This window comes from Amblyomma maculatum, chromosome 6 (assembly GCF_055883805.1).
Source record: "Amblyomma maculatum isolate TAMU_Amacu chromosome 6, ASM5588380v1, whole genome shotgun sequence".
Classification (NCBI taxonomy): Eukaryota; Metazoa; Arthropoda; class Arachnida; order Ixodida; family Ixodidae; genus Amblyomma; species Amblyomma maculatum.
Genome location: NC_139349.1, coordinates 46,687,029 through 46,808,924, shown reverse-complemented (window position 1 = coordinate 46,808,924; position 121,896 = coordinate 46,687,029). Strand labels below are relative to the sequence as shown.

The window sequence follows — 121,896 nt, the reverse complement described above, 5'->3', positions numbered from 1 at the left end:
CAAAGCCTTCAAGAATGCTGTACCAGCAGCCACAACCACTTAGGCACGATTTCGCTTATAACGCCGTCAACCTTTGTGCGGCTGTTGATGGTAACGCTAGCAATTGTGTGCGCCTGTTGGTTTTGCAAAAATTATTTTGCGTGCACAGAGCCAATTTTTCGGGTTTTACAGGGCAGTGCTCATACAATCTGAAAATTCAGTTAAAATTTGGAAGTCGCCAAAGTGAATCGCACAAAATATGTTGCTGCTGCTTAGTTTATTTGCACACTAAAACTAACGAATGCATGCAGTTAAGTGGAATGGACAAAAAAGAAAAAACCTGCAAAGCAGTCACAGGACTTCTTCCTTTCATTTGCTTCATTTTTTACTTGTCAAATGAACAGCACACAAGAGTTGTTCAACTACAACCATAATCAGCATTGTTCACAAAATCTGTGAGGCATGATTCCACATTAATGAAAAGAAGTCAGCAGTCCTAATTGAAGAACATGCTGAAGTTGTGCCAGCGTTCTTGGAAAAAAAAATATGACCAGGGGGAAAAAAAGAGGAAACTCAACTATCTATGACACCAAAAAAAAGTGGCGCATCCTCTTTATTTTTTTTTCTTGACCAATCTAGAAAAACTATGGTCACATTTTTTTCTTCCTTTCCTATAGATCCAATGCTGAATATCAGCCAAAAACAATACGCTCCCCACATTGGAAAAGCACCAAAAAATATTTACGAGGTGAAAGAAAGGTCAGGCATAATGAGGAAGAGTCTGTACCTGATGCTTTAAAACAGTAATGTACACATTCCTAACACTTAGCCCTCCATCTTTCGGATGCCTATCTTGCTATATACAAATGCCTGTAGTTTCATACTGCCTCTCAACATTTTTGTCCCTCTTTTAACACAAGGCGCATTCACCTAACATGAACCAAAATTTCTTCATTATAAAAAAAAAAATTGAGCTCAAATATTTTCCAGCAATTATATTTTGTCCCACTTAGTCCCACTTAGAGCATTATAATTTATTTTCATTCATAAACTAGTTACTACGAGAATAAAACACGAGGAGGTGTGTCCTCTAGATGCAGACTTACTTTTTTTGTATTTTCAAAACGAAAAATCTCTTGATTAAATAAGTTAAGGAAGAAGAATAGAAAAATATTAAGTGCAGTAGGCAACTACCAAGAATAAAAATTTAAGTTAGGCTTGAAAAATGCACCGCTCCTCTGAAAAACTTTGGTTCAGGTTATGTGAAGCGTACTGTATACTTAAGTGATAGTATGCAAATTGTATGTAACAGACACCATTTGCTTACTTAAATTTTGCATTCATAATTAGAGCTGTATATTCTTTTTCCCTCCACAAGAACCGAACCTCATGAGAAGCCCAACATCTGATGGCTTCAGAAAATTATGCCCTTTAGACTGTTCGATCCACCAGTGGTTTTTGAAAGTCGCCAATTTTTACACGTGCTTTGGCAAAATTGAAAGAGGAATTAGGCCTCCATTTCAGCGGTAGCCAATATTAAATGCGAACTTTAGAGTGCGCGAGCTACACATACAAAGCCTTAAACACAACAAATCATTATGATAGGGTGTGAAGAACAGATTTACAGCTAGCATAGTTTGCCAGACATGACTAGCATAGCAGTGAACGCTTTATGCCAAGGTGGCTTCCCCTAGAGCATAGAACACCAAATGAATGTTTCAAATATTATACAAAATTTTGGCCGCACCCATGTATAATAAAGGAAAGAATAACGGAATCACAACGGCACAACAAACAATTTCAATTTCCCTGCCAGTCTCCTTGCATAACTCACATAGAATATTGCAGAACAGTGTTTGATATGGAAAAAAAGAATTAATAAACTTCATAACATGAATCGCTAAGTGCCATTTCCCTTGGACCTCTGAAAATTACACAGCCTTCAAGCGTATATGTACAAATGTCCGAGAAACATCCGAAATGGTAGTAACTCAGGTGCTGGTCTTCAATGCTGTGAGAATTCTTTTTACAAGCTACTCATAGAGGACAGAGAAGTAAAAGAAATCAATGCTGTGGTCTGTGAGATGTTACTCGCAAACCTAGCTCAAACCCAACCCAACTTCCCTCCAGCCATCAATTTTTGGGGGGGACATTAGAAAAAGGCTACAATATCCTAGTCAACACTTGTGCATACTCCTGGCTTTGTACAGCTTGTCATGTTCTGCCGAGCACAGCTTGTAATGTCTACACACTTTCCTCAATGGCGTATCCCCTCTATTTTTTTCTAACTTAGGCCGGAAGGTGGTCAAGAGGCAAGCGAAAGGAAGGAAAGCGCGTGCCTAATCTGTCACAGGCAAACATGTCTATAGTACAGCATCATGATTGTGTGTGTGTGTGTGTGTGTGTGTGTGTGTGTGTGTGTGTGTGTGTGTGTGTGTGTGTGTGTGTGTGTGTGTGTGTATATATATATATATATATTATATATGTACAGACCATATACAAGCATGCACCCACTCACACTACAGAAAAAAAAAAGGAAAGGTACGATACAACAAAACAAACCAGGAAATGTTTCTGCACCGGCTCCTAAAGTCGGCTTCATCTTGCAGCCACACATGTGGACTGCACGTCTTCTATCCTCTGCACACAACTCTGAACTCACTCTCTCCCATGCGCGCTAACACACACACACACGAGCAACGGCAATTGTTTGCACTCCAACCAAAGCATGAAGTCCCATCACACGGCAGGTAGAGAAGGGAGGGGCGAGGCTTACGAGTTGCCACACAAGTCTCCATGCCCGTCTGGGAAACAAACAAAAAGAGTAACCGCTTTGGTCTATCGCTTGGTCAGCTTGAGAACCAAGTTCTCTTTTCGCTCAGATGTCACCACTGTCCACTCGGGATCATCGGGCACGATGGGTGCAATGCACGGAGGCTCAGACAACGGCGAGCCAGGAGCCCCAAGGTCCACCATCCTGAGCCCTCCATCCCCTACTTCTTCCCTATAAGGTTCAGATACTGGATCCAACTCTGTCATTGACTCTGGCTTTGGCTCCTCTACTGGTTCCTCTGCTGGCTCCTCCACTGGTTCCTCTGCTGGCTCCTCCGCTGGTTCATCCGCTGGTTCCTCCGCTGGTTCCTCCGCTGGTTCCTCCGCTGGTTCCTCTGGCAGCTCTTCCGGCATTGCAGCATCAGCCGGAGAGCAGTCGTGGTGAGGTGGAGGTGAAACGGGCGGTGACGAAGGCAGGAGGTGTGGAGAATCTGCCAACATGGCCTCATACTCTTCGGTGGAGAGGGGGAACTGGCGCCGCTCATAAGGGTCCACCTCGCAGGGGGCCCAGCACGAGGCCATCATCCCCGCGGGTGGTGGAGACATGGACGAATCGTATGCCACTGAGTCGTATGGCTGCCGGTGGTGGTGTGCCTGGGCTCCCTTTCCGCTGCTGATTGATGGCTGTGCTTTGCCTTGGCCACTGGCATTCTGGACAGCCTTCGATAGGAGACCGGCAAAACGCCGCTTCTCCTCCTCTTCACACACCCGGTGACGAGCCTCAAAGGCTTCATCACTCATGTCCTCCACCTGCATAGAGTGGTGGGTACGAAATGCACAATCCCCAAAACGTGCAAGAGAATACTGACAAAATGTGCACAAGGTAAATTAGCAGCATCCACACAGCATGCCATTTTTTTTTTATTTTTTTTTACAGCAATGAGAATGCGTGCCTAGCCATGCTATGATGGGAAAAAAATTAGACAAGTGGGAGCACAGATGTAGCAAGGCATCAATGTGGGCACTAGCAGAAAGTTGAAATAGAGGAAATAAACAAATTACAAGGGCTCCATAAAATTCAGCTCGGCGACAAACTTTCTGCACAAAAAAAATCTACACTAACTCCAGCAAGGGCTTGCCACACACAACTCCATGGTTTCAGAAATATGAAATATATATATATATATATATATATATATATACCAGGTGTCCTAGCTAATATGGATTAAAAAAAAAAAAAAAAAAAAAGTCCTCGCAAACTGAAGTAGAGTACATACTTTTTGAAGTTATATAAAGTATTGTTCTCCCTACTGCAATAATCAGACAACAAAACCAAACGCTCTGCGACTACGGCACTTTCATCTGAGGTTTTGCAATGCACTTCCGAGGTTCCTGCCTTTTGCACTACTGACGACAGAGCATCGTGCTGCTGAAGGCACATCACAGACCTATCGAACACTACTTTTGCTCAAGGGTGTACACAAAGCAAGTAAGCACCGTAAATCAAGAAAGCACCAGCATCTTACCTCATCCTTCGTGTCACTAGCGTCTTGAGAAACTCCACTGAGCTCTTCTTCGGATAGCGCACGCCACCTAAAACAAAACAGTGCCATTAGTTTTAGAACGCCTGTGGCCTGTAAGAGATGGGATAGTGCTCGAAACATATAGCAGCTGATTGAAATACGCACTACGATCACATAATGCATCTATTCTGCAGTTCAGTAGAGCAGAGACAATGATACATTTATTCCAGGTTGCAAAGTTGGCGCCCAAGTCTGCCGAGACTGGTGTCCCATCATCCACGAGTCTAAGCGGTGGCCCTACACACACACACACACACACACACACACACACACACACACACACACACACACACACACACACACACACACACACACACACACACACACACACACACACACACACACCCAAAACAAAAACAGGCCCACAACTATGGCTGTGTAAAGTACAATACTGACACTTCTTAATTAATGACACATATCTCGAATTTCGTTACTGAACTGAAACTAGTCACCCCATTAGTGCATTCTTGCAGGTGTTATCTGCTAGGCTTGCCAAAGTGGGTGTGGACGCGTCCCTGGCGCCATTTTGTTGAAATAGCGAGAGACCGACACACAGCGATGGCCCTGCGTAAATTTCATCCACACTACAAGTTTGGTCAAAAGAAAATAAATAAGCGAGTGATTAACTTTCTTACACGTCCTGCTTCATTTGAACCCTCCGATAATGTGCAAGAGTCAGCAGCCAATAATGAAGTGCTAGTGGAGGGCGACGAAGGCCTAACGAGATCGGCGACAGCTACGTGCAGCGACCGCATATGCTGCGATACCGCAACGCTCCAGCATTTACGCCTGTATTCACAAACGTGCCTCGACTCGACGCTCCATCTCCACTCCGTGTAGAGAAAACAGCCGCTCATCCACTCCAGGCCCGATTCAGATTCATGAACGTCCCTTGGAATACCTCCTCCACTTGAAGCAGCGTAAGTGGCTTATGGGGACGAGATTAAGGTGAACTTTTGGTCCGAAAACTGTATGCTGAAGTGTGTAACATGCTCAGTTTTTCATGTCAAGCCTTCTAAACAACTTTCGCAAGCAACCTCAAAGTTAACAGCGTAGTGGAACTTGTTTTGTGGGCTGGATGAAAAAGGCGGTTTTGAAAACTGGCCGAAAATGATTTTGCATCTCGCAACAGTCGCTGCTGGTGACGAAGAGTTTACGTGGAACATGACGTAGGCTTCGAGAAATGGTGTGACTTTGGTTTATTTTTTGGTGTGAGATCTATGCTCGGCCTTTGCCGCTTTGCCTTTGGTTATTGCCAGCCTTTGACAGACATTTTTTATATTGCCAGGCTATGACAGACTTTTTTTTTTTATTGCTGAGCTTTGATAGACATCAAAATATATTGCAGGAAAAAAAAAGTATAAGCCGCCAACTCCTTCGATGGTTGGTTTGTGGGGTTTAACGTCCCAAAGCGACTCAGGCTGTGAGAGACGGCGTAGTGGAGGACTCCGGAAATTTCGACCACCTGGGGTTCTTTAACGTGCACTGATATCGCACAGCACACGGGCTTTTGCCTTGCTTTTCGCCTCCCTCGAAGAGCGGCCGCAGAGGCCGGGATTCGATCCCGCGTCCTTGGGAACAGTAGCCCTGCGCCACCCCGGCGAGTCTATTTCCTTTGAGCATGACTCTGGCCTTCATAGAGCTCGGGGGCAAGCGATGAAAGCATGTGTGCTGCTTTGCATTATGTTGCATGCTGAATTCGACTCTCCAGAAGCAAATGTCGTGTGCAGTTTCCAAACAAGTGGGGAGCCCTAAATGAAAACGTGCTTGAAAAGCCATGCCCTTCGTCAGCCGCGAATATCCGTCCGCTCCGTAGGACGAGAACACCAACGCGCTCCCTCAACAGCGCCACGCGTCCGAAGACGTACTAGTACCCTCGGGTGACGGACAAGCCATTGATGCGCGGGGTGCACCACAGATGTCCACACAGTCCCACCGCTTCTTCGGTGCCCACCCAGCTTACTGCATGCAACACGCTGTTCCCTCACAAGTTTGGCACTGTCTGCGGAAGCGTGCAGGGCAAGCCACGGAAGGAATGCACCGCCACCACTCGACTCTTGAGACCGGCCGCGGGTGAGCTCACCCTTGATGGTCAAATTGCGCCTCAATGGTAGGCAACGAAAATTGTTTACTTATCCGGCGACTTGAAATGTGCCCGCGCCACACAAGTGCAATGCGATGATGCGATGATGCGACGATCAACACAGCACAGACGTCGGTGGCTGATCATGGTTATCCATGTTCGGTGTGAGTGGCAGGGACGGCCGGAGGCTAGCCATGGCCACATTCATAAAACGATAGCGTGCCAGAAGTCCCGGGTCACTGTCACTCTTAGCCGATGCATTAGAAAAAGGTTCGGTGCATCCTTGTCGTATCCGCTTTTCTGAAAAGTTTGGTAAACCAGTAGAATGAAGTCCATACACCGAGCGAGCGATGCGATGTCTGCCATGTTTACAAGTAGAATGGCGATCGAGGAGCGGCCAAGATAGCGTTGCCGCCGGCTCGAGATTCTCGAGAATACTCATTTTCTCCGCTGGTGAGGAGCAATTCAAGTAGAGGTTGCTTTCTGGAACGAAAAACAGGCCTCGAAGGCCACTTGGAGTAGAAATTCGAGTGAAGGCGTGTTTGTGAATACGGCGGTTAGGATTGCTGCAACTGCAGCAACGAAGCGGAAATCGGATTTCGCCAGCAACTGCGACAACTACCCACTTCAAAGCAACGGCGGTATGGATGATGTTGCATTCACTGTCGTGAATTTGGAATATTTCGAGCAGTTGAGTGCCGTCAAATGAAAGGTGTGTGGTAGGAATGTTAGAACTTCTAAAGGAGATAGTGAATATGGGCTAGCCGTAAAGGTGACATTTCATCTGCATGGAGTTCGCCGTGAGCTCAAGGCAGCCAAAAGATAAGTCCATTCACTATCAATATTCTTGCTGCATGGGCAATGCAAAGCATGGGAAACTGACAAACTGCACTAAACGATGTGTTTGCATAATGAATATTCCACATAGGGGACTTCATAATGAAACCTGGCAAGATTTATTATGTGAAGAACAAGTCGACACTATGACAACACGCGCAGCCGAAAATGTGTTCACAGACAGCGCCCGTTTTGTTTGAGAGTTCTACCAAGAGTCGTATTTGGATAACCTTGGAAACATTGCTTTCTCCTCGGCATATTGGTGCGGGCGCAGTGATTGAACTGTACACTGGGCTCGCACTGACTATGCTGTGTTCAGCAACTTCTGTGTCAGGTGCGAGCGTGGCCCTGCAGAAGGCGACCCATCTATCAAGTGTGAAGAGCAGCAGCCACAGGTGTCATAAAAACACGGGGAAAAAAAAAAGAAAAGAAAGAAACTGGCGAGATGGAAGCGCAGGCTTCACTTGTCTTGTTTCAAAGGTCCTTTGCAGAAGCATATGGCCTTCGGTACACGACTGTGTTGTGTGATGGAGATAGCCACTTGTTTCTGGCATGCATATAGCTTCATAAAGCTACACAAAGAAGGCTGCGCTAGCCACGTGCAAAAAAGCGCATGGACACGGCCCTCCGCAATTATTATTGCAAAACAAAGGTGAGGAAAGAGAGAGGATCAGTGGCAAAAAGAAAGCTTGCGGCCAACCTGGTGATTAAATTGACTGTATACTACAGCTGGGCTCTGAAGTCGCATGCCAGAGATGTCCAAGCAATGCAGCAGGCAGTGATGGCCACATTCCATCCCATCACATCAAATGATGATGTGTCGAAACACAGCCTGTGCTCGACAGGCCAAAACTCATGGTGATGACAAAATGCTGCCGCAGCGACGGGGAGCCCACTTCCCAAGCATAGATATCGCTTGCCATTGCATGTATGCAAGGCGCTACTGCCCATTTACCAGCACTTTGCAGACCAAAAGCCGCAAAACCCAAAATAGCAATGAGTGTTGTATTACTTAATATGGTCAACGGCACTAAAGGAGTGCCATGAATCATTACTTTCTGTTGAAGCTGCGGTTGTAGAGGCAGTTGTATGATTCAATGCAAGCAATCTTCAACAATCCTAACGAATACTTGGGAAGGTACAGTATAAAACCGGAATATAGGTGGAGATTTTTTTCTAACAAAAAAGCAAGCTAAAGTCATTCCTTGTCTCATATAGCGGTCTTTAGCAAAATTTCAGGCACAGTCTGGTGACGGCATTCCTGCTCATGAACGAACAGCCAAAACTGTATCGACATCCTGCAGTTGCTGGCATTTCTTCCCCTCTTCCAAGTGGATTTATCTTCGCACGCGCTCTTTCGTTCAACCTATGAGAGTGTAAAATGAATCTTTAGCAATTAACAGCATGTGGAAGCAGTTTATAGTGGCTTTCCAGAAAAAGTGATGTCCACCGAAGTGAATGGCAGCATGGCGGCTCTCTCAGCGACAGTTCGGTGTTTCAGGAAAGACTGTGTGGTGCCATGGACAAGATCAGCTGTTCGCATGCAACTTTTCAAGAAATGCTGCGTAAGAAACGAGCTTGATGGAACTAGATGACACACACTGGCAGGTGGCAAGCAGCAAAGAGTTGTTTTCCAACGACGCTGCTGAAAGGGAGTGAGATTGTAGCTCATGATGCAGGGACACAGCTGATGTAGTAAATATATGCGCTTCTCCACTATTCTGTCTTGTTTTATTTATTTATTTATTTATTTATTTTTCACTTCATGGTAAGGGGGTCGACCTATATTCCCATACGGTAGACATTAACCCTGGCCTCAATAACGGGGAAGAGGATGGCTGAGGATAAGTGACGAACTGCCGAGTTAAGCGTGCCTCTTCTGCAAGTGTGCACCATGCACTGATATAGCGGCATTCCACACACGAGCAGTAGTCGTATTCCATCTCTCTCAAATTGAAAACTTTGAACACCCGGCTGGTTTCAGATGTTGATATCTCTGCAACTAGAGCAGATAAAGCTATATTTTTGTTCGTAAAAGGTAGCTGAAGATGCAGGGGCTGCAATGCTCAAGGTAGAATTCTTCTAATGGGCTTCAATAATTAATTATTACGCAAACTTTTGAATGATTGAAAAAGCACATCCTGAATGCTGGTGTTCGAAGTTGCATTAAATTACAGACATAGATAAAATAGAAAGACTGCTTTGAACATTGCATTCCCTATGCATTAGACTATGCAGAAAATGTTTAGTTTAGTGGGGTTTAATGGCACATAGGCTATTAAGGACATCATGCGCCAAGCGCGAGGTTTAGTTTGTTATGCATGTGATGGGTCTGAAAAGTTGGTTAAATATTATTTCCTCATCACTTAGTGGCAATATTTAATTTACAAAAAAAAAAAAAAAAAAAGAGAAAGGCATATTTGAAATCAGCGTAGAAAACTTAGCAACATGGTGTGCTTGCATTATAACTGGGTTAGAAATAAGGAAAATACCTTTCAGACCAGTGTACCCCTCTTAACCCAATCATACCTACTTCTCTAAAGGCTTGGGAATAGTCCCAAAATTGAGGCCAAAGTACAATGCTCAAAGGAGGTATAGACATGTCCTGTGGTTGCCGAATCTGCATCGTCAGTGTTGAGGATTCTGCAACATCTAAAAGCAACGCCAGCATCAAAGATAATGCAGACTTTTAGCTCCACGTTTCAGGTAAGCAGAAAGGGCTTACAATCTTCACAGGCTCAGTTCTACAGACTCTTGTGCACAAATGTCATTTAAAGGCAAGGCAGTGAAACTGACTTGGGCGTGAGGATCTCCTTGTAGGGCAGCCTTTCTACTCTTGTCGCCGAGGCAATGCTGTAGGGGATCACAATGTTGTTGATATCGAATGCATTCTCGCCCCGGCGCCTCCGCAAAACCTCTTGCAGGATGGACCGGTTTTGTGCAGCACCTGAAGGAGCACGAGAGAGAACAATCACGAGGTTGCACTGGGCAGTGTGAAAGGTGGAGCGGGCAAAGGCCACCGCACTCGTTAGACACGGATGTTCATCCCGCAAGAGCGCTAACTGCCGCCACTTTGCACTACCCTGCCGCTCACAGCATCCCTGTCACGAGAAATAAGGTGCAGAAATAAGGTAATTCGGTGCAGTGCTCACCGTGCCTAGCTGGCCGAAGGCTATTTAGAAAACAAATGTACCTTAACCCTTTGAAATGCTACGTACGCAAATGTGTGAAAAAACCGAACTCAGCTTCCTCTGTGTGTATACGTGCTGTGCCTAGCAGCAAGTTGTTTGCTTGAGAGTTATTTGGCCAATATTTTGCAAAATAATGGGCAAGGCGGCATGTCATCCACCATTTCTGGGCAGACGTATTTTTGCGCTGGCAAGGGTTAGCCGGCCATCGTCGGCGGTGAAGTAGGAAGTGCTATTACCAGGAAGTGGCTGGGAACTGGATGAGTCGCCCAGCGACGGTGCAGGGGAGGGCACAGGAGAGGCTGCCTTGGAACTGCCGCTTGAAGCAGTCGAGAAGGTGCGCTGCCGTTCCCGCTGTTTCATGGACACTGGAAGGCAGATGAGGGTGTGCCCTTTTAGGAAACAGATAGGGCCAGAGCAGTTACCTGGTCGCCTTCCATGTCATTGCATCTTTTTGGAAGGTGACAGCATTTCTCACAACGCAACAACTAAGTATCTTTTACTTGTATTCACTAATTAAACTGCTCTTGCTAATGAACAACCAAAGATCTGCAATTAACCCTACGCTATGCCAGCTGCGACCACCATATCCTGGCAAAAGTCATTAATCTCACCCGCCCATCTAACTTTCCACTACCCCATGCTACACACTTGCCTTCTCTAGGAATCCATTCCACTACTTTACATGCCCACTATATGACTTACCCTTGACCACCACTTCTTCAGATTTCGATAAAATTGCCATTAACTCGCATTTGTTGTGGGACACACACTGCTTGCTTCTTTGAACTACTCCAAACGCTTCCCTTTCCTTCCATAGCTTAAAGCAATGACCCCAAGTTAAGGTGAACCCTTTTCATTAGTCTCATATTTCTGCCCCAAGGGCAAGTACTTGGAAGGGTAGTACATATCATTTCTGCAAATCAGTGGGTGAAGTGTACTTAGAACAACTCTATATATATAAGTAATGACTGGGTGCCTTCTAATTGTTTTCAATAGTCTATTTCTTTTGCCCAGCGATGACTGCAATGTTGCGCTTTTTTTCTTTCTGCTAAATAGAGAATGTAGCCTTTTTCCTTGGCAGTCAGTGCACTGTATAAGGAACTCTAGTACACTTTCACAGTGGCTACCACAGACTGTCGAATGAGCGCAGGAACTCGCTTTCAAGTATGCCATACAATGCAATAACCGCTACCTTGATCAGAATCAGTAATTAATAAGGAAGGAACAGTAATCTGACCTCGCAGAAGTATGTAAAATCATTGGAATGCAGTGGATTTATTTCCTGCTATGAAATTATGAAACACCATAAAATGACAAAAAGAATTCCACAAATTACCTGGTGTATAATATCTGATATAACTACACTTATTACAATTTACTCTGAAGGATTATTGTACAGATGATGCTGTAACCAGACAAAATAAATCTCAATGATGTCCTAATAATTTTCACTGCTTCCAGTCAGAATGAAGAAAATGTGTCCTCTACCTATCGAATTTCTGCAAGAAGTAAGAAGTGCTACCCCTTACATATTTGTAATTAAAATCACTAAATTCATTCCGAACGCAGAGTTATTGCACACATGAATCCCAGACAGTACACACTGTGGAACTAAATAAGCAAAACTTCTTTATTTGCGATTCAGAAAAATTTAGCAAAAAGGAAATTTACTGCATCATATATCATACACTATGTGGTAAGGGGTTAAAACCCTTGCGCAACAGCCACTAGGCAAAAGCGAAGTCAAATGATGATACTCACTTAAACTGTACGAACCATCCGCTCGCCTGAAAGAGCCATCGTAGCAGGTCTCATTTGTAGTCACCTCTCCATCCAGGTGTCGACGATAAGGCCGCTTCTTATCACTATGATGTCTCCTCATTTCTGCAAACAGGCGAGTCAAGTGTACTCAGAACAACTCTAGGTAATGACTGGGTGCCTTCTAATTTAAGAACGCATGATACAGTACGTCAGATTTAGCATCTTGAAGTGGCTCAGGTTATGAGATGCCGCAAAAAAGGGGCTCCGGATTATAAGAACTGCAAATTTTTAACGGTCACTGAAACTGCAGAGCACACAGAGGTCCTTCGTGTTGTTCTGCCTTCTTCAAAGCATGGCCATCGAAGCCAGCTTCAAACCCAGATGCCCAGTAGCCAAGCATCTAACCACTGAGCCACTGCGGCGGATAAACCACAGCGTAAAGGCAAACCTCCTTCCACTCAACGTCACAAGAAAAGCAAATTTGTCTTGAAGAATGAGTACAGCCTTTTTTTTTTTACCAGCCCCTCTAGCTCTTCTGCAAATCCGTATTTCAGATAAAGAGAAAACTAACAAATGCTTATGGTGTGCCCTCTCTCCTATACTTCATCACTTTTCAGCCTCCCTTGATGGCCTCAGCCAAAACTGCAGATCTAGGGAGTTTCCTTTGTGCAAACTGTGATAGGACTAAAAATTTGAAGGGGGCAACTAAGAAATGAGACAAGCTTCAGTGTCAACTATATGTGTGTACGAAAAAGCAAATAAATGGGGCTGTGTGATCGGTCGCAATCGGTCACAATAACTGAGAACAACATGAGCTTGAGGTGCAATGATGATTCCATGCAAACAACGATCACGATGTCTCAAGCTGAGGGGAGGTGTGGCTATAACCAGTTGAAGCCACAAATTATGTTTCTGCATGTGAAGGTTTTCGTTTGAAGCAACACTCTGCACTGTATTTTCGTTTCCCTGGCAATCATCATACTGCTGCACAAACCAAGTCCTTTAGTATGAGTTCTGAGCAACAATGCTTCCTACACAATCAAGCAGCATGGTTACTAAAAGAAATGGGTAACTCACTTGCAGATGAAAGAAGTGTCTGGGCGGCATTGTGGGCAAGCTTTCTGCTCTTTTTCCGTGCCTGGTCCACGGTAGTGATGCCTGTGACTTGGGCCAAACGAGACTTCCTGCATTAGAAAGCATCACACAAACCTCGTAAATAATGTGACCACAAGCAGCTGCCACAGCTGAAGGAAAACAGAGTCTTGTATAGCAAGAGCTGCATCCGACAAACCTGGCCTCTGCACTGCTTGTACTAGCAGGCAGCCAAGCCAAGATATGCTATGCTGTCACTGTAAATATATCTGCCAGACAGAAATGGACGAAGGAAAGGGTGGCTCTAACACGCTGCAGAAATCAAGCAGGGACTACCCCTCTGTTCGAGCTTAGCCAAGCTGCACAAGGCCTGTTCGATTCAAGGCAAATCTGTGTAATGTCATCCCTCCAAAGACTGGCCCTTAAAAAATGAATAACTCACGTGTAGTTCATAAGGCTTAAAGGACGTGGCCAGTAAAGCATGCCTAAGAAAACGGAGGTCATGCCCTGCCAAATGCGCAACCTTAAAATGACAAGTCTTTGTTACAAGAGTCAACCCAATGAAGTAAAAGCAGCCTCCTTAAGAACATGCTACACAATGCATTAAGCACACAACTACGGTTATTCAAAACCTACCCCACAGATGCAGCTGCTATATCAGCAGCGGTGGCTAGGCCCTCGCTGAATTTGAAAAATGCAGTATGGCACACAAACGAGTAGTTATGGTTAAGAAAGGCAGTACTGCAAAGTCCACAGCGTATAATAAATTAGTTACGCTCCCTTCAAAACAAGCATCACACATCGACGATAAAATCATACTTGCCAACTGCCAGAACCCCACCTTTCAGAGCAGGAGTCTGTGTGCTACCAGTGTCATCTGTCATATGGCTGACAAAGACGGAAACAAGGCAGCTTCTCCAGCAAAGCACTGAATGCATGCTTTCCTAGTGCACCTAACAGCCCCTCCAGGGGCCTGCAAGCTGCTACACAGACACAGAATAACCTTGTGCTTACAGGTTGCACCTTTGAGGTAGATTTTTCTGAGATACTACTACAGGCTGCACCAGAATAAAAGACACTGGCAAGAAGGGCATGCCAATGTTTTCCAAAAAGCATGGTGTGCACTTACTTCCTTAGTGTCGCAGATGCTCTCAGGGCAAGCTTTTGGAGTTCTCCAGTTCGAAGCAGCATTTCGAAATGCAGGTTTAAAGGTATGTCTGCAAAATACAGCAAAGAATGCCAAAAACAAAATACATGTTAGTTCACAGGAACAGGGACACATGTACTCATCATGAAGGCACATCAATAAAAAAAAAAAAAGGTTATTAATTAGCAAACGAACTGGCACGAGCCCTTTTCATGCAATTCCAAATCGTATAAAAATGCCCAGAGATGGTACTGCTATCATGGCTATTGTATTAAAGTTGTTTTTTTTTCCCAGTGTTTTCTTACAGTTACTACGCTGTTTCATTTGTAAAACCTTTAAATATAGTGCGGCAAAGGTTGCCATGATGGGCATGGGTTAAAACATGCAGTGCTTTAGAGAGCAGTGACAGATGCTGAGTAAAGTGTATGCAGTATTTTAGGGCACTTAACATCAACCAATCAGCAAAAGACTAAAAAGGAGGAAAACCAAACAGCAGTGTGCTGAAGAACTATGAAGAAAAACACACTATGTTTTACTGTTAGCCACATGAAACAGACACAGCTCGAGATATGCAAAAGCATAGGGCACTTATAGTAGGACACAACTTGTGGGAAAAAAAAAAAAAAGGCTTTTGCTTCTCAAATGGCCTCCCTTGTAGCCAACGGTGTGGACAGGTCCTTGTTGTGTGGGTGATTTCCTTAAACCTGCCACAGTGAGGGTGTGGCAAATGGCAAAGTGCTCGTGTTGTCCACGTCTTTCTCTGTCCTTGTTCATGTACGCTGGTATGTGACTGAAATGGGGGTTCACCACAGCTTACTTAGCTTAACTACAGCATCGTGAAAACTGGTCGATGCCACAAGGTGACATCTGCCACTTTTTTCTCGAGTTTCAGCCCACTACAGATGTAGTTATACCATTCACTGACTGAGAAGTTCCACCCCTGTAGCAACAGTGTTTCTATCACAGCAGGCAAAAGGAGAGAGAAAAACAAGCGATATTTTGGATGCCTTAACACCTGTAAGTATTGCATGATGGAAGCAAATATCACACCTGTCACTGCAGGTGAAATGAAAACCAAACAAATAACTATTGGATTTTCACATGCTATGCCAAAGCAAAGTTGTAGCCATGCGCAGTGATAGAGACATCACAGTGGAAAGCTCCATATTCACTGCAAAGAAACAGTGTTACTAAGGCAACGTTTGCTATGTGCCTGTGACTGACAAATGAGAAAAATTACTGCCACCAGAAAGTCACAGCACATGCGCTTAAGTGACACATGGGTGGTTATAAATGCTCCAGTAGAACACAGGGTTAATTTCGACCACCTGAGTTCCTTCAACATGCTCCGATAGTGTGCAGGTACCATAACTGTTTGCGTTTGCAGATCTCGAAGATATTCTGTATGCATAGTATTTGCAAAACCCCAGGGAACTGGACCTAAAATGGAGCCAAATGACGACTTCACAGGATGTTTTCTTGTACAACCAATGGAAGAAAGGCTGCCTGCTGTTATCGCGCCAGACTGCCTTGACATGAGGAATGTACACAAACGACGTAAATAATCAACACGAGCGACTGTCCCAATTGTCTCAAACCACGTGCTAAACAAAAATGACATAGAACTTTCTCATTGCAACGCATACCACGCAAGAAACAAAACAAATAAGCACAGGCGGATGATGGATTTATTGCTCTCGGACTCGACAGGCACCAGCCGTCATGCCAGATCTGGCGCACTCTCGGGCGCAAGAGCGCTGTACAGCCGCTCGATACCCACACACAGTCCTCACAGGCACAGACATGTCGCACATCACGAAGCACCGCCAACAGGGCGCAGGAGAGGACTTCGGGAAGGCCGCGGGGTGCCGTCCGCTCGGCGAAACAGCCGCCGCCGCCGCCGCCGCCGCGCCTTCTCGGTCTCCTCCACTTTCTCATGACCTCCAACAGAGCCGATGACGACAGACAACGCGCGCGCGCTTTTCCTCCCGCCATTTCTTTTTTCAACCCGCCGCCATTCAACGGGCGCCGCAAGACGCCTCGCGGCGCAGCCACCAGATGGCGGGAGAGCCGCATTTCGTGTTTAAAACTAGTGTCCTTTGTTCGCGCGTCGCGACAGCAGCACAATACCCACACACGAACCATGCAAGCCCAAACAGACGGTGCGCGTTAAGGCGGAGGCCCGATGCAAGCCGGGGATGAAATTCAAGCAGGACAGTGCTGTCGCCCAGTGGTGGCCAACGGCCAACTAAATTTTAACTAAATTTTGTTGCACTTCCTAACGTCTGATCCTCATCTGGCAATGGCTTTCAGCGCCCGCTGAGAGAAGCCACAAAAACACGCAGTCCCTGAGCTACAAGCGAGCGGGTGTGAGAAGAGAGAGAGGGAGGGAGGGGGGGGGGGGGGGGGGGGGCTTTAGAGGCACTTCACCCTTCTGTCTCGACCGTTCTGACTTTAAAAACAATGCAGTTTTGCCCAGTGTGGCACAAATGCTGTCTGCAAAGCGGTCAGTAAGTACATGGTCGAAGAACCAGCGTGCATCGCGTCCCATGCAGCTTGGCTGGGCGCAACGCTGGCTCCCGGAAACGGGTGTAATTTGCGTCAACAGAAAAATCCGGTACGGTGAAAGAAGCAACCGAGTGCACTCATCCTCGCCTGCACCGCGTTACTCCCGTCTAAAGTCTGCAAACTGATAGACAGGAAAGCACACACACACACACACACACACACACACACACACACACACACACACACACACACACACACACACACACACACACACACACACACACACACACACACACACACACACACACACACACACACACACACACACACACACACACACACACAAACTGCGTTTAAGAAAAGATATAAGGGTTGACGAATCGCGACGCTTACACTTCCTGTCGGCAAAATAAATAAAGCCTAAGTCGGACCTGGTCGGACATATCGCGTTGGCAACAAGGATATACAAAGAGAATCTCATCCATACAGTGAACGATGATCAAACGGCTCACTTTCGAGTATTTTTCGAACACTAACCGGAAAACTACGAAGTAAAAAATTAAAGGATGGTTAGGATTCTCCTTAAATTTTAGCTCAGCTCTTTCCGTCGGCTGCGTTGCTTCCTTTTCCTTGGAAAACAACACTGAGTGGCGTATGGCGCAGACGCGTGTTTTTCCAGGGACCATAGACACGTGTAAACTATCGCATGCGGCAGATTTCGCCTTCATATTCCTAGGCTGCCGTAAGTGTGTCGAAATTATTTCACAAAGCGAAAAGGAACGCGAGAGGAGGAGAGCGCGGTAGCAGGGAGCCAGAGAGGGCCAGAGGACCGCGCTCAGCCCGGCGGGCCGTCTCGGGCGTCCAATGAAGGAGCAGCGATGAAGCTCCTGGCTCTTCTTTCTCTTCGGATTCGGCTCGCGACTCGCACCAAAGGCGACGCAGCTTTAAAAAGAAAAAAAAAAAAGCGTGCTGGTGCACAAAAATGAAGTACGGGACAACCCCCCCGGGCATTTTTTTCTGGGAACTACACTCTTTCCAATGCATTTCCCCCTCGTAAATATTGTCACGTATTGGTGGAACACCAAGGAGGGCCCACTCGCTGTTCGGACCATGGAAGGGGTGAAAATGCACACAGCGCACTGGGACCCACCCACGTACTTTTTGCTGCGTCATAATTACGCTCGATTACCACAACACAGATTCCGTAAGACGCTCACACGTCTTACGGAATTAATTGCTATGCAACGCGAAAATGAGCATACGAAATGTCGGCCGATTTAGCTCGGCGAGGCAAAAGGAGAGTTATGAGAGCTAGCACATGGGATTTTCAATTCGGTTTCGGGTCGCACACACTCAACACAAAGTAGTAACATATAGAAAGACCACCCGATGTAGGTAAGAAGCATCGGTGTCTCACTGAATCGGGACCCAACGATCCTGGTTGGATCGATTCCCACATTTCTTGCAAGTTGGCCGATTGGCCATGTCGTGTGGTCTCGTGACGTCACACAGACCACGGACGGAAGCGGTTAAAACCTCGCAACTTGAAAGACTCAGCACGACGCGAGTGGGAAGAGCTACGCTAAGTAACCTTGGAATAGCCACAGACAGGGGGCAAAAGGAAAGGGTTGACATTGACAGGAAAATCAGGGCGCACCTAAGAATCCCTCCCCTACCCAAAAACATGCACCCTGAGTTTAATAGGGAAAGGCGACAGAAAAGGGCGGAAGCGATAGAAACAATATATCGGAGCAAACCCCCAAATGAAGTTGCCTACGTAGATGCGGCAGGAAACAGCCGCAGTCGATACATGACCATAGCGGCGGTAGATGGGGGAGGCACCCTCATCACGGCGGCTACCATACTAGGGAAAGAAACCGAGATAGCGGAGGAAGCTGCGATAGCGATCGCTTGCGTTGGCACCAAAGCTAGATATATTATTAGCGACAGTAAAACTGCAATCCAAAATTTCAGTAGGGGGAGGGTAAACCCCCTCACCACCAAAATTTTAACGCAAGGAGTGATTGATAGGACGATCAACATCATCTGGACCCCGGCGCACGAATCTGTCAGCGGTAACGAGGCGGCCCACAGTGCAGCTCGAGATCTCTACCTCCGAGCTGTACAGGATGGCTCGGCTCAGGCAGAACATAATAGAGAAGGGCGATTAATCTCGTATCAAGACATTACAGAACACTACAGGCAATGCCGGAGGCGTTTCCCCCCACCAAACAAGGCGTTAAATAGAGGTCAGGCAATGGCGTGGAGACGCCTGCAGACTGGAGTATACCCAAACCCAGTACTAAATAAACATATCCGATCGGACTGCGAGGACGATAAATGTAAAAGGTGTGGGGCGAGAGGAACCCTCGACCATATAATTTGGGAGTGCGCTTACTCCCCAGGCAGGGCGCAAAACATTAGCAGTAGGGAAGCCTGGGAAACCTTATTGCGAAGCTCAGACCCTGAGCTCCAACTCACCGCCGTCCAACTGGCAGCAGAGGCCGCCGGCGAAACCAAACCGGCCAGCATCTAATGCGACCATCCCGTGCGGCTGGGCCGCTAAGTCCCCTCCCCCTTACAGGGGGGTGAGACAGAGCGGCCCAGGCGGTGTGGTCCTTCTCTGTTGGACAATAAAAGTTTTCAACAACAACAACAACAACCACGGCGTTCAGCCATGTCACCTGCCAGAGCATGCTCGTGAGAAGGAGCAAACAAGGAAACGTTGGCGAAATAAGAAGCAAGTGCTTAAAAGGAACTCGCTGTTCCGATGTCTCTACAGGACACGGGCGAATGACGAAATTGCTGCGACGCATTACGCGCTCGCAGCTCAACACCTCGACTTTTACCATGACTAAACAGTCAAGAGGGTGTTGCACGGCGACAGCTTCTTACCGTAACTTGTTCAGCTACAGATTCTGAAGACGAATACCGCCAGCCCGAGCCCGACGTATACAAAACAAAAGCGAAACAACGGCTCGATTACGACGATCGTCACGAGGCTCATACGGGTGTCGAGTGCGGCGGGACGGTATATCATCAAGCGGATCCGGCACCCGACGTCATCGACGGCGCGCCTTCGAAACGAGGGCTGAGAGCGTCCTTTTTATCTAGGCGAGCACGCGCGCACCCAGTCAGACAGATAGGGTCGGAAAATACAAAAATAAAAGCAAATAAGTGCACGAGTGAAGCGCTCCGTGGGTTGGCGGCTGACCCTCACAGAGGTGGGCGAAGGAGAACACCTGTCCGCCCCGACCGCGCGCGGGCCCGTGCTACGGTGGCTAGCATAGCCGCGCCCCAGTAGAAACAGGCGCAAGAGGAGGAGGTTGATAGCGACGACACGCCCGCATATTCGCGACACGACACAGGACCAAAAGGACACTGCCACTGGGGCTCCTTTTTGGAATCCATTGTCTGGTTCCGGCTGTAATCACCTTCGCTCGAGTCCTTCCATGCCCCTTCCCCGAAAAACGAAAGGCAGCGCCAGCGTCGCAATGTTTGTTCGGTGAATTGGCACTGGCACCTGGCAGCGCTCATGGGCGATGTGGCACAGCGGACCGCATATCAAACCACTCCCAGAGCACCAAATTTCGTCTCGCGACATGCGACGTTTACAGACAACGAACTACTTGTTATGGCGAAAGCATGTTTTCTGCAACACAGGGTATGTCACAGGAAGTTGTGGTACCCCAAGCCACGTGACAGGAAGTCAAGAGTCGAAAATTAATTGTGGTAATTAGGTATAAAGTGAATGAGGATGTAGCATGTCGTAAGGAGAGCTAATAGAAACCGGATATCCTGCTGTGGCTCGCTCCACATCCGTCGTTGCTCGCTCGCGCCACGGTTGCTATGGCAACTGCGACGCCAGCTGTGCCACCAAACAAAGATCAGACCTCATGCCTCCTATCACAGCCTTTCACACACGAATTTGGTGACACGTGTAAGCCAACCATCGGTGGTTCTATCCCCACAAGAGCTTACTTATCTTAAGCAGAGACGGTTTTGATACCTTCCGTGCGTATGTCACGAGTCTCACGACTGTGATCGTGCCATTTTTTTTTTCAGTTTTTTTCTTTTCATCTGTGCTTTGGCTTGCTGCTTTATATTGCTCCTTTTTTTCGCAATAAACCATTTGGTTGTTAGTCAGAGCATGTGTCTGTCTCGTCCTCTACCCCTCCCGACAGTTAGCGCTGTTTCTTCGTTCAGTTCGACGAGTGGGACAACACCATGCACAAGATACACCCGTGTAGCAGGTGCATTTCTCCATTGTCACTTATGGCTCTGTCACTCGGACCAGGACGATTTTTCTTTGACTGCGAAGTTTCTGAGGAAGCTGTACAGCTTTCCTGTGTAGCCGTATGGCTGTGCTTGGACGGATGCCATGAGTAATTACTGTACTCCCATATTACAAATCTACTCCACCTTGGGGGGGGGGGGGGGGGGGGGGGGGGGGAGGTCCCTAAATATTCGATCAACACTTAACACATCAAGTGACCCAGCGCTGACCTTGTCGACTCAAAATTTGTACCACCACCTGAGCGCGTTTTCAGAGAAGAGTACAGCAACGCTACTGATCGCTTGGTGGCATGAAGGAAGCGTGGGAATCGGGTGGTCACGGCGCCAGTAACCAGCGTCGACCTTTATTATTTTTTTTTGTCGCAGAGAAATCCCCGATTGGTGGTCATTAATGTGGTCAAGGCATCACAGGAGACGTTGCATCAGACCACAGGTATGACTGTGGCAGGATGCGCTAGCTGATAAAGTATTCTTCCTCTGCCGAAAACCCACTCCACGGTCAAGACACCTCTTAAAGGTGCGTGAGATTATTCGAAAAGCTCGAATAAGGAATCAAATACCCTCGCATTCGGTCATTGTAACGGATCAAATCGTGCACTATCGAAGTTATTCGAACCTATGGAATACGTTCTGAACTTTTCGAACAACCGACATGACGATCGATTAAGGAACCGCCGTTGCGTATTTTTCTTTCAATTACTGTTCAAAAATGAGGGCCCACATAGACTTTGCGTACTATTAGCGATCAGTACGCGTGCGCGATGGAGGGTTCAGTACCACACAGGCTCAGTTCGCAAGCCAAAATTTCGACAAGGAGACTCGTTTTTGACTGGGGTCGCGAGACAAGTTCCCTTGCCGAAACGTTGGCTCGGCTTGCGAACTCCTCGGGCTCCTTCCTTTAGCTGTCCTCCAGATTGATTTGAGGAAGACGTTTGATCAGGTTGACCGAGATATCCTCTTTTCTCTCCTTAATGTGAAGTCGGCGAAGACATGATAGATTGGCTCAATATTTGTTACACTAATATCAGCCCTTCAATAGTTCTTCAACAGTGTGCCAAGCACGCCGATACAGGTTAACAGATCGGTACCGACCGGGATGTCCGATATCGCCTATTCTATGTACCTTGTATTTGGGACCCCTGTGTCGCATGGTACTTGCATCCAAAACCATGAAATGCTTAGAACTTGGCGGTCAAGAACTGCGTGTCCTCGCATACGTGGACGACGCAGCATTCATTTGCACATCCCAGCAACAAGTGGGGAAGGTGATTCGGTTGGCAAGCCGCTTCTGTCAGTATTCCGGAGCCAAGCTAGATTTAGAAAAATCGCAAGGCGCTTGGCTGGGAGGCTGGAGTAGGAAGCCCCGCCAAATCTTTGGAGTAAAATGTTCTGAAAAAATTGACAAGCGCCTAGGCGTCAATCTCGACATGGGTAAAGCAATCATGAACAGGTGGCAACCCAACTGCCGCTGAAAGGAAGCTAGACCCTTGGCGGCCGAGACAAATAGCAATGTTCACGAGATATGCAACGCGGTAGTTTACCCGGCGGTACTATACGTATACTCAGCCAGTGTGCCCACTATCGACAGGGACTCCGTGGTCAGGCTACACAGATCATGAGCAGTATTCATTTGGCGCTCTATGGCACAGCCCATGCGCTGAAACCTTTTCTGGAGCATGGAGCGAGGCGGACTGGGCCTAGTGAACGTAGAGCTTAAGCTTGTCGTCCAAAGGCTCATTTTCTTTCAGAACAAAAAGGATAATTTTCTTCGCGCGGCCACTCAGTATCTCGGCTCGGCGCATTTGGCCCTTTGGTTGGCCACAACTAAACCATTATGTCACGGCTTTCTACAAGGAGGTAGCGCAGTCTCTGGTGCTGCTACAAGGTCTTTTCTCCTGGAAGTACCTGCTCGCAGTAAAACCGAAGAAGCTTTACTGGGACCTACTGGCGCAATTTCTGCAACCTCCAGTGTATCGGCAAGCACCCACAGGGGTGCTTGCCGATACACTGATGTGTATCGACAAGACTGATGTGTTCAAGCGAGTCAGGAGGCTGCCCGTTCCAACAGGCTCCAAGGATTTATCCTTCCGTTTCCACACAGGAGTTTTGTCCGTGAGAGCCCGTCAGGATGAGCGGGGTTTCTTCCTACCATGGGGCGCGAACTGTCTCCTGTGTGGCAGGCAGGAGACCGCACAACACGTCTTTGTGGAATGCAACACGGCGCACTTCTTCTGGGATAAAGTACGGGGATTTTTTAGCATGGATTTGGACGTCACAAGGCCAGGCCTCTTGTGTCTCGACGCGCCTTGCGATTGTCCAGATCTCCGAGATATTGTGATAGTACCTGCACTGCATGCCCTCTGGCGTGAGCGCGTGGAAGTGATGGAGTGTGTGCGTTGGCCGAAACAAGCGTGGCGGCACCTGGTGGGAAGTGACTCCGACAAAGCCTGCGGGAGGAACTACAGCGGGGCTGCCGCGCAGTGGTTGTCTTTAAGACACGCCAGTACGAACGGTTTGGGTGCCGCTGATGCTGCAAGCAGCGTTGACCAGTTTTTTTCTTTCTCTCCCTCTCCTCTCTGGTTTTCCCCTTTGTCTTTTGGTGACGCATCTCGCACTAACAGGCCTTTCTCTGTCCCCTTCTTGCCAGACCCCTCTATATAAATCGCTATTGTGCATTAAACTCCTTTCATGTTTCTTCTGGGCGACGCTAACGAGAGAAGCAATCAATGCTCTCGGCTACTGGCCGAGTTGCAGCCTTGTACATATACATGTAAATAAAGGTGTGTTTTTTCTTTTTAATAAATCCCGGGCGTGGCGCAGTTGGTAAAGCGCTTGGCTGAGGATCCGAGGGACGGAGGTTAGAGGTTAGGATCCGAGGGACGCCAGGCCACTGGAAAGGTTAGGTTGTCCGTGCCACAAGTCAACCGCCGTGCGCGAGCCAAGACCGCAAGGCTGCGTAGTCTCGAGCGAAATATGGCGCAGACAAAAAAAAAGTGTCCATTTCATTCAATAAAGCTCAGTCAGCCTTGTGTACGTGAATTGTTCCGTACTGTGTACGCTTTTTTTTTTTTTTTTTTTATCTGGCAGTTTTCAGCTTGCATCACGCACCAACTAGATCAGAAACAAATACTTCCGGGGCGAAGCAAGATGCGCGCGAGGAACGGAAGTGAAGAGCCAGGGTGGAACGAGAGCCAGGGTGGAAGAGGCCAGGACCGCGGCCCCGAAAAGATAAAGCATCCAGGCACACAGCTGGCAACCGGCACAGCGCTCGACGCGGCGCAGGCAGCCAGCACGCGCTCGTAGTGCGTGCGCGCCATGCGGAAGAAGAGGCCTCCACTTTCAGGCAGCCGCGTGATGCAATACCTGGAAGTGCGCCGACCACGGCAACGCAACGGCGGCGCGCCGCCGCTCGCTGCACGAGCAAACGACGACCGATATGGGAGCAGAGAATTGGATCGAGAAAAAAAATATTCATGGAAAGATTTTCGAAAACGTGTCGGGGTGCGTGAGCGAAAGCCGGCGCTAATCCGAAATAACAGCTTGAAGACAGCGGGGACGATATCCAAATTCGGACTCAACGGTGGCTTTGCTCGGAACTAGGTGATAAAAAAGGGGCGTAAGTGCGGATTCCCCAGGAGGTGTCAACGCCCCGAACAGGCTAGAAAGGGAGAAACCTGAAGGCACCCACTATCCCGTGCCACAGCGACGCACTCGGACACCGCTATCGAAGCCGTCTCCTTTTTCGCTCCGAAAGAATTAAAGCAGCCTGCGGGGAACATCACGCAGAATTGGTTGGTTTGTGGGGTTTAACGTCCCAAAGCGACTCAGGCTACGAGAGACGCCGTAGTGGAGGATTCCGGAAATTTAGACCACCTGGGGTTCTTCAACGTGCACTGACATCGCACAGCACACGGGCGCCTTGCTTTTCGCCTTCATCGAAAAGCGGCCGCCAAGGCCGGGATTCGATCCCGCGCCCATGGGAACAGTAGTCGAGCGCCGTAATCACTGCGCCGCCCCGGCGTGGTGCACGCAGAATTACCAAAACGGTTCGTCGTCATCCGGACTCATTCTCGCCTTCTGGCTGTGCGCAACGTTAAACGTATCCCTTCTAGCCCCGAACAAAGCGCATCATCCATCGTTTCCTGTCAGTCATCCTGCAACGGCATGTCCTCGATCGTGTCAACGCCACTGTAGGCTCAGTGCGACAGTACCAACTACTTGGTCATAGGCGTCCGTGTCGTAGAGATATGCTTTTCATTCAGGTGCAGCATGGTATCCATTGCGTAGGGACCCACCACACTGCGAGGCGCGTCACGCTGCATTGCGGCAAACCGCGCCTCCCATGGGACATGGCCGAGAAACGTGCAAGCAGCACGGCGTGGTCACGCCTCTCACCATTGCGCGAGATGAGCAGTAGTGCATTCGAGGGAGCGATCGCGTTTCATTCGTTGTAGGTGCCCCTTATATGATGCCACTGCACGGAAACCAACCAGACCAGCACGGCAAATGCGTCGTTCCCGACAGCGAGGCATTGATCAACGGCATGATCGCCACTACGGCGCATGCAACCCGACAATTCCTGGGGGGCCTCATCGCCGGAGGGCGGAAGCCAGCGGCAGAGCGAGGAGTCGTCACACGCCGGTACCACGAACGCTGGCAGTGGCGCGTCGTCACGGCCGGCGGCAGCAGGCCCGACGACGCAGGCGCAGCAGGGGCGGCGCAGCGCGGCAGCGGCCGCACTGCCGCGGTCGAGACGCCTCGCCGAGGCGGTGGAGGTTCGTCGACCTCGTTTTCCTCCCTCCCGGGGAGCCACGAGCTCCCAAAAGCTTCCTCCTCCCGCGGGCTCCCCTCCGAAACCTTTCTTTCCCGATCCGGCCCCACCGCCACTGCACACACGGGCTTCCAGAAACGGCCCTCCTCGATCGATGGCAGGGCACCAACAGAGACGGTGTCGGGGTCACCGGTGAAGCGGAGGACCCCGTACATTCGGCCCCGTACCTGGCCGCTGTCTCGGCCCGGTGACTGCCCACCGCCCCAGTTTCTTTGTATTAACCAGGCCGACCTCGTGGAGCACATACGAGGTGCAACGCTGGGGTTGGTGCAGTGCGACGGGGACGGCACACTACACGCCCGGGTAGCCCTTGCTACCATCACCGTAGCACTCAGAACTCGGCCAGATGAGTGCGGATGCTCCGCCAACTGCACTGCAAGGCCTTCGCTTCGCCAAGAGATAATCAACTGTCGCTTAGCCAAGTGCTCAATTTCGTCATCATCAACCGGATCATACCCACTGCAGGCGAAGGCATCTCCCATATTCTTCCAATTAACCCGATCCTGTGCTAGTTGCATCAACCTGACCCCTGCGAACTTCTTAACCTCATCGTTCCGCCTACTTTTCTGACGCCCCCCTGATGCACTTTCCTTGTCTTGAAATCCAACTGGTTAATCGCTCGATTTAATATGAGGAATAAGCACAGACGCCAAAGAGAACCTGATTCCAGAAAGGCGACAAACTGGCTCAACTGAACATTACGGTGAAGCTTTGAAAACAAACATGGCGGCATACGCTAAAGGAGAAAAAAAAAAATGTTAGCTTGCAAGTTTTCTGCCCCACTTAGGCGACACTGAAATTTCACCGAAGCCATTTCCAGAACTCCACCCCTCTACAACAAACGGTTTCTTTGTAAAGCCAACTAAAATAGAATACCACTTGAACGAACGTCACTAAAACGAAGTATTCAGTTGTACGAACTTTATTAAATTCCCCCGCCGAAGCTCTATTGAGCCCTATGCAGACGCCCTTCATTTTAACGGATTTCAGTATTCTTCATTTCAGTTGTACAAACATTTTCAGCGCGTCATCCTGTGTCCCCGATGTCGTACTGAGCACTTCAACAAGCAAAACCCGCACGTTTTGTTGAATATTGGTACGATGAGAACCATGTTTTATTATGTACAGCGTGATGTATATCTGCCGTCATCTAGTTTTAAGCTGTACTGGTTATTTAAACAAGCTTGTAACCAAAGGAATCCATAGATAGCTTTGCACGCTTAATTGGCACCGCAGATATAGCCATCCATAGCCAGAGCTTCAGCTGTACTGAGCGATTTAGCACCAAGAATGGCGTACGTATGCATGCATGCTGGATAACCATAATCTGCGGAAGCAATGATCTGCTTGGAGGAAATGAAGGTCTTTGCTGCTCACAAGGGTCGTGGGAACAAGTACACTGACTGAGCATAAGACCAGTGCAATCCTAAGTTGAAAACTCCGGCAAAATGTTACTGCATTCTTAGCTTGCAAATGAGCGCAGGAACAAATTGAAATTGGGTTGGGATATGATTTGAAAACCGGATGATTCTTGGAGCTAATGGAAACAAGCTTCCACGCACTTATGTCAGTTCAGCGAACTTTCACTTTACCAAACTTTTTCCTAAGGTCCCTTGAAGTTCGTTTAAGTTTCGTTTGGTTTGTGGGGTTTAACGTCCCAAAGCTACTCAGGCTATGAGAAACGCCGTAGTGGAGGACTCCGGTAATTTCGACGACCACCTGGGGTTCTTTAACGTGCACTGACATCGCACAGCACACGGGCCCCTTGCTTTTCGCCTCCATCGAAAAGCGGTGCGCGCATTTCACATCGACCAGTCGGCCTCAACAAGACGCACCATAGCGCCAGCGCTTTCGAAAAAGGTACGCCAGATCGAAACCAGGAAATTGACATTTCGGCATATAGAAACGATAGCCACTGTCTGCTATGACGACACCGGGCGCGGTCTAAACGTGGCGGTCAGATAGCACGAGGGCGCCCGATTCTTCCGCGTGCACCGCACGTCGATTCACTGGCTCTGAGTGTAACGATAAATTACAAGCAGCGGCAGACGTGGCCTTCAAGAAGCCACGGGCTCGAGTCACCTCTTCGGAGGCATTCCACCTCCCTTTTTATCCGTTATTGGGTACGCAAGTTCGGGAGGAAAGGCGACCTCACAGAGCGGGGATATATATAGAGAGAGATAGAAGGCGTGCTGCCCTACTCTACGTCTGGTCAAGCTACGCGGGCCACACGCGCACGTCGGTGGTGGCCGGCTTCAAAGCTGTCACACAATTATGGAGCAATTAAGAAATAAGTGATTCCACTTTGTTCCCTTTCATATCGGAGACACGTAGATGGTCGCATCCCTTCCACCCTCTCCCCGTCATTTTTCCACAACACAACCTCGGACTTAAAGCTACTCAGTTAACAGCTTCGTCTGTAGCAAGGGGTGATGCGAAGGACAACAAAGCTGTAAAATGGTTAACAATACGTCACTTATAAAGGATGCCCTCTAATGAACATTTCAGCAACGTTGCAAACACGATCCAGTGGCTGCTGCAATTTTTCAGTGTACGCCAATTTCGGTAGCGCGCCAGTTTTCGGCTAGCGTCAGTGTTCCGCACTGCACTTTATACAGGGACACGGGCACCAAAGGACGGGGACAGCGCGGCTACGCCGTTGCGTAGCCAGCCCAGGGCAGCGGTGCGGGGGCAGTACGGGACCGAGCCCGCCGCCGTTGCGCAAGCTGTTTGCGTTCCGGAACGTCAGCGGAGGCCGGCGCCGACGTGGCCCAAGATTAGTGACACTGTGATTCTCCGCTGCGGCCAGGCGGCTGGGTCGCGTCGGCGGGAGGGTGCCTCGCACAAATAACGCCGCTATGTCAACGTACCACCGCCCGACCAGAGTCGAGCCACCGGGGCGAGTTGCTCACACTTGGGAAACTTACTCGTAACTAGACACTATGAAGCGGTAAGCACGGACAAGCGGTGAAGCGAGCGACCACCGCTTCGGCGCATGCTGCCAAGTTGACCCAACACGATGGCCCATTTACGCCAAGTAATGGTAGTGAAATCACAACTGGTTTTTAGAAAAGGGATGGGAATTGTAACTCGCTTCTCAATGGGAACCGCAACTGTTTACGAGCGAAGGGTACAAACAAAGAAAAGTAGCACATAGGGACGACCACGGGAAGGGGAAGCAGTCCCGCCTGTAACTTTCAACGGGCTTTCACTTGGCGAAACTGCATGAGCAACATTTTCGTGCATTGTCCCCCTCTACAGTCAAGTAAACTATTTCCACATTTAGCCAACGGGGGCCAAGAATTCGTAGTAAACACGAAAAGCAGCGCGATCCAATTAAGGCACCCAAATATAACCGCACACATACCAGCCTTAACCATATGTTACAGACGCCAGACAAAAGATATCTGTTATCGCTGCGCCACTCACCTCGCGGCTCACGCGCATGACTGTCGCGTTAGTGCAGTGGTCGGTCACATGTACAGCCTTTGTCAAAAATATACGGCCCGAGGGGTTCGCTTCTAAGCACTCTAACTAAGCCCTGGAAGCAATACTGGAATACATAGGTAAGCAATAGACAAGAATGGGAACTAAATTTGTTGTCTACTAGATATCAAACAGAGCAGATGCGTACTGAGCCCTGTTACGGGGCTTGGAAGCAAAACCCTTGGGCTGTATATTTTTGACAAAGACTGTACATACAGGACCACTGCGATCACGTGAGCGCCCCGATAACATCACGCTGTTCGTCGGGACCCCTATTTCTGGACAAAGCCGCCACGCGGGCTACATTACTAAGTTATGAGCGTACATAAGGCTATCGCATAAAAAAATCGAGGTGACCATCACCGAGTGCACTGCAGCTGCGCACATGCACGGGAACCATATACTGAAGCGTGAGTTCCACTAGGACGGCAGGATTTCCTGGCAGTCCTCCAGGAATACGGCAGCTGGCCCGCGGCGGCGCCAGGTGTTCAGAGAACATGGGAAAGCTAGGCAGCGCATATTCAATTTGTTCACTCCTGTCACGGCTTTCGAGACTGCCGGCGTCCTACCGGTCCTTAGATGCCTGTCTCGCGGTCGACGGAGAGGGGTAAAGTCGTCCACGACGCCGAATCCCAAGTTTCAAGAAGTCCCAGTTACGGGTCCGTTATCAAACTCGACATTTCAGGCCTGCAGAAACCGGACCCGACGACCTCCTGCTCTGGCAAGGGGCGGAACTGCCACACTTTTGGCGGCCGCACATCGGGTTTGCAGATGGCACACTAGTCACCACCCAGACAGGTTAGGAGCAGGCTATAGGCACTTTTCTAGAGCGAAAACTCTACTGGAGATACACTCACTCTAAGGTTGTCCGAAAAGCGAGACGGCAGAACAAAGTGTAGCGGCCGCTCGAATCGACTGAGCTAACAGTGCTTTCTGGCAGCGGCCACCCTGAATGGGTGCGGATTCCCTAGGTGAAGAGGTGTACGCCGTATCGAATCTGTTCCCGTGACGCCTCGCTGGGCAACACCAGAAAGTAGGAAGCCTACATGTTGTGCCCCAGAACGGCGTCGGTTATCGCTACCGGCGACACACACGATTATCTGGCCACTGGCAACTCGTACGCTAATGTTTCCGTTAACCCTTCGGGCTCTTAGCCGCTGCTGATCGCTGATATCGCCATTAGCCCAGCTACGTAAAGAACAGGACGACTCGGCCCACTGATCACCGATTAAATCTGTCCTAAAACCTAGACGGAGCTGCCTCATGCCAATTTTCATACGGTCACCTGACCCTGAACCACTATGCGAAACCGAAAAATAAAGGTGTGTGTGTGTGTGTGTGTGTGGGGGGGGGGGGGGGGGGTCTGCTCTGTGCATTACAGGTCTTGATCATGTCCAGTTTAAGGTGAGGATTTGTCTAGGCTACGTTGTGTACACAAAACCTGTCATCGAAATGTGTCGCCGGATGTGACGTCATCACCTGGTGATGTCATGTCGAGCCCTTGGTCATTAATAGTAGTGATTAACGGTAATAAAAATATGACAAACGATAGATGATTACTGGTGATAACAATGACAAAGTAATAAGTGATATGTAATTATAAGATAATTAGCGATAGCAAGGACATCGCGGCAGCGATAATTAACGTTTCGCGTTCCCCCAGTGCCCTCTCAGTTTCCGACTTCCCCAAGCGCATGAACTCGCGATTGCTATTTAACCCTGAAATTTAGTACTATTAAAATAAAATAAACGACAAATTACCACTGTTGGCTAACGAAACGTGCGATGACCGCCGAGATCCCTCATCGCCGAACAAAGAGGGTCAAGGGCGCCATACGGCATACGAGAGGTCAACTATGCTAACCAGACGGCGATGATTCGGCCGCAGGTGTTTTCCCCGAAAACGCAAACACCATACAGAGAGAGAGGAGCGCTCACGCAATTTATACACACACAGAAATCGTGAGACACCTGTTGAATCGCTGCGTGTTACGTAACAAAATAGGCGGTGAGAAATCAGAAAGGAAGGGCAGTTCACAATGCCAACGCACGCTGAATCGATCCCGGCCACATGAAGGGGCAAAAGGTAGCCAGGTGGCGTGGGGACGGTGCGGCGTGCTTTCGAATGCGATGCATGCGGAATAAAACCCGCGGTGGCGCTGCAACAACCGCTCCAGTCGGGCTCCCCGAATGGCACGTTGGGAGAAGAGAGAGAGAGAGAGAGAAAAGAAAAGGAAACCGCGCGACACAAGGGCCCTAATGCAAAATACGACGAACCCAGGGCGAAACACACCTGATACGCGACGCCCATTCACCCACAAAATAAAATGTGTGGGGGGGCCAAGTGAGAAAAAAAAAATGAAAGAAAAAAAGCGGGGAGCACGACGAGTGAATAAAAATAAACGAAAAACAGGCGTAGGCATATTGCGTGACAGTCTACTCTTCTCTCAATAGATTCAGGGGGAGAGAGAGAAGGCGCCCGCAAGGTCACCCTGTCGACGGCGATACGGACCCGTTGGCAACACGGCGGAAAAGATACACACACACACACACCGAACGGCATTCACAACGAGGAGGAGGCGTCCGTAGTGAAAAACCCCAACGACGATTAAGGTCCGACGAAAGCGGCGGCGCGGCTGTTAATAGACGCAGCCGACGAGTGCGCAACCAAGACGCAGTGCAGCGCGTGTGAGCGCCTGTCCAGATTCGGCTCAATCGCGGAAGAGGCGGCCGGGACAACTTGGTTATAGTGCGCAATGGTGGAAGCTAGAAACGCGGCAAGGAAGCGGGAGCGACACGGTAAAGTTCCTCGACGATAAGGGAGGAACAACAAGCCCCACCCGAGCAGTTTTCGGAGCAAATAATAATAATAATAATAATAATAATAATAATAATAATAATAATAATAATAATAATAATAATAATAATAATAATCTATTGGCAACAAATTTAACTAGAACAATAACAACAACAAAAATGCTATTTTTCTTCACAAGCTACCTGATAACGCAGCCCAAGCCATCTCGTTGACTGAGCAGCTGTCGCCGCTGCATTCTCATAGATGTGCCGTCTCCATGAAAAGGAAACGCCGTACACACTACGGTAGTACTGTGAAAAACTGCGCCGAAATAAACACACCACAAGAAAGAAGACGTGGTGTGTTTATTTCGGCGCAGTTTTTCACAGTACAAATATGAACCAACTAGCCCAAGAAACGGTATTAATATACTACGGTAGTTCCTCCTCTCCCTTCCTATCACCACGTGCCATGCATATCCTGGCACCGTCTCTGCCACACGGTCGTAAATCAGCGCTGCAAACTGGAATGTTCTTATTTACTCCAGAAGATGGGGGAAAATATAGCGGGGCTACGCCAAGTCTCCTGCGCGAAAACGGCGAAAGCCACTTTGCAGGACTGTATTCGCTAACCACATCACCGATACCGCTACCATCATCACTGTCACCAACTGCATCGTCATTGTCATAGCTACTATTATCGTTACGCTAGAAAAAGAGTTGCCTCTCACGAGTGCGGCGTGAAGTAGTTGTTTGCACGCTCGGCTGAGGATCGGAGGGATTGTGGTTCCTGGTGGAGACATTTTTTTTTTTTTTCTTCAGGTGTCAGTGCACGCGGAAATTTAGCGCCCGCACTTCTGTCCACACTATCACTGAGCAAAGAACAAAAGCACACAAAATGTCGGCAATAACTGACATAATAGTGGTGCGGGAGAGACTTTAATGGCCTCAGTCTACTAGCCGTTTATCCTGGTTATATAAACCGGCGGAAGAAAAGAGGTCTGTCTAGGCGCTTGCCAGACAGAATGCCGCCTCCTGCAACGCGCAACCAATGCTCACTGAGAACCTTCGCTAATAACTCTGCCTCGAAAAGCATAATTTTAAACACTGGGCAAATATAAAAGTTAGTCTGCATCGACGGGGCCCTGCGTGTTAATCTCAAGCAGACCACTGTCGCCGAGGGCAGATGTCTTACATAAACTTAAATAGGCCCATCAAAGTAATATAGGTGCCACCTTTACGATTTCGCGGCGCGGATTCCAGCAGGTGGTGACTTGTCGTCCTTTTCGGTAACGACGCCACCGGTTTGAAACGAAATGGCGAAATCTGAGCGGCAAACGCGTCTTTCGCAGCCGGGCACGCGCCAACGCGGCCAGAAAAGGCCAACCAATCAATTCTTACCGAGAAGTAGATAAACGTGGCCTGCGCGACACTTAAAGAAAAAAAAAAAAAAAAAACGTTGTAAAAGGGCGTCCCCCGAAACTAGCTCTGCACTGGCGATAAGATGGGTGATAGCCACCGGAGGAGGAACCACCATTTCGTGGCCATGGAACGAGGGTTATACGGCGCCAAATACAAACACTACGGTCGACGAGGCATATACATTACTGAAGGCGGCTGATTTCCGCCATTCCCGATTCTTCGGCAGCGTTAACTCAGCTGCTTTTCGGGCAGGGGCACCCCGCGTTGCGCCTAAGCGTTTAACGAGAAGTGGAAGCTCCTTCAATTGAACAGCGAGGTTACGGCTCCTTGAAATTGCCAGACGAAAGCCCGCTTAGGCCTTAATGGCTTTCCAGAGGCGAGGGAAGTGAGACAAAAAAAAAAAAAATTTAGCACGCATTAGCATGACTAGCTAGTTTTGCGGTTCCATCAAGGTACAAATGGTACTGGTTAAAGCGCAAGAAGTTCGAAATTCGAGGCCGGCAGTCACATCGATCTGCGCATCACTAATGCGCGCGCGAACCCCGTGGGACACGAAAAGCGGCCACAGCGCATACGACAGCTGCGGGAGGACAGGGGCGGCAGTTAGATGAAACAAAGGTTCGGCGACACTACGTGACTTGAAACATGGCCGCCTGGGCAGCGCCCCCTCGCCTGAAGCGCAAAGCGCCGTCGCTGCCGGCCCATGGTTGCAAACGACGGTCGTCGCCTCGCAGTATACTTCGACAAAACACAAGGAAAGCGTCGAATTCTGAAACCCTGGCGAAATCATGATACGTGGTCATTAAAGGGATTTAGCACAGCGCTATGAGCGATCCAGAATTGCGGAACCTCGAGCTGGTTCCTCGAGACCAAGCTTGCTCATGTACAGCTGGGTCCCCTTGGAAGCGAGTCACGGTAGCGGATTGAGGACTGCGCTATGCTGCACCTCCACACCGAAAGGCAGTGCTGAGTAGCGCGACTGTTCTCAGTGAGCCACTGGCCTTGCTTGCCGATTTTCGGACACTGCCAGCAGATCACGAAGAAGACAGTTTGGAAAGACGAGTCGAAATTAAAAAAAAAAAAAAAAAAGATGCCTTTATCTTTACCGAATGTTCAACCGCACCCCAACCATGCAGTGCCTATAATGCTTTTATTTTTTTTTTAAGAAGTACACTGTGCATACAGGTTGAAAGTACCATCCACCAGACTTCCATTATTTAACATTATGCACATGTGCAGGTAGCACACAATGGGAGTGGCAACAGCTTATGCTAAAGGCTGAACCACAAAATAGCGCTTCTCCGGTGTCGCTTAATTCTTACACTTGGTATGAGGCAACACACGGAAATGCAGACATTACGCGATTTCACATCTCGGCATCGGAGCCACAAAAAATAACTGCAAATGCAGACCCGTGGAAGCTAATGACCTTTCATGATATACAGTAGGCTACGGATTTATCAGTACTTCTGAGCCTGCCACAGGAACAATCCACTTCTGAAAGGAAGCGTTGCTGCTCACCCTGCTCCAGAATACCCAGCATGCCCCTCTTACAGTAGGTTCGATTCATTGGTCGAAAGAGCCATCAACTACGGGCAGCACATAATTCTGCGAACATTCACAACAGAAGTCTTTACACTTGAAAAATGTCCGAAGCCTTTAGCTTGTGTTTGGTTGCCTCATCTTGCTAATGCCGAGCGAAGTTGCCAGTAGATGACGCAGGCGCGACATCGGAAAAGTGCTGCTTTGTGGTGATGGCGGTAAAAATTATTTGGTGTTGGTTATAGCTGCGGGTAATGTGGAGTACTTATTTCAGGACTATCGTGCGATGGCTTCGTGGCCATGCTAAAATGCTCCCTCCCTCGTCGTAAACCAGCTGCATGTGATCCCCTCTGCAATATGCGTTCATAGAGAATGAAGAACACAAAGAAAGGTTAGCGTTCCTCGCTGCAGCGTTACATGACAGCACCAAAGTAAGAGCCATTGGGCACACTTGGCGTTACTCTGGCGCTGGCACCAAGGCTCACTACCAGGTATCGCACACTAGCAGCATGGCCTCGATAGATCTTTGCACTCACCGGAGGGGAACGAGAGCACAGAGTGGAAACCCGGGTCAAGCAGCGCCGCCTTCTCCTGGCGCGTCATGAGCTCGGCGTCCAGCGGCCGCACACTGTTGTAGCGGCCACCGCACACCAGGCACGGCGACAGGGGCGGAAGGCTTACGCCCGGGGCCTCCACTCCCGACCCACTGACGGCCGGCGTCGACGACGGGGCGGGGCACGGAGTCGCCGCGGGGGGCAGCGTCGCGGCGGTGGAGGGCGAGCCGATGGGCGCCGCAGCCAGCAGCGGAGGCGCGGGGGCCGGCGTCGTCGCTGAGGCCGCCAAGTCCGAGCCCCAGCCGGCGGCCGCGGCGCCGGGCGACGTGGGGCCGCACACGGAACGACACGGACACTGCACGGTGGCCGACAGGCGGGCTGACTTGCGCGCGGAGGCGAGCGCCGACGCTGCCACCACCACCTTGCGCTTGCGGAAGCCAGCCGCCAGCGCCCGAGTCCGCGCGCAGCCGCCGCCCGGCACCAGGTCGGGCGCGGGTATCACCAGACCGTTGGGCTTGGCCGCCGGCGGGGCGGAAGGCACACCGGCGGAGCAGCTTTCGTGGGCCGCTGCGTCGGTGGAGCACTCGGCCTTGTCCACGTCTCCGTTGAGGACGACCGTGCCGTTGAGAGCGGGCGGCGAAGGGATTTCGGGCTGTAGGGCGGACGAGTCCTCCCCTTCCATGCGTACGGCTCCCTTGGCCCTCCGCAGCTGGCGGCACAGGTCCGACTGCTGGCGGATGCGGAACTCGAGGTCGGCGACCTGCGCCTGGAGCCATGTCCAGCGGGAAGCCACCGCCGCCCGCTCCAAGGACCACCGCCACGCTGCCGTCTGCCGGCTGTTGGCACGAGAAAGAAGAGACGGAGATGTGAAATGATGTCCCAAGACCAAACACAGCACACACGAACCTGGGAAAATTATCTGGCAACGGCGGACAGCCACGTGCAAAGTGTATCCAAACCTCGGAAAGCTACTGCACGCTTCCAGTGCACGCTTCCACGCAACGCAGTCTAAAACGGTAAATCAAAAATAATTCCCCCGCTGCTTCAAAAAAGAAATTACAACACAAGTACACAAGTAGTAATTGGCCGAGCGGTCGAACAACGAATGCCTTTACGGCCACTTTTTTTTTTTTTTTGTCTTTGTCAGCTGTTGTGGAGAGATACTGAGGGTGCCTTTAACACATGACAGAACTAAACTAGTACGACTTGCACAATCAGGCCCAACCTTTCGCTCGCTCGTCCTGCAAGCAGTGATGTCGCCTGAACATTGAGAACAAACAAGCCACCGGATTTTCCTCCGAGTGGCGACGGACGAAAGACACTCCTGGAATAGCGGGGGACGCCAGTCGGGCCCAGAAGGCGGCAAAGAGCAGAGATGCAACACTTGCTCCGGCGAAGCGCACCGCCCCATGTCCGCGGATTGTGCCTAGGAGCGGCGGCAAAAGCCTTCAACGTCGGTCGACGCTTTGGAGGAACCATTCGGAACTCTACGCAAAGGAATTCGAAAAAAACTGCGCAGAAATGAGCAGCCAAAGAACCGACGAAGAGGACCGCGAAAGGAAAGAAGGGTCAGGGAGGCACGGCAGACGCTTAAGAGAGAGAGAGTTGTGCGTGTTGTGTTAGGTTTTATGGCGCATAGGCAACTAAGGCCATCATGCGCCAAACTCAGGGTAAAGCAGTTCTTGTTAAAAATAAGTCAGAGTTTTTGTTTATTAGCTTTACTTCTTTAAAAAAATCAAAAATAGAAATTTCAACAATGGCAATCGTGTATCTAGTAGAAATAAATTACGCATTTGGCAAATAGTGTGGTCCAGGTTAATCAGGAGAAAACGATTTGAAGAGAGAAGAACCTGCAGTTCTACACCCTCTTCATGCACAAACGACTGAAGACGATGAAAATACACGTGCGCGAGGCGTGGACTGATGCTGTCACGTACGCCACCCCGCGGGCACTCGAGAATGGACGAAACATCGGAGATAAGCCACCACCGAGCAAAGCATGCCAGTCTTGCCTGCATCCGCAACAACCGCAATTCCCAAAGAACGGAAACACTGTCAAAAACAAACTAGTCAGTCGGTCGAGTTGGTCGTCCAAGTACAAGTGCAAGCCGCATCTGCACTGCATTGAGAGTACAAAAACGCGGCTCACGAAGCCGGAAATGCGGTACGCGGCTGTCAGCTGGCTGGTTTCCCGATGACACCACACTTCGGTGTTCTTGTAACAAGTTCACAAGCGTCACCAGCTGCTTTGATACTCAGCGTCCCGACGCGACACAACGGCCACGAAGGGTACCGTAGTAAAGTCCGAATTAATGCCGACCACGCAGGAATTTAACGCACACCGACATAGCACAGTACACGCGAGTGATGCATTAAGCCATTGCCGAAAAAGAGGCCGGAATCGAACCCGCATCCCCGACCCACTGAGCCGCCGGAGGAGTCAGCGTGGTTATCAGAATGTCCTTACGTCGACTAAGATCCCGCTGCAGGGCACAAACACGGCGCAAGTTCTGTTCGCTACTCGAGAGCAGCGTCGACCAGCTGAAGGCGGTCAAAGGACGACTTCCAGCGGCCTCTACACCACCGAGCCGCTTAGGACAAAGATCGCGCTAAACACGCGTTCGGTGCAATAGGATCCGGCGACCCCTTTGTTCTAGAACAAGCAGGGCCCTCCGCCAAGAGCCCGCCGCTTTCTTCCTGCGCCTAAAACAAGAGGGAAACGCGCGCGGTGACCTTAATTTGCCTCCACGTAGCACAACGCGCGCGCAGCAGCGTGCCCAGGGTCGCCGCATCGCATTACGGACGGAAAAGAGCGCGCGCGCGTCCAGGGTAAATGGTATGTCGAACATCGGGCACCGCTGCCGCCGCAGCGCCGACATCAGAGGAGCCGAGTGCGCGAGCGTAATTTCGAAATGCCACTAACGAGCGCGGGCGCTTGCGCAGCATCCTTACATCTGCTACTCTGCGCGGTGGGATGCAGTGCTGCGTACACTGCCTGGGGAGTCGGTACAACACGCACGCCGTATGTGTGTAAAGGGAGGGGGGGGGGGGGGGGGGGCAAGCACTGCAGACATTTTCCCGGCGACCTGAAGAACGGAACCGCTAAAGATTAAACCTAAACGCGTTCAAATTCTGTGATGTAGCTTGCTCCGTCGAAACGCGAACAGCGATTTCGAATATGGATCGTGCCGCTACAATCATAGCACGCTGGCAATGTCAGCACGAGCAGCGAATCCTTGCGGCCAAACAGATTTCAGGCCTTTCGACGAAAGGTGCACCAAAGATTCGAGTATCGGCGCTTCCCCAGACCCTTCGCACCACCCAAGGAATACGTACACACGCAAATGTTATTTGCAGGCACGTCCCAAATGAGACACGCTGGGGGCGAACTTGAAACGTACCAGAGAAAGAAACACGCCACTTTAGCGCATTACTGACACGATCGCAGCGTGACAACTGAGCAGGCCAGATGTGGTTTGGTTTAAAGAGTTTAACGTCCCAAAGCGACTCGGGCTATTGGAGACTGCGCAGTGCAGGATTCGGGAAATTTCGACCACCTGCTGGGCCTCTTCAACGTGCACTGACATCGCACAGTACACGGCCGCCTTACGTTTCGCCTCCACCGAGAGAAAAGCGGCCAGGGTTCGATCCCGCATCCACGGGCTCAGTAGCAGACCTGACATTGGAACGAAAAAGCGCCATATTTGAAAGTGTAGTCTACGTCAAAAATTTTAAGCCCAAGAGTTTTGTTCCTAAGCTGTGTAGCGGAGCTCCTTAGCCTTTCTCTAAGTCCTACCCAAATGAGTAGGTAGGACAAAAACCTTGCATTATAAAAATTTGGAACACTGGGAATGCCTTAAATGCCACGAGGTGCAGCTCGGCAGCAAACCTCATTAGCTCTAAACTTTTGACAGAATGTACCTACTAGAGGAATTGGGTGGCCACTGCCTCTACGCCTTGTGGCAAGGATCGTTGATTCCAAGCATATTCTAAGTACTGCGGATGGGGAGGGGGGGGGGGGGGGGATAAATGCAGGGGATTTTCACCTTAAGCCCGAAAAACATGCTTCAGTTCAAGGAATGGACCCAGTTCGTACACTAAAAAAAAAAAAATAAATAAATAAATAAATAAAAAAATAAAAGGATAGGTTTGGTTTGTGGGGTTTAATGTCCCAAAGCAACTCATGCTATGAGAGACGCCGTAGTGGTGGGCTCCGGAAATTTCGACCACCTGAGGTTCGGAAAGACCTTTTAAGCAAAGGAGCCCAGTGTTTCTATCAGGTACCGGAGATAGTGTGTGCAAAATGCTACAGTGACACGCGCGCCGCAAAGCAACGAAAATACAAATCAAAGCTCTCTCATGCTCTCCTTCGGGAAGCCAGCTTCCCTGTTTTCTGCGCCAGCCCGTCTAGCCACAGTTATGACGTACTTGCCGCGAACGACGTCTATTGGTCCGTCTCGCTGTCTGAGGGTGAAGGATGGGTGTCTACCGCTCGCTGCACGCTTTTCCCTCGCCACGGCCAGACTGAATCCAGCGGCGCGCGCTCCCTCGCCCGTTTTCTTTTTTTTTTTCTTTTTTTCGCGCACGCGAAGTGCCACGCCCCACCTCCCGCCAAACGCGGAGGAGGAAGAGGAATTTGGCTTAGGGAGGCTAGACGACTAAGCAGGAGAGTGAAAAACCTCAGAGAGGGGATGGAAGGCGAGGGAAGCGCAAAATCGGTTGATTGCGGTGGCTGTAACTGCGTTATTAATTACTTTTTCAAAAACTTCATGCAGACCTCCGTTGTGGGGACTAAGCCTCAAAGCCACAGCGAAAAAAAAAAAAAAATTGGACCGGAGGGTGGACAGTGGGCCTTTAACGTGCACTGACATCGCACAACGCACAGGTGCCTACTAGCTTTTCGCCTCCATGGAAAAGCGCCCGCCGAGGCGCCGCGGCGAAACATGTAGGCTCCCAACCGCAGTAACGCACGCAGCGCCACCAAAGCGTGCAGCGGAAGATACGCTAACCTTATTAGCATCGCCCCCTCGCCCCGACCCTCCACTTCCCCTATTCCTCCTCTCAGTCCCAAAAACATTTCCAAGGTCGTCTCGCCTGAGCTCGACGCAGCAAAGTGGCTAGAGCGAAACCCCTTCCCTCTCCCACAATCTGCCGCACGCACAAAAAAGCCGCACAAGCATCGCTGTGGAGTCAATCACCTCTGGCGCTCATCGTCCCGCGCAAAATGGGCTCGCCCTCTCCGACCATTCGTGGCCTCCGCTTCCTCTCCCGGTCGCATAACGCAGACGCACGCACAGACACTCCATTGTTGACGACGGACACGCACCCATATCTTCGGCCGAAGAAAACAGCGCCGTGGTGCCCAGCATTGCACAACACTGCAAAAATCCTCGCCGCGACGCCATCACATCGAAACACGCGGGTTAACAGAGCGACCGGCCCCCTTTTGTTTTCCCAAGAACAGTGCCTTCTAATAGCGCACACCTCGCCAACAGGCGCAGCTCGACTGAAAGCCAATTACTCTCGGTTCAGTCGTCTCCGAAATAATTAAAAATAAACTCAAGAAAAGCTGCGCTTCACACACACACACCATCACAAAACGCAGCAAAAGTTGCCCATTTAAATTTCCAGGCTCTCGGGCGCAAGCTTCAATAATGACGTCAGTATCACGCCCACAGTAAGTTTAGACGTTCTGAAATAGAAATACCGCGCGCGTTTACTCGCGAGAACGAGTAGAGGCGGTACTTCCGACATCAAATGCCAGGTCGCGACACTACCTTCCAAAATGTTGAGGGGAACGCAGCACCGACAACATTACTGGTAATTCGACCCCAGTCCCCCCCCTCGGGCATCAGCGTCACCGGCCTTCGAATCGAGCGTCGTGCAATGTGGCACGGCGCTACCCAGCGCGCAATCTGCAGCCTCGGGCCACGAGAAAGTTCATGGCAAGGCAAACGACGCTTCTTTACAGGTAATGGAATGACCTATCACGCGTTCGCCTTTTTGTGATCGCTGTAGCACAACTAACTCGGCGGGAGCTGGAAACACACTGTTTAGGCGACTCCCAAACGCATCGCAAATACCGAGTCGTCCGCAAGCACACGAATAAACGAATGCAAAACGCGACGGGCGACCGGAAAGCGACAACGGAAGGAAACGCCGCGCAGAGTCCGCGTGCGCCACAACGAAAGCGAGCTACGAAGTTCCCGCGCACGCCCTACGACTCGCAAAAACAACAAAACCGCAGCGGGTTGCGAAAACGCCGGCGATTCAGTCACCCGTGGCACGCCTTTTCCCTTTCCAGCACGTTTCTTTCTTCGCTTCTATCGGTCATTAGGGCGCAGGCTAGACAGTCATGCCGCCGCCGAGATCCGTCGTCTCTGGTATCACGCGCGTCGCCGCTACGATACCCCCCTCTCCTTCACTCACCCTTCCTCCTCAGGCAAGCAAACCCTGAAAGTTACCGGTGCTGTTGAGGGCACACGGAAAGAGAAATGGAAAAACAATCCCCACACATTTCACCCCTTGCTTGTCAAAACAATTCCCAACTTCAATGCCTCGAAGTCAAAGGAGTCAATACCGCGGCTTGTACGGCGAAGCAGCAAGCGACATAGAGAGGGGGGAGGGGGGGGGGGGTACTTTGAAGTGCTTCGCGCGTTGTCTTGCAATGCGGCAAAGAACCAACGTCTCCACACTCGAGCATCTCAAAGGAGACACTATACGAGCTCGTACGAGGTGTGAGGTAGTTAATATGATCGTTAAAGCAGAGTTGTGACTAAACGTGGTCGTAAGCCCGCCTCTAAGACGCTCCGGAACCACTTCCAAGGTCACTGCAATCGATAGCTACAGCGTTGCTGTAGCAATGCATTTATTTCAGCGCATGTAAAAAGAAAAAAAAACAGCTAAAGCTCTTGACACCTGTCAATCAACGCCTAATTCCTCTGCCACCAGACCAGAGTACCGAAAGCGTGGCTCATCCCCTTTCCCCGGGACAAAAAGCATAGCACAGCGGTCATTCCAGACCAGGTCACAGTGCCTACTGCTTCCTTCCAAACGCTACGTTGCAAAGCCCGCATTCGCCTCCGGAGAGACCTGCCGGAGCGCTGATTCCGCCTAATCATACCAGGCCGTAACTGCTGCTGACGCTATCCGCTACATATAACGTACATTGTGTCCAGCGTCCACGAAGTTCGCAGGGGAGCAGGAGAGAGAGAGCCCAGCCCAACGCTAAGTCATCTCAGATCCCCACTGGGATCTCGGCGTACGTGGGTGCGAGCCCATTCCGGAGTCGGCGGAGAGGGAGTCTATTCCTGGACCGGCGTTGCGAGGCAGCCGACGGGCCTGCGGGAACCCCACGCAAGAAGCAAACATGGGGCGATGCGCGTGCGAAAACAGGAGGAGGCATACGCGAACAGGGCGAGTACGGGACTCGAGGAGGCGGCACACGTCGATGACGCTGCCAGAATGATGCGGCGAAGGCGGCTAGCCTGATGCACGCTGGCCACGCTCCAGCGCCGACGCCGTTCCTCCGTACAAGTCGAGACAAAGGGGCGAAGACGCTTCGCGTTGGTGCCTGCCCCCACCAACACCGCGCTCCACGTTAACGTTCGTCCCCGTGGGGCCAAGAACAATGCACCCTCAAGACCTTCCAAAGCTAGATTCGCGGCTGTACCGCGTTCCCGCAGTGTACGGGCCATGTGGATTGACGGCTCCTCGGCAGGGACTGCCAGGAGGACCAAACAGAAGCGGTAGAAGCGAAGGGAACAACCTCAACGCGCCAGATACTCAATGTGGGTGAATCAGCACAACGTAGCCGGTTTACTGCTGTGGATTAGCTCGGATCGCTATTTCGCCCTTTTCGCCCGTACGGAGAAAGGAGCTGAGCGACACGATATCGAGACAACGCGGCGGACAGAAAGCGTTGTTCAGCTTCCGTTCTTAAGAAAGCACGAGCCGGAAAAAAAAATAAATAAAGAGCAGCAATAAAAAATTGCTCGAAGGTCACGCCAGCAGCTGCAGCGATTCATGCATTGACACGGAGGCCACATGATGCAGAGAATTTTATTATTGAAGCGCGGAGGCAAGAAGATGCGACCATGAGCAGCATACCGCCGTATTTTGATAAATCTTGCCCCTCCTCCCTACAGCTACGGCACGCGGCTTCAGCGGTGGGCCACGTTTGACCTCGTCAGCGCAACTGCAAACGTCCGGACATGGACAGATAAAAAGTGGCAAACGCACGCACGCTAACACGCACACACGAGAGAAAGAGAGAAGGGGGGGGGGGGGGGTGATGGAATATAGGAGAGTCTCCTTTGAAACGGGGTTGTAGCAGTTGTTATCATGCTCGCTTCCCCCTCCCCCGCCTGCCCCCCCCCCCCCCCCCCCCCCACCATATCTTAATTATTGTTTTAGACCAGTTAAGTATACCATCACTCCATGTAGTGAATTTTTGTTTCTATATTACTAACATTATGTTACTTTACTGCTTTTAAGCCGACAATCTTCCAATCGTTTTCCAAAGAGAGAGAAACGCCATTTATCGGGGCCAGAGGCGAATGAAAAAGGAAGAGGGAGTTGTGACGAGAGCGGCCAGCGCTTGTCGGAAGCCAAGCCCCGTGAGCAGAGAGCGTCGCGCTGGAGTAGTCCGCGGTTGTTTGCACGCGCCCAGCTCGTACACAAGCTTTTCCAAAGCAGCTGGAGAGAGAGAGAGAGAGAGAGAGAGAGACAGAGAGAGAGAGAGGGGACAAAGGACAGACGCAGAGAGGGAAAAAGAGGGTGGGCGCCGCTAAGAACAAAAGCCAAGGAAGGCCGAAAGAGCGGCGGTCCGAAAGGGTCGAGGGTCAACGACCTCCGAAGCCACGGTGCGCGACCCAGTTTTCCAGCCCGGAGGAAGGGGAAGGAGGGGGGTAAGGCTGCTGCACGCACGAGAGAGAGGACAGACATGATGACGACGCCCGGCAGATACGCACGACTCGGGCAGCGCAGCTGTAGCCGCGTTGTGTCGTGCGTTGCGCTGCACCACGGCGAGCAGCGCGGTGCTCAAAACGCCCCGAGTATTTAAACGCGCTTAGCCGAAAAAGGTGCTCCCTGCGCACCTGTCCAAGTAATCATCATCATCATCATCAGCCTGATTATACCCACTGCAGGGCGAAGGCCTCTCCCATATTTCTCCACTTAACCCGGTTCTGTGCTAGCTGCATCCACTTGACTCCTGCGAACTTCTTAATCTCATCCGCCCACCTAACTTTATGGCGCCCTCTGCTACGCTTTCCTTCCCTTGGAATCCAGTTTGTTACCCTCAGCGACCATCGGTTATCCTCTCTTCGCACTACATGTCCTGCCCATGTCCATTTCTTCTTCTTAATGTCTACCAGAATGTCGGTAACTTGAATTATTTCTCTGACCCACTCTGCGCGCTTTCTATCTCTTAATGTTACCCCTACCATTTTTCGTTCCATAGCCCTCTGGGTTGTCCTCAACTTAAGTAGAACTCTCTTGGTTAGCCTCCACGTTTCAGCCCCATAGGTGAGTACAGGCAAGATGCAACTGTTGTATACTTTCCTCTTGAGCGATACCGGTAAGCTGCTAGTCATAATCTGCGAGTGCAGATTATTATTACTGAAGTAATAATTTGTGCCTAAACAGCCCCGCTGTCCTCGGCTCAATGAATCAATTAAAGCATCGTAAACTGCTATCCCGGACAAAAGTCTGATCGCGGCTGAGCAATAGCCCTGTATACAGGGACACGACAGCACCGGGTCGAGTAAGCGAGGTCACCCGGACTCGACCCGCTTGGTGTCTACATGAACTCGCTTCCAGCGTCGAGATTAGAAGTTATTGTGCCAGCTTCCTGCTCGCATTTGATTGCGTTGGTTTCCGCCGCCTATTTTCTCGACCCGACTGCGTATACATGAACCCGACAACTGCCTTTTTTTCTTCTTGTAATTACAGGCTAGAACCTAAAGCCAACGACGGCTAAGTCAAAGCGGGAAATCCAAACGCTACCGGACATTAACACGCTAGGGCAGCTACAAGTTCCGCCCTGTCAAGTCGAGCTAGACGGCTTCCGGTCTAGCGCAACTCTAGAAGGGGAAGCTTCCTACTGCCATGGCAGAGTGCAAGGAAACGCTACAAAAGCTCAGCAGTCATCTAGCAGAACTGCCGCGATAGCATTGGGTTCGGACCCGATGTCGCGAAAAGATGTGAACAGCTGAAGAACTCTTACTTGCCGCTTCTGACAGCGGATCGAAATGCTTTCTTGCAGACCTTAAATGGGTACCGGGCACCAGACCGCTTCGATAACGCCAGACCTCGCCCCACGGCGAACATTAAAATCCAGCACACCTTGTTCGAAAGTAGCTAGCTGACCGCCGCGCTAACACTATAGGCGGCCCCAATAAGATGCGCAATTCCTACTGCGCGATGCCAGATATCGCGGCATAGTGCGATATCTGGCATCAGTGAAACATGAGTAACCACTCCGCGTACACAGCCCGAAACATGCAGCACAAAATAAGGGTAGCGAATATTTTCTTTAATATTTTTTTACTTTCGCAAGTTAACACCAACGACGCAGTATGACAGCTTATATCAAATCGACAAGTTTCGAGAAGAAATTTCAGAGTTGCAACGGTTATAAGGCCACAAACAAAAGAAAAAGACGAGTGAGGAAGAAGGACACGAAAGCAGCAGTGGAAAGAAAGAAAGGAACAAGGGGATGAATGACGCCCTTGTTTCTACTTCGCTGCTGCAGGACGTTTGTAAGCGGCAAACTTACCCTTACTTTTGCGGGCGCCAGACCAATAAAGGCAAAAAAAAAAAAAATAATAAACTGCGGGCAAATGTCTCATGCACGTCGAACATCCGCAGTGGTTGGGCAGCAATAGAGAGATTTAGCTTACCGTGATCCGCGATTTGCCACCGTGACCATTTACCGCGCGTGGGGGCGCGCAAGCTGATTGGTCCCGACGCGGCAGGTCTCTATGTGCCGACATCTATCGGCGTCAAGGGGATCTGGGCATGCGCAGTGGAACGCGCGGTGGCGGATCACGATAGCGGATCGCGGTAAGCTAAATCTCTCTAATATGTGATTAACCGAGAGCGTGGCGGTAAATTCTGAGTTTCTGATTAAATTTTCTGAGTACATTAAAAAAAATTAATTCTGAGTAAATTCGGTTTCTGAGTGAGAGACTTTCACTCAGAAAAGGACGGTGGAAAATCAAAATGCAAGAAGAGCCAACCGATGGACGCGGTCACTCGCTACGAGCTTAGGTTAAAGGAAAAGCAACAGCGACCTTCTCGCTCATGCAAACACATATAGCTCAGATAAACGATAGTCTTTACATCAGTGACATGCACCTTTTCATGAGGGCAAATTATCCAGGTGGCGCAAATAGGACAAAATATCGAAGGCGGGTGTCGTGCGCGCTTTGTGTTGTACCAAGCAGCATCGGCAGAACGAACGGTCGGCTTTTGTGTGTTTGCGTATGCCGTGCATCCCGCCAAGCGTTGACTGACTATAAAGATTCCCGAAACCATTCCAGCGAGGTAACGGTGGGGTAACGGGCGCCGGGAGGGCGGCAAGGAGTTAAGATATATGGGCTCCCGCAAGGCGCACTGCTCGTGTCATCCGAGCTGGCCGCGGCTAGGAGCGGTTGCCTGCAACGGTTGCCGGCTTCTGGGAACTGTTCGAATCTCCGAGGAGTGGGAAGCTTGGACCCTACTATACTCCGTTTCATATATCAGGTGCAACGCAGCGAAAGCTACGCAAGTAGTCCGCAAGAAAAAAAAAAAAAAAAAAAAAAAAAGAGGCGTATCACTACGCGCTCGTTTTGTGGCCGAGTGGTTCCTGCGGAAACGGGCTCTATTCCGAGCATATACATTTGCAATAACTTGCTTCGCGTGCCTAGACATCTTTGCGGTGCGGATCGTATAAAAAAAAAATGCACACCGAAGAACCATTTTCTTAAAAAGTGATGCGCAGCGCGGAGGGCACAGCCAGCGCCACCTAGTGGCACAGCTGGCAAGGTTGCGGGGCAGCGAAAACGCGACACGAACGAAAACGACATAAAAACATACTAATTCACCGAATCCGATCCTTTCTCCCTAAAAATGGTGCTCCTTATGAAGTTGATGGCAAATGTAAGATGCATTAAGCTTGCAGACAAAATAACTATTATTTGCTTTCGTCAAGAGCAGGCACTAGTTTTCATCGCGGATGCGGAGCGCGAACAAGAGCTGTAGCTTTGGCAGTGTTGCACTTGATGTATGAAACGGAGTATAGGAACTACGCAGAGCAGCGAGGAGGACTCTCGAAGGGAGGGAGGGGTCGGAGGGGGCACGGTGTACGGGGAGACGAGTGGCAGACTAGAGAGCTCCTCCTGACTTTTCTAGAGGAGTCTAGCCTCAGCTCTATTCTACGTCTACCTCCCTCTACCTCCCCCCCCCCCCCCCCTACCCCCTCCAAATATACCATCGTAATGATCGTAACCACCAACCACCCTCACGACGAGAGAGACTGAACGGAGTGTCGTGTTGAGAGGCCGCACTCTGAGTGTAACGAAATGAGTGCAATTGGTAAATTAAATTCATATTAATCTGGAAATGCCAAGCGTGGTAGGGCTTTGTCGGAGAATGCCAGAGAGCGGGTAGAACAAGGGACCTGTCTGACTACGGAGTTCCTGGCACTCCAAAAAATCCTAATAACCGATTGAGAAAAGTCGAGGCAACTGATCTCTCGACTATGAAAAGCAAGAGAGGAATAAATAAGTGACCAGATGTCCGCTCCGCAAAAGCCAAGATGGGCAGGCTGCGGATTAATGCCGACCGCCAACCGGGGCAATTCGCAAAGCTCACTGTAATCTCAGTACAAATGTTTGCTTTCCTTCCATTTCACTTTCGATGAAACTCGCGACGTTCGTCACGAAAGCCGAACACCACCACCAGTGAGGTCGAAGTGAAAGCAACCGCTGCACTACCCCTTGCCTCATCAAAGTTCTCCCTGACGAAAGGCCCACTCAAACCGCGCTGTGAGAGTCAAGCACATAGTTAATCACCCTCGAACCCCGGCAAACGAATCAGGCTTGGATGAGTAATTGAGCTGATAGCTTCAGCAAGCTCGATCCAGCCACGAGTGGACTGCAGCAGTTTTTGCTAAATATTTCAATCGACGCAGTTACATTAAACGTCTGGCGATGGGTAATTTTTAGATGATTCGTGATATGAGAGCTTACCGAAGTGGTGCACAAGGCGGGGAAAAAACGCGGTAGCAACGATGTTTTTGTAAGTTAGCTCGGAGGCCCTTAGATGTGACGTGAAAAAAAAAAAAAAAAAAAAAGAACACAGCGGCGCGATTAGATAAAAGCGATATACACCAGCTTCGAGCCGAACGCGCCACGCTACGACGCCGATATTTCTTAGATACGCTCTCGATTCTGGTTCTTCGTAGTCCTTTCGGAGGGCCACACCGCCTCCGTATCTGATGGCAGCGCTCGGAGCGTAAAATGCGCCTTCCGCCTCGTAGCGGCGTCATATGCATTCTGTTACTTTAGATCGAGCGTCCGCGCTTTGGCGCACCACTTGATATTCAAGAAAAACCTTCAAGTACTGCAATGCACGCACGGGGAATTGAAAATTCTTTCTTGAGCAACCATGCACTCTGCATTCTGCTTCCCAGATGGCGCCACAGCCTTGCCTTGAGGGGCAATGCGTGCCTAAGCGTTCAACGGCTTCCGTAGAACGCTTGGCTAACGCGGTGGAGGGACAAAACTCCACGCTGCTCACGTTTAGGTCGACATGCATTCGCAACTGATGCGCACACACAGCTGCACGGTGGATGTGTGTGTTCGTCACGCGTGCTATGTGCACCACGCACAGAGGACGGCTGGTTATTGGTCAATGTGCCTTTTAAGGAGCATAGAAGGAAGCCGATAACTGGACCAAACTGGGCATCATCAGGTGCCTTACGGCAGCATAGCGACAAGCGGAAAGGGCACAGCATCAAAGAAAGGTTACTGCAATAAAATTAAAATGAGGCCTGATAACAACGTATGAGGAGGAAGGAAGCGGGCGGAGAGGCACGTCTGATCAAGTGAAGTGGGGGCGACAGAAATGAGAAGCGGTGTATGAGAGAAGCACATGTGCCGCGGTTGTTGACGAGACCTAGCCTCGAAAAAATAGTGCCCACAAGACCCTACTTGCGATTGTCCAGCCTCTGCATTGCCATTCGTTGCAGCCCAGCGCGGGAACATACAAACACCGCTGTTGGCAGGCACGGAGCAGCACGCGCGGGCCATGAGCGTGATGGGAAACGCTCCATCGAGCGGCGAAGAACATGAGCGGAGAGCGCAAGGGGACTGAGTGCGCCAGCCGCTGCGTAGGCAACCGCGCACAACACCCCGGCGGATACACAATAGAAAAAAAATAAAGGGGAAGTAATAGCAAACAGAAGACGCAGCAACGGGGTCGAAGAAGGACCACCATTCCGAACGACCGCAGCGGCAGCAGCCCCTGCAGAAGAGTAGCAGCACGAGAGTGGCGGCGCGGCGGTGGTGGGAGGCAGAACGGGCAAGATCCAGCGAACAGCGCGCCGGGCTCGCCCACTCCGCGAGAAGGTAATCTAATTCACGTAGATGACTCCGGCTGCTAGCGGCGTGCCGCGAAAGACGGGCGGCGCGAAAGAAGCAAGCGCCCAGTCCTTACACAACGCGAGGTCCATTATGCGCGCGGACAGCGCCCGACGACAATTGGAGGAAGGGAGGGAGGGAGGGGCAGAGAGAAGGCATGGGTTGCTCGCTGTGAGCAACCGAGACCTCGAAAGCAGCGGCAATTTGTTCGGGTACCGCCATTCGGTCATCCTATATGAGACGGTTAGGATGAAGCAAAAAAAAAAAAAAAGAGAGAAAAAAGTACACGGACGAAGAAAGAAAACAGGATGACGTAACCAATTTAACCAGCTACACACTCTTCTAATAAGCAAACAGTTCTACCCAGAAGAATAGAAAAAAAAAAAAACGCATTCCATTTCATACTCCGGGTTTGGTTTCTTCGAGCAGCCCCTCTAACAAAGACTCTTATTGGTCTCATGCTGTCGGTCCCCCGAGCATCGCGCACATCACGTGACCGACTTACCGATTTTCCAGAAGCAGGCCCCACTGCGGACCGACGCCAGACGAGCCGGCGTACGGATGCCAAGAGGCGCGATGACAGCAAGCACATCCCGACCCGCATAAACATGCCGACTGTGCGTTTTCCGTTATTAACCATTATGCTACGTCCGCGGCGGAGGTCATCGCTCTGGGGGTGCGAAAAGGAGTTAGCGGGTCAGAAGCGCGCGCAACTGCTCTGCCACAGAACACGTTACACGTCGCCACGTACGTAAGTATACTGAACATGGGTCCAAAGACACTGCAGCCGCGGGCAATGCTGAAATACCAGGCACCGCCCGTCGCAAAACGTCGCGTCCTCACGGGAGCTAACCACTCCGCGCGAACCCCAACTGCTGTTCGGGCTATTTAGTAACTCCAAATGTCACGGTTACGCCAGGATCTCGAAACAATCCCCCGCCGGCACAGGGCAAGAGGCTGCGCCGTGTTTTATGCTTGACAGAAGCAGATGTCTCTCGCCACCAATTCGAGTACAATCCTGCACATGGAGACCTAAAGTATGCAAACAAATAAAATAGACGAGGAAGAACCATACGGAGAGCCCTCGAGCAAGTAGCTAGTGTCTCTGGGTCCGCCTGAGGCTCTTATCCACATGAGGCGCTTAGAGACGGAGCGTACGCACGTCGATGCGATATGCGTCGAAGGTTCAATAGCTACCAGCGTCACGCCGCCTCAGATGAGGCGCCGCTGCTCCCCGTGACCGGCCGGAGGATATTCCGCAGCCCCGCTTCGCTCGAGAAGCAGCTATCTAAAATTGGCGGGCCCAGAGAGAGCAACGAGAAAAAAAAAGCAAGATAGAAGCAAGAAGGGATGGAAGGAAGGAACGGCGCGTCGCCCAAGCATGGGGTGGCAAGGAACACGCGAGGCTGCCTAATTTTACGCGCGCCGCCCGTGTCGTGTAAGCAAGCAACGGGCCGAGGGCGCCGCCCCAACACCAACCAACGACTGAACCTCCCAGGAGGCCCGTCGGCAGCGACAACACATCGTCAACCGAAAACCGACAGACGCCGCCCTCATTTCAGTGAAAGAACAAAGCAAAATTACGAAGAAGAGACAACACCGGCACTGTCATCTTGCATTTGCACTGATGTTTTTTTTCCCTAGACCCAAGCCGTCCCAACCGCACACTCATTATGATGATTAGGGGCTTTCACGACTTCAGCACCTGATGTGAATGACGCGGTTAGGACTCGCAAGTGCCGGGCAAAACGCGAACCCGGTGATGCCATTTCCACTGTTGGGGGGTAAGAAACTGGTATGTAACACACACACACACACACACACACACACACACACACACACACACACACACACACACACACACACACACACACACACACACACACACACACACACACACACACACACACACACACACACACACACACACACACACACACACACACACAGAAAGAGAGAGAGAGAGCAGGAGCAGCCAGCGACAGGCTCACGAGAGAGAGAGAGAGAGAGCAGGAACAGCCAGCGACAGGCTACATTCGGAAAGTGCGTCTGCGATTGACGCTCGCGAAACGGTCTCTTCGAAAAACGCAAGCGCATCTGCGCATGCAGAAAGAAATCAGCAAACAACGCGCGACATATGCAGGTCACGTAACCCCCACCAGAATAGCCTTTCCCAGCGCGCCTTCACGGATACAGAAAAGGGCTAGACTCGCTTTATAGCGCTTTCGATCAGCCCACTTAGCGGAGAGGTAAGTTAGTCGCGCAGGCGAGCCCGGGGCAGGCCCCGTCAGTGGTACAAACCGCCAGGCAGAACGGGTTCTAACGTCCGTTCGCCCCGCAAGGCGATCGGCCCAGAACAACTAGAGGTCCAGGGTCATGCCGTCGCAGCTGCTCTCGCCCAGCTGCGCCCGTAATGGCGGCAGCGCACCGCCAAGGTCGCGTTGCGCAACGCGCCGACTCTCGTCCCATGACGACCTCGGCAGGCAGGCCAGAGGCGCTCAAGGGACGCTCAAGATTGCCGCCATTCTCACGGGCCAATTTAACCATAAAAGCCGCACCTCCGCACAGCCGTCTACGGGTATACTACGAGCACGAGTCACAAGAGGGACCTTCAGCGCCCTCGTGACTGCGCAAAGCGATCACGCGTCGTAGAGACTAGCTCAAAACTCACAGGAAGAGGAAATTGATGCGGCGGTAATTGAGCGGACGTCGCGTACTTCCGAGACCGTCCCAACACGCACAAAGTCGGCGGACATCAACGAAGTCCGCGGCCGTGGGTACTCTCTGTGCGTCGGAACAACAACCGCAGATCGCACGTGGTAAAGCCCCCAAAGAAACTACATTCAATGTGGGACTCCAGCTTGCGAAGCAGGTGGTCGTTACGATGTTATGTCAGTGTTAAGATTAGCGCGCCATGCAGGCAAGATTAGATCCGATCAGAACTATGTATGATCATTTGTCCGCCCGAAATAAGAAACCAGTACGCAAAGCAACTCAGGAATCCAAGGTATGAAATGTCAAGGGCATTTTTTCACAGATACCAACTGTCGAGGGGGTGGGTGTCTCCATGACCTTCCGCAGGTACACACTCACACACGCACGCACACGCCAGACACTTCGCGCGTAATGCACCGCGTTGCATGGATGCACAACAATAGCACTTTTAGCTGAAGTGCAGTGCGCTGTCCACACACTGCCTCATCCACCACACTGTGAAAAAGGGCGTCATCAATAATCTAAGAACAACCAACACCCAACAAAACGTCCAGGCGGGCGGTGGCATCACATAGAACGAAGCGGCGTCATAACACGACCAACAAATAAGAGAGAAAAGGAGAACACAAGAGGCTACTTGAGAAAACGACGCAGTCTTTCTTCCGTTCATCGGAGAGCGCAGAACAAAGGAGGTGCGAGCAACGAGGAGGCAGAGCGGCGCGCGGAAAACGGGCACCGTGTTCTCGGTCTGGCCACGCTTACACAACGGGACGGCCACGCTTTCAGCGATACCGCCGACGAACAAAGGACGCGCAGGCCGCCGAGTTATGTCGCCGACAGAGCCGCACACGCGCGCACGCTAGGAGCCGCAAACGATTCCTACGATCTCGAAAAAAAAAGAGAGAGAGAAAGAAATACGCGTTTGTTTTTATTGCGTAAGCAATACTACGCCAGGTTTCAGCCCGTCGCGTAAACCCGGCCGGTAGCCACGTTTGACCTCTAGAGCGACCGCAGATGGGGCCCTTCTTCAAGCCGTCGGATAAACTCGGTCGGTAGCCACACCGCGCCGCAGAAGATGATGAAGAAGAAGAAAGAGAAGCTACGTCGGGTTTGCTTACGCAACCTGCCGGGTTTAAATAAAACTAAACCTCAGCTATTTTTTTTTTTTTTCAACACCGGCACCAGGATTGTGTAGTGGAGAGAAATGTGCCACGCTTCCAGTACAGCTAGAACGCGGCGCGCAGAAACGTGTGAGCCGGCGAACAATATGTCGAGCATACCATTTCAATCACGAAGCGAGATGAATTCAAGGGCCGGGCTACCCCCGCTTAAGTCCGCGTTTCCGATCAAAACAGCTCGAGAGCATAGTCCACGTGCCTGGACTATGCTTTCCAAGACTATGCTCTCCGGGACAAAGGTTAAAGATTTTCTTTCGCATGTAACTAGCGTAATAAGGATTTTCTTATTAACGCGAAAGCGTTACGTCGCTGTTCACAGATTTCTGTTCGCAGACCGCGTCCGCAAAATCGTGTCCGTAGCACTTGCGAGTAATTGAGAAGTGGTAGACGTTAATGAGTGGTGTCAATCGATAGAGGCTGACGTAATGTTGCCGCAGAAAAAATTAGACCAATAAGTTAATTATGTAATTAATTACAGGCAAGAAATTTAAAAGTTGTCCGCAGCAGTTGTAATTGAAGTGGTAGAGGTTAATGAGTGGTGTCAATCGATAGATTGTGACGTAATGTTATTTTCAAAAGGTGCGAAAGCATGGGAATGGATGGACTTCCCTATACGGCAGGTATTTCTTGCTACTTTTTTTTCTTCTGCCTTCACTCGTACAGAGTGGTATTGGTGACCACCGCTGTGTCCGTGGCTCAGCGACACATTGCGGTGCGGAGATGAGAACTTCCCTTCTCAGACTGTACACATTTATTTACACTTTTTACAACTTGTTTACATCAACGTCGTCAGATGTGACATCAAAACATAGAGGGCTAACTGCAAATGGGTGAACGATCGGAGGTCAGAGGCTAGCAGAATCAGGCCTTGGCCTTCTACTACACTTTAGGCCGGAGTCCCTTGAGACCTCCGTCCGCCTAGCCTCCTTCCTCGAACAACCTGTCTGCCCTCGACTATCGTCCGGACCCAACTCTTCTCCGAGCCCAACTTGCTCAACGCTCGCTTCCTTAGCGTTACCAAAATTCGAGTCTAGTCCGTTGACCAATCAACGACTAGTCACTCTGTGGCCAATAACATGCAGTGTTTCAAAATGGGCAGGCCAATCACTGTGCCACATATGCCCCTCACCTACGCATGTTAAGTAAAACAAAAACAAACACAAAGCACGCACTAAGTGGTGAGTGGTTGCTCACACAAACATACACATCTGCGATTTATACTCTCTCCCGAGGCCTTCCCTCGGTTCACGCAAGAGGCGCCAAGTAGTCGCTAAGGCAAACGGCGTCGACGGTTCCACTTCCGAAAACACACACACACACACACACGCAAACCTCAGGCCCAAACATTCCGATTCGCTGGCCTTGGTCGGCTGCGCGCGGGCGGCGGATTCAAAGGGACGTCCAGGCGTCTTCCCGCGAAGACATGTCAAAGCGGCTCCCTCTGCAGCGCGTTCACCCCAGCCCGTGTTTCGCCGCGTTTCGGGATTTATGGCCTCCGCGCCCTTTCCCTTCAAATCGAGAGACAGAGCAGTTAGCGCCGAACACACAACCACTGCGCTTACGCTGTGTTTTTTACGGCCTCCTTCCCGGCACGGTCGAAGCGCGACTTTTCCGAGAATCGGGCCGGACAGAACCGGCAGCGTCGCCCGCTCCCATGTGTACTGGCACCACTTCCGAAAAGCGGCCGCCTACACGACCGTCATAAATAAGCCAGCGTCACAAGCTGCCCTTTGACCTTGGCCGCCCCTTCGGAATCTCCCCCGCGACAGTGGACCCGCGGAGAAGCCAGCAAACTTAACTATGCTGTGTCGGAAATAATTAGGCCAATAAGGTAATTAGGTAAATAATTAGTGGCAAAACACTCGAAATCGTGTCCACAGCAGATGTCAGTAATTGAGAAGTCGTAGAAGTTAATGAGTGGTGTCAATCGATAGAGGGTGATGTAATGTGTGCGAAAAAATAATTAGGCGAATAACTTAATGAGATAATTAATTAGAAGCAAGAAATGAAGACGTAAAGGCGAAAACGGTCTTATTAGCAAATGGCTTGGCGCCACATTTGAATGTATCAAATACTAAAATAGTTAATAAATCAGTCAATTAGGGTGACGTCAAAGATGTGACGTCGCGCAACCTGAAGTCGAGCCAAAAAAAGGGCATAGGAAGGGATTGGCGCACAAATTGAAAGTACCAAAGACTAAAGTAGTTAATTAAGGCAGTCGATTAGGGTAACGTCAAGGATGCGACGTCACGCAACTAGAAGTAAAGCCGAAAAAGGGCATATGAAGGGATTGGCGCGCAATTTGAAAGTACCAAAGACTAAAATGAATAAACAAGAAGTGAATTAAAGTGACGTAGCGGATGTGACGTCAAGCAACCGGAAGTAAAGCCGAAAAAGGGCATAGGAAGGGATTGGCACCAATTTGAAAGTACCAAAGACTAAAATGGGTAAACAAGAAGTGAATTAGGCAAATAGAAGCAACCAACAGCAGCATCCGTGCTTTCGCATTACTGCAATGCAGATTCTGCAGTGCTTTTTTTTTTCTACCTTTTTCTGTCACGTTGCTCTGGAAGGCATGAATAAGACTGAAAAGAAAAATAACTGGTTTGGTTCGCACAGTTCAACGTCCCAAATCGACTCTGGCAGTGGCGTAGGCCGAAATAATTTTTGGGGGCTGTTATAAGCCACCACCGGTCGAAAAAAAAAAAGTTGGAAGAAAGGCCGGAAGCAGGGCGAGATGGATGCAACGCTCTCAAAATTTCAGGAAACCGCGAGAACTAAGGAGCATTCTCAAATTCGGCCCTAGGAGTCTCGTATTCTCTGTGCATAAAACAAGTCCATCTTCTGTCGCTAAGGGTCACGGAGGTTCAAAGAATAGAGAGGTGCAATTCCACCTCAATGAGCTCATGCTTGCAGGGGAAAAAAAAGAAAAATCGCCTCAGAGTATGAAGCCGTATATAGCGCGAACTTCAGCACGTGGCGTAACAAAACTGGTGCACAGATACTACGCCACTCTTGCGATTTAACGAGACGCGCAAAGTTATGATAGAACGACAATGAAATTCGCTAATCAGATAACAGAGGGAACTGAGCGTAATTTAAAACCGTGTAAACGACCCAGGACGCGGCTGCAGCGCACTGGACGCCCGAGATTATTTTTCTTTTTTTTTGTAACGGACATCACCCCCATTAAAAAAGCGCATCATGCTCAGCAATTCCAAAAGGTGCCCTCGTCAATAAATGTTACTCCCAAACACCAACCGTCATAAACGATCGAAACCCAGAGGAAGTTAGCGCCACTCTGTAATAAGGGTACACGGTACTACGTCAGCGACCAAGCATGCGGGTTTTATATATCTCGACAATATCGTCCCTGGTCTGTGTGGCATTAGGCGAATATTGAGAGATCGAAACCTGCGCAGAGCAAAATAAATGAAAGCTCCTCTCCGCAAGCCGACAGACATCGTGGCGAAAGCAAAAACGGGGTCAACACCTTCGCTAGTTGGTCGACAAGTCCACGTTATCCGTGACAAGCAGGCGAGCGTCTTACCCGGCGTCAACGCTTTCAGCGATAACGAGAGCAGCGGTGATAGATAGCCCCTTTTGTTTCAGGTTGGTTTTTGTTTCGCTCTTGAGAAGGAAAGCCTTCTCGACCGCCTGCCTCACGAGAGCAAGATAAATGCAGCCTACAACCAAGCAGGCCATATTTACTGGCATGGCAAAAATCAATGCGCAAATATCAAGACGCTGCGGGCACGAATAAGCACGTGTCGCGTTACTACAATTTCGCTGAAGTGACGTAACATTCACGTCACAGCGGAAGCACAACGGCGTGTAACGGGCGTGCCGATTAACGCTTATTTGAAAGTTTTAAATTAACCCACCCAAACGCTCGTCACAGAAGACGGCCCAAGCCTGCGGGTTACCTCGGAGGTGGCTCACCCATACTCCAAAACACCCACTCGCACTCCTACTCATTCGTGTCCGCTAACGCTCCCTGTGTGAAGAAGCTTGAGAACTAAGCAGCGTATTCTCACACTTGCGGCCGGTGTGCGTGAAGCCCCCGCGCGCAGTTTCACAGGAGGTGCTGACAAACCTGATTAATTTTCCGCCATCCGCAGCGTTGCTGGCAGAGACCATGTCGCTCGCGGAGGAAGCGGTAACGGGGTTATTTTTTCAGCCATTTCCCAAGCCATGCAATTGGAAAACGGTGGCGAAAAGGTTATATGTGCATGCGAAATCCCGCGGCCAGAATTTCATCCCGCGCCCTTAGATTCAACAGTAGAGCGCCGTAACCATGCTGAAGCCACCATGGCGAGACATTAAAACGAAGGCCAATTCCAAAAGTTGCCAAGAGGACATCGTAGTTTCAGGTTGAAAGAATATTTCACGGTCCACATATAAGAGCAAAATTTATTGTCGAAATTGGAAGGCGGTAAAAAAATTTATTCAACTGAAATTTCCAAAATGCAGATGAGAAAAAAGTTATTTTCAGCCAAGTCAGTAGGTTTTCTTTTTTTTTTCTTTTTTTTTATTCTGCTTGTTCCGGGCCGTTTTGAAAGAAAATTAACTGCCACTGTAGAACGCTATTAAACACACATACGTGCATAGATTAGAAAATCCCAGGTGTCCAATGCAACACTCGGCATCCTTGCGTGCACTAATTAGAGCTGAAAAGCGGACAGTCGTTTCAAGCAGCAAGCATTCGAGTTATGTAGGAGGCGCGAAAACAAACTATAATTCCAGCCGTGGAACTGTGAAATTCAATCCTCGATACAATCTGCAGAGGCTCAATGTACCCGTTAGGAGCCTACGTCCTAAGCAAGCGAGACAAACGGGAACAGACTGTCCTCCCCGCGCCAGCGGCATCCCCTGCTTAGGTCGTCCAAATACAATGGCATGCAGACTCGCCATCAGGCGACAAAAAATATTTTAAAACACTATGCGGGGAGGGTTGCTGCGAAATATATGCAGCCAACTTCACTTTCGCATCCACCCTCCACGCACAAAAACTCACATCCATCCGCATCCAGCCAGGCTCATATATCCACTTACACAGGTGAAATTGGGCTCGTGAGTGTGCCGACCTACGGCGATATTACTACACTGCAATAAGTGCGTCGACCTATGGGGATATTACACTTAGCCACATCGCAGATGCTTCTGCGTCTACAGTCTTATGAAATGCTGCATCTCGTTTGCACTCTATTGGCAGCCTCGAGATTTCGCAAGAAGCACTCTAATTAGAATGCCGGGTGAGATTTTTCCACCCCAAATATGGACGGAAAGTCTCCCCTCGCACAGTAACTGAATTCAAATTTTATAGAACTGCTGTATGCATTATGATAATTTAAGGTAATGAGATACTAGACTCATTCCAATCAGCCTCTTACAATCCAACGTCACATATCAGCGCACGAGATTAGCGTTGAGCAGACGCCTAGCGGCTGCTGTTGCACACGCTACAATATTATTTTAAGTTATCTGGATGCGAATGCGATTGAGATCGTTATCGCTGCCTTCTGACCCGGTCTCTCTTATTCTTTAGGATTTTATTACCTATCATTACTCACGAAGCAACACACACAATTTATAACCGCGTTCAAAAGGCCGCCCGTTTGGAACTCCAAAACGCTCTTCGTGCTACCAGTGAGCCGAAACCACTGACTGGCCCAACTTCTTCAGGCCGCCTCACACCCCAGAATCTCGGCAGAAACGTACAGAAGAGAAAAATAAAAAAAAAAAAAAAAAAAAAACTAGACAGTCGCGAATGCTTAAAAAAAAAAAAGAAGTTCTTTCGAGGCAGGAGGACGGCTTTTGCAGTCCCATAATACCAGTGTTGGCTGACATCAGAAAAAACGTCAATGATGTAAACGAGTGAGATAGTTACATATTTCTGATAATTTCATCCCATTACAGTTCACCGCCTGGTCAATCAGATTTGCAGCCTGCCGTTAGTATGACCACGTCAGTAGTATTTAGAACTTGGAAAACGCGACTTTCCTCCGCGCTGAAGCTCACCAAAATTTTATCTTGTGCCGAAAGACGGGCGCCTTCGAAAGAGCCGCGCGCCCCCTAGCACTGTCAAGTTGCGCGTGGGTTTTTACACGTGGACTCAAGCAGTGACTCCCGACGATCACCCAAGGAGGCGACCACCATCATATGATGTACCAGTTAGCACTAGTGCAACTAACAGGAAAAAAAAAAAAATTCTGCCCAGCACGAAATAAAAATCGCACATTATCATCACCATCGGAATCGCTGCTTGCAGAGACGTGATCACCCCGAAACCCGTCAAGCGCACAACAAATGCGGGAATAAAAAAAAAATCTATTCGCGAATTACATGTCGAGAGATAGTGCGCGAGTGGTCATGAGCACTATGGTGAACAGTGGTGCACGACTAAATGAGAGAACAAGTGGTGATTGAATGAGAAACGCGTTAGCTCGACGGAATTTCGAAATAGGAGCGGCACGCGCACCGACAGGGAAGAAACAAAGATACTTGTGGTTAGATGACCGTAGTGATCTTGGCTCATGCAAATAGTGTTAATGGGATTTTGAGCAGAGAAATAACGATCCGACATTTTGCTGCCACAAAGGGGGGCAATAAATACGGATAGGTGTGACTCACTTAACGCATTACCGGTAGCCTCATGAGCCTCCGACGGCTTCTCCCGATTCAATTTTCTACTTTTCATAGTCGTTTTCCTACAAATTCATTCAGCCGTAGAGAACGGGCGTTGCGTTGCTCCCGGGGCGGTTGCTAAGGGGCGTCTATTCTTCCGCTTCGCGTCTCAGTGCTGGCACTCAAGGTCAGGCATCCGGCTCCGAGTAATGTCCAAACACGCTTCCCCGCCACCAACGGTCACTAGCGCCCGTTCATGGAGGCTAGAAAGCCGGCACAGCTGGCGGGTGAACGCGCGGCTGGAAATTACAGCGTGAACTACTACAGATTGTCCGTTCCAAAAGCGCGAAGGCTGCACGTAGCATGGATGACCTGGGAACCAAATCAAGCAGCGGCAACAAAGGATGCCTAAAAAAGCTACAAACTTGAAATTTATCGATAATTTCATTGAAGCAATCGAAACCTCATTGCCGAAATAAATACATACACGATAGTGGGACTGAGCTGCACAGTAGAAAGATGTCAATTTTCGCTTGGTAGTCGACACCTTCACACTGCAATTAGTAACACGGGAACGACTGCATGCCGCCAGGGCGCAAAAGAAGATGACAAGCAAGAACTTTTTTTTTTTTTTTGCCGCTGTCAGAATAGCGGCATTCTCCCTTTTTAAGCCATATAAATTATTCGCATTTCGAAACTACGAAAAAAAAAAAAGGCTATAAAGAGCTAGCCAGTGCGAGATTAGGTGACAGCTTGGAAGACAAACTAACGATTAAGGCACCCGATTTTTGTTTTTCTGGCGAAAATAACAGATTCTACTGCGCTGACTATTCTTATAACTAGAGTGTAGTATATCACCTTAGGCGACGTAGCACAGGCTACGAGCAGAGCGGCAAGTTTTACAACACGGCGCCACAGTCGATTCCGTCCTCACTTTCTCCGTTTAGAATAAATTTCTAACAATACCCTAAGTATCCGACTCATTTATAATCAAGCACTACCGCAATAAGAACAGCCCAATCTTTTTTTACTCGTGCACTGCTCTTCGAAAGCGCAGAATTCGATGACGACAGTGCATGGCCAGCGTTCTGAGTCAAGTCAAGCAGTAGCCGGCATTCGGCAAAAACGCTGAAGAGTGCACAATGGCAGCCCGGGTTAGCAGACGCGTCTGATTACTGTGCCTGACGGTTCTCTACTGCGACAATGACGCGAACTAGTTTGAAAAGGATCGGCAGCGCGCGGAGCCGTTTGGCGGATCCTTGGCGAGTGGTTTATCGACGCGTTCGGACGATGTCGCAATTCTAAGAAAATGTCTCTTTAAGATACCGACCGACGATTCCCGGTTCGTCTTCAATTATTTGTTTATCTATAAGCAGGCACTCACCCTCAGTGAAAGCACGAGAAAAAAATTACAAGGGTTCAAAGCTGCTGAACCAAATATTGAGCGAAAGCATTAGCTGCGGGTGACCGAGCGCTCTTCGTCGTCTCTTTTCCTTCTTCCCCAGCCTACACATAAAGCCCCGCTTTAACCAAGCCTTATGAATGTGCCTTAGTGGCCTATACGGGCAACGTGAATGCCAGGGTCCTAGCAGGCTGATTCTGAAATAACCGTCCCATGTGAAACGAGAGATCCAAGCTGGCAGCTCCTGCCAGCCCGTGTGTCACGTGGGGTGTGACGTCACAGCGTTACGTGGGTAAAACGTAACTGCGGCCGGGTCACGCGAAGGCCTGAAAGTGCGAGTAGTATTGCTTTCGCAATAAAATTGTACAACCAAGAAAATTCCTAGGCTACGGTAGCCACTTCGGCTCGCTTAAAGTGCCGCCTATGGTTCATGAAAGAGTCACGCACACTCCGCTTTCCACACATACTAAAATAAGTGCACCGGTGAATAGTTTCTTTAGTAAATGGAGTTTATAGTTCTAAGCTACATCGGCTACGAGGGACGCCGTATAGTGGAAGGCGCCGGTAATTTCTACTAACTGGGCGTTCATTAATGTGCACCACCGACATCACGCAGTACAAAAGCGCCTTGCGTTTCGTCGCGGCTGGGATCGAACACGTGTTCTCGGGCTCAGCATTCCAGTGCCCTAGGCACAGAGCCATCACGAAGGGGCCATTGAGGAACTAAGCTTACAGTTTTCAGATCTAGCAGACTTAATACAAGAACCCCTCCAGCTCTAAGTAAGTACCGCGGCCGAAAAAACTGATCAGGAGATGCGACCCTGCAATGCTCTCTTCCAATGCTACGGAGGCACGCTAACGCCGTACACAGGGCACACAAATCAGCAGCGATGGCCAAGCCGGCTCAACCCGAATCGACAGAGGATCACGCCTCACTGAGAAAACGGCGCCATAAGAACAGACTTCAGAGGCGACCGACGGAGTCAGGAGACATTACAAGGATACCAAACGACAGCCGGAGGCAACAACTGCCGCACGCTTTCACACGCTCTTAGTTCCGGTTACGCGGGAGACACCAGCCGAGGATCGATACTGAGCCACGCCAACCGGCCAGACTAGCAACCGTACGGAAGACGGCCGGAATCAGCAGAACAAGCAACTGCGCAAGCCCGCATACGCATGGAGGAGCTCCGGTTTGCCAGAGCGTGGCTCGAGCCCATAGCCACAACGCGAGGTGCGGGCCTCGGCAGCCCTGGCCGGCCGGCATCCCTTCCCGCCAACGCTCGAGTGGCTCCTCCGCTGGCCTGGTCTTCGCTCGCTATCGATCTGGGCGGCCAAATCGACTCGAGGCCGGCGGCAACCTCCTCCCCTTCCGAGGCGCAGATAGGCGGCCAGCCAGCGGCGTGCACGCACACGAAGCACGGCCACTCTTCTCACGCCAGCGGAAACCGGGTCGCCGGCGGCAGCGAGCCGCAGCACACAACACGGCCGCCGCACCGCAATGCGACGGCCTGTCTTCGCGCGACGACGCAGGCCAACGGGACACGTACCCCACGCCGTAGCACGGCTGTCAGGTCGGACCTGTCAACCAGGGGTGTTAGTTTAGCTTTTAAAGCTGTCCTGCAGATAGTTTAACAGTAAAAACAAAATCACAATCTTAATTTGTAATCAATACGTAGCACATGATGGCGGTGGCCGGGATTAAACGCTGCCTTACGACAGCTTGGCAACACCTGAAGGTCCTTCTCTTTGGATATGGTGAAAAGTGCAGGAAAAAAAATACAATTGGAGGAACTCGCACGTTCGCCTGCAGCTGAAACTGACCCCTCGTGCCCTAACTGCCCCTCCATCTACGCGAATCTTGAACACTGTCTTTTCCTCTGTCCTGCCGCCATACAATCCTCACACTATCCATACCCCCCACCTGTATCCTGGCGTGCCTGGCTGGAATCTTCTTCACCGAAGGAACAACTAGCCTTGGTACGACAGGCAGCCGACCTGTTGGACGCTTAATTTGAGTCCTGAATAAAGTGCATTACTACTACTACTCGTAACAGGTTTCAGTGAATTCTCGTGCAGTGAATTATGACCCCGCCGAGACGATACCTAAAAACAAGAAAAAAAAAACAATTATGCTCCATCGGCGTGAAGTTATATGCCATCGTTCTCCCTAAAATCACTATAACACTCATTCTTGTCAATATCAAGAACATAACAAAAAGAAATCCCCAACGTTTGCCTCGGACTCGTAGACTGCTCACTCCTTTAAATTGTATCATAACGAGCCCATCATTTCCCCTTCAATTCTCTGCTTAGGAGACCGCCAAACACTTCCACTGTTCCCATCTATCGATGATGCATCCGTGGCCTCCATAAGGACGACAAAAGGGAGTGCGCACAGTCAAACGCTTCCGCGGCGCCGTCGTAACCTGCACCAACACCAGCCGCTAAAGAGAATCTGTCGCTGAAGTAAACATTTTTTTTTTTTTTTTGCCACCTAAGCCGTGCTGCCTGAGAAATGAAGGCCCGCAATGGAATCTGCACTCGCAGTTAGCATCCACATATTGTGCTTCAATGTAAGAGATGCCAACACGATATTTCGTTTCGCTCACATTACCTTCCACCTTCATTTTGACTACGGATGCCCAATGCAGACTCTGTACGGTTCGCTACTTAGACGGGGGCGTCCTCTACAAACAGCACGTTCCCGCACATCGGCCTTAATCTATACAACTTGATAATGTCCCCCTTGTACGATGTAGTACGTCCACAATCCGGTACCTCGATTAAATCTATCCTGCAGCTAAAAAAAAAAAAAAAAAAAGTTTCACAACATATCTGTTCACCGCAAACGATTGCAAAGGGCCTCAACGCGGCACGCGCCGGCGTTCCGCACCTAATGGGCGTAATAACGCTAAGGTACGCGGTAAAATAAACGACGACCCGCCATCCGAATGCCAACCGCCGACACACGGTGTAGAAGCCCCAACGATACAACATCGTAATCGGCGAAAAGATAAGCATCCCCGATCACGAGCCTTACACTTCACATGCGTACCCCCGGGACTGCATCGACGGGCTCGCCAGTGAAAGGAACCGTGTGCGCTGAAGATTACCGGCGGCCACTTACAGGGGCGAATGACGGGAGGCCGGCAAACGACCAGTCAGACAGGCCTTAACTCGATTACGACCAGCAGCAACCGTGAGCACGACCCCGTACGGTCCCGAAGTGAGAACAGTCGTGAAGGCGCCCAAGGGCGCAAGCGCCGCTGGAGCAGGCAGTCACGCTCCGCTCACCGGCCAGTGGAAGATACGTTGTTCCGCCGACAGTAGCCGAATGCATGCCCCGTCGCCCCGGACGTTCGAAGCGGAGAAACAGAACACCGCGGCGGTAATTCCTGCAAGACGAGTTAGCAATTCGATCCAACCGCCTTTCAAAGGAGACGAAACGTCGTCAGCGCGTCACCGTGCCAAAGTTTCGGGACACGTCTATGACCCCCGGGTGACGGAAGATACTACTACTGAAACGTTCTCTCATTACGGCGTATTAGCCTACGTGCGCCTCAGGCCCTGCAAATCAGAGGTTACCTCGGCTTGAAGGGCATCGGGTTTTGGCGAAAAACGAACCTCTTGCATTCTCAATTCGTTCAACGGCCTCGCCTTTTCCCACACGACTTGCGGTACTTAGCAGCGCTGTTAAAATCGGGGACCATCGAACTGATTCGAGAAAAAAAAAAAAAAAAAAAAAAAAAAAAAAAAAAAAAAAACGACCGACGGTACAGCGTGGTCAAGCCAAATGAGAGAATCAGGCGCACGAGCACCTCGGTTTTCATTTGGGTTTCGGATCGCACACTCATTATCATGCATCAACAGCATTGCACGAAAGACAAATATAAAGCCTCGCTTAACCAAGCCGTGCGAACATGCCTGCATAGCCTAAGAGTGCCCTGCGTGACTCGGGTCCCGGCTGATCTTCGTCGAACAAGTGCTGCCCAAAGTTGACAGCCTCGGACATGACGAGTGGTCTTGAGGCGTCGCACGTCCCACGAACGTCGCTGCTGCACGAGCATAAGAGCCTTTAGACATTACACAACGGCTACATATCGGAGTGAACTATCTAATGCTTACGCACCTTTTTTTTTTTTTTTTTTTTTTCAGGCAGTTACGAACATAATAAAAAGGCAGCACGGGCGAATCGAACAGATGACGAATTGGGGTTTTCAAAGTAGGGTAAAGTAAAGTAGGGTCGTTGGAACCGTCAGGCTGAAAACCAGGTGCAGGGATCGCGTTCGTGTACGATCTTAGAAGGGGACGAGCAAACCGACTGTCGCGTCCAGCTGGGCAGCCCGACTTGCAAGAGGTAAGTTGACTCGGGCTGACCCGTTGGGTTTGTACTTACACGCTGCCACGTCGGGCCAACGTCTATACACTCCGATCGGGCAGCCCATCGTGCGCTCAGTTTTATTTTTGGGGCACCAGTACTGCACTGTAAAACAATTATTTTTTACCTTATTACAATCATCAACTGTGCTAAACTGGGTCCGTATCCCGAGTTTGCGCAGTGCGCTGTTTACAAAAGCGTCGTTTTTGCCTTCATCCGGTTGGTGGAAACGCCGGAACCGGAAGTGGTGACATTCGAACTGACATCTGGTTCCAGCGTTTTAGACCGCAGCTCCTTGGCGCCCGTTCCTGGGTTTCGGGTCGACGTCGGCCTCGTAACCAGCTCCTCTCCCCTTTCAGCCCCCCTCTTCCTGCGTGGCGGCGAGGGTGCTCTCCGGTTGCCGAAACGCCGGCTCGCTATTAGCGGATCACGGTGCGTGCATCCCAAGCCGAAACGCACAGTCACGTTATCTGCACTCGCTAGCGGCATCCCTCAGTCGCTGCTATCTGTCGCGCAACGTTCCTATGGGCCCACGCGCTGCCTCCAGCAAACTCCGGATAACGCAATTTCTCTTCAATTCTCCCTCCACAAAGCTTCTTTGATGACAGCCAGAAACGTTAGTGGAGTGTTTCTTGAAAGATTACGCGTGGAAATTTTTAAAAAGTTGTCCGTAATTGTACATACGTGTCTTGCTCGAAATCTTTGCCTCAATCTATCAAAAAGGTGAAACAGCTGATGAGCAGCACTTGGGAAGTAACGTAATCGTCGGCAATTTTTTATCAATACAACGACTCGAATAGACGGCGTAGGCGAGACTTCTGGAAACGACGCTGAGTATGGACCCTGTATTTCGTTCGCTGCTTCTTAAGAGCCAGCAAATACGCCCGTTCGGCAGAAGATGTGATCTCCGCCGAGAGGCGCTTCAATCCAGGAGGGCGGGCACGTTGCTGCCACGCGGCGTTCCATAAATACGCCCGCTGTCGGTCACGACACTGCGCCGCCAAGGAGAGCCGCCCTCGGAGCGGAACAGGCAAAACGCCCGCACTTACGAAACGCGGCAGAAGCAGGAAGAGCGCGGCCGACAGCGTATATGTTCCCGCGAACGACTCCATTGTCTCTCCGTATCCCCCGCGCGCTCTTCCGTCTCCCCCCGTGGGTCGCAGCCGATGCGAAAACCGCACAGTACCCTGCTTGCGTAACACGCAGCGCACGCGCGCGCACACACGCTGTCCTCCTCGCAACGGATTACTTCCAGCGGCCCGGAACCGCGCACAGACCGCGAAAAGGGACATCCGCCGCGGCATGAAACGCGCCAGCAAGGGAGCGCTCATCACTTGCCCGACAAAGACCCTCCCCCAGCACTTTCCATGATCGCGCAAGTTTGAGACCGCACGGCCAGCAGAAAGAAAAGAACCAAGGAAAGAACAACAGGGACGGGGTTTCCTGTCCGGCTACAACTAGTGCATATGTGTGCCCACGAAAGTACAAATATCACTGGCCCGCCCACTGCTGGAGCCCGTGGCAACGCTTGGTGAACACTTGACAGAGCTGCAGCGGTCGGACACTTTCCCTCAGCTGAGTTCGTGAGCGCGGACATATCGCAGCATTCGATGACGTAACGTTCCTACAAGCGGTGGTGCACGACAAGAGGACCCAGGAACCCCGGATACTTGCCCGCAGGAGATCAACGTGCGAGCACACGCGCGCGCGGGGACGAGGGGAGGTTCCGACCAGAAAAAGAAAAAAAGGAAGCAAATTAGGCGCGGACACGCCGCCGCACGCCGGCAGCGGCCCTGCGCGTGCCGTGCCTCGACGTCGCCGCAGCTAATGAACCGAAAGCCCTATGTGTGTGTCACCCGTTAATAATTAGGGGGTATTATTAACGATGCGCCCTTAACGGTGCGCACACTCCCAGACACCCTTAGAGTGAGTGGGGGTAGTTGTTCCGGTCGCGAAGGAGATGCCCTCGACCTGCGTGGCAAGCTCAGCCGGAATTCAACTACCTTGTAGTGACAGAAGGGGGTGGTCGTTTGGTGCCCAGCGGTCGCCGGTTCAAACCAGAGTAAGGATCGGAGTCAGAAGTAACAAACAAAACACAATTTATGCACAGCAAGAGACGATACAAAGGAATACACAAGATCACTTGAAATACATAGACGAGAGGTTCACAGAATACAAACGCTAAGCATGCAATTTCACAGGTATCCAATAAGGTAGAGGCTTTACAACAGATGAAACATGAGAGAGTACATAAACAAACACCAAATTGTTCACCGGGCACTGTTGCAGTCCGACGCCTCAAGAGTCACGATGTGGCCGCCATACGAGACGAGCGCCGCTCCCTTGAAAGTCCGTGGGCTTGCCAGCAGCGGGTGATCCCCGGGAGTCCAGCCGTAGCACAGGCGAATACGTCGCAAAACACGAACTGACTGACTGACTGACTGACTCATCAAGCGGCGCGGTCTCTTTAAATAGGACGCGCCGCGTCTGTTTGTTAGCACGTGTCAAAGCTAGCGCGCACACACACATAGCTTCGCTGGTTATAGCTCCCTCTTCTCCTCCCGTCGAGCCGCGCGTCGTCATTGGCCAGGTCCCATAGAACCTTCTCGAAAGGCCTGGCACATTCCAGGCCGATGAACCACCGTCCTCCCCGGCAATGGGAAAGAGGGTGACGGCAACGCGTACAAAGCTACGCGCTCTCCCGCGCGGGAAGGGGGCTTTTCTCTACATGCTTTCCACGCGACGCCGCGTGGGCCTCGCGCCGTGCCGACTTGATGAATATGTGCGCCGATTTCGTGACACTGCCCCTCCCTTAAAGAATATTGTCCCACAATATTCACAATAACCACGAACATCGCGCGCACATGCATGCGCTCACAAATATATGGGGCAAATGTCCACATCACACACCTTGCACAAATTTCACAAACTGCAATAACACATTACAAAATTCACACATCAAGGCCATGAAATTCACAAACGTAGCAACACACTGTTCTCGGATATACATAGGAATCAACAACTCAGAAACGCACAGCTATTCAAATGTGAAGCGCACAAACCCAGGGCATGCTTTCGCCTATATTTCCACACTCGGGATGCACCTTCTTGGAACGTATCAGTTCCTCTCCAACTTTCAGGAAAGCGAATTCTCCTTTTTATTAGACACTGCCGTTTCTTCCTCCCGCGAGTTCGGCTCTTTTTCCGTTTACTATAGAGCCTTTTCCATTGCGAGTTGTTCTCGCTCCGGTCTTTACTCCTGAGTTCTGCTTCCCGATCGGAAGTTAGGCCAGATCTAACGCTACCTTGCCTAGCAGCGCTTCGAGCAGGCCGTCTCATTCTTTCTCGGTCTGGGCGGCTCCGCATGCGCTTGCACGTCCAGGCGTTCGGCCGCTTCTTCCTTCCTTTTTTATAGGACATTTCCCTGTCGACTTTGTCTGACTTGGCAGGTTTGGATTCGTTTCTTTTTGTTTCCACTTTTATTCGCACCTTTGGCCGAGGAACGTTTGATCCAGTTTTACCCGCATAATCAGAACATGGTTGTCTGAAAGGAACGTCCTTTTGAGAACTTTGTTCTCCCTCAATCCCAATTTTCTTTCTTTTCTTTACGATCTTCAGTCGTACCTTCTTGAAGCAGAGCTCAGTTGCAACTGGAGGCTCATTCTCCTCACTTTCAGTTACATCCCGTTTCTTAAAAGTTTCCTTAAAATGTTTCTTGAATCCTTTCATTGCAGTACAGTCTTCGCTTTCTTCCCTTCCTGAATCCTCAAGATTAGGATCTGTACTGTCACCTTTATCCCAGCTTTCGTGCTCACTGCAATTTGAAATCTCCTCATCCCAGTCACTCATGCACTCAGCCATGGTGTCATTTAATGAGGAGCTACAATCCTGCCCTTCTTCATCTTCAGGCTTTGAAAACACCGAGGTTTCTGGCTCGACATCTGCCGTTGCAGCTCCTCTGCAACCTGTCGTCTCGGAGGGCACAATCTCTTTTTTCTGAGAATTCTGAACTTCAGTTCGGTCATCTGAAGTTTCTGTTGCAGGAACACGCTGGTCCACAACCTCATTCTGGCTGCTGGAGCCAGTTTCTACAGTACCTGGGGCTGTCAATGTATCGCTTGGTTCACTGTACTTTCTAATATAAGGAAAGGTAACCTCCGGAGGCTCGGTAATACCTTTCAAACGCCGAACTTCAGCCAGCTTTTTGAGAAGGATATCTCTCTCTTTTAAGAATTCTTTTTCTTTTTCTGCCTGCTTCCTGAGCCATTCTTTTTCTCTTTCTTCTTCTTGTCTCTTTGCCTCTGCTTGCTTCCTGAGCCATTCTTTTTCTCTTTCTTCTCTTTGCCTCTCTCTTTCTTTCTCAGCCTCTTCTCGAACCTCTCTTTCTTTTCGGTCCACCCATTCCCGCAGTTCAGCTCCTTTTAGACCTTTCTCTAAGCCCAACGCAATAATCTCCTTGAGATTCATTTTCAATCTGAACTGCCTAATGCTAACACATAGCACTCTCAATGGACCCTCACAACCGCTTCAGCGCGGTACCTTTCGCTATCGCTCTGCTGTTACGCCGTTTACGACCTCTTCGTAAACTCTTCCAACTCGTTCTCCGTCCTCTGAACCTGAATGCACCAAACGTCCTGTCGCGGACGCCAGATTAATTGTCACCCGTTAATAATTAGGGGGTATTATTAACGATGCGCCCTTAACGGTGCGCACACTCCCAGACACCCTTAGAGTGAGTGGGGGTAGTTGTTCCGGTCGCGAAGGAGATGCCCTCGACCTGCGTGGCAAGCTCAGCCGGAATTCAACTACCTTGTAGTGACAGAAGGGGGTGGTCGTTTGGTGCCCAGCGGTCGCCGGTTCAAACCAGAGTAAGGATCGGAGTCAGAAGTAACAAACAAAACACAATTTATGCACAGCAAGAGACGATACAAAGGAATACACAAGATCACTTGAAATACATAGACGAGAGGTTCACAGAATACAAACGCTAAGCATGCAATTTCACAGGTATCCAATAAGGTAGAGGCTTTACAACAGATGAAACATGAGAGAGTACATAAACAAACACCAAATTGTTCACCGGGCACTGTTGCAGTCCGACGCCTCAAGAGTCACGATGTGGCCGCCATACGAGACGAGCGCCGCTCCCTTGAAAGTCCGTGGGCTTGCCAGCAGCGGGTGATCCCCGGGAGTCCAGCCGTAGCACAGGCGAATACGTCGCAAAACACGAACTGACTGACTGACTGACTGACTCATCAAGCGGCGCGGTCTCTTTAAATAGGACGCGCCGCGTCTGTTTGTTAGCACGTGTCAAAGCTAGCGCGCACACACACATAGCTTCGCTGGTTATAGCTCCCTCTTCTCCTCCCGTCGAGCCGCGCGTCGTCATTGGCCAGGTCCCATAGAACCTTCTCGAAAGGCCTGGCACATTCCAGGCCGATGAACCACCGTCCTCCCCGGCAATGGGAAAGAGGGTGACGGCAACGCGTACAAAGCTACGCGCTCTCCCGCGCGGGAAGGGGGCTTTTCTCTACATGCTTTCCACGCGACGCCGCGTGGGCCTCGCGCCGTGCCGACTTGATGAATATGTGCGCCGATTTCGTGACAGTGTGGGAGAAACAACCGTGCGTGCGGTCCTTCAGAACAGAGACGCCACGATGATCCGGCCGCCGACACATTGGCCGAAGCGGCGTCGCGCGCAGGATGCAAACCGGTTTAGTCATGGGGACGCGAACAAGCACACAGCAGCGGCGGAGACTGCCAGCGGTGGTCCATAATGTGGAGCGGTATTAGAGCTCGATGCGGAGCTGAACATCGAGGCAGTCCGCGGGGGAAAAGTGTTCCTGCGGAAGCGTGTACAGGAACACTATGGAATGACAAGTCCGAACATGACTGAGGCGGCAGGAATCGTCTGCAAAGTAGAGCCGTTGACATTACAATATCGCTGTGACGTAGGAGAGTAGCCGGTAGCATGATGCTTATGTGCAGAGGTGGGCGTTCATTCGCAGAAGTGGGCATTGAATCTTGGAAGCCCGCGCTAGAAGCCATTGTACAGTGCTCTCACGACGCTTACCCTGTCGGCGCTCCCCTTTACGCGAGGAAGTGACCGCGCAGAGTGGGTTGGTTGGCAAACGTTGGCGGGGGTCGAAGATTACAAAGGAAGCGGCAGAGACAAGAAAAGAAAGAAGAGAGAAAAAAAAAAAAAACGCGCCGCCAAGTCGGACTGTACTGCCACCTGCCGCCGAGCGTCACGGAAGCACTATAAAAAAGATTAGGTGGCCCCTCTCCATCGTTCCAACTTGAGCGCGCTGCTCCTCCCTCTCGAAGAGGAGACGAGAAAGCAAAACCCTCACCCAAACCGCTTCCTGTTTGCACAAGCCAAGCTCTCCGAGATTCGATTTTCGAGGAATCGCGAAGCTGCAATGCGCCGCGGTTCGACCCGAGTCGAGGCACAGGATCCAGCGGCCGCGTTTAAACTGCACGCTAAGATAGCACTGGGTTTCAGGTGTGAAACAGAGCTCGTTTACACGCACGCACACGAATGGGTCCTGTAGCAGAGTCGCCACGTGTAAAAAAAAAAAAAAAAAAACACGAATGAACAAGTTTTTAACGAGCATTCATTCAATCATTAGTCTACTTATGGTGACTAAGGGACCGGCCACCTTTTTTCGGCCATTCATTTTTGTTTCGAACACATGCATTGCACACTGGACGAGTGACGGAGCAAAAAGCGGTGTAAAACACGCGACTGGACGAAGCTTGTGTTACAAAAGGGAACACTTGTGCACCTCTAGCACAGCGACAGCACACTCCAATGTGTTCGTTTTCGTAAAGCAGGACCACTTCTGCTCGATTCCTGACTGGTGCTGTTGGGCTTTTGCCACTGGACCTTTGACGATTGACACGCCCGTTTTCGAGAATATGCTACATTAGCACCTATCGCGGAGCGCCGCGCCTTTAATAAGGTGGTAACCGGACGTGCATGTCTTTCGCGCTCCAAGAGAGTTTCGCCTAGCAAAACGTGATACCCCGCAGAACGTCAGTCCCATGTTAGTCGCTGCTGCTCTCGTGCAAACGCACCGTGTTCGCAAAGAGGTTTACATTTTCAGTTGCACAGCGGAGCCCTTACGGTACCCTTAAAGACAAAGGTATTAAAAGGGAACAGTCGCGGTTCTCCTTACTTTGCACTCCTAAAAAAAAAAAAAAAACCAGCTGCCTGGCTGCTTTTGGCAAAAAGAACATCGCCGACATACGCTCAGAAGGCGACGCAGACGGAAATTCTGGAGTCATCACGAAAGCAGCGCCAGAGAGCCCTGCTTGATGAGCCCGCTTAAGAGTTACTATACAGGCTTTAAACCAAATAGTAACTCTAAGCTCGGTTACCAGCATAGTTCTCGGCTACGGCGGCCGCTTTCAAGCCGTCAGTGACCAGCTCGTACTCCCGCAGGAAAGACGAAATTCGCCGGAAATGAGCGAGCATATTCGCGAGATGACGTCCACGGGATATCAACAACCACAGCGACGAGTGGTTGTGTATGACCTTATATCATACAAGCTTGCAAGATGAATACAAACGGGCGCTGGTCCTAATCGTAAAGCATGAAGCACTCCGCGCAGTAAAGAATAAAAAAAAAAGTATACAGGCTCTGATGAATAAAACGAAAACGTGAAAAATATCGACATACGACCCGAAACACGGGTAAGAAAAAAAAAACAAGAAATTTAACGCTAGGCCTTCGACCCAATGGTCTAACAGGCTCAAAAGGTAGCGCGCGCTCAAACGAGCTGACTATCGAGTCGGATCCAAAGGCATTTTCAAAAAGTCGTAGCGACCGCAACGACATCAGATGCGAAAATAAGCAGGTTAAAAAAAAGTACCCCACCCCAACTACAGCACACACTTGGCACACAATAAAACAAAACGGCAAAAGCGCAGCTGATAACGCCCCATCCAGCTGTTTCATGTCGGATGTTTCGAGAGCGGATCACACACTCTTCGGTGAGTCAGCCACAATGAAGGTTTCCCGCGGTTGCATCAGAGCGGGCTTCAAGGAATGCTACGCGCCGCGGAATGCAACGTGCGAAGTTTCGCATCCTACAACCTTTGGAGAGGTCAGTGCGAAGCGCCAGCCGCAAAACTTAAAGCACGTAGAAGGCAATGTTTATCTGCCCCTGTTTCGCAATTTTTCGGATACAAGATCTGGGCCTCACAGTGTAACAATAAACGAAAGAAGAAATGTTTCGGAGCCGACGATAGGTATTACAATGTACAAAGTACGGAACGCTTTAACCACTGAAGACTATTCGGAACCGGTGACAACGGACAACTGTAGGCTAGTGCTAAAAAAAAAAAAAAAAAAAAAAAAAAAAAAAAAAAAAAAAAAACCAAACAAAAAAAAATGGAGAAATTCGACTGCTTCTTGCGCCATTATTTCTGGCAATGGCGCGATTCTTTACGGCAACTACGGTGGACAAGAATGGAAGCGAAAGAAAAGGCTTTATAAAAAAAACGCGAAGGGGGAGCGGGGGAGAGAGAGCAGGAGAGAGACGAGAGGCCGGATCACTGAATGGGCGAGGGACGCCACACGTTTGGCGCATAGCCAAGGCAAGAAGAAACCTTTGAGCTCAGTCAGGTCGGTCATAAAGAGGGCTTGACAAGAGCAGCCCGGGAACGTTCAAGGAGCAGGACACTCGAATAGCAACGCCACGGGGGAATTGCGTCAGGTCACTTAACCGATCGATAGGCCCCGAAATATAGCCACGAGAGCGACTCGCGGAAGCACGCACAGCCTGCAGTGTTTTATCCAGCTATTCGCACTAGTTCATTTCAGTCAACTCAGAACAAAGGACTCGGTCGTTAAATCGCCCCGACTTATAAATCCCAAAGTGGAGGGGCATATCAGCTCTGCGCGACGGCTCCAGTGCATCACTATGCCATCGATTTTTGCCACGAAGGAAGGCGAGACAAAGCTTCAGCTCCACTTACGCAACTGGACTCAAGCTCCGATTATAAAACACCTGCATTTCGAGGCCGGGAAAGGTAACGCAAGAACAGAACCGTTTACTAACTCTCCGTCCCACCGCTAAAGACGCGAATTCTTCAAGGCTACATTAGTAAACTCGTGCCTCCGTAAAGGGTGCGACTGGAGCCGAATAAACAACCAGCCTTGCGGTTCCCGAGAGTCAACGAAATTCGATACAACATTCGACGTGTAACACACACTGCTACGATTCGAAGGGGCGTCCGGCTGAATAAATTGCAAATTGTGGTGTTCAACGTTCCGAAGCGACAAACGAGCTAAAGTAAGGGCCGCCACAGTGGAAAGTTCCGGTTTAATTTATAAGACTGAAGTTCCTTAACGTACGCTGACATCGCGCAGCAAACCAAGACAAGTTTTCGCCCCCTTCGAAATACGGCAGCCGTGTGGCCGAGATCGAATCCACAACCTTAGAGCCAGCAGGCGAACGTGACAGCTACTGATGCACCACCGCAGCGGAACCAGACCGTACCGTGCTAAAGCAAGGCAAGACTAGCAAACTACTAGCATTAGCTGCCAGCCACACTGCAAAGGGGAGCCGAAAAACCCCACACCACGCCAATGTCCCGAATATAACGAGAGAAAAGCCGCGCAGCAGCGGATAGCGAGTTTTCGCCTATCGCAGAACATCGGTCATGCACTCGTCTTGTGCAAACCGCCGCGGCCGCAGCAGCCGCAGCAGCGCAGCCAGGCACAGGAAGGTGCGCCCTCGGCTGTTATTCCGACCTGCGCGCAGCCACTGGAATGCTCATTGTGACTGCGCGACGAATACAACTGGGAAGCCGAGCGGGAACACGCTCGCACCGACACACGCTGCAGATGGGCCGCGCCGAACGACAATGCGCTCGGCCCGCCCGCTACTCTCGCTGAACGAATAGCACAAGTAAACGACACACAAAACAGTCCCTGCATGCTTTCACTCACAACCAGCGAATTACACGACGGCGAGTCGATACGATAGATTTCAATCAGGGATAAGGCTTTCTTCCCCAAAAGCTACTTTACAAAAGTGGATGGCAGCGTCACACTAAACGGCCATCTTTGCTTGCGCCGTCAGCGTCGCTTATATATAATACATTTCCATCGTAACACGTCACTCCCTTCGCGGAAGCTCATCCTGAATAACTAGGGCGCTTCCGCGAACCCCAGTTGAACAGCCTCCACCCATTATGAAACGACAAGGCAACACTAAGGTCGCTCAAACACAGCAGCACATGACTAGCGAAGCCTCTGTTGTGAATTGTTGCGAGGTACGGGCTGTGGAGTTCGTGAAGGATGTTCAAATGGGAAATTATTTCGACGAGGTAGCGGGCTCTACGAGCAGCCGTTTCTTTCCGCTGTCGGGGAACGACTCTTGTTGATCGCTGCCGGTCGCTTTTCGAACAACGCGTTCATGTGACCCAGCCGCGGACTCCAGGAAGCGAGGATCCCTGGGTGGCGGAGCCGGAGCCACCGCCGAGTTCTAATGCGGGGAGATGGGAAGGCGACCCTCATGAACATGTCAAAGTCCAGCAAGACGCGTTTTCTCCTAACGAGAACTTATATACTTCCACGACGACAACGTATTCACGACAGGCTCTGCTAAAATACTACTTCCGAGCTACGTCCACGCAATACACTGCATCCACCGCCCCTCCTCGTATTCTGAAGCTATCCGTGACGTGACAAATCCAGAACATCTTGCTGGTGGTCAATCGCAGTGAGGTAACGAGTGGTCACGCTGCGCAGACCGGCGCGAAACGAGGGCGCGCGTGTAACGCAAGGCGGCTAGAGTCACAAGACGGCCGGAAAGGGACGACGAACGGCAAAAGCAAAGCGATTCGCCGCTGCTGCGTAGATAGGAGGCAACATCGCTTCGCGCACGGGCAGGAAACGCACGTCGATGGGCTGCTCGTGCGAGACGGAAAATTCCCACGATTTCTGAAGCTCCTTCTGTCGCAAGAAACGCAGCGTAATTCTACATTTTTGACTGCGCTAAGTACGGAGCTCTTTTTTTTTTTTTTTCTGTGAGCGTGGACAACACCCCTCCCCCATCCCAACCCTACCCCCGGCAATATGAGTTGACAATTGCCTCCCCTAAACACTACACGATTCCCCCTTTTTTTTTTTTTTTTTCAATAACGGCCATTAAATTCTAACCGAGCGAACTAATATCCTGCTGTGCGTCGGAGGCGGCACTCCAATGCCTGTGACGCAGCAACAAACACTGATGGGATCAATCGTAAGGGCACAATGGCTACTGCTGTGATGACTGTACATAGCGTTAGCTTTACTGAGTTCTTGTACTAGCTAACGTAGAAGAAAATGGATGTACGAAGAGATACCACGGACTAAAGTTAGTTAAAGATGTTTGTATACACAAGGTCTGATTTAGAGCACTGCACGAGCTCGAGCCGACCCGAAAGCCAGGGCCGGGCCTGAAAATTGCCGTTTCGACCTCGTGCTTGAAGTTGCGGGCTGGGGCGGGGCCGGGCTTGAAAAGGGGGGGCCCCAGTCGTGGTGGCGTAGCTGTGTACGGCTTCTTTGGGAAATGAAGGAATCTCTGTGCTAAAATTGCTCCAGTTGTTCATGAATAAACCACTACTAGTCCTTTTGTTTACGCCGAATGAGAGAAAGCTCATTTGTAGACCCGAGTTTAATCAGCGCTACTCAATGCTTTGTACAATAACTCTAGAAGCGCACGCCTGGCGGCGGTAAACGACACAAGCGAAAAGGTTAAAAAAGAAAAAGCACAAAAACCCAGCAGCGCGCTCTACTACATACAGTGCATGTCATACGGAGCGCTGCAACGAATGACACACGGCTCGTTTGCACGAGCACGCGCCGATTAAATCACAATAACACCGCTAGCTTGAGATTTTTCAGCTCTCAGTGAGCCCAATCCGTCGGGCCTAGCAGAAGGCGCTCTGTGTCATCTCGGCTTTCTGCTATCGCTAACGACTGGACATCTGAAGCCTCGTAAGAGCCCCCTATATGTATGCATAATAAACAGGCGTTCTGCGGCAATGTGGGCATGATTTCAAAGACCTGAAAAATCCCTTTCTCAATTTTACAAACTTCCCGATTTAACGAAATAATTCGAGCCTGCTCATCACTCCGTAAAATCCAGCTTTGCCTGCATACGCAAATTTCGCTCACACACACGCCCCTCAGACCCCCTCCTAAACAAACAAGTAAAGTGACATCAAACAGATACCTCAACTCGGCTTTTAAATGCACGAGGGAAAAGAGACTAGTCGGCATCTAACCGACATGCTGAAACGTGTACGAAGGAACGGAAGGAGGGAGGGAGAAAGCACTCTTGCAGCGCGAACAACATAAGAGCCAGCCAAACATCCAGCTTGGAGCTCAGTCCTCGGAAATGTTTTCATTTTCCTTCACATGCCCGTGCAAGGACTCTGTTCGAGCAAGCCAGAAATACCGACTAAATGACAAATACACCGGAAAGTACTGACAAGAAAGAGACATTTGTGTTCCCGACAGTTGTGAAAAAAATAAGTGATGCAACTCTCCCAGTGAGTCATCCGCGATCAGCGAAACTCGGTCTGCATTCAAAGTGCCGGACAGAGATCTTCCCGGCACAGTTAAGGAGTGCACCCAGGTTAAAAAGTACAAAAGCGAAACCAAACATCGGCAGCGCCAATCGCGACGAAACGAGCATCAAGCGAGTGAGCCCGCTAAACAAGACTCCGTAAAGCAGCGCACTCTGGCAGCAATCACAGCGCACAGAACAAAGGCGTCGTTGGCACAATCCCGCTTGATCAATAGCCGACTGGAAGGGGAAAGAGCCGATTCGATCCATCCCTCACAATGGCTAACAGAAAAAAAAAAAAAAAAAAAAGAAATTGAAGCGAAGCAATGAGAATGGCGACGGGAAAGGGCCGCGTATCGAGAGACAATCCCCGCGCCCTCGTACAACAGCGAAAGCACACTAACCTCGCACAACATTTGGCGCTCCGAAGCTAAAGTTCTGAAGAAAATGTCACTCACTTCAACGCGACGACCAGAAAAATACCTGCCCCCAGTGAGGAAAATAGACATTGCTCATAGCTGTGATGGCCAGCGTACGACACTGGTGACAAAAAAAGAAAGCTTACGCGCGGTGCAGCGTGGAAGAAAACAACATCTGCCGTGAACAATTTCTAAAGTTCGCCACAGCTCATTCGAGCACGAAATGTGCACTTTATGTGTGTTGCCCAAGCAGCCGTGTTTACATTCTACCTCATGTGACAGCGACATCAAATAATTCGCAACTGTCAGCCCTGTCGAGCTTATTGACAGCATACCATATCTAATGCCCGAAAATTAATGATTCCGGAATTTGAGGGATACAGAGGAGCAAAATCAAAGAATGCAAAAAATGTCCGGAACACAGAGACAAATTTTTCACAGCTACGTAGCTCAGTTGCTTCTCCAGTGCAATAAATTAAGAAATCAATACTTGCACGTAAAAATGTAAGTGATTTACACATGCATGACATTTTGGAAGGTAATTAGTAATGTACCCTAATTTTCTTTCAGACATATTGCCATACTTTGACCTAAATTTAGGAGTATTTGCATGGAGGCTGGGTTGTATGCACTGAGCAGATATTTTTTACGAGTAAAAGACGTCAAACTTCAGGCAGCATTGCGAAATATTATCAGGCAATAAAATAAGTTATGTCTTTCTGTGGCTTCAGAGTGCATTGAAAAAGCTATTTCCTTGTGTATCGCATATGACACAGCGTGCACTTTTGGTTGTTTTCACAGTCGACTAGTTCTGCATACTAGGAGCCCTTTGAATCATTGCTTCAAATTGAAGCAGCGATACAAATCGACCAACTTTCATGTTGCTTTTAATTGTGCAGTTTAATGACCCAAAGCGATTGAGGCTACAAAGGAGGCCATAGTGAAGGGATCTGAATAATTTCGGCCTCCTCGTGTTCTTGTGTAGGCTGGCATCTGACAGTACACTGCTATTTATGTTTCACCTCTACAGAAACACAGCTGTGTTTTCGTAGAGGTGCTTCAAAAAGTGACCAATTTTAGTCGGCACTTTTCCAACGCTTAACAAATGGCGACACCAATAAAATTACCGTCCAATGTCATAATTTTCGCCCAAATAGTGCTCTTCCCCCTTTTTTTTTTACGTTTATTTTCCAGGTTACTTGCCTCAGCGGCCTTTTAATACGACATATGTTACGTCAATTTCAAAGCCAGGAGGTTGTGCATTTACAGACAATCTGAACGTTTGCAACCTGGAAACAACTTACTTTACCTGAGGGCGCCGCTACGATCTATAATCACCATAATTTTTACTAACTTAGAGCACAATTTTTTTTACACATGCACCCATGTATAGATTCACAACAGGCAATATTAAATAGATCTCTCCGATTCAGTAGCAGAGTACCCAAACCACTAAGCCAGATGTAGAGCCCTGTACACATTTCATAGGTGAAACAAGCAGCACTAGCATACACAAGAATGAGGTGAACAATCTGCTATGAGCAGTTAAAACAAGATAGAAGACAAAGGATGACATATAAAGGAAGAGATAATAAATGTGTTTATGAAGCCGCAAAACTAACAATAAGAAAACTTTGAAAAAGCCTACCAAAGAAATCCAAAAAGGAAGTAGAGGAAGCTAAAGTGCAGCTGGATCATTCATGGTCATTGGTAGCCGCAGACAGGTTATACCAATGACAAATTTGTAAAGGAAAGGCTGGGAGCAGCAAGGCATCAAACCATTTCCAAATCTGAGGCTGTGCTCGCAAGTGATTTAAGGTGAAAGAAAACGAGCTGACCAAGAGCAATGCACCATTTGCAGCACTGCTGGCTCACAATGGCCCCTAACCCAAACAAGTTTTTCCGTTTGCAATGCATAACAAATGCACAGCATACCACCTTTGCGTAATATCGCATTATGATGAATAATAACCTGTTTCAAGAGACTACACCTGCTTCAAGGTGTTGCACTGTGAGCACATGGCAAAAATTTCTAGGTGTGCAGAAGCAAGACAGATGACAGTCATGTGCTTTTGTGGAACTACGCTGGCAGAAACTCTCAGTTAAGATAGCTCTTCTTATAAAAAATTATAAGTGCATCATTCAGTCTAATAATATTTGCTCAGTTAAGGCCACTCTAAAACAGTGAAAAATCTACAAAGTTTTCTGAAAACTCAGGTCATTAAATATCAAATGAAGCTAATTTTTGTGGCTGAAAATGACAATTTTTCAATAAAAGGTTAATGCTTGGATTAGACAAATTTCTATCCAGTGCCTTATAACTGAAGACACACTCACTAGCAACACATTACCATTTCCAACACATTGCATCTGAAAATTCATGTTTAGCACCTCTCCAATTTCCCATTTTTCAAGAAGTTCACTGATAAAATCAAGAACAATCTTTGGTACACCACAAGACATGCGCAGTGCATTAACATATATGTGCAGTCAAGAAAACATACAGTAACAAACATGCCCCCTTTGAAAACATGGCACTCTCAGTGAGGCTTATGAAGTAAACAAAATACCCTCAAAAGATAATCAATTAGAATGGAAAAAAGCAACAAAAACGTTTGCGGAACTTGACATCTCATGCCAGCAACTGAACAAACTGCCAAGACAAACACACACTCCAAACAGTTGATGCCAAGTTGAAGGTGCCAACAGGCACCCTTCTTAGAAATTGGGAGGAATTCTGAAAACTGATTCGAACTCCGAAAATACCAGGACCAACACCACATAACCATACTAGCAGCTTTTTACTTGCAGTGCTGTCACATAAAGAAGCCACAAGCACAAAGTGACTTCTTTGCAACCTACATGGATGGCTCACAGGCATGCAAGATAAGAACTGAATGGTAAGTGCCTTCTCATGCAAGCAAACACTGATGCAAAGCCACATGAGCCCCCAGTTTTCAGTGAAGGTACTGGCTACATCATGTGAATACACCTCACTATCCTAGAGGTCAACGTTTGCGCTTAGTGTCCCTTTAATGGCAATAAGGCTGGTCATAAATGTTTAAAATAGGGCGCTCTTTGTGCTATTGTCTGGCTTAGCAATAGAAAAGTAGCAGTAGGCAACAAGAAACTCTCAACACTGCAGAAAGTATAATTACGGTGTTATCCAACATTAACAACACTTTCTATATGTTGCCATAGAAAGCAAGCTTGGCTAGCACAGCCTTAGAAGCCTTCAGCCCTGCTCACCAAGACCTGGTTGTACAATTCTGATATTCCGCTTTTCACAGCACCGTGATTTCAAGCTGTGTCCTGCACATGAAGTGACCACTCTGCTCTACCTTCAAGCCATCAGTAGGATCACTGTTGCCATCACTGAAACCAATGATAAGCTGAAGCAACAAAATGTCTGGAGAGATGAGGTTACAAGATCTTTAATGATATACTCTCACTACGTGCAATCACTAACAATGCAAACCAGTACATTCACTTTCCACACTGCCATTTAAAACTAGATTCCCCTTCCAGAAAATTTATTTCCTATTACGACCCCGAGAGAACAAAAGAAGTAGAATACACACCAGCAATTTCGGACCCACATCAGTGTGACAGCGCTGAACCTACAAAACTGCGAAGCCCAAGCCCAAGAACCTATAAAACTGCGTGCTAAGCCCAAGCACCGGACTAAACTGCCTACTCTCATTGCTTGGTGTCAGTTTAAAGAATGTCACATTCATAAATTTTGTCTTTTATAGCCCTCCACTACAATATCAATATACAGCCAAAAGCAAGTGCACAGTTTACAAGGCTTAATTCTTGTTGAAAAACAGGTTTCTATCAAATTTCTGTACTCAGCGCATAATCTCCCACGCTGAAATGATTGAGTGTAGAGCTAGAATCAATATGAAAGGGAACACGGGAGCAGGTGGCACTTGCGCTTTGTAAAACGCTGCCACTAACCCAAGACGAGAATGGGTGGCACTAAGGGTATGCTCCCAGAGAGCAGCTGTCCAAGCTTACTTTGGATGTGTCTTTACCACTGATTCTTATCACCTGCCGTTGACAGCGCATTTGAAAGCACGAAAGTCACGCGCTCCCGTGTTCCCTTTCATTTTGCTCCTAGCTGTACATTCCATGACCCCGTAAAGTCATTGAAACATTACTGTTCATCTTGTTTTCTTCCCGATTTTTTTTTTTTTTTTTTTTTACTTTCCAATCGGTGCAACACAGTAAGTACACTCTCCCACAACCTTAAAGCAAGCAAGGTTTATTGCGGTAACATTAAAAAAAAGATCTTGTAAGCACTGTATTTGTACTGTGTGTGTGTATGTGCGTGTGTGTATGTGTTTGCAAGACACCTGTAGCACTGGCTTCACAATTTTCCCTCCAGAGTAGAAACAAAAAGACACACTGCATTGGCCACTTACGATGCCAACCAAGATATGTGCACACTTTATGGCATCAGCACCAATTAAAAGTGACCTGCTCATTTTTTTTTAATGTAGGATATAAGGAGATGATGTGCAGCATTCAAATATATATCTGCTAGTGAGAATAACTGCACAATGTCAACATAAGCACACTGAAACTACAAAACGCCTCATGGCAGTGAAACTTGTGTTGGGTGTGGTCCATTATAATAAGCTATTTAGGAAACACTATTTCGCACAGAAATTTTAGCATTTAGACCTACACTCTGTGGGCTGTTCACAGATAGCTATGGTAGCTGCATTATCTTTCCCTCTCACTGGCCGATAGAACTGTCTTCACACTCAAGCTGTGCTTCACTGATCCCCAATCTAATCTTCACAGGTAAGCCATAAAAAGAAATCTAGCCATTGTATTTTAATATAAAAAATTTAGCTATTGTATTAATACCCCCTTTGAAGCAAAGGCCTCTATCTGATGCTGTTTTAATTGTATTTTCAAATAAAGAAATGCACAGAAATTAGGTAAACATGGCTGGCATATGAGGAGGCTAACAGGACAAAAAGGCCCTTCCTTTGCTCTGCCATCAACATAACCAAGATGGCAGTCTAGATACAAGAACTGGCCACGGTTCAGCACACGCATCAACGCCATGAAAAAGAAAAATGGCTAGAGCATCATTCCAGGCTTTCAAAATTTCTTGTCATTACAGGAATATGCATAGAATCAAGCCACATCATACTGCGGCCATACCATGTGTCATCATGGCAGTGAGAAGACATCAATACAGACAAAATTTTGTGAATAAAGTCTGCCACTATTAAAAAAGGGTAGCCCTTGCTGAAATTAATGGGAATAAGATATATGCCTTTAACGATTAAAGAGAAGTGACCCTTTTATAACAGCAGAGCTTAACCATATATTCACTTTGCCAATTGCATTCCTCGGCTATGTGCAGACAAATTATAATACATCCCAATACGGAACTTATCACCCCACACACAGCACATGATGGTAACTTTACAAGTAAATCCCCTCCCCTCCAACAGTGAAGGTGTAAGAACGGATATTTTATTTACTGCGTAATTTAGTGCATGTATGCGTTAACTATTGGATAGAAAATTACTGGCACATGAAAATCACTCATCTTGACCGGCTGTTAGCCAGCGATCCAGACAAGTCTCAAATTTGTTGTCTGTAGCAACTTTTTTCAAAAATAAAAAACCTAACGGTAAAACTTATGCCAGTTAACTATAAATAACTATAATTCAGCTCAACTTCAACAGCGCAAAATGTGTCCTACCGCTGTATTAGGACAAACCACGTCAATTAACTAGACACGGCCCTCAGAAATGCGTTCGTTGGGGAACAGTAATATCGTTCCTTTTCATACGACTAGAAGTAAACGTCATCGAGCACAAACTGTAATGTCAGGAACAGAAAAGACAAAAAACCATGCGCTCAACTAAAGTGCCTCCCAGAGCAGGCGGAAACCTACCTCGAGCAAGCGACGAGTAACTCAGGAAGAAAAAAAAAAAGCGGAAAGAAACAAGCAGCATATTAAAAGCAGACTGGCCAGCAAGGACGATACAAAAGGTACTCGAAAGCGCTCCTCGCCGCTCACCTCCGCTAACCTTCAACGGCGACACAGAGAGCTGCAGCACGCAACGACTGCGCAAAAAGATCCTTCGCACACACGCTTGCATCACGGCGTCCCACAAATTCTTCGCACAATGAGAAAACAAGGACGACAGTAAATTTTTTACCTTCACATCACACAGGCGACAATTTAAAAAAAAAACATCGATGTATGACCTGCAGAGACAAGCTAATATTCCTTTAATGTCGCATGGAAATATGAGCTGAAACTCGTTTCGCGACCGGTGACGAAAATACCGTACACAGTAACGCTGGACTTCCAGCACTTCACCGCAGACGGCCGACCAACTTGGGTAACATATGCTTGCAAACCAACCGCTGTCGGCTCACTTAGCTGATCGATCCGCTTCGCAGAGCGCAGTAAACAGCTGCCCTCTCAAGACCCGCTATAAAAAGAAGCCGTGCCGTTCCACGAACAACCGGAAACAAATCCGCGTCATTACAGGGACTACCGAGCTACCGATCGGCCGAACACATCATTAAATCACGGGTGCTCCGGCGAAGAGGACATATTTACGTAACGGCCAGTTTTGAAGCATTATGTATTGGAGGCGAAGGCGCGCGAGGTTCCCGAATAACCGAGAAATGGTATGTCACACAGCCCTCTATGGAACAAGACGGTGAACGAGAACCCGGTACTCACATGGACGGCTTGCGCTCGACGGAGGCGCCTCCCGGCGTGGTTGGCGTTGTTGAGGGTAACGCCGGGCTGCTTTCCGCCGTGGCCGTTGGCGACGGCTGCTGTGGCGGCAATCCGTGCAAGGGGGGAAGGTTCCGCGCTGCGTAGGGCGTCGGCGGTTCGTCGTCGCCGCTCTCGCCGCCCGAGCTGCTTTCGGTGGCGTCAGAGTCGATGGCCCGCTCCTGGTGAGCGAGTGTCGCGCGCAGTGTTCCGGCGACGCGGTCCCCCTCGACGCGATCCTCGGCGCTCAGCCGCAGGTCCGTCGGCGCACTGCCGTGGGACTCTTCGAGCTTGCGCACCAGGCTAACGAGTGCGGCGGTCGACAGGTTCTTCACGTCCTCGCTTTGCAGGAGCAGCTCGGCCTTGATATCTGCGCTGTCGCGCAGCTTTCGGTGTAGAAGCCTCTGAGGCATCAGGCAGGGCAGGCCCAGCGAAGTCTGCTGGTGCTCAAAGAAGGCGGCCATCTGGCCGGCGGAGTGCTGGACTGCTTGCCGCAGCTGCAGCCGCCGAAGCCGCCTCTCGAGTCGTTCGGCGCGCCGCTCGAGCTGACCGCGCCGTGTCCGCGCCAGCTCCAGCAGGTCGAGGCTACCCGGCTGGCGTCCAGGCTCACTCGGCGTCGTCGCATCCTGGAGCTCGTGGGGCCGCGGCGGAACCCGAGCCGGTGGCGGCGTGGCCGGCTCGGCGCGGTCTTCTCCCGGCAGCAGCGGCGCGGCCGCGCTGCCGTTGGTGAGGCCCATGACGCGGTTCATGGCCGCCGCGGCATGGGCGGCGCAGTGGGCCGGCGCCTGCTCGCGCAGCCGGAGCAGCTTGACATTGGCGAGCGCCGCGAGGCTCACGCTGTCCCAGAGATGGTCTCTGAACTTCCCACTGCGCACCTTGTGTACAAGCCGCTCGGAAGGCGGCGAAACGGGGTGGCCGCACACGCTCGACGAAGCCGGCGAGTGGGGCAGACTGAAGCTCTCCGCTTGGCTAGCCGCTTCCGTCAGGGCGGGGGCCATCGCAGCTATGCAACATATCCTGAACGGCACCGGCGACAACATGCAGGCGGCGATCCCATGCGGTCCCCGGCGCGATCAATCCAGCGGGGTCGCGCGCCGCGGGGCCCGCACACGCGAGGTTCGGCGGCAACACGCACCGCCGGGTCGCCCCAAACGACAGACGCGAGCCGCCGGCGCACCACGGGGCGAGAGGCTCGACGGAGCGCCGCCGCAGCGGGCCTTCTTGCGGACTCACCCGTTCCAGATCGGTTCCATCTCACAGGTGTGGGCCGATGAACATCCAGAGAGCACATCCAGCGGTTTTCCACATCCAGGTGCGGACGCGAGCTACAAACCAAATCCGCCGGGAAGGGCAAACAAAGAAAAACGCCAACCACGTGACAGACACGTCCCTTTCAACCGCAGTTAGGTTGCCATCCAGCGCTCGATGCCTACGACGAAGCGAACCACAAAGCACCGCATATCGAATAACGCCGCGGCCTGGCCTCGTCGCAGCGCCACGACGAATAGAACACCATCTTCACGACCCAAGGTATCACATCCACAGGCGCAGCATGGGCTCGCGCTCAACGCGCACAAAACATTAGCGAACACTAAGAATGGCGGACATTTTCTGTACCTCAAGCTTGCAGACAACAAAAAAATTTCTCCACGGCGTATGGCGTCACTTGCTTGGGTCCCCCTCCTAGAAACGCCATCCTCATTGGCGGAGTACTCGAGGCTATTCCCTTAAGTGCCGCTCACCCCCAACAGCGCCGCCTACCTTCCCCGCTGCTTCCACACAAGTACGAAACTTTTACTGCAGGGCCGATTTCGCGCCGAAAAAACGCAAAAGTTATCAATTCAAGACTATGTAAGCAGCGTAAAAGTGCTCACCAAGGTATAGGCGAGATCAGATTCAAACAATGCCTTTGGCGGCAGGCGACGGCGTGGCGGCTGTTCTAGCCGTTCTGTGGAGCACGCGCACCCCCTATGTTTTTCATATTTTTTTTTGTTTATTACCATGCACATTGTCAACAAAATCCAACACCATCATATAATACGTTTTACTGACGTAAAACATACATGACACATATGCGCAATTATTATTACTGTATTAGGTGTCTTGCCATGAACGGTACTCAAACTCATAATCGCAGACGGCAGTTTCGATTACTCCGCTTCACAAGGACGCAACGGACGCTGGGAGCATGGATGGGAGCTTGGTTGTGGTAACTCTTAGGCTAGGAGCTCCACATAAGTTGCGCAGCGCGGCTGCTATCCTCATGCCCGCAACGTTTTGGTTTTGTTTACATTCTAACAACGAATCACGGTGCCGTTCCCACGGGACAACGCAATCGTTTCGATGCGCACTTTTTCACTTCTGTGCAACCGTGGCGGCATCTATCGTTGTTTTTCGCAACCACCTCTCAAGTTGTTTTTTTTTTTTCTTTTTTTTTTTCTTGCGCGTTCAGTTTCTCATGCCGGCGATAAATTTCGTGGGTACATTTAATGACTGCTTTCCAACGAGGGCCTGCGCAGCAGAGAACAAGGACTATAATGTCTCGCTAGCCTAATACAAAGGTCAATGGCAGCCGCTGAGGCAACTTTCCCGCAGATACCGCAGATCTATCTGTGCAGCGCGCCTGCGCTGAGGGCAAGGGCGGGCAAGGAGACATTTTGTCCCTCTCACTCGAGAAGGTTGAAACTATAGTGCACTATAGTTGAAACAACATTGGTTGCGACTGTTGAGGGACGATGTCAGAAAAATCCGTTCCTTCCTCCATGGAAAAATCGTTGCGGCGTAGCTTTAGAAGCCCTGCATTCTGTCGCCGCGATGCGTACTGTACGCGACAGAGCGAACCATGATCGCTTTCGCCGCGCCGCCTTGTCTTGTCGCGTCGCTCTCTTTTTCGCTTGGCAACTCCTGCTGAGCTACATGTTTACGCGAAAACTCACGCAAACGCGACGGCGGCACTTCGCGCGAACAGAATTGCATATGTCGCTGGGCTCGTCGCTCGGATCTGCCGAAATCATGCCGAAATAGAAATTTTCGCTCGTTCGTCTGGAAGTGCATGCGCGACCAGCCAGTAGCCCGAAGGCGAAGCGCACGTCACTGCCACTCATTTCGCACGCTTTACTTCTTTTGCTGTGTTTCATTGAGATTGTGCACTACCGCGTAATTTTTTCGCTTTGTACGAACAATGGGGAATGGCCAAGGATTCAAAAAACGTCTAATTACAGCCGAAAAAATTACCCGCGATTACGTTACTTCCTAATGCGACATTTGAGCGCAGCTCATCACCTGTTTCACCTGTTCGATAGATTGAGGCAAAGATTTGAGCAAGACACGTACATTTACAGACAACTTTTTTTAATTTTTCACACGTATTTTTTTTTTTAAGAAACACTCCACTAACAGTTCTTGGCTGTCATGAAAGAAGCTTTGTGGTCGGAGAAATGAAGAGAGAAATTGAGTTATCGGAAGGTTGCGGGAAGTAGCGCGTGGGCCCATAGGAAAGTTGCGCGACTAACAGATAGCAGCGACTGACTGATGCCGCTGACGCCGCTAGCCAGTGCGAACGGGATGCACGCTCCGTGATCCGCTGATAGCGAGCCGCCCTTTCGGCAACCGGAGAGCACCCTCGCCGCCACGCAGGAAGAGGGGGGGGGGACTCCCTACTTCTCTTTCTGTATGACGGCGACCAACGCGGCGACGGTGTTCTCTTTCCCCTTTCACTCCCACCTTCCCTTACGGCGTGGTTGAGGTGTCCACAGAAAACAAGTGAGACGGTTACCGCGCTTTTCCCTTCCTATAAATCAATTAGGTTATAAATCAATGAATCTACGCCGTCAGAGAGGAGGTGGTGAAGGGTGGCAGTTCCTGGCCCTACGGGGCTGAGACGGTGGGTCAACGCCGCTTGCGGCGGGGGCTGGCCAGCCACCGAATTTCCTCTGTTGTAGACCGTCATTGCACCCGCCACTGCTTCGGTGGTGTACGACGGCTGTTGTTTGCGGCGCGCGTACGTCTTTCTCTCCCTCTTCTATTTCCTTTCTCTATTTTCTCTTCTTCTACACCTCGGCGACTGCGTTTTGATGGAGGCGAAACGAAGTGGCGTCCTTGTGCTGTGCGATGTCAGCGCACGTTAAAGATCCCCAGATGGTCGATTTGATTTGATTGAAAACTTTATTTGTCTTTTGGAAGTTTGTTAGCGATGGAGGTCGAGGCTTCTTCTGGAAGTCCGTCACCTCTCTGGCCGTGGTTGGGCCCCTAGTCCAGGGCTCCACTGAGTCGGGCCACCTCGCTTGCGTGTGCTATGAGTGCCCTCTGGGCCTCTAGCTCGCAGCTGGTGAGCCGGCTCTCCCATTGCTCCGCACTTGGTGTTTTCTGTTTGTGAAATGCATGATTTCTCTCGCATTCCCACGTGATGTGATATAGTGTTGGTTTTGATCCGCACCATGGGCAGCTGGCGTTATATTGTGTTGGAAAAATCTTGTTTAGTAGGTGTAGGTTCGGGAAGGAGCCCGTTTGTAGTCTCCTCCATCCCGTGGCTTCTTCCTTGGTTAGTTGTTTGTGTGGCGGGGGGTAGTGGAACCTCAGCCCCTTATATAGGTTTAGTAGGTCTGAATAGCTCTCTCCGCATCTGATCTGGGGGTCCTCCGGGGTGTGAAATTACTCCGTAGCCTTCCACTACGGCTCCTCTTTCTCTCTTTCCACTTTCACTCCCATTTCCGCCCTTCCCTTAAGACGCGGTTGAGGTGTCCACAGAAAACAAGTGAGACACCGCACCTTTCACACCGATCTGTGACGTAAGCACGATGCGGTGGCGCTTCTATCGCCAGCGTGGTCCGACTGGGGGTGAAAAATAGGCTTAGCGCCCATAGGAATACATGGAAGCGAAATATTTCAAAGCAGTTTTCTCATTTCACAGGGCACATATGATGTCGTTATTTAGCACAGAGCAACCATGAACATCCTAGAACAAATCGTGAAAGTATGAAATCTCATTACGGAGGCGAAGTATTTTTAAAAACACCGCGAAACGTATGGGGGTGCGAGTTGAGAGGGCGACCCATAGAAATACACGTAAACACAACTAACCGCAACATTTTTCTCGGTTCAGCAGCGTTGAACCCTTTTCATTTTTTGGTGAACGTCTTGTACGACGCCCCGACGTCATGTTGAATGGCACACTACATTCTCTTGCAAGTAATGCAAGTCTGACGACTTGCGGGACCGCTCACAGCACGATAAACTGACCGCGCACAGTTGCAGACGACCATGCATCACTGGCGCTGTCGCCATCAGACGCTCCGGAGCTGGAGGCGGCCGCGGTGGGTATTGCTTGCTACGCCGTCGTCTGTGCAATGTGCGAATCTCGTTCGGTTCATATTGTCGTATGGCGTTTGACAACTGCTTTTTAAATGTAATTCTGTCTAGCACGTATCACTGGAGCGATAGCTTTATCAAGCTTATTTACCCTATGCGGCAGCATATCAGACTGTAAGCAAAACGGCGCGATTCGCTACACCCAGCTTGCCTTTTGGCGGTGTCTGGATTCATAGCACAGGTTATTCGGGGAGTTTTAAAAGTAAACTGCCTCCGTAATGACGCACCATACTTTACACACACTTCTTCAAAGCGCTAGTCAACGTTTAATGACCGGCCACCACTTCTGATGCTCTGCGAAATGAGAAAAAATGTTCCGGTAATTTGTGTTTACATGTATTTCTACGGGTCGCCTTCCCAACTCGCACCCCAACATGTTTCGCGGTGTTTTAAAAATACTTCGCCTCGGTAATGAGATTTCATACTTTCGTGATCTGTTTTAGGATGTTCATGGTTGCTCTGTACCGAATAACGACATCACAGGTGCCCCGTGAAATGAGAAAAATGCTTAGAAATATTTCGGTTCCATGTATTTCTATGGACGCTAACCCTATTTTTCACCCCCAGTCGGTTGCGACTTTATTTGTAAACACGGTGTTGGCCTATAAATCAATCAATCTTCTTCATACAGCCACAACAACAACAACCGAAGCAGTGGCGGGTGCAATGACGGTCTACAAAAGATAAAACTTGGTGCCAGGCTAGCCCCGCCGCAAGCGGCGGTGACCTATCTGTCCCAGCCCCATCAGGCCAGTATCAGCCACCCTTTCCCTCCTCAGCAGAGCCCGCTACGCTGAAGAGCCGACTTGGTAGCCCAGCCCTCAAGCTGGTATGACGTCAGTAGTCACGTAGTGTAAAGCATAACTACAGGACCATGCTACGCTAAAGAGCTAGCCGACTTGGTAGCCCAGCTCTCGCGCTGGTACGACGTCAGTAGTCACGTGGTGTAAAGCTACCGGACCATGATACGTTGAAGGCTCGAAACCTGGCGTAGTATTGCTTTCGCAATAAATACTTTGTGTCTTCCCCAGTAGGCGGCGGAGCAAACCATGATCGCTTTCACCGCGCCGCCTTGTCGCGCGAAAACTGAGCTACATGTGAAAAAGTGAGCGACGCGACAAGGCGGCGCGGCGAAATAATAATTGGTTCACAGGAAGGGAAAGGCGCAGTATCTGTCACGCTTCTTTCTGTGGACACCTGAACCGCGACGTAAAGGATGGGAGGAGGGTGGGAGCAAAAGTGGATAGAGAGAAAGAGGAGCCGTAATGGAGGGCTACGGAGTAATTTCGACCACCTGGAGATCTTTAACGTGCACTGACATCGCACAGCACACGGACGCCTCCTCGTTTCGCCTCCATCGAATGTAGCTGAGCCACCTCCACCTCCGCTGCCTCGTACGGACAGAAAAGAGAAAGTATAGAGAAGAATGAAGCGGGAGAGAAGGACGCCGCCGCAACAGCCTTCGTCCACCACAGAAGTAGTGGTGGGTGCAATGACGGCCTACAACAGATAAAATTCGGTGGCTGGCTAGCCCCCGCCGCAAGCGACGTTGACCTACCGTCTCAGCCCAGTAGGGCCAGGAACTGCCACCCTTCACCAACTCCCCACCGCGTCATGTCAGTGCACGTTAAATATCTCCAGGTGGTCGAAATTACTCTGGAGCCCTTAACTACAGTACCCCTTTCTCTCTCTCTCTCTCTCTTTTGGCTTTCACTCCCACCTTCCTTCCGTCGCGCGGTTGAGGTGTCTACGGGAAAAGCGGGATAGATACTACTCTCATTTCCTTTCCTGTGAACCAAGTATTATTAATATTAACTATTTTTAACGTGCACTGACATCACACAGCACACTTACGCCTCTTTCGCCACGCGGTAGAAGCGCCTGAAGCAGATTCAACGCGCACAAGCTTTTTGCCTATTTAATTGGGTCACAGGAAAGGAGAGGCGCAGTATCTGTCACACACCACCACCTGGGCCCGTATTCCGAGTTTAAGTCGTTATCGTGAGTTTCGCTATCTCTCCGACCTCGAGTCACCTGATTGGTGGAAACACTGGAAAATGATGTTGCCACCTCTTCCAGTTCCATAGTGGCAACACCCAGTTCCGGCATTTCAACCAATCAGATGACTCGTGGTCACGGGAGATAGCGACACTTCACACGACGCAAACTCGGAATACGGGCCCTGAACCGCGTCGTAAGGGATGGGAGCGCCTGGCGTGGCTGTCTGGATGATTGATGACAGCTATACTGTGACAGCTGTCCTGTCAACGAGTGGACAACGATGAGCATTTAAAGGCTTTTTAATATCCAACGTTATTTAGGCCACATTTGCGAAGCGAGAAGTGTCCTATCACTACGGCAGGTGTGCGCGGTTGGGAAGCAAGTAATGAAAATTGGTTTGGTTTTGCGGTTGGATCGGCACTCGAGGCGACTATGTAATTGCAGAGTCGTGAAAACTAGCGCGTAGATGGCTACAAAACTGCGACAACCGCTGTCAGGAACTTCGCTGTACATATGCGGTATTAGCCGCTGCGATATTAGTTCAACTCATCCTGTTTACACCAACAGATAAAACGTACGTAGGTTGACGTAATAAGCATCCGATAAACCAAAATTTTACGCATTACTTGTCATCTTGACGCGGGCATGGTTTCGAAACTCAATATGTCGAGTTGGCCTTGGCGACATATCAGACTTGAATTCAAGGCTAGAAAACAAGGCAAATGAATGGTGTTGCCTAGGAATTCATCTTAATTACTTTTTACTTTAGTGTCGGCCTCACGCGTTATCCCTGCAATGTATTGCGCCATAGGGAGGACGGGTCAAAACAACACTTATACGGCGCCGTCCATTGAGGGTCGGTGAGCCAGGCGCCCAAAGTGCAAGCGCACGAGATCAGTGCTGCGTCGCCGGTGGCGCCGCCTGGCGATGGGCGGCTCTCCTGCGGCGGCGACGCCTTCTCGGAGACGACGGAGGGGTGACCAGGCGTGTGCGGCACACAGGGCAGATGTTGTTCCACTGGAGCCACTGTGACACGCAGCTGTCGTGGAACACGTGGCCGCAGGGCAGCTGCCTGCGCGTGTACAGTGTGTAATTTATGCGTATCGCCAACGGTGGCATCCTCTACACGCGATTAGGCGAGAATTTTACAAAAGGCGGAACCACAGGCAGCTTACGTTTTGAGTGCATTACACGAAACAATTGCGGCTTTTATGCATGATTTGGATATGACGCCAGAGGCACAATCATGGTTAACCACACATAGCTTGACACATAGCAGCTGACGATAAATACGGTTGTCTTGCGTGGACGGGCTGTGTAAGCTAAGATTGATTGAAAGTCCTGTTATTTGAGGGCTGTACGCAAGTCCGCTGTGAGGGATCGCCAGGATCGCCATGCGCCGTTTCCTGAGTTCTCGCCCTTTCTGTGATACTTCATGGTTGCCTTCGTCAATGAACGACAAGAGCTACTGTATAGCTACAAGTAATATTAACTCTTTTAGACATTTAGCGCGACGAAAAATACATGGGTCCGACCAATTCGTGTTTCGGCTGGTGGGCGATTTCGCCTGCCTGTGTTAGCGTAATAGGTAAGCTAACCCATGCTTCGACAACACAGACATATAGTTTGAGACCTCGTCAAACCACGTGACTTCACTTGGCAAGGCAAAGCGCTGTGGCGGTTTCGACGTCGAGCAGTTGACAACTGCGCCTCGTTGTGTGCAGAAATCTCTTTACGTTGCAATCTCTTGATCTCTTAAGGTTGCAACGGAGGCAAAATTAACGCGGCTTGTGTTTGGCGCAGTGGAAAATGCCCGCACGAGGAGAGGGCGACCACAGAAATATGTCGCTAAAGTCGAGTACCTCCGGTCCAGTAGACTTCAGACTTAATGCAATCGCTTTCCTTTTACTTGACACTGTTTGGAAACTGGAACATAACTCAATATTTCGTTTCCTTTCAAAATGCACTCTTTACGAAGCATGTTTTTGTACACTGCATGATGATTGGAAGAACAGTGGAAGTGCACGCTAAAGATCCCAGATGGTCGAAATTACCTCGCAGACCTTCACTAAGTTCCTTCTCTTAGGACGCGGCTCAAGTGTCCACGAAGGTGTGCCAGATACTGCGCCATTCCTTTCATTTCCTCGCTCCAGACGCCACGACTGTATGTATATGTGCGTATATATATATATATATATATATATATATATATATATATATATATATATATATATATATATATATATATATATATATATATAGGGGTAATGAGGGTGCTCGTTATAATACATGAAGGAAAGAAGCCAACAGTCGGCGAGGCCAAGGAAAGCGTTGGGGATGTAATCTTTATGTCATTTTTTTTAATGTTTACTTCGATAACCACAGAAATTAGTAATGTAACCTGTTTAGGGGAAAGATAATTAGACACAAAGTAGAAGAAAAAACAACGTGCCGATGGTGGGATCCGAACCCACGACCTCCGAATAACGCGTCCGGTGCTCTACCAACTGAGCTACATCGGCCGCTGTCCCCCCTGCTACTTTCTTGGGTATTTATGTTGTCTGTATACGAACCTTGAGAGTGTTCACCAGCGCCACCCTCAGCCATAGCGGCGGACGTGGGACGTCCTTTGTTACCGCCAGCGTCACGTAGAACGTGATCAAGAGCGAGGGCGAAAGCTGTGCTAGAACCCTCTTACGCTACCTATGGCTTCAAGACTGCCAGAACCGAAACCCCCGTAAGCTACAAGCAGATAAATCAAGGGGAAATGAGGGTGCTCGTTATAATACATGAAGGAAAGAAGCCAACAGTCGGCGAGGCCAAGGAAAGCGTTGGGGATGGTATCTTTATGTCATTTTTTTTAATGTTTACTTCGATAACCACAGAAATTAGTAATGTAACCTGTTTAGGGGAAAGATAATTAGACACAAAGTAGAAGAAAAAACAACGTGCCGATGGTGGGATCCGAACCCACGACCTCCGAATAACGCGTCCGGTGCTCTACCAACTGAGCTACATCGGCCGCTGTCCCCCCTGCTACTTTCTTGGGTATTTATGTTGTCTGTATACGAACCTTGAGAGTGTTCACCAGCGCCACCCTCAGCCATAGCGGCGGACGTGGGACGTCCTTTGTTACCGCCAGCGTCACGTAGAACGTGATCAAGAGCGCGGGCGAAAGCTGTGCTAGAACCCTCTTACGCTACCTATGGCTTCAAGACTGCCAGAACCGAAACCCCCGTAAGCTACAAGCAGATAAATCAAGGGGAAATGAGGGTGCTCGTTATAATACATGAAGGAAAGAAGCCAACAGTCGGCGAGGCCAAGGAAAGCGTTGGGGATGGTATCTTTATGTCATTTTTTTTAATGTTTACTTCGATAACCACAGAAATTAGTAATGTAACCTGTTTAGGGGAAAGATAATTAGACACAAAGTAGAAGAAAAAACAACGTGCCGATGGTGGGATCCGAACCCACGACCTCCGAATAACGCGTCCGGTGCTCTACCAACTGAGCTACATCGGCCGCTGTCCCCCCTGCTACTTTCTTGGGTATTTATGTTGTCTGTATACGAACCTTGAGAGTGTTCACCAGCGCCACCCTCAGCCATAGCGGCGGACGTGGGACGTCCTTTGTTACCGCCAGCGTCACGTAGAACGTGATCAAGAGCGAGGGCGAAAGCTGTGCTAGAACCCTCTTACGCTACCTATGGCTTCAAGACTGCCAGAACCGAAACCCCCGTAAGCTACAAGCAGATAAATCAAGGGGAAATGAGGGTGCTCGTTATAATACATGAAGGAAAGAAGCCAACAGTCGGCGAGGCCAAGGAAAGCGTTGGGGATGGTATCTTTATGTCATTTTTTTTAATGTTTACTTCGATAACCACAGAAATTAGTAATGTAACCTGTTTAGGGGAAAGATAATTAGACACAAAGTAGAAGAAAAAACAACGTGCCGATGGTGGGATCCGAACCCACGACCTCCGAATAACGCGTCCGGTGCTCTACCAACTGAGCTACATCGGCCGCTGTCCCCCCTGCTACTTTCTTGGGTATTTATGTTGTCTGTATACGAACCTTGAGAGTGTTCACCAGCGCCACCCTCAGCCATAGCGGCGGACGTGGGACGTCCTTTGTTACCGCCAGCGTCACGTAGAACGTGATCAAGAGCGAGGGCGAAAGCTGTGCTAGAACCCTCTTACGCTACCTATGGCTTCAAGACTGCCAGAACCGAAACCCCCGTAAGCTACAAGCAGATAAATCAAGGGGAAATGAGGGTGCTCGTTATAATACATGAAGGAAAGAAGCCAACAGTCGGCGAGGCCAAGGAAAGCGTTGGGGATGGTATCTTTATGTCATTTTTTTTAATGTTTACTTCGATAACCACAGAAATTAGTAATGTAACCTGTTTAGGGGAAAGATAATTAGACACAAAGTAGAAGAAAAAACAACGTGCCGATGGTGGGATCCGAACCCACGACCTCCGAATAACGCGTCCGGTGCTCTACCAACTGAGCTACATCGGCCGCTGTCCCCCCTGCTACTTTCTTGGGTATTTATGTTGTCTGTATACGAACCTTGAGAGTGTTCACCAGCGCCACCCTCAGCCATAGCGGCGGACGTGGGACGTCCTTTGTTACCGCCAGCGTCACGTAGAACGTGATCAAGAGCGCGGGCGAAAGCTGTGCTAGAACCCTCTTACGCTACCTATGGCTTCAAGACTGCCAGAACCGAAACCCCCGTAAGCTACAAGCAGATAAATCAAGGGGAAATGAGGGTGCTCGTTATAATACATGAAGGAAAGAAGCCAACAGTCGGCGAGGCCAAGGAAAGCGTTGGGGATGGTATCTTTATGTCATTTTTTTTAATGTTTACTTCGATAACCACAGAAATTAGTAATGTAACCTGTTTAGGGGAAAGATAATTAGACACAAAGTAGAAGAAAAAACAACGTGCCGATGGTGGGATCTTTGTGTCTAATTATCTTTCCCCTAAACAGGTTACATTACTAATTTCTGTGGTTATCGAAGTAAACATTAAAAAAAATGACATAAAGATACCATCCCCAACGCTTTCCTTGGCCTCGCCGACTGTTGGCTTCTTTCCTTCATATATATACATATATATATATATATATATATATATATATATATATATATATATATATATATATATATATATATATATATATATATATATATATATATATATAATCGGTTCAAGGAAAGTGAAGGCGTAGCATCTGTTACACTTGCTCATGGACACCTGAACCGTGACGAATGGGAAAGGAGGAAGGTAGAAGATAAAGTGGAAAGAGAGAAAGATGCCATAGTGGAGGGCTACGGAGTAATTTAGGCAACCTGGGGATCTTTACTTGCACTGACAAAGCACAGCAAACGGACGCCTCCCCGTTCTCGCCGCTGATACGCCGGCCCTCCAGCCGCCTGCGGTCGGGTTCGAATCCGCGTTCTCTGGAACAGTATTCGCGCGTCTTAACCACTGCTCCACCGCGGCAGGCCAACCACGACTGTAGCTCGGAACACGTTTTTGCATTACCACAGCACAAATCACAGCGCTTTCGCTTCTGTGTGAGAAATATAGGCTAGCGGAACGACAAGCGTTTATATATACTTGAGAGTGTCCGTCTGGCGGTATGACATCAGGCAGATGCTGCATTTTTCCTTGGGTGTCCCGGAGCCTTCTTCGTCTTCGTCCTCCTCTTCGAGAGCCTGCGGCGGACGCACGGACGACAATGCATTACGCGCACGGAGTAAGCACTGCTCACGTTACCGCAGTATAGTATGCCGTCACGTTCAGAATTCCTCGAACGTTCGTAGTACTAGTAGTAGTAGAAGACTTTATGACGCGCAGCACTTAGGCGCCTAATACATCGATGGCCAGCTGGACGAGCAGGCGCTATTTTTCTTCACCCTGTGGGGACCGCGCCAGCCACCTTTAAAGGGAGCCCTTTTCCCGCGGCTACCGATGCGCCGCCGCTTTACCCCTTCCCTCTCCCCGCTCATTCTAGGATAACCGGTCCCGCCTGGGGGCTATAAAGAGAGGCGCACGCCGTCGCCTCGCCCTCTTCGCTCCTAGACGACCCGCTGACTGCTCGCTGCCTGACCTCCCAGACGACAACCCCGCTGATCTCCCGCACCGCCATGGACTTTCTGGAATGAGATAAAGATCTTTTTGACACGGCCCGCTGTGTGTATTTGTATTGCGTCTTCCTCGGGCAGAGGAATCACCCACAACCCTCAGCACCAAGCCAGTCCATCGAGGTCCATATAGTATGAGATGGGGTGGGAAAGAAACCCGATTGCAATGCAACCGGGCATGAAAATAGGCAGTGGGAAAGGTTGGCATAAAGGGAAGAGCAGTTGGGGCATGATGGATCACGACGGAATTTGTACGGATATAGCCGTGCAGGGGTTATGAGCGTATTCAGCAGTACCTGCCGAAGGACATGAGCCCCCCGAACGGAGAAATTAGGATGAGGGTCGGGATAGAGCTTGCGGTCTAAGCGAGTAGCATTGTAATATTCGCTGATGGTGGCGCGAAGAGACAGTCTCAACCCGCCCTCCAAGGATCTTGTCCAGGGGATGAACGGCGCCCGGTTACAAGTTTCACGGGCGAGTTGGTTCGCCAGCTCATTGCCATCAATCCCCGAGTGTCCAGGGATCCATCGGAGGAATACGGGACAGGGCTGCAGCGCAACAAGTGCGGCCTCGAGCTCCGTGGACAGATGATGTGTGAGGCTTTTAGATTGGATGGCATATACAAGATATATCCGCGCAAAAATCATCCCTGACAAAAAGAAACGCACTGTTCGTGCTTTTTAAGGCGAAAGCCTTTAACAACTCATAAGTGGCGTTAACAAAGTGTGCGCAGAAACTGTGCGCAAGATGTGTCCGCGAGATTCCACGGGACATCGGTGGGATTCTGGTATATAGTGACCGATCGTTATAGTCAGCGATAGATGATAGTGCCCATGGCGAGAGAGAGTGTCTCTCTACTACCTCTCTCTCTCACACAGAGAGATAGAGAGAGGTCTTTCTAGAGAGAGACTCTCTTCTTTCTCTGCGAGAGATAGAGAGGGGGAAGTGGGACCAACTCCTCCTCTCTTTTTCTATCTCGAGGAATCAGGGGCGTTTCAAGGATCGCAGCAGGGTGACAAAAATGCTTTCGCCTTGCTGCACGTAAGGTGTCAAGTGCTCCCCTGAAAATTTTTCGTTGCCTAAACAAAAAGGCATGACGCCACCAGACGCAATTATAAGACCAAGAACTTTGATGCATATTTGCGTTCTACAAACCCCAAAAAGCTGGTTTTGTTTACTGTTGTGATTGATCGGCACAGTAATACACGACGTTGCGGACGATGGCCAATTTTTACCAAATGGCGTTTTTTAGGCCTGCAGTATCTAAACTACACATGACGCGCTGCTCTCTGGACAACTAGTTTGATTTTGTTTGTATGGCTTAACGTCCCAAAGCGACTCAGGCTATGAGAGGCGCCGTAGTGGAGGACTCCAGAAATTTCGACCACCTGGGGATCTTTAACGTGCACTGACAGAGCACAGCACACGGACGCCTCTTCGTTTCGCCTCCATCGAAACGCAGCCGCCGGCGGCCGGAATCGAACCCGGGGATCGAGCCCAGGTGCTCTGTTGCTGCTGCTTTTCCTGCATACGTAGGGGTGCATCCCTTTATCAATCCAGTTCAAGGCTTCCTGGATGCAGCCCTAACATCGTTGATGTTAAGTAAAGGTATTTGTATTCGTACTCCGGCACAGTATAGTTGGGCATCTTAACCACTGTACCACAACTAGCGGTCGTCCATATGTGCTTATAGGGACACTATGGGGCACCGCACCATTCGAGGCCTAGGGGTGTGTTTGGCGCCTGCATATTCTAGAAACGTTGTCTAAATTACCTGCCTATTTATTGTGCTTGAAATCCGAAAATACCAGCTGCATCAGCGCCACTAGGATTCCTCGAGTGAAGTGATCCCTTATGCCAAGTAAAGCCTCGGTTGCTTCGCTATATTATTATATGAATGATGGTTCAACACAAGAACACAGCGGCGAGCATACGCCCTTCAAGGGGCACCTTCCAGCCAACGGCGTCGAGCGGCACGAGCAGACGACGTTCGCAGCTACCGGAAGTGTGTTCGTGACGTCATGGCTGCAGTGGCCGCAGCGAACGGCAGCTTAGCAAGCCTTGCCAGTCAACTCACCCGTGACGTCATGGTTTAAGGCATGGAGGAAGGAAAGAACTTAGGAGAGGCCCTGACGTCATTTTTTTTTGAAGCCGGCGCGGCCGCGCCGCGACCGGACGCTGCAACGTCTCTCCTCCTCCTCTACTCTCCGCATTCTCTTTCTCCGCGACGCTCACGTACCTAGGGCCCTTAGCAACGCTGTTGCTAGTGGCCCGAGTTTTCATAGCAACGCGTCGCCGTTGCTAATGACCCGACTTGGCTAACCCTAAATTTTGACGCCACTTCCGCCACACTTTCTCCAATGCATTGGGAATGGCAAGGGCCTCTCCTAAGTTGTTTGTTTAAGGAAATAGTTGGAGGCGAAACGAAGAGGCGTCCGTGTGCTGTGCGATGTCAGCGCACGTTAAAGATCCCCAGGTGGTCGAAATTACTCCGTAGCCCTCCGCTACGGCTTCTCTTTCTCTCCACTTTCTCTCCTATCTTCCTCCCTTCCCTTACGCTGCGGTTGCGGTGTCCACAGAAAACAAATGAGACAGTTACCGCGCCTTTCCCTTCCAGTAAATAAATCAGATAAGGAAATAGTTCCATGCGACACCGCCAAGCGACAACCTCTCTGCCCGCGAATTTCAAAAAACGCTGTTTTTAAAAATTAATAATAAATCACTGGCTTTGTTCAAGGCGTTATACTTTGAGGTTAATGCTCAAAAGGATTCGTTCTACACACTGAACACGTTTATCAGTGGCTTCTTGGTGACCGCTTTAGTGGACTTTTAAAGGGCCACTGTACAGGGAAGGCCCTTTTAAAAAGGAGCCCAGTGTTTTTAAAAGGAGCCCAGTGTTTCGATCAGGTATCGGAGATAGTCTGTGAAAAATGCTACAGTGACACGCGCGCCGCAAAGCATCGAAAATACAATTCAAAGCTCTCTCATGCTCTCCTTTGGGAAGCCAGCTTCCCCGTTTCCTGCGCTGGCCCGACGGGCCACAGTAATGACATACGTACCGCGAACGATGTCCATTGGTCCGTCTCGCTGACTGACGGGAGAAGGATGGGTGTCTATGGTGTCTACCGCTCGCTGCGAGCGCTCCCTCGGCCGTTTTTCTTTTTTTCTTTTTTTTTTTTTTTCTTCGCGCTCGCGGAGTGCCACGCCCCACCTCCCGCCAAACGCGGAGGATTTGTCTTGCGGAGGCTAGACGACCTCGGGCAGGAGAATGAAAAACCTTTGCGAGGGAACGGAAGGAGAGAAGCATGACAGAATCGGGTGATTGCGGTGGCTGTAACTGCGTTATTAGTTACTCTTTTCAAAAACATTTTGCGGCCTTGCGTTCTAGGGGCGATGTCTCGGAAGAAAATATTTTCGACCGGAGGGTGGACAGCGGGCCTTTAAGAACCCCAGGTGGTCAAAATTTACGGAGCCCTCCACTACGACGTACCTCATAGCCAGAGTCACTTTGGGATGTTAAACCTCACAAATTAAACAAAAAAAAAAATCACCCTGCATAATTATTTACAGCAGGACGTGTTTTTATGATTATCAAGACGGCGACCAAGGATGCGAGTTACAGCGTCGGAAACAATCCTTAAAGGTGTAAAATGGTTTACAATTTATGCGCAGTCTTGCGAAAAAGTTCAAAGCCTAGGTGATTGCTTGTAAGCCACGCTGTGCTGCTCTTATATGCATTCTTAGCGTTCTGGAGGCTAAGTGGAACACCTGTACTTCCCTCTTTCTCCGGAGGTTATAGGACTTCCACGCGTGTTACACAAAAAACCCACTAGACGGCTTAGAAGCATAACCTTCAGAGATCTAAACTTTTTACAAAAACGCTGCGCATCGGACGCAGGACACCAACAGAGAGATAACTGTCGGCTGTCCCTATATACGCCGCAAAATTCCGAAGTGTGGCGGCCCGCTTCTAGAGCGGAAAAATTCCTGCTTCGGTGTGCGAGATACGAACCAAAGTACAATAGGAATTTAAACTAATTGGTGCATTTCAAAAGGGAACAGAGCAGAAAGAGGACGAAGGGAATACGCCTGTCTTGTCCACCCCATATCCTTCCTCTTGTGTCAGCACTGTTCCCCTCAGAAAGCCGCCACCTCGCACAGCTTCAGATCGGGACCACTACACGGCATATATATTATGGTAAGGCCCCCCCCCCCCCCCCCCCCCCCCCTAAAAAAAAATGTGCCTCTGCCCGTGCCAACCACTACACGACAGTGGAGTGCGAGTTAAAAGCGTGCTAGCCTCCAGCAGGTTGTCGTCGGCGTCCGGGTCGGGTCCCTCGCGTACACGCCTCGGCGGCCGGTTGTTGTACAGCGCGCTCCGGTTGACGAACCGCGCCCCGCCAATGAGCACCAAGCCGTCCTCCTGGTCCGAGAAGGACGTGGACGTGGTGCTCGTAGAGTCGAAGTAATCCGACGTCGAGCTGGACGTGGTGTCGGAGGACGTGTCGCTGCTCGTACTCATGGAGGAACCCGTCGTGGAGGCCGCGGTGTCCTTGGCCTCCGTTCAGCGACTAGCTGCGCCGGAACCGAGGGAAAGCGAGACACAGAGCTTGCTGCCGGGTTGTGCGTGAACGTGTATTCACACTGGCGCGGAGATCAAGTAATCGTTTTGGGCGAAAAATGGCGGTCGTATACGGTTCGCAAATGGGTACCGCGGATTAGTCGGAAGGCAGTCGCATCAGGCACGGCACGGATACAAAAAACAGTGCGTGAGAGCGAAAATAGCGTTGCATGGGTGTCAGCGTGCCGCGTAGACAGTCTTGCGGAAGATCATCAATATTTCTTGTTAGAAGATGCGCAACGGAGTCACGGAGTGTGATTTGAAACTTGTTGGAACATGGTGCACTAATTGGTTAATGCAGCTAAATGTAAACAAAAATACTCTAGTCTCATTTCATCGTCGTGCATCATATATCGCACCGAAAACTTTACTTTATGTGGTGACCAAATATTGCATGCAAGTACATATAAATACCTGGGCATTTCATTTACTCAAAATCTTACCTGGACATCTCATATAAATAACATCGCTAACGAAGCTAATCGTGTTTTAGGTTATCTTTGGCGAACACTACGACTTGCTCCCCCTCACGTAAAACTGTCCACTTATTAACCTTAGTCAGCCCCAAACTAGAATATGCTTGTTCGATCTGCAGGACCCCACACCAAACTAACCTTACAAAAACACTTGAATCCGTCCAAAACAGAGCGGTAAGATTTGCCTTTTCAGACTATATTCATATCACAAAAAGTTTCATCATTAAAAGATGAAGTTAACCTCGCAAGCCCAGAATCTCGCCTTAAAACCAGCGGGCTCTGCCTTTTCCACAAATTCTATCACTCACCCCTGCGCATTGCCACTCAGCCCGGATCAACCATCAACAAGCCGTCCAACTCCCTCGTGCATCTATGTCATCTTATCTTGGATCTCATCTCATCTCATCTCAACAGCTCATCTCAAGATTGGAGCTGTTTGCCTGCCGAAGCTGTGACTCATCTCGACAACGCGCGCTTCAAATCATTCATTGAAAATATAATAACTTGATGTTAGCCCACCCCTAATGTAATGCCTCTCGTGGGCCTTTGAGGTACTAATAAATAAATAAAATAAAATAACAAAACACAAAGGTTGATTGATTCCTCAGGCACCTGACTGCAACGGCAGAATTCGAAAGGGCACTAAATGGTAATATCAAACTAAGCCACGCGGTTGGACTATGATTGCCCGAAAACACTATTGAGGTTTTAGTTTTTTATGCGCGGAAATGTGACTATACGTCTGAGAAAATCAAAAAACAGTGTCCGGATTACAACAACAACAACAACAATGGTAAGACGCCCGACTACTGTGCCGGAGTACCAGAGTTCGATCCCGACCGCGGCGGCTGCGTTTCGATGGAGGCGAAACGAAGGGGCGTCCGTGTGCTGTGCTATATCAGCGCACGTTAAAGATCCCAAGGTGGTCCAAACAACTCCGTAGTCCTCCACTACGGCTCCTCTTTCTCTCTTTCCACTTTCTCTCCCACCCTCCTCCCCTCCCTTACGGCGCGGTTCAGGTGTCCACAGAAACAAGTGTGACAGATACTGCGCCATTCCCTTCCTGTGAACCAGTTATTTTTAGTCCTGATGACCACATGTAAGCGCCTGCTATTTATGTAACCGCGATGTAAGCGCGTAATCTATGACACATTTCCAATGGAGATCTAGAATTATATTCGACCGACCAAAGACCAAAGGTACCAGACATGTAATCTTCCAAGACCGGAAACGCAGCCAAAAGCCGAAACTATAGCTAAGCCGGCCGAGTCCGGTTCTCCAGGGCTGTCGCCAGCAACGTTGTTGCCAGCAGCGCTTTCTGAATCGCGGCGTGAATTCACATGCTATGTTTCAATCCAAGTGCATGAAAACTCCGTGGGATCCTCAAAAGCGTGCAGTCGCGCCCTAACGCGTTTAATTCAACACCACACGAGTGAAAATTGCACGTACGTGGATTGCTCATCAAATGGCACGCTGTACTCTCGATAATCGTTTGCTTGCTCTTGCGATTGACCCTGCAGTACTTCTTTCTATACTGCTTGAATGGCTTAACGGGCGAAGTAAGCCGAAACTATAGGATACCGAAACGAATCGGGGTACGGCACGTCGAATTGTAGCCGTGCCTGTAGAATGTGGAAACGGAATTGCGCGCGCAATCTTTGCGAACGCAAAAGCGCTGGCTGAATGAGCCAAATGAGAGGTGACGGCGCATGCGCACGTACTACTCACATATCTTTCAGCTAACCTCAAGCCACTGAGCTCCGCCACGGTGTTCAGCAGTGGTTAGGGCTCCCGACTGCTGATTCCAATGAATGGGAGATCCCGGCTGCTGCGGCCGCTCTTCAATGGAGGCAAACAGCAAGGCGCCCGTTTACCATGGGATATGGTGCACGCTAAAGAACCCTGTCATCGAAATTTCCGCAGTCCTCCAGTATGGCGTCGCTCATAAGTCTCTTTCGGGACGCTAAAACACAAGCTCCGCCATTAAGGGGTATATAGGACTCCGTTTCACACACACAGACAATGTTTTTGTTCTTTTTTATTTTGGTTCTTAATTTTTTTATCTTAATTTTTTAAAGTATTATTTACTTTATTTTTATACACCGATACTTAGCATCAGCAAACGCTGCATTTCCATTCTGAACGGTTTGGTGGCTTTAAACGCATTTTTCATTTTTATCAATTATTGCAGTTAAATGATTAATTATACACTTTACATTTTCTTAATTAGCATCATCAACCATTGGCTTTCCATTCCGAGAATTTTGACACTTTTGAACCCTTTTTTCATTTTTTCATAAATTAAATTAATCAATTATTCATTTTATTGCAGTAATTTTATTAACTCGTCATCGCCTATCATACATCAATCAATCCCTAGAACCACAGTTTTTTTACGCAGCCCCCGATAATTTCGGACACGTGGTGCCGACTACTACTAGTACTACTACTACTACTACTACTACTACTACTACTACCACTACTACTACTACTACTACTACTACTACTACGATTACTACTATACTCCTTCTACTCTATTACTGCTGCTCATCTACTACTACTACGCCGACGTTTTTTTTGACCGAACGAGCTGTATAATCTATCACCTAATAGTCACACTTACCCAAGGTATACATTCGACTTTCTTAGTGCCCACAAAGCATCGAAGACTAACCGCAGCATCGCTCCTCACGCGCTACGTGCATGCATTATTTTAAAGAAAAGAAAAGAACGACAAAGTAAATGTAACACAAAAACGCCAAAGGTGGTCAAAAAGCCACTTTGCAGCTATCTCAAAACACGAGACTAGACGCCGCAAACGACTCAGTTGACAGAGGATTAAACGAGACAGTCTATCTACGGCCACAGTCAAACGTGGATCACGCGCGAGCAAACCAAAATTCGCGCCATTGAGACCGAAACAAATGTCACGGCCGGACTCGAGGGAGAGCGCGCGAACCCTTCAACTAGTTCTTCATTTCAGGTATTGAATTTTTATTTCTACACTTATGTCATCTTCCTGCTTCTTAGCCACCAATCTTCAACTGCTGTTTGCTAACTTGCATCAGATTCATTCACCCGACCACTTTCATGCCTGTTATGAACGTGCCTGCGTGGCATAGGGGTAATGTGAATTCAAATGTCATGGCAAGCTGATTCTATTGTCACCCTCCCACATAAATGGAGAGGCCCGATCGAGTTGGCGCTCGTTCAGGCACCCACCGACACTGACGCTGGCGCAGTGAAGCTTCCGTTTCAAGAGTTTTCTAGGCCGTCCAGCTGCAGGAACCAAGGAGGATATAGAACTTGCAGGAACCCTGCCCGGAGCGCCAGCAATGGCTGGGTCGCCGCGAAGTTACTGTACCCTTGGCCAACGGGACTCTGGACTGAGTCCCGCGGACAGAATAAATTTTTTTTTTTTTCCTCCTTTCGGCAGCAGTCCACTGCGGCGCCCATCACAAAAGAGCGCGCAGTGTGAATCTCGACATTTGCGTGCAGACGAGAGGGCGCATACAGATTCCGAACACATCGTTTTTTGCTGTTGCGAACAGAAGCAGACGGGTCGAGCCGTTCTTTCCGATTTTCAGGAATGTAAAATGATGTTTTGGAGCGTTATAGTTGCTAATGACGGCAGTGCAAATGTACGCGACAAAAAATAAAAGAATAAAATAAAATAAAAGGAAAAACAAAGGCGTTGGCAAAGCTCCGGAAAGAAGTGGCAGGTGCCACACACAGCAGGATCTTCGAACAATGACCACCTGTAATACCATCGCAGTCAACCACCGCTGGGACCATATAGATGCAAGCAGCATTTCTTTGTCGCACTATACGTCCCTTAAATAAATGTTTTGCCGGCCTATTATTATTATTATTTTGCAAGCTGTAAAACGTAAACAATTGCAAGCTGGGTGATATCGACACTATCAACACCAACAGTTAATGCGTGCTTGTAACTATAGTGCCTATCCTGAACAACGCACGCTTGTTTTTCGGTTCTATCTCAGGGCCAGAACAAAGAAAGCAGGCGAAAGCAGGGCCTTATTTAGTCGATGTAGTGTTTTCGACGCTTTGTGTTGTTAGCATGCTAATTTTTAAACGGGCCTCACACAGTGAGACTTTAACCCGTCCGTTTCAGTTACGCGATGCGCACTCACCCGGGATGCAGTCGAAGTCCAGCGCCGCTGGGCCAGTCGGTCTACCAGACAGGCGCACTCTAAAGGTGCCGAGCACGCACATGAAGACGATTTTGCAAGCGCGTAGTTATCAAAACAACGGGACTGAGACGAGGTGCAGCAACAGTCGTAATTGAGCTAGCTTAACCATGATCACTGATGATGACAGCACTGCCTCATTCACGCGCGAAATAGGAACCTATAGTTTTTGCCTCTAAAGCAAGCATCGAACTTTGCATAAGCTGCAACCTTTTTTTTTTTTTTTTTTCTATTGCTAACATTTTACCGCATTGGATATCGCAACTGCCCTGCTACCATAATGCAAGTGCAGGTGCGGCTATTAGGCGATTTGGGTTGCGTATCGAGAACGTGTCAGCTTAGTACAAAACCAAAGGGATTTTTCGGCGCCTTAGAATTCGATGCACATTTTTTCGACTTTCCAAGGCGAGGTTAAGACACTGCAGCGTCCAAAAAACTACGATACTAATTCGCAATTACGTCAAGCCTTTTCCACTCTGAGCGCGTGTGTTCGGAGAGGTTCGGAAAATAATGAAAAACAAATATCAGCATCATTAATCTGTTCTGCTGCAGAAACGCACCTGGGCGTGATTATTCAACGTATTGCGAAAAATTCCGCTTCGCTTGAATGTGCGACGAATTTTCGCTACTTTGGCTCACTGCGCATAACGCAACTAATATAGCCGCGTTGATGAAGTTTGCATATGACGAAACATGCGCAGCCGCGTAAGCTGAAAGCATTAATCAAGGAAAATTGTTATTTGCACTGTGCTAAATTGGCTTCAAGGAAGGGGCAGCATCTCAGCGGACACCTAAGCCGTGCTCTGAAGCCCGGTCCACACGGCGGAAACAGGTGGTCAACTCTGCCCGGCAACAATGTTGGTAACCTTGTCACACTGCTTCAACACGAACTGTCCGGAACCACGTCTCTGACGCGTGGCTACACGGAACGGCAACTTCTGCGTGAACACTTGATCAACTCCTTGTCACACTACAAAAAAAGAAAAAAAAAAAGAAAAGGAAAGCAGCGCTCTTCCGCTGTTTATGGGGCCATTCCGCTCGTGTGCTCTATTCCATGGGTGACTCCTACGCACTGAAGAAGAGGGGAACCAAGAAGGCCCCACCACTGCTGCTGTCAATCTTAGGTCGGCGGGCTCACTCTTAGATCATGCATGGTCTGAGTCGTGAGTCCTGACTCACATTCAGATCATGATCTGAGTTGTGATTCCGGACCCACACTCAGATCATTATTTGAGTCGTGAGTCCAGACTCACACTCAGATGATAATCTGAGCCGTGAGTGAGTCCGGACTCACTTTCAGATTGTAATCTGAGTAGTGAGTGAGTCTGGACTCACACTCATATGATGATCCGAGTCATGAGTGAGTTCAGACTCACATTCAGATCACGGTCTGAGTAGTGGTGAGTCCGACCTAGAAAGTTCCTAAGAAATCAAATGAATTCTTGGTCAGTGGTTGAACCGTCATGATCTGGAGAGATCGAGTGGGTAATAGCCACGAGTCACTAATTAGATCCTAGAGGACACGAACTGCCTTTGTAATTCTGAAATTAGGAGACGATGATGTAGAGAAGATCAATTTCATTGTTTTTCTGGGATGCAATTATTTTGACTATGGCAATGCAGTTTAATCGAGCATTGTTCTCGTTGGTGTGTTGTATAGCGGTGGCTCTGTAGTTCTTCCTTTGCTGTTTATTTATTCCAGAACGTCGCACAAATTGTAGGTTGTCTGCTCCTTGGTCCAGAGCGATGCGACCAAGCCAGACTAGCTGTGCATAGCTAAGGGGCATCGTCAACAGGGGTTGCCGCCAATGGGAGAGGGACAAAGGAATTCTGAAAGAGCGGGGACTCGAAGGCAGGGGATGTAGCGCGTTTGCAATACCGCAAGGGAACAACGATCTGGGTTTCAACTCTTTCTTGTTTCATGCACACCCGCACGCACATACATGTAAAAACATACCAAAAAAGAAAAAAAGTAGACAAGATTCTTGGTGGTGACCTTTAGTGCTTTCAAAGTGAAAGACCTGGAAGGCAATATACATAACCATGCATATCAATGGTGATGACTTCTATAATAAGGTGGCTCCAAATTGTTAGCAATTTCAAGAGTAACATTACATGACGATAAATAAAAGAAGTGCTGTTAGAGGTGTCGTAATAGTCTCCTCAGGAACCTGTATGAAGGACAAGAGGCCACAGTCAGAACTGGGCATGGTCTTACTGATTGGTTTCCGATTGAGAAAGGAGTGAGGCAAGGCTGCATACTGTTGCCCTGCGTATTTAACCTATATGCAGAGTGCATCATGAGGAAGGCCGGTCTGGACGAGTCCTCAGCTGGAGTGAAGATTGCTGGAAAACGTATCAACAACCTTAGATATGCGGATGATACCATTTTAATGGCAGAAAGTGAAGTGGAACTCAAGAGACTTCTGATGCACGTACAAGAAGAGAGTGAGAAGTTTGGGCTTAAACTGAACATTAAAAAGACAAAGATCATGGCGTCTTGCCCTATCAAGTCCTGGAGCATCAATGGACAAGAAGTGGAAGCTGTGACAGATTTTCTCTTCTTGGGCTCCAAGATTACCCCGGAAGGAGACTGCAGCCATGAAATTAGGAGACGCCTGCTTCTGGGAAAGAGAGCAATGGTTAGCCTTGACCGCTTAGTAAAGAGCAGAGACATTAGTCTGCCAACCAAGATCCGTATAACTTGTGCTATGGTCTTTCAAGTTGTAATGTATGGATGCGAGAGTTGGACTGTGAAAAAGGCTGACCACCGAAGAATTGACGCGTTTGAATTGTGGTGCTGGCGAAGACTCTTGAGAGTTCCTTGGACTGCCAGAAGATCAAATCAGTCGATATTGTCGACCATAAACCCTGACTGCTCATTGGAGGGTCAAATTCTAAAGTTAAAGCTCAGCTACTTTGGTCATCTGATGAGAAGAGAGGAGTCGCTGGAGAAAGATTTGATGTTGGGAAAGGTTGAGGGTCGCCGGAGAAGGGGTAGGCAGCGAACGCGATGGTTAGATGGCATCCTCGAGGCACTGCAGATGAAGTTATGTGATGTTAGGAAGATAGTGAGAGACCGGAAAGCGTGGCGTGACATGGTCCATAGGGTCACGATGAGTCGGACACGACTGAACTGAACTGAATAGTCTCCTCTCAAATATTCCTTTAGTCACAGAACTTGGACCATTGGAAGTAAATGTGATTCAGCTGTACGTTGAGTGTATGAGCATCAGCCAACATTAAAGTCAGCCATGAATTTAAATGGGCAAATAAATACGGCTGAGAAGAAATGGGTGATTAAGTGTAGGTGTCTTAATGATAGTTCGTATGTGTTGAGAGAAACTGGGTGTCGAGATGTGTGATGAATCGAAATGAGTGAGCTTAGATCAGTCGTGAGTGGAAATGAGTGAGTTCAGATGAGTCGTGAGCTGAAATGACTGAGTCTGGATGAATCATGAGTGGAAATGAGTTAGTCCAGCCAGATAGGTGAGTCAAGATGACTTGAAATGAGTGAGCTCAAATGAGTCGTGAGTCAAAATGGGCGACTTCAGATGAGACGTGAGTTGAAATGAGCCGTGAGTTGAAATGAATGAGTTCAGATGAGTCTCAGTTCAGGCGAGTCGGAATGAGTGAGTTCAGATGAGTCGCGAGTCGAAATGAGTGAACCCAGATGAGTCACGAGTTTGAGTGAGTCGCCATACTGCGTGAGTGCGAGTTAGTGAGTGTTAATGAGCCTGGGAATAGTGAGTCGGAGTGAGAGTGAGCCCGAAGAATGACCAATTTTTTTAGTGAGCCTGAGTGAGCACACGTAATTTTGTCGAGCTATGATGTCAATTAACTTATGCCACCCTGCCCGACTGGTTTAAGATGTCATAGTGCGGCATACAACAGTGACGAAATGGAGCTTTTTTTTTAAGAGCTGCTTGCAAGCACGGAAGCAATTAAAAAATTATCAATCATCTCTAAGTGTCTGCTTTGTTGGTGTGGTGCCATCGTAAGTTTTGCTCGGCCAGTGAACAACCCGAATGCCAAACACTGTTTGCGTTCATTTTTCATTGCCCGAGTCTGTCATACCGAGTCAACACCTCGGCAACCTGCCTTGTTTCTCAGCTGTCTGTGCAGTATGACAAGCTGGAAACAAGTTTGTTGGGAAACAATTTCCAGCTTGTTGGCGAGTTCTGCTCCCGCAGTGCTAACATTTGTACTAGGGTGCTTTGATAGTTCCGCATCCCTCCATTCACTGCGCTGCTATCGAGGTACCCTACTTTGCCCAAGGTTACTTGAAAACATTTACTACACACGAACAGCCTTGCCACGACGCGGTGGCGCAGTGGTCAAGATAATAATAATTGGTTTACAAGAAATGTGCAGTATCGGTTATTCTGTGGACACCTGAGCCACACCGTAAGGGAAGGGGGGACAGTGGGAGTGAAAGTGGAGAGAAAGAGGAGCCATAGTGAAGAGCTGTGGAGCAATTTCAACCACCTGGGGATCTTTAATGTGCACTGACATCGCACAGCACATGGATGCCTCGTCGTTCCACCTCCATCAAAACACAGCCGCTAGTAGTCAAGTTTGAATGCAGGTACTCCAGTACAGTAGCCGGGCATCTTAACCACTGCGCCACCGCAGCGTGCAGCAGGGTCAAGATGCCCGACTGCTGTTCCGGAGTACCTGGGTTCGAACCCGACCGCCGGCAGTTGTGTTTTGATGGAGGCGAAACAGAGCGGCGTCCATGTGCTGTGCCACATCAGTGCACGTTAAAGATCCACATGTGGTCAAAATTACTCCTCAGCCCTCCCACATGGAATCTTCCTTTCTCTTTTCACTTTCATTCCCACTTTCCTTCCTGTCCTTACATCTTGGTTCAGATGTCGAAGGAAAAAGTTGGACAGGTACTGCGCAGCCAACCACACACAAAAACTGTCATGAATAGAAGGAACGCAATGCTACCAGCACATGAAGCTGAGGCCATGAACCCGTTCTCGAATGCAACAAAGAACACATAACAAAGAAAATCGCTCAATCACTTCGGTGGTGGTACCAATTTCTTCAATCCTTTCTTGGCACCTATAATATGCGTGTGGCATTAATACAGTTGCCAAGTTGGAGCTGAAACAAGGCTGGGGGCGTACTCATGGAGGAATATGCAGGAGCCAGTAGCTAGTAAACATTGTCAAAAGATAACTAGAGAAGGGTGATGATACCCACACCCCACTTTCTTAAATTGAGGTGCTGCCCAGACACGTGCACGTTGAAAACAAGAATTGACAACATGCCCCAAAACAATGTCACCATTATAAAATGGGGCAGGGATTATCCTGAAGCAGTGCAGCAGTTGTGCCAGTCGCAAGTTTCTTAGGGTTTTCCAAAGATATACAGTAAACCCTCGTTAACACGAACTCGCATATCTAAAAAAATTGGTTAAGTAGAACATTTTCCACGCCGCGCCTTCACCTCCCATAGGTGCTATGTATTAGCTCCCGTTTATCTCTAAGAATTTTTCAGGAGTAATAGGGATATCTCGAAATTTTGACCGGAAGAACCGAAGGCAAAGGTCATTAACGAAAGGTGATAGAGGCTCCGAGTGAGCGCTTTGTTCCTATACTAGATGCCGAACGCAGACACGTTCGAAGAGCGAATATAAAATTCCTGCCGACGCAGCTGCTTTTCGCTTTGGGAGCAGTCACGTGAGCGCCACTCGCGCACAGCGGCTGATGGGTCTTATCGGGCAGTCGGTTCAGCCAGTTCAGCGTGGTTCGGTCAGCTGCCCTTCGCACGTGCATAGCGGTTGTGTGGTTCTGTTTCGTCACGGTATGTGCATGAAGCGTTGACTTTGGCTTTTGTTGTGTATGTGGTGTCCGCAACGCTTGCTCTGCAACAAAGTTAATACAGTGGTGGCGACCAACGGCTTATGCGATGCGTTCAGCAGCTCGAGGACGCTTGTTGGGTCAAATGCCTACACAAAGCAGGCAACCATTACCCAGTTCTGCCTTCCAAAATAATAAAATTCAGTTTTTCCTAAGAATTGTTTTGCGTTTATTTCTCCTTGTACAGTGGAGCGTCGATGGGCCGAGGGCCGCTAAAGAATTTTCGCTCGTCGCTGTCGTGCTCAGGTTCTGGGTGAATTTCGCGTCTCACCCGGAAGCAGCTCGTGAGGCAGCCAATCGCACAAGGCTTTGGACTACTCTATTTCAGTTGTGGCATTTTTTTTGCGAGCGAAGTTCGTTTTCCTAGTCTGGTTTGAGTGAAGAACCTGCAGATGCTCACTTAGTCTGATCCGTGCATATATGGGCGCATCAAGATTCAGTAAAAGCTTGGTAGGGTAGTAAAGGAAAATAAAAAGGCTAGTGTGGCCAGATTTTGTTAATTTTTGAAAGGAGCAGAAGAAAGCCACTGCTTGCAATGAAAGTATGCATCGCTGTGTAGCACACCACTGTGCTGCGACCTTTTTTTTTTTTTTTAAACGCGATGCGTAAAATATTTCATCAGTGTTATTGTATTTCAAGCTGTGCAGTGTTAAAAACGGGATATAGCGTAACTGTATTCACCGTAACCGAACAAGGAGGGAGCGGCAACAAAGCAACGCTGAAAATGTGTCTTTGTGGCAGAGTCCCGTCGCTCCGTGCGGTGTGCACCAGAGGCAAAGACAGGCGTTGGCGGCAGCATGCAACGAAGGATCGCCAGAGGTTGTCACCAGAAATTTTCCTTGAAACTCGGTTTATCTTGAACTTTTTCCCGGATTTTACAACTTCGAGTTAAATAGGGTTTACTGTATATAACTTCGTCATGCAAAAGAAACCTACTGGCCTTCCTATTTTGGAGATAATCATAAAAAAGGCAGGGCCAACTGACTTTGTTTTGTTTCAAATATGTAGACTGCACTTTCGCAAAGCCACACCATTCCTCCCGCATGCCGTACGCCTGGCACCATGCGTCTGTGCATTTTTTGATGCGCAAAGCTTGCGGCAGATGTCCTCGAAACCTTATTCTTCTTGGTGCCTCATTAAAAAGAATATACAGGTATATTGATGTAGTTGCAAAGGATGCGGTAATTACACATGCTCCAGCCTCGCGCATGCACATGTACCTCTACACAAAACTTCCAGAGCACGAGTGCCACTCAGGAAGGCATAACATACTAGTTAACAAGGAAGACAACTCAACAACAAGGTATCCCAACAAGTAACACATGCCCAGGATATACTCATTTGCCACTTCAAAAAGAAAAAAAAAATGCAAAATAGACTGTGCGCAAAAGGAAGAGGAGCACATCTACTGAAACTTTAGTACATACACATATACTACATGTTAGAATAAATAATAAAATGATATAGAAGAGAACTGTTTAACTGTTTATGTACCTAAAATAGATATTACAATGCAAACAATGCAGCAAAATATTGATCATGAGAGACAGTCATTGTACCAACATGGTTCTGGCGAGTGACGCATTACAGGTTGTCATGAAAGCGATGGACTGCGTTCATAGTCAGAAAACTATTTGCTAAAAAATATCTGAATAAATAACACTTGTTGCACTGAAAAACGCTGACATAAAGAAAGGCAAAGTGCGTACACATATGGATTATCATTTTTAAACTGGAAGCTGCTAAGATGACAAATAAATTTACCACAACATGGCCGATGTGACTGAGTAATGAAACCTACTAGCTGAGGTGCTTTCTATACGCATATTTATACAAGCAAGATCTATATTATGTTCATTTTTACAGTTGAAATGCAAGCTGTAACAGTTGCAAGGCTTGATATGAGACAGGTCTTTCAATTAAGAGACATAGTACAAAGTAACCTGTCATTTGTGCATCATTATGAGCTATAAAATGAAGAGGTATTTATTTCTCACCGAAGTTTGCATAGATTCTGGGAAACGCGAAGCCTCTGTGCAAAACGATAGTTTATGCAGACATCACTGATCTGTTCCTGTAAGCATAGAGAAATGCTCTAAAAGCCATCAAAATCACTTCCGGCTAACTGAGGCGGAGTCATGGTGTCTGGAGTAGAAGGTGTTGACACTTCAGACTGGTTTTGAGACAAACTGACATTGGATGGTGTTGAGATAACATCAAACATTCCTTGCTGAGCGCTGCGGGAAAGTGTTGGCGTACTATGCCGCTGCGACAAGTCCCTGGCTGAACACTTTGACTTGTCCTTGTGCCACCCAAGACTGTGGATGCTGCTGACTGTGATGTCAGCTGTGTCCATGTCAAAAGACTTGCTCGGCATTTGTGAGAAGGAGAGAGATATTGCATCTGATAGCGACATACTGGGGTCTTGCTGTGCCTCAGACAGCTTTCTCGCGCCATTGTTGACGGCATGCTGCGTAGCACCCGACTCTACCGGCTGGCGCTTGTAACTTGACGGAGCAGAACTATTCGACGCCAAGTCTTCTTGGATGGAGGATACCAGGGTGGTGTCGTGGGAGGACTTTGAGCTTTTGGTAGAGGACTTTGAGTCCCGTTTCTGTGACTGATCCTTTCCAGGCTTTGAGGTCGAGCCAGAGGACACAGAATTCTTTGTTAGAGATCCTCTTTTTTCCACTTCTGAAAAGGCCGATGCCACTGATGCGCTGCTTGTAAAGTCAGACTTGTATTTTGTCGAACTACTTTCACTTTGCAAAGGGAAAAACTCTGTCGATCCCAAATTGCTTTGTATAAGCTTGGAAGGCACTTGATCAATGCCAAGAATCTCTGAAAGGCGTTTCGAAGACTCCAGTGGAGACAAGTCGGTTAATGCGTCACTCAACTTCTTGCTTGATTTGGGAAGATGCGAGGCATCGGGCTCTCTCACCGATGTGATTGGGGTAGAGTTTTTCTTGTAGCTTTCACCATTGTGATTCTGAGCAACAAATGAGGCATCAGCCAAACTTGGGTCGGCTGTACTAGTGCTCCTACTTTTTATCTCGGAGATTATTTTCCTGGCTTTATTTTGAACAAAATTTTGAAGCAGCTTCGTATCGAGAGGCACGGGCGGTTTTGATGCAGCAGATGCTTGCGTGGATACGGACGGCACATGACCATGTTCATTTGGGTCCTTGGCACAATCCTTTGCGATATCAGGGACATCAATCGATTCAGCATGGACATTTGTATCCTTCGGTGTGGCTTGATGCTGCTGTCCCAGTGTTGAACTGTGTGGAACAGTATCCTTAGGCTGCTTTGAAGCCTTCTGGGCAGTCTCTGCGCAGTTTCTACGATGCAAACAAATAAACAAAAAAACAAAATAAATTGCAAAATAAATTTCAAACAGCCTTTTGTTTGAAGAGGCGTAAAAATGTAAAAGAAAAAACTCTGCCATTCTTCATTTGGCCCTTAACACAACATGGAGATGTTTAACAAATGAACTAACCTTGGGGCGGCTACAGCAGCTAAGAACTGATGGAACTTGATAAAGGTCTTCTCAATCTCTTTTAGAAGAGAATCTGAGACCAGCGAATATCCAGGCTGCTTGCAATTCCTGCACTGCTCCGAGCGCAGCTGTCGGTTTTCCTCAAAGAGCTGCAAGGCCACATAAAATCATGTCTCTATCCACAACACTGACCATGAAATGCTAATTAGACCAAATAAAACGTGATAAGTTATTACAGCCAAGGCAGCAGTGCACTCAAATTTAATGAAGCCGATAATGTTTTGATACCAACCTCAAGGAGCTTCCGTTCAGCAGCTTGCCTCAATTCTTGCTCTTTTCTTAAGTTTTCCTTGCACCGACGCAGGTCCTCCTTTGGTTGTACAAAAGAGAGCAGGTAAAGAATTTTAGAGATAGTGCTAGCTACAGCCATGTCCCAAAAATATGAGCTTCGTTAAAATGGACAAATCAAATTATAGACACTTTTATCAACGGTCAAATGTTTCAATGTATTCAAGCTTTATTAATTTGGAAACCTGCTGTGCAGAGAGAGAAGAGAGTGAAAATGCACAACACACAATGGGTTCCACATACCTTTGATACATTGTTATGCACAGTAATGGAAAGACAGTCTTAGTTATCCCAATGCAATGTTTCTTCTCTTGCATTTTAAACGGAGGACACCAGACAATGACACCCATGGTGAGACCAAGTGAGAGGACCTCTGCTCATGCCATTGATGTATAGTAGCGGGTTCTAACCAAAGACAGCGTGAAAGTGCGGGTGACTCAGCAGAGGTCTTTTTATTGTTTTTTTTTTTTTTAAAATTTGGTTTCATGCTTTACTGTGCCACGAAATTTCACCGATGCGCCTTTCATTCTGTCATGTTAGATGAATGAATAAAAAAAGAAAACATTTTTTTCAGCAGAGAAGCTTATTCTATACTTTGCTGCTGTCTTGGTGCAGTATAGATAGGTACTGATGTCTTGTGAGGTGAGAACAGCGGTAGCAGCAGAGGTTGCGTCTTGCCATATCTCCTGAAACATTAACTTCAAACTTCCCCGTGGCGTTTAGAATAGTTTACCATGGCTTACCAGCAGTTACGGACAGTTTTGCTCGAGCCGAAGTATCCCTATTAACGAGTCTCAATTGCACAGGATTATGATAAAACACGAAGGCATACACTTTTCATCTTTTGGAAACTGGTTTCTACCAGCATGGGATGCTAATGTACAAAGTTTGTGTCGCACTAGAATATCAGAGTTCACCTTGGCAAACAATAATTATGTGGCATCATTGCAGCTCGCTGGCTAAGATGGGCAGTGGTGGTGGTATCTCCGTTTTATGTTTATTTATTTTGCCCTTTTAAAGTTTAAAAACGCTCCACTTTCATTGAAAGCAGCTTTCCCATCATTAGAATGCAGCGCTAACAATCTATGGAGGCCAATATCGACTCGCCCTCGGTGTGTGGTGAAAAGAAATTTCTACCGCTTTCTACTAGTAGTGCTAAACGTGTAGCACATCGTAGCATCAAGTCACATCACCTCTTCCCCCTGAACTTTACTTTCAATGTATGCGACCTGTGCTGTTTGTAAGGCATAGTCGAACTAATATAAATATATATAAATATATATAATATTGTTCCTATTGCAGACATCATCTTCACACCAGCTTATACTCTGGAAAAGCTTTCTGTGGCTATGCAGCCAAGCCTACGCGAGCGGGACTTTCCTTATCGTGTTACTACCCCAAATAGTTCTGGCATATTTGGCCGCAGTTAGAGTTTCGGTTTCAGCCCTGCTTTAACATTGAATTACTAGTCTTTGAACCGCTAAATATGCAGGAACGTATTTCTTTATACCACTGAGCCTATGTGAAACTAAACCCATGACTAATCAATAGTCCACATAATGTATGTTGTCAAAAAAAAAAAAGTTCATTGTGAAGGTGTACAGAAACATGCAAGGAGATGCAGCAGATGCGGCCACGAACACTCGGTGGAATTCCCGATAGGCAAAGCAGTCATCAGCATGCAGACTGAGTATTGTACTAGCATTAAAATGCATGCTGATGCTGAACTGGTGCCATACAATTTTGATGTGGTAATAATAATGAGAATAATTTCTGGAGAGACTATACTCAGCAGCGCAGTGAGATGGTGTGATTTGCCATTTTATACTTTTTTTTTCTACGGAGAGCAATGATGGGTGTGCAGTCGCTATAGATGCTTTCCAGTACGCTTACTATATGTGACCTCTACACCGTGGTTCCACAGCGCCTGCATAACTGTCTCGGTTTCAACCGAGCCAAATGTTTTCTCATATTTAGAGAAGGCTATCATATTGGTTGGCTATATCCCACACCCACTCCAGTTATATCCTAAGGCTAATCATCACCTTCTCAGGTTAAAACAGGCTCACCTCAACTATTTTCAAGGCTTGCCGTCCAACTTGCTCACGTGAGGGACGGCACAGTCTGTTTGGTCTGTCTGGAGACGGAGACCTAGCGTCAGCTTTGCGTGTCCTTGAGTTGGTAGCCCTGCCCAGAGACGATGAACGGCGCTTCCATTTGCTCTGCGTGTTCTTCACGTAATGGAGGAAGGAAAAATTAGAATCCTTGTTACTAATTTATTGTTTATGATAAATGAAAGTGACAAACTATAAAAGTTCCATTTCGTTCGCGATGAAAAATGGGCAACAAAGTCACCGACTGATTCTTCAGACTTGAAGGGGACAGATAAGGGCCAAAATAATCAAAATAACATTGGGGCCAGTTCCACAAAGCTGCCGTCTAAATATTAATCGGGGTGTTGGTCTTTTGACCATATGGAAAACCGATTGAAAAGTGCACATGCATATCCTCCTTCTGCAAATAGGAATAGGAACCATATTTAAGAGTGCGATGAGTGAAGTTTCAGCCCCACAAAAAAGTGCTGGTCTGTGAGGCACATTCATTATGAATGGTAAAATTTACACTGTGGTAGATTCGAAAAATATGAGAAATGTGTCTACTATGCGAGCACATTCACTTCGCAAGTTAAGTTCACTGCAGGCTATTCGGAACTTGTGCCTTCTTTCTTTATGGTATTTGAGAATGTTTGCCTTTTGGTAAAACACATGCAACCACAGAAAG

The 121,896-nt window shown here is 49.2% G+C and overlaps 2 protein-coding genes across 3 annotated transcripts in view; both read right to left on the bottom strand.

Moving 5' to 3' along the window:
- Window positions 1–2,422: 2,422 nt before the first annotated feature.
- On the bottom strand, window positions 2,423–88,462 carry LOC146185658 (KAT8 regulatory NSL complex subunit 1-like). Its single transcript, XM_084606557.1, has 9 exons — window positions 86,530–88,462; window positions 35,863–36,716; window positions 14,428–14,515; window positions 13,284–13,390; window positions 12,207–12,329; window positions 10,682–10,810; window positions 10,051–10,201; window positions 4,278–4,344; window positions 2,423–3,561 (listed from the first exon to the last, which is right to left on the bottom strand). Exons 1-9 carry the CDS (start codon window positions 87,603–87,605, stop codon window positions 2,818–2,820), a joined length of 3,339 nt encoding a protein of 1,112 aa, XP_084462683.1. The 5' UTR covers window positions 87,606–88,462; the 3' UTR covers window positions 2,423–2,817.
- Window positions 88,463–114,113: 25,651 nt separating this feature from the next.
- LOC146185657 (uncharacterized) overlaps window positions 114,114–121,896 on the bottom strand; it is a 21,461-nt gene continuing 13,678 nt past the window's right edge. The window contains exons 7-10 of one of the 2 annotated variants that reach the window (XM_084606555.1): window positions 121,185–121,346; window positions 119,060–119,137; window positions 118,768–118,916; window positions 114,114–118,609 (exon numbers count right to left, since the gene is read on the bottom strand). In XM_084606555.1, coding sequence (XP_084462681.1) covers window positions 117,364–118,609; window positions 118,768–118,916; window positions 119,060–119,137; window positions 121,185–121,346 — 1,635 coding nt within the window. In that variant the 3' untranslated portion in view covers window positions 114,114–117,363. The remainder of the gene's footprint in view (window positions 118,610–118,767; window positions 118,917–119,059; window positions 119,138–121,184; window positions 121,347–121,896) is intronic. The other variant, XM_084606554.1, reaches the window with a different exon arrangement.

Coding starts and splice junctions, on each gene's coding strand:
- LOC146185658 (XM_084606557.1), bottom strand. CDS start 87,605: ATGTTGTCGCCGGTGCCGTTCAGGATATGTTGCATAGCTGCGATGGCC. Junction 13,391..14,427: donor GCATCTGCGACACTAAGGAA/GTAAGTGCACAC, acceptor TTTCTAATGCAG/GAAGTCTCGTTTGGCCCAAG. Junction 3,562..4,277: donor CTAGTGACACGAAGGATGAG/GTAAGATGCTGG, acceptor CACTCTATGCAG/GTGGAGGACATGAGTGATGA.